General features: G+C 46.2%; 1 protein-coding gene, 3 long non-coding RNA genes and 1 pseudogene across 7 annotated transcripts; 2 read left to right on the top strand and 3 right to left on the bottom strand.

Moving 5' to 3' along the window:
- Positions 1–19,917: 19,917 nt before the first annotated feature.
- LOC117190785 lies at positions 19,918–21,127 on the bottom strand. The gene is made up of 2 exons (XR_004473826.1): positions 20,615–21,127; positions 19,918–20,562 (listed from the first exon to the last, which is right to left on the bottom strand). It is a non-coding gene; the product is annotated as an uncharacterized LOC117190785 (long non-coding RNA).
- An 18,717-nt stretch (positions 21,128–39,844) lies between these two features.
- LOC117190782 lies at positions 39,845–91,370 on the top strand (annotated as a pseudogene).
- Positions 57,642–57,947, bottom strand: LOC117190784. Its single transcript, XR_004473825.1, has 2 exons — positions 57,783–57,947; positions 57,642–57,726 (listed from the first exon to the last, which is right to left on the bottom strand). It is a non-coding gene; the product is annotated as an uncharacterized LOC117190784 (long non-coding RNA).
- A 1,196-nt stretch (positions 91,371–92,566) lies between the features above and the next one.
- LOC108160932 (cytosol aminopeptidase-like) lies at positions 92,567–94,588 on the top strand. The gene has a single exon (XM_033395843.1). It carries the CDS (start codon positions 92,765–92,767, stop codon positions 94,346–94,348), a length of 1,584 nt encoding a protein of 527 aa, XP_033251734.1. The 5' UTR covers positions 92,567–92,764; the 3' UTR covers positions 94,349–94,588.
- Positions 94,589–112,211: 17,623 nt separating this feature from the next.
- Positions 112,212–114,241, bottom strand: LOC117190559. Of its 4 annotated transcripts, XR_004473753.1 has the most exons (4): positions 113,804–114,241; positions 113,482–113,727; positions 113,028–113,065; positions 112,212–112,414 (listed from the first exon to the last, which is right to left on the bottom strand). It is a non-coding gene; the product is annotated as an uncharacterized LOC117190559 (long non-coding RNA). The 4 variants fall into 4 exon arrangements; XR_004473754.1 differs by lacking the exon at positions 113,028–113,065; XR_004473752.1 differs by lacking the exon at positions 112,212–112,414 and having other exon boundaries at positions 112,603–113,065.
- Positions 114,242–144,179: the final 29,938 nt, after the last annotated feature.

The following is a 144,179-nucleotide window of genomic DNA, read 5'->3' as shown; positions in this document are numbered from 1 at the left end:
TCCTCTGCTGCAACTTAGTAAGCCTACTTACTTAATGATTGGACAACAAAGGGAGCAATCCATTGTTTGTACAAAGGAACAGTCGGACAGGAGTAACAATAACAGTCGCTGCTGCTGCCGCTCCTTGAGTTCTGCGACTTTCGATTCAAGTCGGGAATCTCTCTGTTTGCACTTCGTATTTATGTTTGTGCAATTAATAATGCCTGAAAGTCTGAAAGGAATATGGAGGCTCTACTACCCGCCCCCAGAAGTCATTTCATAATTTTCAGACTTCCGTCTTTTCTGATAATGAGGCATGAGGGGGCTTGGGGAATGGGTTGTGCCGGTTTTGGTAGCACAGACAATGGTCAATGGTTCTGGTTATCCTTTCGAGAGCATCTCAAATATGCAAATATTTCAAAACCAAATTCAATTCTCGAGAAATGTTGAACTTTCGAGTTAAATCCGACATAATGAAAGGGGAATTACATAAATGTGTAAAAATAAAAATACATAAATGAAGCTAGTGAGAGAGAGAGAGAGAGGGTTAGGGTTAGGGAGAGGGAGAGGGAAAGCTGGAAGACAGCACAATCAATTAGGGCGTGGCCAGTGGCCATGCCCAACAGCATGATGTGGAAAATATAATAAACTTGAGTATATTTGCATAAATGCAACCATACAACATGCAACATGCAACATCAGCAGCAGCAGCAGCACAGCAACCATGCCACAATGGCATAACGGAAACAGGAAATGCAAATGTCTTGCAAGAGCGGAAATCTATTTCAATAAACTTGCGACACTGATAAATTATTAATCTGACATTTTCCAGTTGCTGTTGCTCCATGCTACATGCTGCATGATGCACGCTGCACGCTGCATGCAAAATTCAATTATCCTGACTTTAACGTTGACAAGGACTCCTCAGGGTGGCTCCTGTTTCGGTTCCTGCTCCAGAGAATTCCTCAAATCTGTGACAAACAAGAGGCAATCAACGGCATAAAACCCATCCATCTATGGGCATATTGCAACCTGCAGCCCGGCAACGTTGTGGCATGGACAGGCCTCAGCTTTTCTGTGATGCCGAGAGTTTGATAGTTGGAATTACAAATTCTTCTTCGTTTCCCCTGATTTATGCCTTCGGTGCGTAGAACAGGACACCCCTTCGAATGACCTATGGGGGTCTGTTATTTGTTGTGGGTTTCGATTCTGTTTCTGATGTTAACAAAGAGAAGGCCAGGCAGAGAGAAGCCCAGAGAAAGGCACAGGGCAAAGTTTCAGCCCGGGTTTTTCTCTGATGACATGCGGCTTTCCCTGCGGTTTCCGGACCCATCAGAAGCGAAAGCTCTGCTGTGGTCTCCGCCGCAGCTAAACGATCAAATTATTCCGACTTTTTTCTCCATGGCTGGTACTTTTAAAGTGGCAGGGTATATTCCGGAAAAGCAAGCACTAAGCATTAAGACCTCTTATATCACCCACAATTATTATCGTAATGCAGCGCTATCTTTGGGAAGTTATACACCTTTTTGACAGAATTTTGCGAGTGACATTTCGGCGTGTGGCAAGGGGTCAGGGGTGGGTGCCAGACACGCTTTAAAGCGTTTTACATTGGTGTCCTGGCAGCTGCACTTCTTCTTCTAGTCTGTTGCATGCAGTCAAAAGGTTTCTGCTGCGAAGGCTTTCGAATTCGTGTTCCGCTTTGTTCCTCCAAATTGCAAATGCAACGAATTTTACACCGTCTGCTGCATTGGCATTTGCATTTCCAGAGTCCCAGTCGCAGTGGCAGTCGCAGTCGCCGGTCGTTTCCATTGAGTGACACAATATAAATCCGAAAGTAGTTGGTATTCCACTCTATCCCTTGCTCGAAAATGCTTTTTATACCCGATACTCAAAATGAGTATTGGGGTATATTAGATTTGTGGTGAAAATGGATGTGTGTAACGTCCAGAAGGAATCTTTTCCGACCCCATAAAGTATATATATTCTTGATCAGCATCAATAGCCGAGTCGATTGAGCCATGTCTGTCTGTCCGTCTGTCCGTCCGTCCGTCTGTCCGTCTGTCCGTCCCTTCAGCGCCTAGTGCTCAAAGAATATAAGATCGAGAGCAACGATGTTTTGGATCCAGACTTCTGTGATATGTCACTGCTACAAAAATATTTCAAAACTTCGCCCCGCCCACTTCCGCCCCCACAAAGGACGAAAATCTGTGGCATCCACAATTTTAAAGATACGAGAAAACTAAAAACGTATAATTATTATAGCCAGAATCAAGAAAACAATTTAATTTTTTCTCGCCCTGTCTCTCTCTAACACACACGTAGCATAGCCGGCTTTGCTTAGAGTAAAACATTAGCGCCTAGATCTCAGAGACTACAAAAGCTAGAGCAACCAAATTTGGTATCCACACTCCTAATATATCGGACCGAGACGAGTTTGTTTCAAAATTTCGCCACACCCCCTTCCGCCCACGCAAAGGATGAAAATCTGTGGATATTCACAAATCTCAGAGACTATTAAGGCTAGAGTAACCAAATTTGGTATCCGCACTCCTGTTAGATCTCACTATAAAACGTATATCTCAAAATTTCGCCCCATCCCCTTCCGCCCCCACAAAGGACGAAAATCTGTTGCATCCACAATATTGAGGATACGAGAAAACTAAAAACGCAGAATCATAGATAATGATCATATATATCAGATTGCTGAATCTGGATCAGATCAGATCATTTTTATAGCCAAAAGGAACAAATCAATTTGCACTGGCTACGCAGCACCCGACGTCACGCTCAGACTGATTTTCTGTCTCTCGCACGCACTCCTTGTCTTGTCGTTTAATATTAGCGGCGTCTGCCGGAGGAGAGCCATACTGACTTAGTATCGGGTATAACTGTAGAGTTGCGGTGAAAAGAGTCATGAGTGAATAGAAAACGGTAGTTGGGTGGGACGAGAGCGAGAAGAAGAGCGGGACCCTGAATATGAAAAGGGAGCGAATTCAAAAGGTGGCGCTCATGGAAGGGTGGGACCCTGCTAGGGATAACGAAACCAACTATCCCCGCTGACGAAAGTGCCAACGAGGACAACTCTGTCCTATAAATTAGATTTGTTTTTGTTGTATGTTTTTTTTTTGTTTTTTTTTGTTCAATCCGTCCCTGGCTTATCGGGTCGGAAACACCCCTGACTTCCCCGTGAGCTAGCTGGGAACGATAGGCCAGGGTGGCAAAGAGGCGGATCATAGCAAATGGCGCCCAATCTGTCGAGTCGTGGTCCGGGCTATGTCCAGAGGCATTAACGTCGTTGTCCGATTCTGGGGATCCACGGTGATCTGAGGGAGGAAACAGCAAAGGGAGTTGGCACTCAGAAAAAGTAAGCGAAGGTAAATAGCAAGGGGAAAAGAAGTGGGTCCGCTCACCTGCAAAACAATTAATGCAGTTGTCTCTCGTCCCACCAAACAAATTAAAGGTGAATTTTTGTCTGAAGCAGTTTGGGAATTATATGTTTTTTTTGTTAGTGATTTAGCAGACTACTGGAAAGCCGAAGCAAGAAAACCCAAAGGGAAATCATTTTTTTTTTTAGGACTGACGATCCTCGCTAGCATTGTTTGGAAGCAATTTTAGAAGTAGGCATTAAGCAAGTCATCGGAAAAAGAGTTTTTGTTTGGGAGAGGAAGTATTTAGTTATTTAGTGTTGCATTTAATTAGGCGATCAATTGTAGATGTAGGTGTTTATTTATTTGATTGAATCAGTTTGGATATTTAGATTTATCAATTTATTGTTTTAAATTAACCGATTTATGTATTTAAATTTATTTATTTGGTTATCTAAACATTGAATTAATTATTCGCTTATTTATTTATTGCACTATTTATTTATTTGTTTTCTCGTTACGATTGAAGGTATTGAGGATTATTTAGCCAGGAACTAGGTGTTTAGTGGAGTAGGGTAGTCAGATAATAAACAATACAATTTATTTATCACCAAGATAGTTAAGTAAATAGGGAATAGACAAAGGAAAGGAGTACGTTAGGAAAATTGGTTGATGAGTGACCCGGAGATTTTTAAAGGGTCGGGAAAGACAAGGCGTAGCCCAGAGGCACAGCGCAGGTACCAGCCGTACAACATGCCGACGACTCGGTCCCAGGACGGTAAAGCCGGCAGTAGGCCGGAAGGGCCGTCGCAAGTGGCGGAAAACGTACATGCGGGGTTGTACCAGGAGGACCCAGAGGCCGGAGCGGTAGGAGGTCAACCCGTAAGGACCTGGTGTTACCGTCCGAGTTAAGCTCAGCCGTGAACGCAGCCTTAGCCCAAGCACAGGAGACCTACCGAGCGTCGCTCGGGCAGCAAATGGAAGCGCTGAGATCGTCAATGCAAGCGGACATGCTAGAGTTCATGTGAGAGATCAACGCTGTGGTGGGTTCGTTAAAAGCGGAGCGAACGGCGAGTGATGCGAATGGAAGGAATCGGGGATCAAATGCAACCAGTCTGGGAGGAGGTCAACAGGAAGCACCCGGGAACCAGCAAGCACATCCAACGCACTTGTTCGTGGACAACCGAACATTGGAGGCCGATCAGAGGACCCAAGCCGATCAGAGACCTGTAATGAGTAACGAGTACTTGGGCGAGATGGTATTACTCGGCTGCTGGCTCGTCGGAAAGGGGGTGGAGTTGTTTTATTGTCATAGTCCGAGGCCCTTTACTTTCTTTATTTTAAATTTAACGTGCACGAAAAAAACAAGCCATACACTTCACCGGACAGAGTTCACTACAAATGACCACACAACACGGACGATTACCTAAAAGACAGACGGACGATCCTCAGCAGTTTCGAGGACCCCTTGCCCACCCTACCTTGGTCATGCCATTCCATACATCTATCTGTCGGCCATGACCCCTTGGTGTGCCGACACGCGCTACAGGGGCTTGGAAGGGGAGATCATAAGAAGGGTTTAGTTAAACATTATAATGATATTTATTGGAACTAAATTATACATAAAAATACGGGGTATATGTTCCCTCCCATAGGCTACCTGGGCCTGGTTACCTTGAACTAGGATCAGGTAAACTTATAAACTAGTATTTGAATAAATGTGCAATGGTAAAGATTAAAATTTAAAGATAGAATATAAAGGTTGATTCTTACGGGCTACGAAACGGTAAGGCAATTTGGTCGGAACACCCATAGACAATTTCTTCCATGCCCAAATGATTGTGATCAAACACCTAGTAAATAAACTCACTTTTACTGCGGATCCACTGTCGAAAGCGCTTTCTGATGGTTGCTGCAAAACTGTGGTTAATATGATATTTTGGGTTCGGGTGTATTATTATTGCATTTCGGTTATAAACATATGGGTTTTTGTTATTTTTATACCCGATACTCAAAATGAGTATTGGGGTATATTAGATTTGTGGTAAAAGTGGATGTGTGTAACGTCCAGAAGGAATCGTTTCCGACCCCATAAAGTATATATATTCTTGATCAGCATCAATAGCCGAGTCGATTTGGCCCTGTCTGTCTGTCTGTCTATCCGTCTGTCCGTCTGTCCGTCCGTCCGTCCGTCCGTCTGTCCGTCCCCTTCAGCGCCTAGTGCTCAAAGACTATATGAGCTAGAGCAACGATGTTTTGGATCCAGACTTCTGTGATATGTCACTGCTACAAAAATATTTCAAAACTTCGCCCCGCCCACTTCCGCCCCCACAAAGGACGAAAATCTGTGGCATCCACATTTTTAAAGATACGATAAAACCGAAAACGCAGAATCGGTGAGGATGACCATAAATTCTACAGTGCAAAATCTGAACCAGATCGTATAATGATTATAGCCAGAATCAAGAAAACAATTTCATTCTTTCTCGCTCTGTCTCTCTCTAACACACAGGTTTCATGGTCGGTTTTGTCAATTGCAAAATATGAGTTCAAGGATCTCAGAACCTATAAGAGCCAGAGCAACCAAATTTGGTATCCACACTCCTGTGATATCGGACCTTGACCGTTTCGTGTCCAAATTTCGTCACACCCCCTTCCGCCCCCGCAAAGGACGAGAATCTGGGGCATCCACAAATCTCAGAGACTATTAAGGCTAGAGTAACCAAATTTGGTATCCGCACTTCTGTTAGATCTCACTATAAAACGTATATCTCAGAATTTCGCCCCACCCCCTTCCGCCCCCACAAAAGACGAAAATCTGTTGCATCCACAATATTGCACATTCGAGAAAACTAAAAACGCAGAATCATAGATAATGACCATATCTATCAGACTGCTGAATCTGGATCAGATCGGATCATTTTTGTAGCCAAAAGCAAGAAATCAATTTTCAGTGGCTACGCAGCGCCCGACGTCACGCTCAGACTGATTTTCTGTCTCTCTCGCACGCACTCTTTGTCGTGTGGTTCAATATTAGCGGCGTCTGCCGCAGGAGAGCCATACTGACTTAGTATCGGGTATAACTGTACAGTTGCGGTGTCCGCAGCAACTCACAACGTTCCACCTCATCTTTTTCTGCTGTTCTGCTGCTCGGTACTATTCTGCTTACTCTTATGTTAACTTATGTTACTTCTCTCGGCTTATCGCCAGCCCCCTTCGGCTCCGTTGCTGGCGAGCGTTTCTATAGCTCGCTCGCTCTCCTATTGGGCTCTGCCTTTGCTGCTTGCGTGTTCTCTCTCTCCCCCGCTTTCACTCTCTGCCTATGCGCGCATCACCTTTGGCTCCGCTCGCCCTCTTTATTTTTTTGGGGCATTACCCTTGCAGCTCTGAGTATTGAACTCCAACAACACACTAACTCTTTCCTTCACTATGTACTGCGGATCTTAATTGGGCCTTGTTAACTTAATTTGCCATACGGCACGTTTAGGTAGGATTTGCGCGATTTTTCCTCCTTTTTCTCCGTTCGTATTACGCCGGTTGCTGCACTTTCCGCTATCGCGGATTATCGACCGTCCCGCTTTGTGGCCGCCGCCTCACCGACGGCGATCCGGCTGCCCGCGAAGGTCGAGCCTCTCTGAATTTTTCTGCGTCTCTGCTCCCTCGCTCTGTGCTGCGACGGATCAGCTGCTTGGAGCGCCGCTGCTTCGCCAGCCCAAATTGCTAGGCGCCAAATCCGTCAATCTTGGCCTCAGTGGCCGACCTAGCTTCAGTTTTCCCAGTCCCGCGACTTTTGCTTTGCTGCTGCTGGATACCACTCGCGCTTTGACAATATTCTTTTCTTGACTTTGGAACTTTTTCCTTAATGATTTTTGCTGAGCCTGTTCGGGGCGATGTTGGTCGCTCGACATCCAAATTCCAAAAGGAAGATGGACACGCTCCCATCCACTATGAGACCGGTCGGATCCGCTGGATGACGTTCGAATGTCATCGCTTTCTCCTCTTTCTCTTCAACTGCCATCAGCGTTAACTCACCCCCAGAGGGAGCCAACCTTTCAGATCACCGTTTTAGAGCCCCTGACTCAAAAACCCCCTGTAGCAGCGAGACTATGGCTGCCCATACAACGCCGCTGGCGGTCAATTTAGTTTTCGCCCTTAGCTCAGCTACAAGCCTCTTACAAAATCCCCCCTGCCAAAGTCAGACTTGGGGATATTGCCGGCCTTGAGGAATCCACAAGGCTGACTGGTTTGTAGCTACACTTGCCGGATATCCTTCCCGTGGTACCTTCCGATGAGCTTTCCTTGCAGATCTTCCAGCTCATAAATCGCGTTCCCCACTTTCCGTCTAACTCGCGCCTTAAGAAACATTGGCCCTAGCTTAGCGTTGTAGCCGGCTTGAAAATTGCTTTGTTTAAAATTTCGCCGTAGCACTTCCTGCCCCACCTGGTACGATACTTCCTGTGCCCTCAGGTCATAATGCCGTCGATTTCGCTCCCATTGCTCACTTCACACGCTCTCTTTCTGACGATATCCAATGAATCCTCACGTGTGAAGGTCGCTGCCTTGTCCTCTGACATCCCCAATTTCCTCAGCAAAGAATACGTTGCGCCTGAAGACACCATCTGCTGGCCGAAAACCATATAGTAGGGCGTGGATCCTAACCCTGAGTGAACCGCCGACCTCAACGCACAGCATATTTTGCTAAGACTCTCATCCCAGTCTTTCTGGTTACTGCGAATATACGACCGAATGGCAGCAATGACCGAACGGTTGACTCGCTCCGAAGCATTGGCTTGGGGAGCGTGGACAGCTGTTAGCGTGTGCGTTATTCGATGCCTTCTGAGCAGGCCTTGAAACTTCTCGGATCGAAATTGCGATCCGTTGTCAGATACAATTCCCTCTGGAACTCCGAAAGTATGGAATAACTCCTCCTCTAAATACCTCAGCACAACATCCGCATTTAATTTTTTTACAGCCTTGACGAAAACAAATTTCGAATAATGGTCCAGGACAATAAAAATTCCTATATTTCCACTGCGAGACCTAGGATACGGACCTGAGAAATCAATATAGAGACGCTGGAAGAACCTTTGCGACTCGGCCGCTTTTCCCATCGGTGGACGTAACGGCGCGTTTGGAGCTTTTGACATTTTACATTGCTCGCAGGCTGCCACGTAGTCTTTTACGTCATTGACGAGTCCGGGCCAGAAATAATTACGCCGGATCCGCTCGAGTGTCTTGTGGACTCCACCATGGGAAGCCAGCGGATCATCGTGTGCTCTCTTAAGCACTTCTTTGACCATCCCCCTGGGTACCCACAACTTCCAAGCAAACGCGTCGTTAAGGATGTCTCCTTTTACATGCTCGGATCGCCGATAGATCAGAGAATCAACTATTTTAAGGTCGGGCAGTTGAGCCATATTGCTCTTAATTCCCTCCATCAGTTCCAAATATTCTCCCGATTTGAAATGAGCTGACTCAATGTCCACCAGCAAGCCATTGCTGAAATCCACTGCAGCCACTTGGTCATATGGGACCCTGGACAAGGCATCCGGAACAACATTCAGCTTCCCTCTTCTGTGTTGGATACTGAACCGGAAACCTTGCAGTTTTAAAGCCCATCTCGCTAACCTCGAATTCAAATCACTTTGAGACATGAGCCATTTCAGCGAGGCGTGATCCGTAATTACAGTGAACTCCTGACCCTCTACATAGGCTCTGAATCTTTTTATGCTCACCAGAGCAGCGAGACATTCCTGCTCTGTAACCGTATAGTTTCTTTGGGCTTTGTTAAGCTTCTTCGAAACAAAGGCTATCGGCAGTTCTTCCCCTTCGACCGACTTCTGTACCAGTACTCTGCCTACCCCGCTTTTACTGGCGTCGCAATGTATAAAAAATGGTTTGCTGAAGTCCGGACTTTGCAAGACCGGAGCACTGCAAAGCATGCCCTTTAACCGCTCAAAAGCTTCCTTGCCTTCTGTTGTCATCACGAATTTTTGCTTCGGCTTTAATAGGTCGGTCAACGGGGCGGATACAGACGCAAAGTTGTTTATGAATTTTCGATACCACCCTGCCAATCCCAGAAAGCTTCTCAACGCTTTCAACGACGTCGGCAATGGAAAATCCGAAATAGCCGAGACTTTTTCGGGGTCAGTGCGAATACCACCCTCTCCTATTATATGCCCTAGGTATCTCACAGAGCGCACACAGACTTTACTTTTCTCGATATTTAAGGTCAAGCCAGCTTCCCGAATCCGCGAGGCCACGGTGTCCAAAACGAGTAAATGTCTCTCAAAAGTATCTGACACCAGCAATAAGTCGTCCAAATAAACGAAGACTTCGTTTCTAAGCGACGCAGGAATGACTTTATCCATTAAGCGGGTCATGGTTTGAGAGGCATTACAGATACCAAACGGCATGACTTTATAATGATACAATGGCCTCCCTGGAACCGTGAATGCAGATTTACACCTAGATGCCGGATCCAAGGGGATCTGCCAATATGCATCCTTCAGATCGAGACTACTTATGAACACTGCCTTCGGTAAACGGCTGAGAATGCCATCTATTTGGGGAAGAGGGTACGCATCTTTTTCCGTAACCTCATTCACTTTTCTGCTGTCCAAACAAACTCTGACTTTTCCCGGTTTCCGGACAAGTACTACTGGCGAGGACCAAGGACTCTCAGATTCTTCAATCACTCCTAGTTGAAGCATCCTGTCAATCTCAGTGTACAATAACTTCTCAATTGCCGGGGAAACTGGAAAATGACGCTGCTTAACGGGCTTCGCGTTTCCAGTGTCTATTGAGTGTGACAACACCGAAGTTTTCCCGAGACCCGATGTCGCAAATGATGGAAAACGTTGGACCATTCCCTGCAATTTCAATTCCTGAATGTCTGTCAGAACGTGCTGCTCTGTGGCGGCTGATATTTCTGCCACCTCTAAGGGTGGGGGCAAAAGATCGAACGACATCCAAAAATCAATTCCTAAATAAACATCCTGACTTAACGAAGGGACTGTCTCCTCTTCTGTGGAACATAGCAGTCAACAAGATTCTATGTGACCTAGAAGGGGGGGGCTGCAAAGTCGTGGCCTATGCGGACGACGTTGCGATTATCTTCTCGGGGAAATACCCCCAAACACTGTGCGACTTAATGTCCACAAAGCTAGCGCAACTGTCGGATTGGACAGAATCGCGCGGTCTGGGAGTAAATCCCTCAAAAACGGAACTCGTACTATTCACAAATAAATACAAGGTCCCGCCCCTCAACCCTCCAATACTACAAGGATGCAGGCTCTCCTTTAGCGACAGTGCCAGTTACTTAGGGTTGGTAATTGACAAGAAGCTTAGCTGGAACCTGAATGTCAAAGACAGAGTGAAGAAGGCAATGACTGCACTCTACACATGCAAAAAAGCTATTGGGCTAAGATGGGGTATGATCCCAAGCATAGTCCAATGGATATATCAAGCTATAGTTAGACCAATACTACTCTACGGAGTTACGGTGTGGTGGCCGGCCCTATCAAAAAGGGCGATCACCAAGCAACTGGGAAAAGTCCAGCGGACTGCCGCCCTATGCATCAGCGGAGCTCTTCGCACCACCCCAAATGATGCGCTAAATGCCATCCTATGCCCACAGAGCCTTGACCTCGCAGGAAAGGAACGGGCAGAAGCAGCAGCAATACGTCTAAGAGACTCAGATCAATGGGTGACACAGTGCATAGGTCACTCAGCCATATTAAATAATAGCAGTACCGTCCCCTCAAAAACAGACTACCAAGTTCCAAGAGAGTACACAGACACTCCCTTCGACACAATCATCCCTCACAGAGACGAATGGCTCGAGGGACTCCCAGGCCCAGATGGGGCCATAAACATCTTCACAGATGGATCAACGCTGGACGACAGAGTCGGAGGGGGAATCTACTCTGAACAGCTAAGCATAAGGCATTCCTTCAGTCTCCCAGATCATTGCAGTGTCCTTCAAGCGGAAGTCATAGCAATCAGGGAGGCTCTAGACTGCCTACAAGCGGCTGCCGTCACGGCAAGCAAGCTAAACATTTATAGCGACAGCCAGGCTGCGATCAAATCGCTAAGCGCGATTTCCTCGAACTCGGCCACCGTGGCAGACTGCCGCAAATCTCTGCACGAGACGGCTCAGCAATTTGCTATTGGCCTGATTTGGGTCCCGGGCCACCGGGACATCGAGGGCAACTGTATAGCGGACGAGCTGGCCATATCTGGCACTACAATCCCCCTTCTCCAAGACAAGGAGGATATCTGTATGCCAATGGCCACCTGTAAGCTCATTATAAGGGAGCAATACAAGCGACTAAAAAACGATATGTGGCAAACAGTGCCACGATGTCGCACAACTCGGCAAACATGGCCGACCATGGACATGAAGCGCACCTCCGAGCTCCTCAAGTTAAGCAGGAAAAGGTGCAGCGTAGTCACACGTTCCCTCACGGGACACTGGCTAATAGGCACCCACGCTAACAGGCTGGGGGCCCCACATAACGATTTTTGTCGCAGCTGTAGAGACGAGGAAGAGGAGGAGACAGTGGAACATCAGGAGCACAGCAGGAGCAGACTCCTGCCCAGCTCTCAGCAGAAGAAGACTACAGCACCTGGGCTCAGCCTTTCTACACGACATCTCAGAGATGTCCAAACTATGTCCCAGGAGGATAGCGAACTTTGTGAGAGCATCTGGATGGGATAATTGCTGACAGGAAGTCTCACAACGCAGGAAGGAAATGATCCTATGCGGTATCACAACGGGCCGAAACCGGCCTAAGTGTGACGGGTTCCGAGCGAGCCCGGCAGCCGCCTCAACCTAACCTAACCTAACGAAGGGATTATGTATATATCTAATTCTTTACTTATACCTTTATACTCTATACTAGTCCTAAATTTACCAACTATTTTCTGATGACTTCCATCAGCGGTGCATGCCTTGGACAGCACCTTTTTAAACGGCTTCCTGCTGATAATATATTCTTTGGCCAGTTTCCCTCCGATGCAAGTCAGAGCAGCTCCTGTATCGAGCAAACCCACTCGCTTATTATCCAGAAGACCAACTTCAGCATAAGGGCGTTTGTCCCCTTTGTTTCTTCTAATGCTATTTATGTACTTTACTGACTCCCAGAATTTTTTTAACCGCCGACTGCTGCGAGATCTTGTCTTTGCTTTGTCGCCAAAGCTCGGAAACCCAATCTTCCTAATATTTTCCAGCTTAGTATGCCAAAAATACTCTGGCTGACCAGCCTAAAGGGAGTGTGTCATTTCCCGCTCCCCACCACTGCTATATATCCTCACTCCTTTGTCGCCGCTTGCCGGTTGGGAACACTGGTCAGTGGACGAGATGCTGCAGTGCTCCTTTGCGCGTTTTTTTGGCATCGCGCACATTAAGGTTTATAAGCATTAGGAATACCGCATCCATAGCAAAAAATTTTCCTTTTTTCCGCGCAGTCTTGATACCTATGCCCCTCCTTCCTGCAACTCCAGCATACGAGAGCAAAAGCGCCTATCTCATCCTCTACCTCTCCTTCAGAAAATTCTACGGCATCATCGATGTTTGCTTCCTCCCAGAGCTCCGATATCTGCTTCTTAAAGACCGATGGTTTCTGATAACCATGATTCTTACGGACTTCTTCTAAAAAGCATTCTTTTCCTGCATATATCCCTCAAGGTTTCCATCGAATCTACCCGTATGTTAAGAATTTCATGCTGAATTTCCGGACGTAAATTACGCCTCACAATTTCAATCAGCGTCTTCTCACTAAGAGGCTGGTCGAGTCTATCAGTTAGCTTTAGGATGGCATCGTAGAAACTTTCGAACGTTTCTTTTTCCCTCTGTTTTCTATCCCTTATCATTTGGCGGATATCCACATCCGTTCTGGAGTCTCGGAATTGCTTCCTCAACGCAGCACAAAGCTCCTGCCAACGAACTACTCCTACCGACTTGTGATATCGCCAAAAGAAATCAGATGCCTTGACATCAAATAGCGAATTCGCATTACCACACAGAAGTGAGAAATTTCCCTCTAACGTCTGATGAGTAAGGGCCTCAACTCTATAGATAAAGCTATCGATTCCTATTGTATCGGTGGTTCCTGAAAATCTTAATTTCCAGTTCGACATTATGTGGCCTACTTTGTCTGGTCTTTGGGCCAATTCTGAACCTACCGATCGGGCGCTGGTAACACGCGGAGGTAACCCCGGATCTGGTTGCTGCCCATTGATTCCTAGTAGCTGCTCCAAAGAAGTATTCCTGCTAGTATTTGGATTTGGCGTTTGTCTTTGCTGCTCCATACTATTTATGTGAGCTTCTACATTGGTTTGAATGAGATTCGCCATTTGTTCTGTCAACTGAGTTAACAGCTCGTTCTGCATAGCCTTGACAGCGGCTGCAATTTCGGCAGACGTCTGGCTCATCTCGACGATGGACGGGTTCTCGCTCGCACTTAGCTCTTCACTTCTCGTTTCGGCCAAATCTGATAAGCTATCTGCTCTTGGGATTGGTACGAGTCTAGATTGCTGCCTGGTTAACACAGATGTGCTAGCTGGATTTGTAATGGTTTGAGCTATGCAAACCGAATCACAAGTTGGGCAAGTTGTTTTAACAGTGAAATGCGTTTTTATACATGCCTTATGAAACGGATGTCCGCACTTCGTTTTATAATTTTCCCCAGTTCCCAACTCTGACTTGCATAAGCTGCATTCTATGCTTCGAGGAGGCACCCCTTTTCGTGGCGATCTATCCAGACCCATAGAACTATTTAATTTCTTCCCAGAATTAATTACATCATATTGCGGAATAACCCCCCAATAAATGTATCAAATCTATAATGAATGTATGTATGTGAGTATATATAAAAAAATATATAACAAAAATAAGATATAAAAAAAAATATAGAAGAAAAATATAAAAATGTTTCTATAAAACAAATATATAAAGAAATTTAATTCTTTGAAATTATACCATCAACAAAAAAGAATGATCTCCCGACTCCCAATAGCTCCCTGCAGAAGCTGCACACCAATTGTCCGCTTTTTTGGTAACGTCTAATAGCAAATTTATGAAACTGAACAACACAAATGAATCGTGGACAGGAGGCATTTCATGACAAAAAAAACTCTCCTTGTTCCCTCCTCGACTCAATTTCTCGATCACAAACAAATAGAAGAACTGCCATGTTTCCGTTCCAGTCCATCTGCCGTGGTCAGAGATTCATCCCTAAGGTTGAATCAACTTGATTTCCAATCGTCAGAATGGCTTTTCAACAAAAACATCAAAACAAATAAAAGATAATGTTAAGTGAAAACTATCGCTAGGTAAATGTGGTCAGAAGGCAACTGCTCGCAGCCGACCCATTCTAAATTCCTATGCATTCTATCCCAGTCGTCCCTTCACTTGTTGAAAATATAGAAATCCCGCTCGAACCCACATCTCACTGGACAGGTTATCGCCTCTGAGGCTATTTTGCCTGCATTCCAAGTTTTTGTCATGGTTCCATGCTCGCAGAAAACTTTGTAGTGAAACAGATATTTGCCATCAAAGCTATACGCTAACCAGCGTAAACTTTACGGACAGCTACCCTACGCTATTCACTCAGACAATACAAGGTTGTAAATAAGACAGATGGGAAAGAAGACAATTGTGGTCAATGTAATGTGTGAGTCCGCCTGGTATTAATTAATCGGAGTCAATCCGATGTACAACACAAGGTGGCCCCACGTTGGGCGCCAAAAATAAAGATCTTCTTAATTATTACTGTAATGGGTAACGAGTACTTGGGCGAGATGGTATTACTCGGCTATGACCGGCACGTATTGTTTCCGGCTGCTGGCTCGTCGGCAAGGGGGTGGAGTTGTTTTATTGTCATAGTCCGAGGCCCTTTACTTTCTTTATTTTAAATTTAACGTGCACGAAAAAAACAAGCCATACACTTCACCGGACAGAGTTCACTACAAATGACCACACAACACGGACGATTACCTAAAAGACAGACGGACGATCCTCAGCTGTTTCGAGGACCCCTTGCCCACCCTACCTTGGTCATGCCATTCCATACATCTATCTGTCGGCCATGACCCCTTGGTGTGCCGACACGCGCTACAGGGGCTTGGAAGGGGAGATCATAAGAAGGGTTTAGTTAAACATTATAATGATATTTATTGGAACTAAATTATACATAACGAGGTGGAACGTTGTGAGTTGCTGCGGACACCGCAACTCTACAGTTATACCCGATACTAAGTCAGTATGGCTCTCTCCGGCAGACGCCGCTAATATTGAACGACACGACAAAGAGTGCGTGCGAGAGAGACAGAAAATCAGTCTGAGCGTGACGTCGGGGGCTGCGTAGCCACTGCAAATTGATTTGTTCCTTTTGGCTACAAAAATGATCCGATCTGATCCAGATTCAGCAATCTGATAGATATGGTCATTATCTATGATTCTGCGCTTTTAGTTTTCTCGAATGTGCAATATTGTGGATGCAACAGATTTTCGTCTTTTGTGGGGGCGGAAGGGGGTGGGGCGAAATTCTGAGATATACGTTTTATAGTGAGATCTAACAGAAGTGCGGATACCAAATTTGGTTACTCTAGCCTTAATAGTCTCTGAGATTTGTGGATGCCCCAGATTTTCGTCCTTTGCGTGGGCGGAAGGGGGTGTGGCGAAATTTGGACACGAAACGGTCAAGGTCCGATATCACAGGAGTGTGGATACCAAATTTGGTTGCTCTGGCTCTTATAGGTTCTGAGATCCTTGAACTCATATTTTGCAATTGGCAAAACCGACCATGAAACCTGTGTGTTAGAGAGAGACAGAGCGAGAAAGAATGAAATTGTTTTCTTGATTCTGGCTATAATAATTATACGATCTGGTTCAGATTTTGCACTCTAGAAGATATAGTCATCTTCTACGATTCTGAGTTTTTAGTTTTATACTATCTTTAAAAATGTAGATGCCACAGATTTTCGTCCTTTGTGGGGGCGGAAGTGGGCGGGGCGAAGTTTTGAAATATTTTTGTAGCAGTGACATATCACAGAAGTCTGGATCCAAAATATCGTTGCTCTAGCTCTTATAGTCTTTGAGCACTAGGCGCTGAAGGGGACGGACGGACGGACGGACGGACGGACGGACAGACGGACGGACGGACGGACAGACGGACAGACAGACAGGGCTCAATCGACTCGGCTATTGATGCTGATCAAGAATATATATACTTTATGGGGTCGGAATCGATTCCTTCTGGACGTTACACACATCCACTTTTACCACAAATCTAATATACCCCAATACTCATTTTGAGTATCGGGTATAAAAATACGGGGTATATGTTCCCTCCCATAGGCTACCTGGGCCTGGTTCCCTTGAACTAGGATCAGGTAAACTTATAAACTAGTATTTAAATAAATGTGCAAAGGTAAAGATTAAAATTTAAAGAGGGAATATAAAGGTTGATTCTTACGGGCTACGAAACGGTAAGGCAATTTGGTCGGAACACCCATAGATAATTTCTTCCATGCCCAAATGATTGTGATCAAACACCTAGTAAATAAACTCACTTTTACTGCGGATCCACCGTCGAAAGCGCTTTCTGATGGTTGCTGCAAAACTGTGGTTAATATGATATTTTGGGTTCGGGTGTATTATTATTGCATTTCGGTTATAAACATATGGGTTTTTGTTATTTTTTTTGTTTTGATCTGTGCATGGAAGGTTCGCTATTTATGGTTATGGATTTGTTTTAGTTTCATCTTCACTCTTCCTCTTGCCCTTCTTTTCCTACTCTATGCTCCCTCACTGCTGTTCTTCATTTCTGCATTTCTTTTTTTTATACCCGATACTCAAAATGAGTATTGGGGTATATTAGATTTGTGGTAAAAGTGGATGTGTGTAACGTCCAGAAGGAATCGTTTCCGACCCCATAAAGTATATATATTCTTGATCAGAATCAATAGCCGAGTCGATTTGGCCCTGTCTGTCTGTCTGTCTGTCCGTCTGTCCGTCTGTCCGTCCGTCCGTCCGTCTGTCCGTCCCCTTCAGCGCCTAGTGCTCAAAGACTATGAGAGCTAGAGCAACGATGTTTTGGATCCAGACTTCTGTGATATGTCACTGCTACAAAAATATTTCAAAACTTCGCCCCGCCCACTTCCGCCCCCACAAAGGACGAAAATCTGTGGCATTCACAATTTTAAAGATATGAGAAAACCAAAAACGTAGAATTGTAGAGAATGACCATATCTTTAAGACTGCGGAATCTGAATTGGATCGTATTATTATTATAGCCAGCATCAAGAAAACAATTTCATTTTTTCTCGCCCTATCTCTCTCTAACACACACGTAGCATAGGCGGCTTTGCATAGAGTAAAACATTAGCGCCTAGATCTCAGAGACTATAAAAGCTAGAGCAACCAAATTTGGTATCCACACTCCTAATATATCGGACCGAGACGAGTTTGTTTCAAAATTTCGCCACACCCCCTTCCGCCCCCGCAAAGGACGAAAATCTGGGGATATTCAAAAATCTCAGAGACTATTAAGGCTAGAGTAACCAAATTTGGTATCCGCACTTCTGTTAGATCTTACTATAAAACGTGTATCTCAAAATTTTGCCTCACCCCCTTCCGCCCACACAAAGGACGAAAATCTGTTGCATCCACAATATTGCACATTCGAGAAAACTAAAAACGCAGAATCATAGATAATGACCATATCTATCAGATTGCTGAATCTGGATCAGATCGGATAATTTTTGTAGCCAAAAGCAAGAAATCAATTTTCAGTGGCTACGCAGCGCCCGACGTCACGCTCAGACTGATTTTCTGTCTCTCTCGCACGCACTCTTTGTCGTGTGGTTCAATATTAGCGGCGTCTGCCGCAGGAGAGCCATACTGACTTAGAATCGGGTATAACTGTAGAGTTGCGGTGTCCGCAGCAACTCACAACGTTCCACCTCGTCTTTTTTGTCTATATATGTAAACTTAAATAGCTGTTCTGCTGCTCGGTACTATTCTGCTTACTCTTATGTTAACTTATGTTACTTCTCTCGGCTTATCGCCAGCCCCCTTCGGCTCCGTTGCTGGCGAGCGTTTTTATAGCTCGCTCGCTCTCCTATTGGGCTCTGCCTTTGCTGCTTGCGTGTTCTCTCTCTCCCCCGCTTTCACTCTCTGCCTATGCGCGCATCACCTTTGGCTCCGCTCGCCCTCTTTATTTTTTTGGGGCATTACCCTTGCAGCTCTGAGTATTGAACTCCAACAACACACTAACTCTTTCGTTCCTGCGGATCTTAATTGGGCCTTGTTAACTTAATTTGCCATACGGCACGTTTAGGTAGGATTTGCGCGATTTTCCTCCTTTTTCTCCGTTCGTATTACGCCGGTTGCTGCACTTTCCGCTATCGCGAATTATCGACCGTCCCGCTTTGTGGCCGCCGCCTCACCGACGTCGATCCGGCTGCCCGCGAAGGTCGAGCCTCTCTGAATTTTTCTGCGTCTCTGCTCCCTCGCTCTGTGCTGCGACGGATCAGCTGCTTGGAGCGCCGCTGCTTCGCCAGCAAAATTGCTAGGCGCCAAATCCGTCAATCTTGGCCCCAGTGGCCAAGTGACTTTGGAACTTTTTCCTTAATGATTTTTGCTGAGCCTGTTCGGGGCGATGTTGGTCGCTCGACATCCAAATTCCAAAAGGAAGATGGACACGCTCCCATCCACTATGAGACCGGTCGGATCCGCTGGATGACGTCCGAATGTCATCGCTTTCTCCTCTTTCTCTTCAACTGCCATCAGCGCTAACTCACCCCCAGAGGGAGCCAACCTTTCAGATCACCGTTTTAGAGCCCCTGACTCCAAAACCCCCTGTAGCAGCGAGACTATGGCTGCCCATACAACGCCGTTGGCGGTCAATTTAGTTTTCGCCCTTAGCTCAGCTACAAGCCTCTTACAGACCCGTGAAGGAGTGGCTGTTCAACGGGATGGGCGCAGGAGCAAACAGGAATCGACCGAGTTTCGGAGAGGCTAGGCAGGAGCAAGTGCAGATACGAAGATGGGGACTTAGCTTCGACGGCGATCCAAAGGGGATGCCCGTGGCGGAATTCATATTCCGGGTGGAGCATCTACAGACGTCGTATCAGGTACCGTGGGCGGAGGTGTTGAAAGCCTTTCACACATTGGTCAGTGGCCACGCAAGGTATTGGTACTGGATGCCGGACTGGCTGAATCTGCGATATGGTCTCCAGCAGCAGTTTCAAATTCGTCGGACAGAGTTCGAGCGAGAGCAAGAGCTCAGGGAACGCCGACAACGCCACGGGGAGTCGGCGGACCAGTACATCCAGGAGATGTTGGTGTTGAGGTCGAGATTGCTGAATCCGTTCTCGGATTATAAAGATCAATATTAGGGATGCAATTTCGAGGGTGATTTATCCAATGCAGATAAGCTCCAGAAGCTGCGAGAAGAGTGTGCCGAGAAACTGCTGGCGACGCGATGGACAAGGAGCGGTCCAGACCATGGGGGTAGTAGGCGCAGGGAAGATCACAAAGTACATGAATTGGATGCGAACACTCACGACCCGGAGGAACAGACCGAGGCATTGGATGCTGTCCATAGGACGAGGGAATCCGGAGGCGACCGCACCCAGCTAAAGTGCTGGAATTGCGCTCAGCCGGGTCACACCTATTTTGAGTGTGAGTCGGCCGTGCGTAACCTGTTCTGGTACAAGTGCGGGCTGGCCGGGGTCATCCTCCCTAAATGCCCTAAATGTCGGCCGGGAAACGCGAAAAGGAGCACGACGCAATTGGAGGAGTCGAGTTCCACGTCGCCGCGAAGCAGCCAATAGATAGGCCCTCCAACGTTAAATTAGATACCCCTAAGGAAAGAAGTAGCAATAAAAATATTTACTCTACCATATATAAGGTTAACCAAGCGGTATTCCCCAAAGCGAGATGGCCCGAGCGCAAGCCGATAAAGGAGAGACAGCGGCAGTACGAACAGACCAGGAATCGGATAATGGGGGACGAACTCGATGAGAGTATCCGAACGGGAGCAGTCAGAGCACAGCGGGCTCGGGACAGGTTTCAGGGGCGCAAGAGAAGGCGGCTCCAGGTGTGTGCTGCAGTCCACTCGGCAATTCGTCAGGATGACAGACCATTCGCATGGGACTACTGGATACAGGGGCATCGGTGAGCCTTCTGGGGAAAGGTGGCCTGGAACTGATAGGAGAATTGGAGCTGAAGCTTCAAGACATAAAGAAATTCTCAGTACAAACAGCAGGCGGCACTCCTCATAAAATACTGGGACATGTGTCGACGGTAATGACGTATGGAGGCCAGAAGCAGACTATGGAGTTGTTCCTGTGTCCCTCGCTGCAACAACCGCTGTACCTAGGGGTCGATTTCTGGCGGAAGTTTTTTCTGTCTCCGCATATAGTAGGCCTAGAACGACACAAGGAATTAGCCGAAATTGATGCTGAGGTGCTGACTAGGAGTAGACCAACGGAACCGCACGAGTTGACGCACACCCAGCAGACACGTCTGGACCAGGTGAAGAGCAACTTCAGGGCATTCGACACGCATGGTTTGGGAAGAACGACGCTCGAAAGGCACGAAATTCAATTAATCGAGGGAGCCGTACCCGTAAAGGAGCGATTCTAACCGGTATCTCCCGCGGTGCAAGAGCTGTTGTTTGCCGAGGTGGACGAAATGTTGCGCCTCGGAGTCATCGAAACCAGCGAGAGCCCGTGGAGCAACCGCTTGACGCTGGTACGAAGCCGGGAAAAAACCGATTGTGTCTGGATGCGCGGAAACTAAGCAAATTAACCGTGAAGGATGCTTACCCGCTGCAGAGCATCGAGTCAATTCTGAGCCGCGTAGAGGATACGGTGTACATCAGCAGCATCGATTTAAAGCAAGCATTTTGGCAGATAGAGCTGGAGCCTGAAAGTCGGACGTACACAGCATTCACGGTGCCGGGCAGACCACTCTATCAATTTAAATCGATGCCCTTCGGGTTGTGCAATGCAGCCCAACGGCTGTGTCGGTTGATGGATCGAGTAATTCCACGACTCCGAAGCCATGTCTTTGTATACTTAGACGATCTACTAGTTATTTCCCGGACGTTTGAGGAGCATATACACCTGTTAGAGGAAGTGGCCAAGGAGGCAAACCTGACAATTGGAAGAAAAAAATCTAAATTCGGCTATAAATATTTAAAGTATTTAGGGTACATCGTAGGCGACGGCGCACTTAGGACAGATCCGGAGAAAGTACAGGAGATCACCCAAATACCAATGCCAAGGAACGTGAGACAAATCCGGAGATTTTTGGGGACAGCTGGCTGGTATCGGCGGTTTATCCGAAATTTCTCGGCACTCTCGGCTCCTCTGACAGACTGTCTGAAAGGAAAAGGGCAATTTAAGCTGACGGAGGAGGCAGGAAAATCGTTCGAGGAGCTCAAAAAAGCACTTACCAGTGCCCCCGTGCTACATCACCCAGACTTTAAGAAGAACTTCTTCATCCAGTGTGATGCGAGCCACGTGGGGATTGGAGCAGTTCTCTTCCAGAGGGATGATGAAGGAGCAGAGCACCCGATCGCATTCTTTTCGGCGAAGCTAAGAGGGGCACAGCTCAACTATAGCGTGCCAGAGAAGGAGTGTCTGGCGGCGGTAAGAGCCATAGAGAAGTTCCGTGCATACGTAGAACTGATGCCATTCACGGTGATAACAGATCACGCGAGTTTGCAGTGGCTCATGCGATTCAAAGCACTGGATGGGAGGCTAGCCAGGCGGTCGTTGGCTCTCCAGGCTTATGACTTCGAAATCGAGCACCGCAAAGGAAAGGAAAATATCGTCGCCGATATGCTGTCACGTCCCTTTGACGTGGACGCTATCGACTTCCTGGAGTTCGACACCACAGCCTTCGAGGATGAAGAATACCGAAGAAAAATTGAGTAGGTCCAGAGCGATGAGGATGAGTTCCCAGACCTGAAGGTGGAGGAAGGACTGCTGTTTAAGCGCACACAATTTGGCCGGCCGGAATTAGAGGAGTTTTCGTGGAGGCTATGGATCCCGGAAGCCCTGACGAGCACACTGATCCAACAGGCTCACGACAGCGATGTGGCAATGCATGGAGGAATCGCGAGGACACTGGGACGGCTGCGACAGTTCTATTATTGGCCCCGGATGACCGTGCAGGTGAAGGCATATGTGGCTGATTGTAACACCTGCAAAGAAACAAAACATTCAACACAGGTTCACCGTCCACTCATGGGGGCCGAAACCAGAACCGAGAGGCCGATTCAAAAACTGTACCTGGATTTCCTGGGTCCATATCCGAGGACTCGAAGTGGCAATGTGGTCATACTAATAGTCCTCGATCTCATGTCCAGATATGTCTGGTTGAAGGCTTTGCCTAAGGCGACGTCTTCGGCCGTGATCCGATTCTTGCACGCCGAGGTCTTCGCACAGTTTGGTGTGCCTGACTTCCCTTCCCCTTCCGTTTTCCTGACTGTTTTCGGTGCCTGAAATAGCATAACGCACCTGAGGTCGGGGAACTATGCACCGCAGGCGAACGCGGCCGAACGAGTGAACCAGACTGTAATGGCAGCAATAAGGACACGCTAGTGAGGATCACACGCGCTGGGACGAGAAGCTGACGGAGATCCAGGGTGTGGCTAGGAGCGCTATACACACGGGTATCGGAACGTCGCCATACTTTGTGTTGTTTGGGCAGCACATGTTTACTAGCGGCCGAGATTATAAATTGGCACGCAGACTGGGCGCCCTAAATTATGCACAAATGTCACCCTTGGCGAGGAGTGACAGGATGGAGATAGTCCGAGATGAGGTCCGAGGAAACTCTCATGAAGCCTACAACAGAGCGAAGAACAGGTATAATCGAAAAGCTCGAGAAATTAGGTACTCACCGGGTCAGGAGATATATAAGCGGAATTTCGTGTTGAGCAAATTTAAAAACAACATCAACGCGAAGTTCAGCCCAAAATACGTCAAGTGCCGAAGGAGGAAGAAAAAAAAAGAAGTTTCCGGTGGAGAATGGTGGAGGCCGCACGTGCCCTGAAACAAAAAAAGGAAACAAAATTGGTGATCGTGGAGACGACGATCCCAACAAGACATCAGCGGCAGGCATCAACATCAGCAGAAGCGGCGGACATCAGCAGCAGCATCCCGGTACTGGCCAGGCCGGAAAACTGGTGCGAGAACCGTCAGCGGAGCACCGGCTGGAGACACGTTTCTGTCCCCACAGAAAGGTTGCCTGCCGGCGACCCTTGCGACGAAGGCGCTATCCGTTGGTAAGGTTAAAGTGGCATGGTCCGTCTGCCGCATACGGGAGCGAAATCTGCCGTTAAAGTGCTTCAGGTGCCTTGAGATCGGCCACGTTGCACTTAATTTCAAAAGCTCTGTAGACAGAAGCGGTTGGTGCTTCCGCTGTGGGTCTGAGGAGCACAAGATAAGCGACTGCCACAATGAGGCAAAATGCTGCCTTTGTGTCGGAAAGGGCAAGCCCCACTCACACGTAGCTGGTAGCCACAGGTGCCCCATGGCACCCAAAGAGAAGTTAAAGTTAAAACGCTGGACATGGTTAGGTTTTACCAAATAAACCTAAACCATTGCGAGGCTGCCACAGATCTGCTCTCTCAGTCGGTGCGTGAAATGAGATCGGACGTTGCAATAATTAGCGAACCATACATTTCCCCCGAGGATGGATTCTGGGTCCAAAGCTCCTCAGGAAAAGCAGCAATATGGGCTTGCGGTAAGCCTCCTCTGCGGCCCTCAGTGTGCGCTGAGTTCCGACATTTCGTCAGGGCAAAACTGGGGAACTTATGGATTTACAGCTGCTATCTCCCCCCATGCTTGAGCCGTCATAGCTTCGCTGCGACGATGGACGAATTGGCCGACGACGCCAGGCACCTCAAACCAAATGTGATTGCTGGCGACTGCAATGCTTGGGCCCAGGAGTGGGGCAGTGACATCTCCAGAAGCAGCAGCTCGGACGCCATATACAAGGGACACGCACTGCTTGAGGCCTTCGCCTCGTAGCATTGTTGAATCAGGGGACCGCGAATACCTTCAACAGGGGTGGCTCTGGGTCAGTCATCGACCTTACATTCGCCTCTAGCAGCCTTTCCCCTCTGTCCACCTGGCGCCTGGGGAACCACTATACGGCCAGCGACCACGAGGCAGTGGTGTTCTCGATAGGCGGAGAAGGTGGTTGCAGACTGACCAGGGCAACGCAGACAAGCCGGAGAGCAGCCTACAATCCCGAATCAATGCGGATTCCAAGGTTCTTGGAGGCGCTGAGGAATATGGAGGTCGGAGGCTCAGCTCAACAGATGGTCAACCAGCTTCTGGAGTCCCTACGGCTCGCATGCTATGCCAGTATGAGTCGCAAGAGGCCATTCAAGGGTAAGCAATCGCCGACCTATTGGTGGAATGACGAGATCCAGGAGGCCAGACGCACTTGCCTGTCAGCTAGAAGGCGATATCAACGGGCTCGCAGAAGGAGTAGCACTAGCTGGCCAAGGCAACAGGCGGAGTACTGCGGAGCTAGAAAAGCCCTAAAGAACGCCATCAAGGAGAGCAAGAGGGAGTGCTTCCTGCAGCTTTGCGACTCAGCCGAGAAGGATCCGTGGGGACGTGCCTACAAGACGGTAATGAAGCGAATTCATGGCAGCAACGCGGGGTCGCCGTCTGACCCAGACCAGTTGCGGACGATTGTTAAGGCATTGTTCCCATCCGGGGCTCACGGTCTTGCCATCAGTGCCGTCGCACACCAGCCTGCATACTCGGTCGAACCGGTCACGGAGGACGAAATCGTCGCCCTGGCCCAAAGCTTAAAGGCCAAGAAGGCTCCAGGCCCTGATGGAATCCCCAACCGTGCGGTAAAACTGGCAATGGCATACAACCCGCACGAGTTTGCTAAGGCATTCACGCAGTGCCTGCGGGAAGGACTATTTCCGCCGCAGTGGAAGTTGCAACACCTGGTGCTCTTGCCAAAGCCAGGAAAGCCGCCGGACGATCCCTCCTCGTTTCGACCGATTTGCTTAATCGACTCGCTGGGGAAGACTCTGGAACAGATAATCCGTAGAAGACTAGACAACGCCGTCGAGGATGCTGGGGGACTTTCACCAAACCAATACGGCTTCAGGAGTGGGAGGTCAACGGTGGACGCCATAGGCAGGGTAGTTGACATAGCCTCCAAGGCAGTTGAGGGAACTCGATGGAAGGGCGGCAAGAAGGAATACTGCCTGATTGTCACCCTAGACATCAGGAACGCCTTCAATACGGTGAAGTGGGAGTGCATCCTAGTCTCACTTAACCGGCGCGGTGTACCCCAATACCTTCAGGCAATAGTAAGGAGCTACTTCGCGGGGAGACTGCTGGAGTATAATACGGAGGCCGGCGCGCAGACTCACGGCATAACGGCAGGCGTTCCCCAAGGATCAGTGATGGGTCCCCTATTATGGAACATTGCCTACGATGGAGTCATGAGATTAGCTCTTCCAGGCGGATGTCAGCTAACCTGCTACGCAGATGATGTCGCCCTGACGGTGGTGGCCAAGCACCTGGACGTCGTCGAAGCAAATTGTGACACCGCAATCCAGCTGATTGCAGACTGGCTCCGCTCTGCGGGACTAGAGATAGCCGCTCATAAAACCGAGGCAGTATTGGTGAGCACCCGTTCGACTGTGGAGACCGCTCACATCAGGGTTGGCGACCAGAGACTATCGTCGAAACGAGCCATTCGGTATCTGGGCGTGATGATCGACACCAGGCTCAGTTTCCGTGAACACCTAAGCTACGTCCAGGAGAAAGCGGCAAACACGAGTCGGGCGCTGTTCCGAATACTGCTGAACACCCGTGGCCCGAAGCAGGAGAGGAGGATTCTGCTGACCAGTGTAGTCCGCTCAGCCATGACCTACGCAGCAGACGTATGGGCGGATGGAATTAAAGTTGCCAGCTACGCTAGGGGCGTAAAAGCCACTCATCGCCTCTGCGCGCTCCGGATCTGCTGCGGCTTTCGGACCATATCCGACGACGCTGCCCTAGTCCTGGCGGGTGTCCTTCCAATTGACCTTCTGGTGCTTGAGGAGAGGGCCGTGGCCGAGGCCATCCGGGCCGGCGCGGCAAGGAGAGACGCGCGCAAGCAGGCCCGTGAAGGAAGCCTCAGAGCATGGCAAAGCCGCTGGGACGGCTCTGATAAAGGACGGTGGACACACCGCCTGATTCCGGATGTCCGATATTGGATCGGCAGGCGTCACGGTGTGGTCAATTTCCATTCCACACAGCTTCTGAGCGGACACGGCTGCTTCAGCCATTACCTTTGGAGGTTCGGCCACGAGGACTCGCCGAACTGCTCGTGGTGCGGCGACGCCACTGAAGACGCTGAGCACATCATTTTTCAATGTGGGCGCTTCTCACTTATTAGGGAGGAGTTGTGGCGAGCCGCCGGCGGGCAGCTAACGCCGAACAACCTGATCGAGAAGATTGTGGAAGACCCCATGGTATGGTCGGCCTGGAGCAACTTTGCAGCCGGCGCCATGAAGGAGCTGCGTAGGTGCGAGCGCCGAAGGAACGAGAGTGGCTAGGAGGAACCATAGTCCCTGCGAAGCAATGCTTTGCGGCCGTCCCGCAAAAACCCGGAACTTCCTGCCGGTCTCTCCAACTCAATACAGCTCCCTGTCTAGCTTTAGTTAAGTCCCAGGCTTATAAAATTTAATAAAATTAAGAGTTAATACGCACACACACGCACACGCAAAAAGATGATGGCGCGCATGAAGGAGCTGCAACTGGAGGTAAGGTCCCAGCTAAAGGCGCCAGCGGGAGGAAAGGTAGCGATGGGTGAATGTCAATGCCACTGCCACACCGCAGAACCTACCCCCAGGCTAGTTAACCCCCACCCAGGCGATGCGAAGACCACATCGACAAAGGAGACGCAGACGACGCCAGGAGTTCGCAGGAAGGGGACAACACCCAGTACGAAGGAGGAAAGCGCACGCGTAAGCCCCGGACAGCGCAAAACAACGGTGCCAACCGGCAAGATGCGACAAAGAAGCCGACGACCAGCACGCAAAACACTGACCCCGCGCAGAAGTGGAACGAGGTCAGAGGGCGACGGGCGAAGCGCAAGCCGACAGCCCGGCCGGACGCGGTACTGGTGAAGTGCACCGAGGGAAAGTCATATGCCGACATCCTGAAGGTGGTGAAGGCAGCGCCAGCGCTCCAGGCCCTGAAGAGCAAGGTCCAGGCCATAAGGAAGACTGCCTCGGGCGAGCTGCTCCTCAGGATGCAACAACCATCTGACCCTGCCACACAGGAACTGCAGAAGGCAATACAGGCAGCGATAGGAGAGATGGCAGCTGTAAAGGCCATTCAGGAGACAGTCGCGGGCGAAGTGCTCGACATAGATGAGCTCACGACAGGCGATGAGGAATTGGAAGCAATTACAGCAGCGACCGACCTGGACTTGACACAAGCAACAAAGCCGAGGATGCGGAAAGCGTATGGTGCCACGCAGGTGGCTACACTAAACCTCCAGCCCGCCCTTGCACAGAAGCTCCTGGAGCTTGGCAAGGTGCGAATCGGCTGGGTGGTGTGCCGCATGCGACGACGGATCGCGCCAACACGCTGCTTCAAGTGTATGGCCTACGGCCACACGGCAGCGAGATGCAGAAGCCAACGTACAGTGGCGAAGGTTCCCTGCTTCAGTTGTGGCGTAGAGGGGCATGTACAAAACAAATGCACCAACCCCCCAAAGTGCCTACTGTGCGTGGGCAACAACGGAGACGCTCGCTCAACAGCCCACTCGGTCCTCAGCCGCAGCTGTCCCGAGTATAAGAAAGCCCTTTCCCAGCTGCTAGATGGTTAAGCTACTTCAGCTGAACCTCAACCACTGCCAAGCTGCCCAGGACTTGCTAACGCAAACGGTGCTGGAGCAGCAGATCGATGTAGCGCCCCTCAGTGAGCCCTATAAGGAAAGAAGCGAAGCGATCTGGCACCAAAGCACAGACGGCGGTGCGGCAATCTGGAGCTGTGGCCCCCACCCAGGCCAGCTCACACATAGAGCGGCTAAGGTGGGTGCGAGAGCCAAACATAATGGCACGTACCTATATAGCTGCTACATAGCCCCCGATTCACACAGACCGAATACGAGGCGGTCATCAGGGACATAGCCAACGACGCCAAGGACAGATCCCCGGTCATAATAGCGGGCGATTTCAACGCCTGGGCTACGACCTGGGGCAGTGCCAGGAACACGCCCCGAGGGACAGCGCTATTGGAGGAATTTGCGAGCCTGAACGTCTGTCTCCTGAACGCAGGAAGCACCCCGACATACAGCAAAGCAGGCCGAGTGTCTATCATAGACCTCACCTTTGCAAGCCCGGAGATCGCTCGCCACGCAAAGTGGCAAGTCCTGAGCACGTACACGCACAGCGACCACCTGGCTGTGATGACGGACACAGCCGCCATCAGGAATGCAAGAAGGGGGCAACGAGCGCAATTGACTGGCTACAAAGAAGCAACGCTGGATACAGACGCGCTTCTAACAGCAGCAGAGAACCTAGCTGCCGCCGGGGACGCCGAAACAAGCGCGAGATCCATCTCCAGGACCGTCGTAGCGGCATGTGAGGCAGCTATGCAGCGAAGGAAGCTAGGAGGAAGTAGACACCGCCCAGTACCATGGTGGAACGAGCACATCGCCCAAGCAAGGAGGGAGTGCTGCGCAGCGCGACGCGCGTAGCAGCGATCCAGAGGTACACCACAGTTTGGGATCAAAGGGGCGGCATTCAAGGCAAATCGGAGAGCCCTTAGAGACGCCATTAGAAGCAGCAAGGCCAAATGCTTCCAGCAGCTCTGTGAGGCGGCAGATGCAGAACCCTTCGGAGGGGCATACAAGCTGGTCATGGGAAAGCTCTGTAGGCAACCCACCCCCAAGTGCCCTGTCCTGCTGAGGGAAATAGTCTGCGCACTCTTCCCCCGGCAACCACCACTCCAGGAGGCAGACAGCGTCGAGGATCAGGCACAGGTGGCCACCAGCACCTTCTCGGTGAAGGAGGTGCAGGTGGTCACTGCCAAACTGAAGAACGGCAAGGCGGCAGGACCCGACGGAATCCCCAACGCGGCCCTGAAATGCTTGGTCAGTGCCCACCCAGAGGTATTCGCACGGATGTACAACCAGTGCATTCAGGAGCGGTACGTACCACTAGCATGGAAACGCCAGAGACTTGCCCTGGTACCCAAGCCAGGCAAGGACCCAAGCGACCCATCGGCATACCGACCACTATGCATGCTAGATGGTGTGGGCAAGATCTTCGAGAGGCTGGTATGCAACCGACTTGAGGCCGAGCTGACGCAACGGAATGGCCTCTCCACCCTCCAGTTCGGATTCAGGAAGCAGAGGAGCACCATCGACGCCATCCAGATGGTTACGAGCTTGGCCAGAGAAGCCATTGCAGAAACGCGATGGGCAGGAGGCTCGAAGGAGTACTGCCTAGTGTGCACGCTAGACGTGCGGAACGCATTCATCTCGGCCAGCTGGAAGAGCATCCTCGATGCACTGGCGAGGAGAGGCACACCCCAATACCTCATCCGGACGCTCCGAAGTTATTTCACGGACCGCGTATTGCTGTACGACACGGAGGATGGAGCGAAGCAGCACATAATCACCGGTGGCGTTCCACAGGGTTCGGTCCTAGGGCCGATCCTGTGGAATGCGATGTACGACGACATCCTGCGTCTGGAACTACCGGAAGGCTGCACGCTAGTGGGCTTTGCGGACGACATCGCGCTAGTGACGGTAGCAAAGCACATTAGCGGAGCAGAGCAGAGATGCAACGCAGCAGTGGGAAAAATAACATCATGGCTCACAGCGAACGGACTGTCCCTAGCGGAGAAGAAAACGGAGGCTGTGCTCATAAGTAGCAGAAAGGTGGTCGAACAGGCGTGCGTGATGGTTGGCAGCACTGCCTTCAGGACCAAGCCCGCCCTAAAATATTTAGGGGTAGTACTCGACCAGCGACTTACATTCAAGGCGCACCTGGAGTACGCAAGCGCGAAGGCAGCCACAGCAACAGCGGCCATCAGTAGGATGATGGCCAATACTGGAGGGCCAAGACAACGCAGCAGACAGCTCATCGCCGGAGTTGTCACCTCCATAATCCTATATGGATCGGTTGTGTGGGCACCAGCAATGAGGGTGCCGTCATACAGCAGGGACAGCAGAGGCGCATACAGACGCTGCGCCCTCAGGGTTGCATGCTGCTTCCGGACGGTGTCAGAGGACGCCGCACTTGTGGTGGCAGGCATGGTCCCGCTGGACCTCCTGGCGGACGAGCGGCAGAGCGGCATGGCAGTCAGTAGCGAACGCCGCGAGGGCACTATAGCACGCTGGCAACGGCGATGGGACCAAGCCGAGAATGGAAGATGGACGAGACGGCTAATCCCCCAGCTGATACCATGCATGCAGCGGAAGAGAGGCTAGATTGACCACTACCTCGGACAACTGCTAACGGGGCATGGCTGCTTCAAGAAATACCTATACCGCTTCAAGCACGCCGATGACCCGTACTGCAGCTACTGCGGGCCAGGAGTAGATGAAGACGCGGAGCACGTCTTCTTTTCCTGTCCCCGCTTTCGTCGGGAACGAGAGATGCTAGGAGAGGCGAGCCTAGGAGTAAGCGTAGACACCCTCACCGAGCGGATGGTAGCCGACGAGCAGACGTGGCACGCGGCTGCCAATATGGCAGCAAGCGTCATAAGGGAGCTGCGTAGGCTGGAGCGATGCCGAACCAACTAGAGCCATAGAAGACACCAAGCTCCGCACCGCGAAGTAATGCCTAGCGGCAGTCCCGCGGGAGCGGACCTACCCTCAACATTCCCATTCCAACAACCCATCCCCCCCGCACCACCCACTATTGTTAATATTGTTTTCCAAATAAAAAAAAAAAAAAAAAAACACGCACACGCACACACACGCACACTAGAGAGATTGAGTTTGAGTTTCCAAGTGCGGTCGTGTTTGCAAGCGAGCTCCGAGCTTTCTACAAACAAAATCCGTATCACGCCTGGAATCAAAACAGAAGACGGTTCAAGTCAGGCTTTAAGCGTCCCGTACTCACTGCGCATGGTGGCTGGCGGCGGAGACTTCTCAGTTGGTTGCAGGGGCAAACGCAGACGAGCAGATAGGCCAGGGGGGGTGATCGTTGGTTTTGGCGCATTTCTCTATCCATCGTGTTGGTGGTAGGAAAAATAAAAACAACTTTCACTCAAATCGCTTCACTTGCCTCGATTTATATTCACGGATCAGCTGATCGAGCAGAGGTGCTTACAGCACGGAGTTGCCGGACAGCGTAGGACAGTCATAGGGTTGCCAGGCCAACCAGTTTGAAAGTTGAGCGCCAACCGGAAAATCGCGCGGGCCCCAAATTTTAAATTTTAAATTTTAAATTTCAAATTTCAAAATCGAGTATTTGGCAATTACAAACAGGAAGAATGGAGGAGGAGGAAAAGCGGGTCTTTGAGAGGAGAACTAGCCTGCAGCGTTCCCCACCACAGTGGCAGACGCCCCGAGGCATTTGGCCCAGGGAGCAGGCAGTTGAGAAGCCGGCCCAGCTAAGCCTTGGTACCGGAACTCCACTTAAGGCGCCCCTTAGAGTGCTGCCAGCACTGACTGTGTCTGCACCAGCAGAAGTCCCTGTCAATCCCTTTGACTTCAGCAGTGCTTCCACAGACAAAAGCGGTACAGGACCAAAGACCGACGGAGATCTGCGGGCGATCCTGGCTTCGCTGCTAGAAAAGTCGACGGAATTGTCGAAGATGCTGAGGGACGCCCGTTATCTCAACAAGGAGATGAAAGAGTTGGCGCAGAACGTGGTGAGGATGCAAAAGTCCGCGCTTCACAGCTTCGACGCAAGGTTTCAGAGGAAGGAGAGGGTGGAGCGGCGTGATCAGAGACGCAGTGCTCCCCTCAACACCATGCGCCGAAAAGGAAGCTGGACAAGCCGACGAGGAGCTCGCCGAAGCGGAGAAACAATATGAACGGCCATCCCACGTTGCAGTCCCACGAACAACCGGCAAGGAAGACCGAATCAGCTGCACCTACCGAAGGTGAATGGGAGAAGGTGAAGAGCAGAGCGCACGCCCGGAAGCCAAGGCCCCGTCCGGAAAGGGGAAATGACTTACGCGGAGATCCTTAGCCTCGTCACCCGCAACCAGAGCGAGAAGATGAAGAAGGTCGGCGAGAGTGTGAGCAGAGTGAAGCGAACAGCCAAAGGTGCTCTTTGGAGCTCAAAGACGCCTCGAAGGAGACCGCGCAGCTGCTTCGCGAGGACATAGGCACTGTCAAGGAGGCAAGGCGGAGACGCGAGCACTCACCCAGCAGACGAGGCTAGAGATGCTCGACTTGGATGAGATGGCTACCTCGGAGGACGTGAGGAAGGCCTTCAGCGAGCAAATGGGGATTACACTCGATGTGGACGCCATTAAGAGTTTGCGCCCAGGCTTTGGTGGTACCCAGCGGGCTATTATTTGCCTGCCGGCGACCCTTGCGACGAAGGCGCTATCCGTTGGTAAGGTTAAAGTGGCATGGTCCGTCTGCCGCATACGGGGGCGAAATCTGCCGTTAAAGTGCTTCAGGTGCCTTGAGATCGGCCACGTTGCACTTAATTGCAAAAGCTCTGTAGACAGAAGCGGTTGGTGCTTCCGCTGTGGGTCTGAGGAGCCCAAGATAAGCGACTGCCACAATGAGGCAAAATGCTTCCTTTGTGTCGGAAAGGGCAAGCCCCACTCACACGTAGCTGGTAGCCACAGGTGCCCCATGGCACCCAAAGAGAAGTTAAAGTTAAAACGCTGGACATGGTTAGGTTTTACCAAATAAACCTAAACCATTGCGAGGCTGCCACAGATCTGCTCTCTCAGTCGGTGCGTGAAATGAGATCGGACGTTGCAATAATTAGCGAACCATACATTTCCCCCGAGGATGGATTCTGGGTCCAAAGCTCCTCAGGAAAAGCAGCAATATGGGCTTGCGGTCAGCCTCCTCTGCGGCCCTCAGTGTGCGCTGAGTTCCGACATTTCGTCGGGGCAAAACTGGGGAACTTATGGATTTACAGCTGCTATCTCCCCCCAAGCTTGAGCCGTCATAGCTTCGCTGCGGCGATGGACGAATTGGCCGACGACGCCAGGCACCACAAACCAAATGTGATTGCTGGCGACTTCAATGCTTGGGCCCAGGAGTGGGGCAGTGACATCTCCAGAAGCAGCAGCTCGGACGCCATATACAAGGGACGCACTGCTTGAGGCCTTCGCTGCATTGTTGAATCAGGGGACCGCGAATAACTTCAACGACCTTACATTCGCCTCTAGCAGCCTTTCCCCTCTGTCCACCTGGCGCCTGGGGAACTACTATACGGCCAGCGACCACGAGGCAGTGGTGTTCTCGATAGGCGGAGAAGGTGGTTGCAGACTGACCAGGGCAACGCAGACAAGCCGGAGAGCAGCCTACAATCCCGAATCAATGCGGATTCCAAGGTTCTTGGAGGCGCTGAGGAATATGGAGGTCGGAGGCTCAGCTCAACAGATGGTCAACCAGCTTCTGGAGTCCCTACTGCTCGCATGCGATGCCAGTATGAGTCGCAAGAGGCCATTCAAGGGTAAGCAATCGCCGACCTATTGGTGGAATGACGAGATCCAGGAGGCCAGACGCACTTGCCTGTCAGCTAGAAGGCGATATCAACGGGCTCGCAGAAGGAGTAGCACTAGCTGGCCAAGGCTACAGGCGGAGTACTGCGGAGCTAGAAAAGCCCTAAAGAACGCCATCAAGGAGAGCAAGAGGGAGTGCTTCCTGCAGCTTTGCGACTCAGCCGAGAAGGATCCGTGGGGACGTGACTACAAGACGGTAATGAAGCGAATTCATGGCAGCAACGCGGGGTCGCCGTCTGACCCAGACCAGTTGCGGACGATTGTTGAGGCATTGTTCCCATCCGGGGCTCACGGTCTTGCCATCAGTGCCGTCGCACACCAGCCTGCATACTCGGTCGAACCGGTCACGGAGGACGAAATCGTCGCCCTGGCCCAAAGCTTAAAGGCCAAGAAGGCTCCAGGCCCTGATGGAATCCCCAACCGTGCGGTAAAACTGGCAATGGCATACAACCCGCACGAGTTTGCTAAGGCATTCACGCAGTGCCTGCGGGAAGGACTATTTCCGCCGCAGTGGAAGTTGCAACACCTGGTGCTCTTGCCAAAGCCAGGAAAGCCGCCGGACGATCCCTCCTCGTTTCGACCGATTTGCTTAATCGACTCGCTGGGGAAGACTCTGGAACAGATAATCCGTAGAAGACTAGACAACGCCGTCGAGGATGCTGGGGGACTTTCACCAAACCAATACGGCTTCAGAAGTGGGAGGTCAACGGTGGAAGCCATAGGCAGGGGAGGTGACATAGCCTCCCAGGCAGTGGAGGGAACTCGATGGAAGGGCGGCAAGAAGGAATACTGCCTGATTGTCACCCTAGACATCAGGAACGCCTTCAATACGGTGAAGTGGGAGTGCATCCTGGACTCACTTAACCGGCGCGGTGTACCCCAATACCTTCAGGCAATCGTAAGGAGCTACTTCGAGGGGAGACTGCTGGAGTATAATACGGAGGCCGGCGCGCAGACTCACGGCATAACGGCAGGCGTTCCCCAAGGATCAGTTGAGGTTCCCCTATTATGGAACATTGCCTACGATGGAGTCATTAGATTAGCTCTTCCAGGCGGATGTCAGCTAACCTGCTACGCAGATGATGTCGCCCTGACGGTGGTGGCCAAGCACCTGGACGTCGTCGAAGCAAATTGTGACACCGCAATCCAGCTGATTGCAGACTGGCTCCGCTCTGCGGGACTAGAGATAGCCGCTCATAAAACCGAGGCAGTATTGGTGAGCACCCGTTCGACTGTGGAGACCGCTCACATCAGGGTTGGCGACCAGAGACTATCGTCGAAACGAGCCCTTCGGTATCTGGGCGTGATGATCGACACCAGGCTCAGTTTCCGTGAACACCTAAGCTACGTCCAGGAGAAAGCGGCAAACACGAGTCGGGCGCTGTTCCGAATACTGCTCCGAAGCAGGAGAGGAGGATTCTGCTGACGTATGGGCGGATGGAATTAAAGTTGCCAGCTACGCTAGGGGCGTAAAAGCCACTCATCGCCTCTGCGCGCTCCGGATCTGCTGCGGCTTTCGGACCATATCCGACGACGCTGCCCTAGTCCTGGCGGGTGTCCTTCCAATTGACCTTCTGGTGCTTGAGGAGAGGGCCGTGGCCGAAGCCATCCGGGCCGGCGCGGCAAGGAGAGGCGCGCGCAAGCAGGCCCGTGAAGGAAGCCTCAGAGCATGGCAAAGCCGCTGGGACGGCTCTGATAAAGGACGGTGGACACACCGCCTGATTCCGGATGTCCGATATTGGATCGGCAGGCGACACGGTGTGGTCAATTTCCATTCAACACAGCTTCTGAGCGGACACGGCTGCTTCAGCCATTACCTTTGGAGGTTCGGCCACGAGGACTCGCCGAACTGCTCGTGGTGCGGCGACGCCACTGAAGACGCTGAGAACATCATTTTTCAATGTGTGCGCTTCTCACTTATTAGGGAGGAGTTGTGGCGAGCCGCCGGCGGGCAGCTCACGCCGAACAACCTGATCGAGACGATTGTGGAAGACCCCATGGTATGGTCGGCCTGGAGCAACTTTTAAGCCGGCGCCATGAAGGAGCTGCGTAGGTGCGAGAGTCGAAGGAACGAGAGTGGCTAGGAGGAACCATGGTCCCTGCGAAGCAATGCTTTGCGGCCGTCCCGAAGAGACCCGGAACTTCCTGCCGGTCTCTCCAACTCAATACAGCTCCCTGTCTAGCTTTAGTTAAGTCCCAGGCTTATAAAATTTAATAAAATTAAGAGTTAATACAGAATAAAAAAAAAAAACACACGCACGCTATGCTCTATGTTTGTGGCACTTGTAGAAAAGCTTTCATTAGTTCTGGCCGGCCAAGTTTTCGGTCCTAGATTGTAGGCACTACCCTTTCGGAGGATGTAATGCACTTGAGCAGATGTTTCGTGCCCCCATGTCGCTTCGGATCTCCAAGGGTATCGAAAGCTTCGACTCCTGGGGCTGTTCGTGGAAAATGTTGCCTAGACGACAGTTTACTTTTTTTTTCGGTCAAGTTTCAACGGCAAACTTAATATTTAGTGCCATTTGCTTGCTCTGACAGTTTCCAGAAGTCAAATCCCTCTTGTTGTTGGTCAGTGGCACTGGTTCTTGCTTTGCAGACCCCACCGCCCCCTTGGGGCGAGGAGAAAAGTGCATTGAAATCTTTGTGGAAGTAACTTGAGTAAGCCAACTTGCACACAACAAAGGCGAACGAACACAACAACAGACCAGCGGACAGCACAACAAATGGTTTTTATCGCTTTTTGCACTACAGTTGTAGTTGTAGTTGTTGTTTGTGCTGGTTATTTGTCCAACTTTTTGTATATAATGCATGGAAAGTTGTTGGCTGGTTGGCTGCTGACAGGGCCAAAAGGACCAATAACAACAATGTTTGCGGTTAAACAAGTTTTCATGTTTTATTTGGCATAATCAAAATGCTATTTAAGCATTTCTTTTCAGGGTTTTCCCACGCTCTACGACACACTCGTCTCTCCAGGCCCTTGTGCTGCCTTACCTCATATTTAACATACCTTTTGTGCTCCCAACAGTTTTCTCGCTCTCTCAGAAAAGCTTTAAGTATTAAAAAAACATTGCAATTATGCTCCGCGGGAGGGGAGACACGGAGAACAAGAAAAACTAAACACAACAATGTAAAGGAGACGCGATATTTGTTAGAGCGGGACAACCATGGTTGTGCGTGTGTGCGTGCGTGCGTGTGTGTGTGTGAGTGCTGTGCCATTGTTTGTGTACGTGTCAAAGCATACGCGTTGTGCAAAGTGCGCTAAATTAAGCTGTCATTAAGGACTTAATTAAAGTCTTTTGTTGAAAGTTGACATTGTGTGAAAGAAACGTTTGCGAAAACAAACGACAATGACAACGTTTCCGCTCCTGCTGCTGATGCTGCACTTGAAAGGCTATCCTATACCAACCAAAAAAAATACAAAAATAAACTAAAACATCAAAGCAACTACAAAAGCAGAGACAACACGAGAGCATGTGGGCCAGTGTGTGTGTTGGAGTGGAGTATGAGCCAGGGTTAATTTTCCCAAAGGTAAGGCACGCAAAACAAAATAGCAAAACAAATATTATCTCTTGCTGTGTGACAAAAACAGATCCTGGGTTAGAGGTGAGCAAAAGCCCTACCTACATATGTCTTACCTTTCATTCGATATACCGAAAATTTGGGAGTGTGTGTGTGTGGGCTCAACATGTGTCAAAATTTTCAACAGTATCATGGAACGAGAAACAAACACGCTGCAAGTGCTTGATTCTGGGGACAGGGGTGGTGTCGAGGGGGTCGGACTGCTGTGAAAACTCATTAGCAGGCAAACACAGTGAAAGAAAGGGAGAGAGAGGGGCTAGAGACAGACAACAGACAACAGACAATGGCAAGTAGAGAAGAGACTCAGGTTTCGCACACAAGACCCCGACCTGCCTCCCGCCCCCTCCAGCAACCATTGACAATTGCAAATATCCCGGTTGGGCTGGGAGAGAGAGACGAAAGAAGAGAGCACATTTCGAATGGAAACATAACCGACTTGCTTTTTAATTAAATATTTTGGTATTCTGCCACAAGCGCAGACACGGAAACAGACGACAGTGTCTGCAGCAAACACCCAAGCCAAGTCCCAAGTGCACCCAGAGACTGTCAAACTGGGTTTAATTGCCGCCCAGGGGGAAGAAATGTCTGTCTGCGCACTTACCTGGCTGCGAGCCTTGCTTAGCTAAGCAAATGTTTGGCCATTTCCAAAATTGTCAACAACAGAAGCCGTCGGCGGGCTGGGCCCTTGTCGGTGGCAAAACTAATAAACATCACAATTTCAGAACAGAAACAAAAAATTTAAAAAAAAACACCGGCAGCACCACATAACTTAACTTTTTGCTGAATACGCTCCCGATAAATACTTTCGATTGAACGCGTTATGGTTTTCTACTTCGCACTAGCGCATTTCTCACTGTTAAATGTGATCTCGCTTAACATAACTGCGTTGGTTCGCTGTAATTTCCGAAGTGGAAAGCTAAGCAAATGTTTGGCCATTTCCAAAATTGTCAACAACAGAAGCCGTCGGCTGGGCCCTTGATGGCGGCAAAACTAATAAACATCACATTTTCAGCCCAACAACAAAAAATTGAAATAATTCGGTAAACGCAAAACACCGGCAGGACCACATAACTGAACTTTTTGCTGAATACGCTCCCGATAAATGCTTTCGATCGGCTTTTGAACGCGTTAGGGTTTTTTAACTTCGCGCTAGCGCATTTCTCACTGTTAAATGTGATCTCGCTTAACATGACGGCGTTGGTTCGCTGTAATTTTTGGTACAAAACGAAGCAACAGACCACTGTTAAAGTACAGGTTTACCGCGTCGTCTTCTTTTGCTTTATATCCGCTCTTTTTTTGTTAAATTGAAATCTAATTCGTGGACACGGTACTCCCAAAAATTCATTTTGTTAATAAAAGTTCAACAGTTCTCAATCGCTCATTGGTGTGTGTCCAATATTCAATTCACATTTCATCAAACGAAACTCAAGTGTGTATCTCTGGCATTGTTGGTGCCATGTAACATAGCGGTACACACGAATAGGCGATGGTACTTGCAAATCTGACCTGCCACAGACCCTCAGTCTCTCGCAGAACAATACGTGGAGTAATATGTGCAGATTAATCATTAATTAAACAAAGTTTGGGAACACCTATTTTATTGCAATTTTAATAAACCATTGTCTCGGCGCGGCTCTTGTTTACCGTTTCGCTTGTATCGCTCTCCCGCTCCCACATACGGCAAAGAAGCGTGAGTTGAGAAATTCTCTCTCGTTTTGTTTTGGGAGTCTTCTTTCTCCTTTTTCCCTGCGTGGGCATAAACCAGTTTCTGTTGCTGTTTCGCCTGAGCTTCATGAACATATTCGATCAATTGTCGATTCGAATTGAAAATTGAATACACACATCGCCCGCCGCGCGACAGACTGTAAAAATGCATTACATTGCATGTGAGAGAGTGCAGTGTACACATAATTAATCCCAACGAAATTCGCACACCTCTCACCCCTCTCGCCCGAAGCATGGCAGCCAGAAATTCGTTTTAAAATCCATTTGCGATCCCCCGCCAAAGCCGCCTGCCGCATCGGCAGTGAAATCAATTTCACCGAAATTGCCGCAAAAGTGTGTAAAAATAATACAACCTCAGTGTGTTAACAGTTATTCGCTTAAAAGCGCGAGTCGCTTTTTTCGGCCGCTCTCCTGCGCGCACTAACGGTAAAATCAACAAGCAGCCAGCCCTCCTTGCTCCCGCTCCCACCACCCAATAATCCAATTGAGGTTTTCCGGGTGGAGAGCCATGCTGCTGACCCCACTCCTGGCGGCACTGCTGACCAGCAGTGTGAGCGAGACGGCCGCCGACTACGAGAACACCTGGAATTTCTACTACGAGCGTCCCTGCTGCGCCGGCAACGATCAGCCGAACGGCCACGGGAAGTACAACAGAGGTAAACAATCGATCCCCCTCCTCATCACACCGAAGTACAGCTAACCTTTCATCTGATCTCAAGAGAATAGGGTGAAATATTCAAGGTTTCAGATGGCCTGGAGATGCCTATGGCCTGCGGCACTCCCCTCTCTGTGGGGCCGAAAAACATTCAATTCATGTACAGATACGGGCCGTTTTTTCAATTTTCGCCGGCAAAAACAATTTGTAACTTATTTGCCATAATATTCTCGCGCATGTTCTTTGTACTTTTTTTATTTATTGAATTTCTCTTCCATTCGATTGCAATACGCATGCAACTACTGTTTTTACATTTGTTGTCCCTTTGTTGTGTTTTTTTTTGCACTCGTATTATTCATAATTTGCATATTAATGCCTTTGATGTTGGATATTATTCGAATGGTTTGTGTCACTGCGAGTGGCTGGGCCTGCCATTGACATGCATATTTCGCATTTAAACAAATACCAATAATGTAATCATATTTTAAGCATATGTCTCCCCATAATCCCGCACAGATAAGTCCCTGCATGATATATGTATGTTAGTGTTGGGTCGTTCATGAACGAACGAACAAAAATGAACTATTCATGGAAGTGAACGAACTGAATAAGTTAATCTTATTCGTTCTTTTTCGTTCATCGTTCTTTTTTGTTCATCGTTCTTTTTTGTTTATCGTTCGTTTTCGTTCGTTTTTGTTCCTCATGTTCGCTATGTTTGAGCTGGTATGGCAGCTCTTTTTGTTTTGCTCATTTCGTTTTGTTCGCTATTTTTGAGTTGGTATGGCAGCTCTTTTCACATTTTGTTGTGGCGGACTCTGGCAAGAAAGTTGAAAAGAAATTTAAACTGTTTTGAAATGTCGCTTAAACGTAAATTTAGTGCTTTATGGAATCACTTCGATGCCATAGATGACAAAAAGGCATAGTGCAAGTACTGCAAGTCGGATTTGAGTATAGCCGGAGGTTCACAGAGCAATTTAACACGGCATTTGAAGTTGAGACACCCAGCTTCTCTCGATGAAATTGAACGACAAGGAAGTACTGAAGCCAGTTATTCTGCCGCCACAACATCGCAGCAAAAAATAACTGCATTTGTTCAGAAGCCACCGACAGCGCGTAAAAGTGAGCAATTAGACAAACAGTTAGTGCGAATGATTTCCAAAGGCCATCATGCTCTCCGGATCGTGGAGGAGCCGGATTTTAAGAAGCTGATAGAGGACGTTTCAAATTGCCCTGGATATAAGTTGCCCACACGTAAAACGCTGTCTAATGTGAAACTTCCAAATATACACAGTGAGTTAATTGCCAATGTGAAAGAGAAGATAGCATCTGCATCTGGAGTTTGTCTAACAACTGATGGATGGACATCGCTCACCAATGAGAATTACATAGCTGTAACCGCACACTTCATAGACAAGACGAATATGGAACTATCTTCGCATATGCTAGCTTGTGAAGCGTTCGGTGAGAGGCACACAAGCCTCAATCTTTGCTCTTTTCTTCAGAGTGTTGCAGCTGATTGGAAAATTTTAGATAAAATTACTGCAATTGCATCAGACAATTGGGAAATTGGCGCCATATTCCATGCTTTGCCCACACTTTGAACATCATTGTACAGAAAGCACTGGGACCAATTGACAGTCTAAGGGTCAAAGCAAAGGCAATTGTAGAATTTTTCAATCGCAGCTCATCCGGATTCAAGAAGCTCAAAGAAATTAATAGCCAATTAAATCTGCCCGCCCCCCCCCTTTAGCTGACACAAGATGTGCCTACACGTTGGAACTCAACATACAAAATGTTTCAGCGCTTGTCTATTTTAAAAGATGGAGTTATGGTGGTCATTTCCCTTCTACGCCCTGAACTAGTACTGACCCAGGCAGAATGGCAAATTATTGATGGTGTATTGCCAGTGCTGAAGCCATTTTCTGAAATAACAACTGAAATTTCAGCAGAGAAAAATGTCACCTTATCAAATGTTATTATAATGGCCACATTGCTGCATCAATCCATAGCCAAAGCTATTCCAAAAGATGATTTTCTACGGGCAGTCGTAGAAAAACTCAAAGAGCAGTTGACCGTACGTTTTGGCGATTTGGAAAATAATATTTTGTATGCAGAGAGCACCATACTAGACACAAGATTTAAAAAACGGGGTTTTAGGTCCGATGAATGCTATGAAAAAACAGTTGCAGCTCTACAATGTAAGATCGCTCAAACGGGATTGGTTTATAATGTTGCTGATGATCTGTCTTCACAAATCGAAACCGTCAAAACGTCGCCAACCAAAAGTGGCATTTGGTACGAGTATGACAAGCAGTATAACCAAATAACAAAGCCAAGCTGTAACACGGCTGCTGCCATTAGAGAGGTAGATAAATACCTAGCAGAAGAGAACATCAATAGAAAGCAGGACCCTTTGATCTGGTGGACGCAGCGAAAAAATGTATATCCACGACTATACGATATGCGTTGAAACGTCTTTGTTTGGTGGCCACGTCGGTGCCATGTGAGCGCTTATTTTCTGCAGCAGGAGAAATAGTCCGCAAAAGACGAACGCTTTTGACGCCCAATAAGGTTGAAAGCCTTATGTTTTTACATCATAATATGTGAAATACTTAAAAATTGTGTTATTTTATAGGTTTTAAAATTATAATGGACAACATAAGTAAAATTTATTATTGTTTTTCAGCCCCGACTTCTAAAACATAAAAAATGGAAAACGAGATACTTAATTGAAACTGTTGGTTGTGTCCTAACGATATCAAGTACTAAGTACGAATTAAAATAAATTTAAGAAGTTAAAACGTCAATGAATTGTAGTGCATTATTTACATATAAGCTTAAAACTAGATATGAGACTTTAAAATTGAACTAAGAACAAAAAGACCGATAAACAAAACAGGCCAAAGAACAAAAAAGAACGAACTAAAGGGACAATGAAAAAAAGAACGATGAACAAAAAAGAACGATGAACGAAAAAGAACGAATAAGATGAACAAAAAGGAACGAACTAAAAGAACGACTTAGTTCACTGCATAAAAATGAACGAACGATTTTATTCAGTAAATTGAACGATGTTTACCCAACACTAATGTATGTACCATTATTGACTCCTTGATGCTCTACCCAAATGAATATTAATAATTTTAAAGTCAAAATCCACCAAGCTTTGCTCTTCTCTAGATTGAAGCTTGGCCAGTTTATTGAGTCATTAAGTCATTAAAATTTATTCAGCCATGAGAAATCTAAAGCTGTTCTCTGGTCTCTGGTCTCTGGTCTCTGGTCTATTATTTTTTGTTATTGTGTCTGGTCTGTGGCCTGTTCTGAGGCAGAAACATGTTTGATTTTGCTTAATAATCTTTGTTAAAATGAATTTATCATTTTGAGGTTGTTTGATAGAAAACTTCCAGCCAGAGTTCAATGAATTCCGCATCAAAAACAAAAGAAACATAAAATTTGGGGAAAGAATGCTTAAAGAAGGAAAGGGAGGAGTCCCTGAGTGCCCGTCGAGTGTTTTGTGGGGGGGTCCAGGTATTATGTGGCAATTTTGTGTGGCAAACAAGTTCTTGTTGCATGGCCATCGGACCGACCATAGACCCGTAAACATTTTCTAATAGTTCACGTTTCAGAATGCTGGTCAGGGACGCCTCGCCTCGCTCCTTCTTGAGGCACTGTATGGGTGCAGCATAAAACTTCACGTGCCGACAACAACTTTGGTCCTTGCCGCATGTTGCACTGTAAACTCAATAGCTAAGCACTTGCCCCAAAGGAAACGTGCGGCGCATAGAGAAGCGCTCAAACGCTGTTCCCCCTTCCCTCCGCTGCATTAAATAACGCACATAAATTTCGTATTTATTCCCCAAAAAAAGAAATGCAATTAATTTCATTTAAATCCAAAGAAAAAAAACAAAATATAAATTTTCCAAATCTACTGTGGGGGATTTATGGTTGACATTTTAGAGTTGTTGTTTTTTTTTTTAGGTCATTTAATTTATGGGAGCTTGAGGATCATCTCCTGTGTATCTGGTGCAGTACTTCCTATCCTCCTGCGGCATCCCTTTCCCACACATCTCCCTCTCTCTCCCTTTCTCTCTCTCTCTCTCTCTCTCCCGCCACTTCATTTGTTGAGTCAGCGGCTTGACAGATGTTTCTTTTGCGGCCACTCCTCTTCCCACTTATTTTCGCTAGATTCTATTTTTATATGCCATTGTCTGTTGCGTTTGCTCTGCCTCTGTTTCTCCCCCTCCTTCCCCTTCTACTGGTGCTCGCTTCTTTTTCTTTTTCCGTTTCTTATCTCTTTCTTCATCTCCTTTCTCTGGCGTACAATGCTCGCTGGTCGCCGCCTGCTGTTTGGAATGATGTGTGAATGACTTCATTGCGAAGCACAGTCCAAGAATTGACTCGTTCGATCGGCAGGTAGACACAGAGCTGTCCAGTTCTGTTCAAACTGCAGGGAAAAAGAACTAACGCCGCTCCGAGATGGTTTAGCAGTCACTGGAAACAGTGCGTTGGCTTATCATTCATAAAACTATTGATATTAAAGGTTCAAGCAAACAAAAAAGGCACCCTTTTGGATACCCTTTTGTTCCGAAATATAGTTGAAAATGCACGGCTGTCATCAGTGTAAAACTGTAGTTTTACAAGCGGCGTGTTATCGTAGAGTTGTTGTTTTAATTGTAACTTTTCACTCTTTGGCCCGGCCGTCTTGCTCTTGTTCTTCACTGCAAGTGTTACTCGTCAGGCCAGCTGATCGATATATCAGCTGCCGACCAGTGCACTGCAGCGGAACCAATGAGCCACCGGCAGAGGGCGTGCTCATGCTGATCTAGGATTATCTACTCCTACATCTGCTACACCTACATGTAGCATAGATTATGTTCCCCCACCAGAGGCCGCCACTGTATTAAGGTGGCTACACAGTGCCAAAATTAAGTTTTTGGACACTGTACTATTGGTGATATGGGACGTACTAGGAGGCAGTCGTACTAAAGGTAGTGGAACCTAATAATAGTAACCACCACGGCGAGCCGATGCCTGTCGCAGGAGGCGACAAAACACGGCATCAAGGCCGAGACCAGTACAGCCTTGATTATAAAACTGGAAACACCGGCACGGAAAGACGTTTTTGGGCTGACGGCGTCAGTATTCTAGAACTTCAGTAAGCGGAGTGAAATCCTGCTGAAATAGCTTCTAGGCTAATGCTGAGGCCGCCCCCGTCCCGTTAAAAACTGGCAGTTCTCCTAGGTACGCTTCCTGATTCGTCGCCATTAAGTTGGTGGTGCAGGCTCGGTTGAGCAACGCTCCCGACTAGCGCGGATCCGGCTCTGAACTCTTGACCCCGTGAAGGCAAGAGTCAACCCTAGTATGGCCTCACTGCTTGCATAGACAACCATGGGATTAATAACGCGACTGCGCAAGCGAACAGGAACAACGACCCGGGAGTTGGGACCCATTAGAATGGAAACACCACAATCACAACCAAAAATTACAGAGGACGAAAACGCATTCACGAGGAGAGCAAGGATGGCAAGATCACCGGTGGAGGTGAGACCTGCGGGAGAAGCAGCAGTAGCAGTCCAGGAGCGGACTCAAAAAGATCGGAACAAAAAGGAGCTACAACAGAAGGAGCAGACCCAGATGGAGCAGACCCAGATAGGGCAGACCCAAACGGAGCAGACCCAGAAGGGGCAGAGCAGCACGGCGCTAAGCGATCTCGGGCAGGAAATTGCAAAGCTGGTGGAGATGCTGGAAGACGGGAAGAGGCGCTCTATCCACCAGCCGATGAGGGACTCCATTGAAAGCATCCGAGCGCTCTACGAGCTGGTGGCCATCCAGCTCCATGACGATAGGGCAAAGGCGGTGATCCGTACCCACCAGTCCTCCCAAACTTCGCCGTTGTTTAGGACAGCGGTGGAGGCAAAAAGGAAGCAGGAAAATGGGAAAGCACCGAAAAACAAGAGGAGCAAAGGGGTGGACACCCAGACGAAAACCTGCGCGGTTGGAGTGGATGCGAAAACTCCAACTCCAGGAGATAACGACACAGGGGAGACACCGACGGCGCCTCCGAACAGGGAGTGGAAGAAAGTTGAAAGAAGGCCGAGAGTAAGGAAGCCGAAGCCTTCATCATAGCGGCGAAAGACCCGAGCAGCTACGCAGAGATTCTGCGAAAGTTAAAAGGAGACGAGAAGCTACAAGGGCTAGGAGAGGCGGTGGCAAGAATCCGCCGCACCCAAAAGGGGGAACTCCTGCTCCAGCTCAGCAAATCAGGAGAGGAAACCTCGTCCTTCCAGAGTCTGGTCGGCGAGTCGCTAGGGGACGCAGCAGAGGTCCGCGCCCTCCAACAGCGAGTCATCGTTGAATGCAGCGACTTGGACGAGGTGACCACCAAGGAGGAGATAAGGGACGCCCTCATGTCCCAGGTCCAGTTGGCAAACGTGGCACTGGACGACATATCAATAAGGAGAGGGTACGGACAGACGCAGATTGCAACTGTCCGACTTCCGACAGAGGACGCCCGCAGGGCACTCTAAATAGGAGGACTGAAGGTCGGCTGGGTAAGAGGCAGACTTAGGGAAAGGGTCAGCGTCACCAAATGCTTCCGCTGCATGGAGTTCGGCCACATGGCCCGACAGTGTAGGAGCGATGTAGATCGTTCTAAGCTGTGCCGGAGATGCGGGAAGGAGGACCACCTTGCAAAAGACTGCGACAAGGACCCCCAGTGCATGTTCTGCAAGGGAAAGCAGGAAGATTGGAGGCATATCGCAGGAAGCGGCAGGTGCCCCCTCTTTAGACAGGCACTTGCAAAGAGGATAGGATGAGGTGCATGCAGCTGAACCTTAACCACTGCGAGGCGGCACAGGCACTACTGAGCCAAGACGCCAGGGAGAGGAAACCGGACGTGGTCATCGTATGCGAACCATACAAACCGGTGCCAGGCAGCGGTTGGGCACAAAGTAAGTGCAGGAAGGCCGCGTAAGCCAAAACCAACGGGGCCAAAGTGGAAGGATAGTCTACTGGACGTCGCAGCCTTCTCGGACTCCTTCAGGCAACACAAGTGGAACCTAGCTGGTATCTCAGCGGAGGAAGCGGCACGGGAACTGACGCAGAGGATAGCCGACGCATGCGACCAGTCCATGCCAAGGAGGAAGCCGTCTCTACGAGGAAGACCTTGCTACTGGTGGACGCAGGAAATAGGCGAGCTTAGAAGAGCTTGTCTCCGAGCGGGACGGCGTGCCCAAAGAGCGAGAGGCCGCTACGCCTTCGAAACCAGGCAAGAGGAATTTCGCACGGCAAAACACGGGCTGAAGGTGGCCATCAAGAAGAGTAAAAACGACTGCTTCCGCCACATATGCGACGAAGAGGAGGTAGACCCCTGGGGTACTGCTTATAAAGTAGTCACCAAAAGGATCAGAGGAATAAGCACTCCTACCCCGACGTGCCCGCAACTGCTGCATAGGATTGTGACAGCGCTGTTCCCCAGGCACCCGCAGAAGGTAGAAACTAACCTGGACCAGGAGGAACCACCATACGAGCCAGTATCTACACTGGAGGTCATAGAAGCAACCAGGAGAGTTGGCGACCGGAAGGCACCAGGGCCGGATGGAATACCCAACAAGGCCCTAAAGCTCGGGGTGGCCACCCGACCGGAACCCTTTGCGGAGACTTTCAACAGTTGCCTCAGGGAGGGAACATTCCCAAAACGATGGAAGAGGCAGCGTCTAATTCTGCTGCCCAAAGGCAACAAGCCAGCAGACGATCCATCGGCGTACAGACCAATCTGCCTGTTGGACACTGTGGGCAAGCTGCTTGAAAGAGTGCTGTAAAACAGGCTTCTAGAGTTCGTGGAGGAAACAGAAGCACTCTCAGAGGCGCAATATGGATTCCGGAAATCCCGCTCGAAGTGCACGCCATCATGGCGGTAGTTAGCATCGCAGCGAAGGCCATAGAAGGAACAAGATGGAGGCGGGGCACCAAGGAGTACTGTGCCATCGTGACGCTGGACATCCGAAACGCTTTCAACTCGGCCAACTGGTCAAGGATCGAGACGGCGTTGTACCGAATCGGGGTACCGGTATACCTTCTGAGGATGATCTCCAGTTACTTCTCGGACAGGGTGCTGGGCTACGAGACGGACCAAGGAGAGATAGCGTACGAGGTTACGGCAGGAGTCCTGCAATGATCAGTCTTGGGGCCGCTCCTGTGGAACCTCAGACTGCAGCTACCCGCAGGTTGCCAGCTAATCGGTTTCGCTGACGACCTGGCCCTAGTCGTTGTATCTAAGGAGGTCCAGAAAGTCGAATTGGTAGCCAATACAGCTATTGATCTAATTTCTGGATGGATGCGGGAAGCCGGTCTGGATCTGGCTGGCCACAAGACGGAAGCAGTCCTCATCACGAGCAGGAAGAAGACGGAGTATGCCACAGTGCGAGTAGGAGCAGACCTGATAAAATCGCAAGAATCCATCAAGTATTTGGGAATGATGTTGGACAACCGCCTAACCTTCCGCTCGCATGTGGAGTATGCTAGCCAGAAGGCAGCGAGGATGCAAGGAGCTCTCTCCCGCATGCTTCCAAATGTTGGTGGACCAAAGACTGGATGCCGAAGACTGATGGCAAGCGTAGTGTCCTCCATCCTTCTCTACGCAGCGCCAATCTAGGCGGCAGCGGTCATAAACAACCAAGGCCTGCGAAGGAAGTTAGCTGCTCCATACAGGCTAGCCGCGCTGAGGGTCATCTCGGCTTACAGGACTGTGTCCGAGGACGCAGCACTAGTCCTAGCGGGTATGATACCCGTGGACAAACTGGCCAGGGAGATGAAAATAGTGTACGAAAAGAGTACGGCGCAGGGAACCATAGGCGGCACGTCGGCCATCCGCAATACAGCGCGACAGGCCTCCATCGAAACATGGCAGGAGCGGTGGAATCAGAGCGTCAAAGGGAGGTGGACGCATAAACTGATCAGTAGCGCGAAGGAGTGGATCGGAAGGAGCAGAGGCAACGCGGACTACCACATAACGCAATTCCTAACCGCGCATGGGGGCTATCGTAGCTACCTATATAAGTACAAACACGATACCAGCCCATACTGCCCTACGTGCCCAACCGCAATCGAAGACCCGGAGCATGCCCTTTACGGCTGTAAGAGATACGCAGCATGGACGGAGAATATCCCCCCAGCAGAGTTGCTGGTTAGCTTTATGACAGCATCGGAGGATAACTATATATACGTGTAACGTCTCATCAAGCGCATCCAGGATGACCTGAGACGATGCGAGAAAGAGCGGCATGTAGCGGCCTAGAATAGGCCCCCTCCCCGCGAAGCAATACCTAACGGTGATCCCGCGGGGGGAAGAGTTGTGTAAGTGTGTGGGGTGGTTTTAGTACGTATGACTTGACTAGAGCAAGGAATCGTGCATGCCAATGGCACGGGTCATTGGTATCTCATGAAGATTTCCACTCCTCATGGCGCATCCATTAAAAAAAAAAAAAAACCTCCCAACAATGACGGGGGTGTGGCTTAATAACGCTGCTGTGTCAGTGGCACAGCGAGATAGTGGCAGGTGGCAACATCATTAAAAGTATGCTTAAAGAGCCACGAGTCTCTTGCCAAGTTTTAGTTGAGCTTCAAACGGAAGAAAAATCACGTTCCACTTTGGACTTTTCTCTCTCTCTCTCTCTCTCTCTCTCTCTCTATAGTTGCATGCAACTTTGTCCACTACTTGCCGCCGCAATCTTCGCCGAATGTTGCAAACACAAGTTATATAACATTCGATTCGATAAGAACCCGGGAGTCGGGGGTCGTCTGCTCCGCTTTTGCTGCTGATAAAAGAAGAGGAAGTCGCACTTATCGCGCGGGGTGGAGGGGGATTCGAGGGAAGGGAGGAAGCCGATAGAGAAAGTGTGGCAAAAGCAATTAGCAGGCAGAATGTGTGTGGCAGAATGCCATCAATCAACCGTAAATGCAGTTATGCCACAGATTTAGTCGTTTTCCCTGCACTAGTTCAATCACTTTGAAAATTGACACAAACAAACGCGACTAATGTTAATTTCCATTTATGCATCAATTTTAAGATGAAATTTAATTAAGTTTTCGTGCAACCTGTGTCTGCCACACACGCATGCACACACGCTCTCCCTCTGTGTGTCCCTAATTGACTAAAGTCTTAACTTAATTCTAAAGACCATAATTTGCATTCTTCCCTTTTGCCAACTGCAGACTCGGACCAAAAATGTGTCACATAGTGTGGCAACAGTTGCCGGAGCAAGTGGCTACCACTCGGTGCTACCTCTTGTCTTTGGGGGCACACAAGCGAAAAGACATGTCGTGTGCATGATAATGGCTCTGCATTTGTTGAACTGAAGCATTTATTATTATTTGTACGATTATTTATGCCACCAATCTGTTTGCTGTGGCTGTTTTTGGTTGGCAAACAAAATGAACTCTTGCCACAGCCACAGCCATGCCACTGCCACTGCTGCAATAAAGTAAACTAAATTGAGTTGAAAATATTTTGCCACACCAACTGGAGGCGCCTCCGCCTGCCACTGCAGTGAAAATTAAAGCCAACGAGCTAAAGCCAAAGCCCAAGCCTTGGGGCCAGTCATAGTACAGTGCTGACAATAAGTATATTTACCAGGCATATGCGCTGAAGAGACGACCCCTCGAACGGGGGGCTGGGAGGGGATGGGAATTGTTGTGTTGTGTGCAAATGAAATGGCAACCACTTTTGGGTGAGCTTTTGCCTCGTCTGTGGCGGCAGCAGCTTGGGGCACACAGGTGTAGACGTCTAGACGCACAGGCTTTTCGAGTGCTTAGAAGGTGTGTTGTCCGTGGTGGCAGGAAGGGGAAACCACAAGTTCCTATAATTAGCAGGAAGGGAGAGACGTGAAATGCTAGGGAAATTGTTGGCAGGATTTATTTACATATGATTTATTGCCCAAACCAAATATTTAAGGCAACATTTGCCAATAATTCACAAGAATTCCACATTGAAAATTCAAATAAACACAACAGCTGCATACCAAGTAAATTTGGAGTGTTTAAAACACCAACAGTTCCTGTAAAAACATTAATTAATCGAATTTGGAATGATAAGAGTATTTACTGATGCGGAAGTATATTCATTTTGTTTCTAATTCCCACCAATTCCCAATCTTGTTAGGCTTCCACGACGTGCAGACATATTTTGCTTAATAGAAAATTATTTATGTATTTAAATAAATATATATATTCCTAACGCGACAGTTATTCTACTTAATTTTAATGTTCACATAGTTGTGTGCTTTTAAACAGAATGATTGCCTTTTTCTAACATTTTTAGTATGACTAATATTTTTATTATTATGGCTAATATTTGTGTTATTAATACTAATACTAATTCTAATTTTATTATTTTTATTATTATTTGGTATTATTATTATTATTTTTTTTATTATTTTTTTTTAAATTATTTGTAATTATTTATTTGTTTTTGTTTTTATTTTATTTTTTTATTTTATTATTTATTTTTTTTATAATTTTTATCTTTTTAATTATTTATTTGTTCTTATTTAATTTAATTTTTTTTATTTTATTGTTATTTTTTTTATTTAGTTTAATTTTTTTTTATTTTATTATTATTTTTTTTTTTAAGAGTTTGTCAAGTGTTTTTCTAATCCCTAAATTGCGTTGCTCTACTAATATTTTTAATATTGAAAGGTAACTCGTTCCATAACCGAATATAATTTGTAAAAAATTGTTTAAAGAAAAAAACGAAGATTTATACAAAAGCAAACGAAAGGAAATTTAAAGGATAAATGTTTCATGTGGCAGCAGCGAGGAACTGCAGCCTGCAGGCACACATTTGATGCCCCTTCTGCAATACCGAGCCTCATTTGATGCCACATTTACATAGACTCGTTTGTGTGGCTCTCTTTATCCTCTGATGGCCCCTCGTTTGATGCCACACAGAAACCCTTCGAGTTGCTGTCATCTTTTGGGGCCAAAATGGTTGCTGACATTTCAAAGGTGATAATGTCAGGCCAAGGGACCCTGGCCTGTCCCTGTGCCTGTGCCTGCACCTGACGGCCGGTTTCTGCCCCTGGGGGCACAGTCCACCCATTGGTTTGAGGGGGTGGCAGGACATTAAATTTACAATATGTTCATTGCAATTCGGGCAAAACCCAGCAGCTCCCACTGCTCCCACTGTCTCTCCTTTTGATTTGTTAATAACGTTTTTCTTTTGGGGAAAATGTCATTTTCTCCCCTGAAGAAATTGATTTGATGGCCCCCGCGGAGGGGGTTGGGGGCATGGTTGCCTCTGCTCGTAAAACGCATATTTATGAAGAGCATAAAAATTATTGACATGAGATATGAGATATGGGATATGCGGAGAGTCGTCTCGAGTCGCGAGTATCGAGGTTTGAGAGTCATAAATGCTTATACGCCCATAAGCACTCTCCCCACAAAAAGAAAAAAACAGCAGAAAAAAACAGAAAAGTGAAATATAAAATTTGGCGTATTTTATTTTTATTTTTTATTTTTTTTTTGCGCAAAGACAGCTCGTAAATGGAATTTGATTTTGATTGGACTCTGGATTAAAACCAAATAAAGTTGAGGACTTTGACGGGTAAATGGGGAAATTTTGAAAGGATTTTATCAGGCGCTTTTTCCTCTCTGGGAGGAGCTTTCTTAAAAGCTTGTGTCTTTGAACAGAAGGACCCTGGCATAATAGGGAGATATTCCTTAAGGAACAGGAACAATGTATCGTTTGAAAACCTATTCAGAAATTACGATTAGGTCCTAGGTGTCCAAGGAGTCTCAAAATCAATGAAAAACAATTAATTTGCAAATATATATACATATATCTAGATCGAAAGGCACTTGGATTACGTCCATAGAGCGATTGAGGGCCATTTTGAAAGGCAGGAATTACGCTAAGGATGCCAGAAGGTAGATTGTTCCTTAATTCCTAGCCATGGAATGTATGTCTGTTTGTGGAACGTTAAAGAGTTGAAAACACATTCAATCCTGATGTAATCTTGGAACCCTCTCGGCTCTGCCCTTTCCCCGGAATCTTTGGACACATAAAATACCCCGAGAAGCGTATCCTTGGGGGCCATCAATTTTATGTTAATATTTAGCATATTTTTATGGGCTTAATCCAGTCATGAAATTGTGGCAATATGTTTTTACTGGCTGCCGATGACAATTGGCAGTGGCAATGGCCCGAACGACTCCATAAGCCAGGGCACGGATTGAACTCCCCATCGTCCCAAGGACCTACATATGGCCCCCTATAAATGCCCCGAATTGACTTGTGGATTACCGAAGTCTGAATCCCAAATTGCGGGCAATTATTTTGCGGGGCTCCAAAAGCATATAACAGCGGATATTCCATATAGTTTATGGTGTTGTTTTTGTCTGTGTGTGTGTTTCGTCCTTAAAGATGGCCCTCCTTTAAATCTGCCACAAAAGTTTGGGCCAAAAACCAGCCGGTGAGGAGTGGAAATGGAAAACTTCGACGGGCATTTTTCAGTAGAATAAAAATATGTACAAAAGCATTTCAAGCGTGCACAAGTCGACTTCCTGTTTGGCAAGGACATGCACAACCATGCACATACACGCACGAGGACTTGTTCCGGCGACTGTACTTCTATTGTAGTTGTTCCCTTTCCCTGCCCGGCCGCCCTGCCGCCTTTTCTCTGTTTATGCCACACACACACGAAAATATTCACTGGAAATTCGGAAATCAAAAATAGCTACAGTTCTGTTTCCCGGGCTGCCTGCGGACGGGTTTTCGGGTTGGGTTGGGGCTTTCCTTTCGGTATTTACATATTCCATTGTCGAGAGCGGAGGAGCAGCATGAGAATGAGTGCATAAATCGGATGAGTGGAGCCTCGGTGGTCTCTGGCTCTTTTGTGACCTCTCCTGTCATACTTTTGGCCATTGTCCGGCGGAGAATGTGTGCGCTTTGTTGTAGGAGGTCATCCATATTCCTTCCACAGACATTTGACACTTCACCCGAAGACATCTCATCTCATCTCGCGCAAATATTGAATTTACTTGACGAAAATGTTTTCCAATTTTTCTCATCCCCCCTCTCTCTCTCTCTCTCTCTCTATTGCAGATCATGTAAGGGAGTTCACATGCGGCAGACTGTACTATCGCACATTTCACATGAATGAGGATCGGGATTCGCTTTATGTGGGCGCCATGTAAGTATTTTTCTATAAATTCCATTGGAAATTACAGAGTACGTTTTTGTGGAATTTAAGGCTAAATAGTTGAATTTTCATATTATCGATTATTTATCGATCTTTTTTGTGATTTAGAGCTAAAATTGTTATTGAAGTTCTTTAATTTGATCAACTTTGATCGATTTCTTGAGTTATTATGGTATGGTGAAATGGTACTGTATCAAAACCACTCAAAATATGCTCCAGTCATCGAAATTAAGTAACAAAATCGTGAAAAACAATCGGTAAATGCATATTTTACGATTTTTGGGATATAAAAACTACATAAAATCCTCTCGATGGTTCAAACTCCGTTTTACAGCACAGAAACGCACTGTATTCCCAAAAACAATCGATAAACCTATCGGCACATTGATGGTTTTTCCGATTATGGAAAGCACCGATGGGGGGGAAGCTTTTCCAGCTCTAAATTAACAATTTTTTCTCATTTTTCTCATATTTATGTTCATATTTTTGTCCATTTCCAGGGATCGCGTATTCCGTTTGAACTTGCAGAACATCTCCTCGTCCTACTGCGATGTGAGTACCAACTTTTGTGCTTTCCTTTTGCAGACGAATAATCACAAATCTATTGTGACAGTCGGTTGGAGCGTGGTGGGGGGTGGGGGGTGGTGCGGGGGGGGGGGGGGGGGGTTAAAACCAGAATCGGGGCAAGGTTTTAGGCAAAAACCACAACAACACGGGTTTCGGTCTGCGCCTTAGCGGCAGCTCTTGTTAAAAATTTATTATACGCCACTCTACGCCAGCCCTGTATCTGTGCGTTTACCTCTGAATAAAGCCGCTAAGCTTCCGTTTCGGGTGCCTTTCGTGGCCATAAAGCGTCACATCTAAGCGCTGTCAACACAATGCACAGGCTTAGCAGCCTTTTAGGCGCACTTGGAGCCCGGACATCCTCACAAATCTTCGATTCCCCCAGCGCCACAACCAGCATGTTTATTTTAGTTACAACCCAAAAAAAGGGACCAAAACACAAATTTAATATGAACTCTTGTCCATGGCTTATGTGCCTCTCAGGGTCCTCCCTGTCCTCCCTGTCGCTGGTGTATTCCCAGGTTTCTGCACAGATTTATGCGTCAAAATCTAAGAGCTGCAGAGAGAGAACTTGCCACAACATTTTCCGTGGCAATTCGATTAAAGGAAGTGGCAAACGCTCGCGTATGTTCCGGTTTTTCGGGCTGTTTATGAATTTATGGCTTGAAGAAGTTTGTTTTATGAGCCTGCGACGGGACACACCTGACTGGGATGCTCCATTTCGTAATCGTAAAACTCTAAGAGGTTTTATATTCCAGGAGGAGGAGGAGAGTCCTGCGGATACGTCAATATATTTTATGCAGTGCGAATACCCTTCGCCCTGGGCATCATTTGGTCGTTGTTTTGGCCTATACGCGAGGGCTCTCCTGTTGCTGCTTTAGACTCCAGCTCCTGCTCCTGTGCCCGTGCCGGCACCTGTTCCTCCTCCCCAGCCATGGCTCCATTGGTGGTGCTGCCTCTCTCCTGCTTTATGCGCCAAATTCAAATTCAACTAAATAATACATGATTTTGGTTTTATATGAACGCTCTGTTGCGACTGCCTGCCTCTTAAGGGGGGTGGCGACTTGCTTTGGCGGTGGGAGGCTCTGGGAGGCTGGTGCGTGAAAATATTTCGTGAGTGTGTACTGTGGCGGCGGGGTAGAGGGTGGGGGGAAACATTACGTGATTTATACATAAATTTAGTTGAAAGCATTAGTAAAGGTGCCACGGACTGGTGCTAGTTGTAGTTTATGCCATATGTGGCACGGCAATATACCTTGTAGATATTTTTTCATTCATTTGGAGAAAAAATTGAATTTTTGAATTGATTGAACGTGAGCTCTTAACTAATGGTTAATGTCCTTCGGTTGAGCAACATTTCTGTGGTCCTAGAACTGGCTGATCATCTATATTTATCTCTATATATCTCTATTACAGCGCGACGTGATCAATCTGGAGCCCACACGCGATGATGAGGTCAGCTGTGTCTCCAAGGGCAAGAGTCAGGTGTGTATTTACTTTTAGATACTAAGATTTTCCCTTTAAAGTCCCTTACGGAAGCTAAAAACGAGTGTAATTTCATTAGCTTTAAGTTTGGGGAGTAGTAAAGAAGAGATGTTCTATGTTCTCTTCGGAGATATGCTGATATTTGCCCAAGAAGTGTTTTACAGCTTTATATCGTATCGTATCCTATGGTATATTGAAGTCCTCTGCGCTTAAATTGTATCAAAGTTCCATTATAAATAGTTAGACCATCTTATGGTGCCTTTTCGTGTTATCAAAATGGATACCGGCCTTGAATATTCTTGAGTTATCAACTATCTTTAGAGTTATCTAAATGGTTATCGGTCATAGAACCCAATTTTATGTGCAATTGAATAAAGGCCACTGCCAGAGGAATATCCAGTACAAAATGACTATCTATTCAAATAAATATTATATTTCAATCAATAATCGGCTAAGAAGTGTGCCAGTAGTCGATAACAGTCGCCCTTCCCCCACGATAGTTCTGAGCAAAAAATCTATTGAGATGCATTAGAGAAATCACATACTCGTGCGGAGGTATGTTGCAGTAACTCGATTTTCTCGTTCGAACCCAAGGGAGGAATCCCATCGACTTGCAACGTGGGGGCGGACTCTGCTGCTGCTGTTGCAACTCGTTTATAATGTGACAGCAAATCCTTTCATTTGGCAGTGCCAGGAGTGCCAGCAGCAGCAGCAGCAAGTTGCATGCAACGCACACACACACACACACATGGGGATCCTGCTTAAGTCATCATAAAGCTGCTCTGCTCTGCTCGCTCTCTACCTCTCTGTGTGGCAGTAATTTCTGCAGGGATGCCACTTGCCATTGTTGCCGCTGCTGGCTGCCCCTTGTGCCTCTTCTGGCTCCTCTGGTGTCCCCATTCGGGTTGCATTGTTGCCAATTGATTTAGCTTCGGCAGCGACGCGAGCTATTGCAATTTGTGCTCCGTTCTTGCCACAAAATTCGCTGCACTCACGCACGGGGCTGCAACAATTTTGACATTGCTGCGATTGTGTGCCAAAATAGATGATGCCACGGCACAATAAATTGAAAATCCTCCCCCAAAACCCCCCACATCCACCCACATCCCCCCCCCCCACAACATTGTCAATTCCTTTGAGGGGATATCTCTACAGGTTTACTCCTTCCCCTGCCCCTGTCGCTATATCCTTCCACGAGTTACTATAATCGATATCTTTTTGGATTTGCAGGTTTTCGATTGCAAAAATCACGTGCGCGTAATACAGTCGATGGAGCACGGCGATAGGCTCTATGTGTGCGGCACCAATGCCCACAATCCCAAGGATTACGTTATCTATGTAAGTTGCACACACACACACACACACAGACACACACGCAGTCAACCGCGAATTTTTCGAGTGCGGACGCGCCAAACAGCTGCTCTGCAAGACACAGACAAATCGCGAAAGATACCTGGAAAAAAAAATACCCGAAATTAGCTCAAGCTCTTGCTGACACCGCGTGCTCACCTGGGAGGATCGAGTCTCACCCCGACTGGCTTCTGATCCGGGCTGCGCGTTGCACTTCCACGGTCACCCAAAGGGGCAGGGGCGCTGGGGCCCACCGTGAGTGCTTTGGACGGCGCTTTTCACTCGTCACTTGGAGATTCCCACCTTTTTTCATCCTTTCTCTCCTTTGGGCTGGTTCTCCCGTTCTTCTTCTTCACTCCAGGCCTCGCAGCTGATCGACTGGGGTACCAGGGCTGGATAGTGCAGGCCACTAACCAGCTGATCGACTGCAGTGCGGTGAAGGGGCACTAGGTGCCAAAGCATCCAGCCCTCGACAGAGCCCGCTGCGGAAGATAACTGCGCCCACAGCAGCTAGCTTCTGTCAGCGACCGCACCTGAGGGAAGGTACTGCCTAACTCCTAGGCGGGATCACTTGCAAACCGCACACACACCTACACATAAGTTCCATCCCAAATTCACACGCGTGGAGGAATCCCGTGGCCGGGGCGCGGACCCTGGAGGCCCTGAGAGATGTTCCCCCGAATCCTGCTTCGCCGGTGGCACACTTGGCCGACGAAGCAAAATTCGCTACACGCCAAGGAGCAATGGCTTTCCAAAAAGCCTCAAAGGTGGCCCGAACACCGCCACAAGCAGCTTTAGCACCGCCAATGAAGCAGAGCTCGTTGCACAGCTTTGCCAGTGGGGCTACGCAGGACGGCGGCAAGGGCACTGATACTCTGAAGAGGCCGAGGGACCCCCCTACACCATCGAGTAGCGGGAGAAAAACCCCCCCAAGCGAAGCAGGAACTGCTTACAGGACATAGACGAGATTGGCGCAATCCTGGACGACCTACTCCACCAGATGAACGAGAAGGGCCAGAGGTCGATCAACATGGCCATCAAGAAGATGGTAGCACGCATGAAGGAGTTGCAAGTGGAAGTCAAATCCCATCTGCAGGCGCCAGAGGATAAAAGGGCAGCGCCAGGAGGATGCCAGTGCCATGATCACACTGCAGGCCCAACTGGCCCCCTACCCAGGATGACCAAGCCCAGTGCGACTAAGGCGACGCAAACGGCATCAGGAGCCCACAAGAGCGAGGCAACATTCCGAACTGAGGAGAAGAGCGCGCGCGGAAGGCCCAGGCAAGGACACCAAGCTGACGCCACTCGACAAGAGGAAACCAAGATGCAGTGCGGCAAGGCGGAAGACACCAACCCTACACAGAAGTGGAGTGAGGTGAGAGGCAGGCGTGCGAAACGCAAGCAGACAGGCCGACCAGACGCAGTGCTGGTCAAATGCACCGAGAAGGCATCATACGCCGACATCCTCAAACTGGTGAAGGCAGCACCAACACTCCAGAGCCTCAAAAACAAGGTTCAGGGCATCAGGAAGACAGCCTCGGGCGAGCTGCTTCTAAGGATGCAACAATCCTCAGACCCCGCCACCCAGGAGCTGCAGATGGCCATCCAGGCAGCGCTTGGGGACAAGGCAGCCGTGAAGGCCATGCAGGAGACAGTCGCGGTTGAGGTACTCAACATAGACGAGCTCACGACAGGCGACGAGGTATGTGAGGCCATAGCTGCAGCGATCGACGGCGACTTAACACAAGGAGCAGTGCCGTACATGCGGAAAGCATATGGCGCAACGCAGGTAGCTACGCTGAACCTTCAGCCCGCACTCGCAAAGAAGCTCCTGGAGCTCGGAAAAGTTCGAATCGGCTGGGTTGTCTGTCGCGTGCGGCAACGGATTGCGCCAACCCGCTGCTTCAAGTGCATGGCCTATGGACACACTGCAGCCAGGTGCAGATCCAAGCGGCCTGTGGCAAGCAATGCATGCTACAAATGTGGTGGGGAGGGGCACAAGCACAACCAGTGCAACAACCCGCCAATGTGCATACTATGCGCTGGCAAGCCAGGAGACGTCCGCTCAGCAGCCCACTCGGCCCTCAGTCGCAGCTGCCCTGACGCTAAGATGGCACTAGCAAAACTGGTTGATGGTTAAGCTCCTGCAGCTCAACCTAAACCACTGCCGAGCTGCTCAGGATCTGTTGGCGCAAACAGTCCTGGAGCAGAAGATCGACATAGCGCTACTCAGCGAGCCGTACGGCAAAAAACACGAAGGAGTCTGGCAGCAAAGCTCAGACGGAGGAGCAGCAATCTGGAGCTGTGGCCCACAACCAGGCCAGCTTACCCACAGAGCATCCAGAGTGGGATATGTGAGAGCTAAGCACAGCGGCACTTTTGTCTACAGCTGCTACATAGCACCGAGGTTCACGCAGCAGGAGTATGAGGCGATCATCAGCAACATCGCTAACGACGCACGAGGCAAATCGCCGGTCCTGATAGCGGGCGACTTTAACGCCTGGGCCACGACTTGGGGCAGCGCCATGAACACACCCCGTGGGACATCGCTCCTGGACGAGTTCGCAAGCCTGAACGTCTGTCTCCTCAACACAGGAACCACACCAACGTTCAGCAAAGCAGGGCGGGAGTCTATTATAGACCTCACCTTTGCAAGCCCAGAGCTCGCACGCCACGCGAAGTGGCAAGTGCTGAGTGCTTACACCCATAGTGACCACTTAGCCGTAATGACGGAAACCTTTGCACCCAGGAACACAACAAGGATACAGCGGGCGCTCCAGGCCGGGTACAAGGAGGAAAGCCTGAGCAGAGCCGCGCTCCTCTCGGCAGCAGAAAACCTAAGCGCCGCCGGGGATGCTGAAGCATCCGCGCTTGCCGTTTACAGGACCGTCAAAGCGGCCTGTGATGCAGCCATGAAAAAAAGAAAGATCGGAGGAAGCAGGCACCGGCCAGTACCGTGGTGGAATGAGCACATTGCCAAGGCCAGGAGGGAGTGCTGCGCAGCTCGGCGTGCCTACCAGCGAGCAAGAGGCTCCGCCCAATTTGGCAGAAATGGCGCGGCATTCAAGGCCAAAAGAAAAGAGCTGAAGGAGGCCATCAGAAGCAGCAAACTCAAATGCTTCAAGGAGCTCTGCGATGCAGCCGATGCGGAACCTTTTGGTGGAGCATACAAACTAGTCATGGGGAGATTAAACAGACAGCCTATGCCCAAGGATCCGGTGCATATGAGAAAGATAGTCGGCACCCTATTCCCTGGACAACCACCCTTACAAGAGGAAGCTAGGCTAGAAGGAGCTAGCCTGAGGGACACCACCACCATCATCACTGCCAGAGAAGTACTGGAGGCCACGGGTAAGCTGAAGATCGGGAAAGCGGCAGGTCCAGATGGAGTCCCTAATGCAGCACTAAAATGCATAATTAGAGCCCATCCGGAAGCATTCGCCACAATGTACACCCAGTGCCTAACGGAGCGGACAGTCCCACGAGCATGGAAACGGCAAAGGCTGGTTCTGATACCCAAGCCAGGCAAAGAGCTCAACGACCCATCGTCATACCGGCCGCTGTGTATGCTGGATACCATGGGCAAGATTTTCGAGAGGATGGTATGTAACCGACTGGAGGCGGAACTGGCTGAGCGTCGCGGACTTTCCGACCTCCAATTCGGGTTCCGCAAGCAGAGGAGCACCACTGACGCCATCGAGATGGTGACAAACCTTGCCAGGGAAGCCATGGCAGGAACGCGATGGGCTGGAGGCGACAAAAAGTACTGCCTAGTATGTACACTAGACGTACGAAACGCCTTCAACTCTGCCAGCTGGAAGAGCATCCTAGAGGCCCTGACCAGGAGGGGTATATCTGAGCAAATCACACGGACTCTGCGAAGCTATTTCACGGACCGCGTCCTGATCTACGACACGGAAGAAGGAGCAGAACATCACCAAATCACCGGAGGCGTCCCACAGGGCTCGGTCCTAGGGCCGATACTGTGGAACGTGATGTATGACGATATCCTGCGGCTTACATTACCGGAAGGGTGCACCCTGGTGGGCTTCGCCGACGACATAGCACTGGTGACAGTGTCGAAACACGTAAGAGACGTAGAGGAGAAAACCAACGTAGCAGTCGGGATGATAGTGGCCTGGCTCGCAGCCAACGGGCTAGCATTGGCGGAGAAGAAGACGGAGGCTGTGCTAATGAGCAGCAGAAAAAAGGTCGAGCAGGCATGCGTGAGAGTCGGTAGCACGATCATCAGGACCAAGCCTGCGCTAAAGTACCTAGGGGTAATGATGGACCAGAGGCTAAACTTCAAGGCCCACCTGGAATACGCCAGCGCAAAAGCGACTGCAGCTACGGCGGCCATAAGCAGGATGATGGCCAATACAGGGGGACCACGGCAGCGTAGCAGGCAGCTCATCGCTGGGGTGGTCACCTCCATAATCTTATATGGATCAGCAGTGTGGGCACCAGCAATGATGGTTTCCACATACAGCAGAGACTGCAGAAGCGCATACCGACGCTGTGCCCTGAGGGTTACATGCTGCTTCCGGACGGTGTCTGAAGACGCCGCACTTATTGTGGCAGGGATGGGCCCACTGGATCTCCTGGCAGCTGAGCGGCAGAGCGGAGTGGAGGTAGCCAGCGAGCGGCGAGAGCGCACTATAGCCCAGTGGCAACGGCGCTGGGACCAAGCGGCAAAAGGGAGGTGGACCAGACGTCTCCTTCCCCAGCTTAGCCCATGGCTGCGAAGAAGGCACGGCCAAATGGACCATTATTTGGGCCAACTGCTGACGGGGCATGGCTGCTTCAAGCAGAACCTGCATCGCTTTAGGCATGCTGACGACCCGTATTGCAGCTGCTGCGGGCCTGGAGTCGACGAGGATGCAGAGCACGTCTTCTTTGTATGCCCCCGCTTCTCGCAAGAACGAACGAGGCTAGGGGAGACGCTTGCAGAAGTAAGTGTGGACACCCTCACCGACCAGATGCTAGCCGATGAGCAATCTTGGAACGCGGTCGCCTACATGGCAGCAAGCGTGATCAAGGAGCTGCGCAGGCTGGAGCGAAGCCGGACAAACTAAGCCAGAAGGATGACCCCACAGCCCGCACCGCGAAGTAATGCCTAGCGGCAGTCCCGCGGGAGCGGACCCAATAAAAAAAAAAAAAAAAAAAAAAAAAAAAACACACGCAGTCAATGGCTGGATGGATGGATAGAAGAAGCCCAAAGCCAAGAGCAATTCCCTACCCATTCATGAGCTATGAGTGGAAGCCGTTGACTGAATGGGCAAAGATTGCCACCGATAGTTGACTTTAGATGGCAATCAACAGTTGCTCCTCCAGCAGAGCAATCTGCGATAGAGTGCAGCTCCCATTCAGGCATAGATTAAGTCTCTATCTAATCCAAAGGCCATCTTCTGCACACACACTTTCACTTATTTCCTTTCTTTACACATGTATGTATATCTGCCCCGCAGTCAAATTTAACTCATTTGCCGCGCTCGGAGTATGTGATTGGCGTGGGTCTGGGCATTGCCAAGTGTCCCTACGATCCGTTGGACAACTCAACGGCCATTTATGTGGAGAACGGCAATCCTGGCGGTCTGACGGGTCTGGTAAGTGGGTGGATATTGTCTGAAAATCGAGAGTTGCATCCATCCATCTTTGTCTGCAGTACTCGGGCACCAACGCGGAGTTCACCAAAGCGGACACCGTCATCTTCCGCACAGACCTCTACAATACATCGGCCAAGCGATTGGAGTATAAGTTTAAGAGGACCTTGAAGTACGATTCCAAATGGCTGGACAGTAAGTATTTCACTAATCACTCCTTTTTTTTAGAGACCCTATTATTATTTTTTTTTTTTTTTGTTTTAAATCATCTCAAGGATGATCGGAATTTTGATCGTAGCACTGTAGCCACATTGATCAGATACTGGTGATGTAGTTTGGCGAGTTTGACAGGTCGGTATTTAAAAAAAAAATAGAAAAATTAATTAACTGTTTTAGAAAATAAACTGAAATTACTTTATAACATGATGAAAAAAAAAGGGGTCAAAAGTTTAAGTCAGCAGTTTTGATGAAGATTGCCCGCTCTCTGAGATGTAGCGGCTCTTTTTTGATTAATAATTGATGTAAATTGTTATAATATTTAAAGATTTTGAATTTCCTTCTGAGCCCGGCAAATCTTTGGCAATCGAAGATCAGGTGTTCGGCATATTCAGTTACATTGCACGTTTCGCAGATATTTGAGTCAATTGCTTTGATTCTGTGTAGGAAGACTTTGTCGTATGTGTGTCCCGTCATAAGTCTGTTAATGGTCTTGATGCTTTTAGCATTCCATTTAAGAGAAAAATGCCAGGGTTTACTGGGTATGTCTGGAAATATGTCTATGAGGCTGGATCCCTTCTTCCTACACTTCGTCCTGTAGTCCTCATTCCATTTGTATACTAAAAAGTTCCTAATTTCTCTTTGAGCCACCTTGTAGCTGTATTTTATATTTATTGTAAACCCGTCACTTGTAGCATCCTTTGCTGCTATGTCAGTCTTTTCGTTGATGGCCACACCCTTCTGACCAGGGACCCATAGAATGTCAAGTTTCTGAATGTCTGATTGGTTAATTATATTGTGAATATCATTCACTAGGTATGAGTTGTATTCTTATTTTTAATTAAATTAATAGCTCCTAATCCATCACTTAAAATCACAGCCTTTTTGTAATTATATTTAAGACATAGTTCGCAGGCCTTTTTAAGGCCTACGAGTTCGGCACCTACTGAGGATAATCTGTTTTTCTATTTTGTACTTGTGGATATTTCCACTAGGCCATTGTACTATTCCTATGCCACATGTACTTTCTGTAACTGAGGCATCTGTTGATAGAATGTTCCAGTCGTCCTTTCTGTACTTGTTCAGAATCTCATAAAATATAGTTTTTATTTCTTCATTCGAGTTTTCTTCTTTACCCTTAGTTACAAATTTATCTAATACATGGATTTTGTTACATGTGTTAACACTATCACAGTCTTGAGTGTTTACAAAGATGGAATTAAATTCTCTTAAAGTACGTGTGTAACTCGTATCCGCTTTTGAGCGTATTAGCTCGTCAAACATTGTTGGATTGAACCTTTTAATTTTAAGCAGTTCTTTGGCTGTAAGCCATTTCGCCCTGAAAACAGGTGGCATTACACCAGCGAGGACAAAAATTTCGTGTTTGCTTGTGTCAGGTGGCACCCCAACACACCTTCTGAGTGATTTAGCTTGCGCTATTTCTATATCTTTGCTTGCTCCTGATCCCATGTCTGAAAAACTTGTGATAGCATATTCTTGTTTTGTTCTAATAAAAGCTTTGAAGATGTTGGTACTTGTTTTAGGTTTTAGACCTGATTTGATAGTAGTCGCAAGCTGGAGGAGTCTGTTACCTTTTTTTGTTTGTTCTTTAACCATTTTTACATGACTGACATTTGACATGTTTGCGCTAATCAGTCTGCCTAAGAAACGGATATCTTTTCGATTTGGTATAGGCACATTTCCAACAGAAATATTTACCGCTCTGACCTGTCCTTTTCCTACATTCATTGCTGCAGATTTGCTTGGATTGAAGCTAAAACCGAGATCACCACATAGAAGGTTAAAGTCATTTAGTTTTTTATTAAGGTTTTCAACCGCTACAGTAAACTCTCTGTTGTGAGAGATTATAACGAAGTCATCTGCAAATTGCATCATATGAGTATTTCTATCACAGATCTGATGTAGTCTTTTTGTGTATACATTAAAAAGGAGGGGCGACAGACAAGAGCCCTGCGGGATTCCTCCCTGAACTACCTGAACAGCTTTCCCTATTTTCAGTAGTCTCATAGACATAAAACTGATGATCCAGTCAATGTATGTTTTAGGAAAACACTCATTTTCCATTAGTCTTTTTAAGAATTTCAGGTTGACACAATTGTAGGCATTGTTGAAGTCAACAACCACAAGAGTAACGTGTTCCTTGTTCTTTTTCTCTGCCGCTACCACATTGATGACATCATTAATGCACATCACTGCAGACTTGTTTTTTTGGTATGCATAAGATCTGTAGGGTATAATCTTGTTTTCTTGTATATGCTTTTCCAGCCTGGCTTTCACCATGCCATTTACTGTCATGGCTAGAACCGAAATGAGGGATATGGGTCGAAAATGTTTTAAGTCAGTCAGATCCATGTTTTTTTTCGGTATTGGTACAATTCTGATAGATCTCCATTCGACTGGAAAATCGCACATAGCCACTCGACGGTTGTAAAAATGTACAAGTTCTGTCTTTATACTAGTGTTAAGAGCACTCAGCATCTCGTATGTGATGTGATCTATTCCTCCTGCCGTTTTTCTGTTTCTGACTAACACAGCCTCTAACTCTTCCAAGGAAAAGAAAGGATTTTCATTGTTCTTGATTGAGTACATTTCTTCGTCTAAATCCTTTGCTTTTGAGGTTATTTGTTTGTTAAGGAATTCCAGGTATGGCGCAGCTTTGTCAGGGTCGAAAATTTCTGGAGTGTCCTCTTGACAGTTTTTTAGATTTCTGAGGAATCTCCAGGCTTCTCTTGAGTTCGATTTTACATTTAACTTTGTTAACTTCCTGGCATAGCAGTTCTTTTGGCAATTTTAACAGATTTTTTCCATTTAACCTTGAGGTTAACAGCAGAACAATAATTTTGAAAGGAGGGTTCTGAAGCTGCCTTCTTCTGCGACTCTGCAAACTCCCTGAATAATTTGGCTAAATTCTCGTCCCACCATAATTTTGGACATTTGTTTTTGATTTCATAAGTAGCTGCTTTTATTTCCTATTGGATGTTCTTCGCTAAATTATCCATATCTTTGTCGGCCTCAAACTGGCTTAGCTTTTTCAGTAGCCTGTTTTTGGCAAGGAAAGTTTTGAGTTTGTGTTGATATCCTGCTGTTTCAAAGGCTATTGGGTGATGGTGACTGCCTCCTAGGTAAAACTTTTCACATTTCCATTTCTCTATATGAATACCCTTTGCGAAAGTTACATCGATTACAGACCCTGATGTTGAGTCGATAGTCGAAGCCAGCATTTGACATAGCTTGCATGAGAAAAGTTCCCTTTCCACTGTTGGTTCTGTCTCCAGAAAAGGTATGTCTTGCGTTAAAATCTCCTGCAATTATGACTTTTCCGAATGCATCTAAATATTCAAGGAGATTGTTAATCGTTTGCTTGAAGGATGCAAGATACAACAAAGGTTCAAAATATACTGAGGTGATAAAAAATTTATCTTTGTTGTTGATGGTTCTTGCTATATTTATATCTTGCTCTGTCTCATATATCAGTCTTTTAACTCTTAAGTCTTTTTTGTAGGCAATAGCCACTCCTCCATAACCATCCTCTCTATGTTTTTCTAACATATTGAAGTTGGCTAGTTTCCTAAAACGGAGATCGTGAGAGAAAACTTCAGCCAGAACGGCAAAGTCGAAGTTTTCATTGTTTAAGTAGAATACTAGGTCGTTTTTATTGGCTTTAATAGATTGAATGTTATGTTGTAAAAATTTCATATTTATTTAGATGTTTTAAAAAGGTTCGTTTCTCTCTGTTTGTTCATTTTTCTGTCTGCATTATGTTCCATATTGTAATCATTTGTACTGGTCACTTTTTTTGATGGATGTGACACATCATTTGAGTCGACTAAACGAGACAACATGTCAACCATCTGTTGAATGGTAAATTTGTTTTCTTTTAGTTCTTTGTTTTCAAAAAATGGTACGTGATTACTAGAATCGCTGGTATATGATTCTAAGTGATAGTGGGGTTTTTGTGCAGGAACCAAAGGTCTCTGCACTAACCTGCTCGCATAACTGTGTTTTTTTTAAACTTCATTTGCTTTAACGTTTTTGTTTTGAACATTTTCCTCATTTATGTCTAGTTTTGGATAGTTTTTTTCATAATTATCTAACAGCGAAAAGTTTTGATGGATTGAGTAAGTGCTAAGCACTTCCTTACGCGCGATTTTTTTGATTGTCATTATTTTGTTAATGTCCATCTCCTTTTCCCATACTGGGCACATCAGTCTGTCCCTAGCTGAGTGATTTTTCCCATTACAAAGGATACACTTGAGACCAGTGCACGACCCATTGCACTCCTCGACTCCGCATTTATAGCACCTCCTAGCTGATTTGCATCTGGTCGAAGTGTGACCAAGTCTGCCACAATTATAACATTGCCTTACTCTGGGAACATATATGCTTACTTTCATCCCACATATCCCAAAAAGAGATACCTTTTCTGGGATGTCTGAACCCTCAAAACCAATTTTGACTGTTTCTAATGGTATTAGCTTGAATGTTTCGTTGTTGTCATCGGTTGTAATTTTCTGCCTTCTTGCTAATCTTTCAATTGACTTAATTTTTATGTTAGAAGTAATATTATCCATAATTTCATTCTCAGAAAAACCGAGGGGCACCCCTTTAATTACTCCATAGGATTCCACATAGTCTTTTGGTATGAATACCACTAAATTCATTTTTTTTAACTCCTCATTTAAAACTAAATCATTTGCTTCGCTGAAAACCTTAAAATAAATCTTGTATAGTGTAGGCGCAAGAGCTACGATTTCTTTAATTCCTTTGATTTTAAGGTGTCTTATTTTTTCAAAAAAGAATAAGCCATTTTTGCTGTTTTTGTTTTCGAAGATGGTACTGTTCTTAGTCGATACTAGTACAGCCGCATCACCGATGTGGCACTCACTATACAACACTGTTTCTCTTTCGATACCTACATTTGATGGGTTTATAATCGGATTAGTATTTTTATTCAGTGTTTTAGTCATTTCAGTATTTCCAGTAAAACCATTTATGGCATTTGTGTGAGAATTGTGAACGGTCACACCGTCAGAAGCCTCCACCATTTTGTTACTGTCATCGTCTATCACCATGTTGTTATTTATGTCTGTATTGGTGTTGTCGCTTTTTTGTTCCTTGCGCATCTTTTTAGCTGGGTACTTTTCGGTAGTCAAGCTGTCGAATATGTCCTCATTAACACTTGAACACAAAGCACTGAAGTTTTTTGCTATTGTTTTTTGGGTTTGAATTTTGCTGCTTTTTGCCACCTGATCAGGGGGTTTCAATTTGGCAGACACCGAGTGACCGGCGTCCGCCATACTTGCTGGTTTAACCAGATTGCCAAAGACTTACCTCTCCTTTGGGAAATGAAAAAAGGAAAAATTTATATATTGATGAAGATTTGTATGAAATAAACAATGACCCAATTTTTACAATCACTTTTAATTAAGCCTTTGTTGCTTGGAAAAAGTCACTTTTCAGACTGTTAAGAAAAAACACGACCGGTCTCGCTCGCTGATGAAAAAGGACCCTATTATTATTCAATGAATATTTAACATTTCGATTTCAAATGGGGGAATGTGTTTTGGGATTTAGTATTGAAAATAAGTGAGAACTATCAATGATATTGTTTATATCGATCAAAAACTATGTTTCCATGTTTATAATAGATAAGTAATCGATAGTGTTAGGTATTATATTAATATCTATATACGGTCACACCATCCAAGGGATATAGAATAAAAGAGAATCTTGAAGACAACGCGTGCTTAAGTCTGAGTGTCAATACACTACATAATTGGCGACGAGGATAAAATAAAACGTATTAATATACATACACATGTTAAAAGTGCATATAATATATGAATAGCAACATGACGAAAAATGAAGCACCAACATTCTATCAAATGGCAACAATTGCTGAGTTTTCGCCACACCAAGAAACGTTCTGCATTTGGAAGGAAAAATTCGACATACATTTGTGCGAATTGAATGTGAAAGAGGAAAACACAAAAAAGGCAGTTTTGTTGAAGTCGATCGGTACAGCGGCTTACACTGTACTACATAGTTTGTGCAATCCGGTATCACCCGTATCAAAAGCATACAAAGAATTATGTGAAATTTTAAAAACACACTACACACCACCTACACTCATATTCAGAGAAAGAAAAAAATTTCACATGTCCACAAAAAGTGAAGATGAGACTGTAGCGGAGTGGTATGCTCGAGTTAAACAATTGGCATTGGAATGCAAATTTGGCTCAAATCTGGAAGCGTTTGTATTAAACCAATTTGTGATGAGCCTTCCCAACCCTATATATGAAAGAATATGTGAAGAAGACGAAAATCTAACTCTGGCTGATGCACTCAAGAAGGCGATGATCATGGAGACGAAGATCAGCACAAGGAAGACAGAACACAACGTCAACTACATGCATCAAAAGAACGGGACTAGTCAATGGCAGAGGCAAAGAGGCGAGAACAGAGATCAAGCAAAGAGCAACGGCAGAAGTCATTTCAAGGGCAACCGAAACGTGAGTTACAGAGGCGGCAGAAGCGACGGTGACGGCGACGGCGAAAACGACTGCGACGCTGGCAGAGAAAAGAAGCAGCAGCCATGCACACACTGTGGCTGGCGAAATCATAACTCAAACAATTGCAAGTATAAGGCATGCAAATGTCACAGCTGTGGAAAAACAGGTCACTTGGCGAGCATTTGTAAAAATAAATCAAAAAAATCCGTAAATTATGTATCTCAAACAAAACATGACACCTATTCTGATAATAATTTTGATAATGATAATTATAACTTTTCTATCTATAGCGTTGATACAACCTCAACTAATGGAGTATATTATTTACCTGTAAAAATTGATGGAAACATAACGAAAATTGCTTGCGACACTGGTGCACCGTGCACATTGGTTCCAAAAACATTTTACGAAAGCTTAAATACCAGCAGACCACTTAGAAAATGTCTAGTTCCATATGTAGATTACAATGGAGATTCAATCAAAGTTATTGGTGAGTACGATGCAACGATCGAATATCGAGGTCTAAAAAAACAAATTGTTGTTGTTGTAACCAATGCAGTGAGTCCACCTTTGCTAGGTAGAACATTTTTGAGAGCTTTTAATTTTGAGTTAATGCAGGTGAACAATGTGTACGTAAATGAACCAAATTCTGTAATTACAGAACAGATTAAATCGGAGTTTGCTGAAGTTTTTGAGCCTCGTTTAGGGTCATATACTACGAATACGATATCGTTACTATTAAAAGAAGATGCAAAACCAATATTTTTCAAGCCTAGGTCAGTACCATTAGCATGGAAAGAAAAGATTGAAGTGCAGTTACGAAAATTCATAGATGATGGAATTTTAGAGCAAGTTGTTAGTTCTGAATGGGCAACACCTTTGGTACCGATTTTAAAACCAAACGGTGACATACGAATTTGTGGTGACTATAAGGTTACATTAAACCGGTCTTTAGTCGACGTAAAGTATCCACTACCTCGAATAGACGACATTTTTGCAGCGCTTGAAGGGGGTACACTGTATTCAAAACTTGACCTGTCAAATGCTTACAATCAGCTAAATTTAGATGAGCAATCTCAAAATTTGTGTACTTGGAGCACACATATTGGACTATTGAAAGTTAAACGCTTACCATTTGGTATAAAAACTGCAGCAGCTATTTTTCAAAAAACATTGGAAGGGTTTTTTCAGGTTATGCGAGGAGTTGTGGTTTATTAAGATGACATAACAGTTACAGGACGAGATCTTCAAGAACATATTTCAAACCTAAAAGCTGTACTTAGAAAACTGAAATCAGTTGGACTTAAATTAAATGACAAGAAATGTGAGTTCTTTAAATCCAAAATTTGTTACCTAGGATTTTCAATTGACAGGATAGGACTGAGCAAAAACAATGATAGAGTTGCGAGTGTATTGTTTGCACCGGCTCCGGAAAACGTATCACAGCTTAGAGCTTTCATAGGCATGGTAAATTATTATTCAAAGTTTATCAATAATTTCGCTCAGATAATGAGTCCTTTATATGCATTATTAAATAAAAATACAAAATTTAATTGGACACGCGAATGTCAGAGTGCATATGAAGAGGTAAAGAAAGAAGTAACTTCTGAACAAGTTTTAGTTCACTACAACCCAGATCAACCGTTAGTATTAACGACTGATGCTAGCAGTCATGCAGTTTCAGGTGTTTTATCACATAAATGCAATGAAGATATCAAACCAATAGCATTTGTATCAAGAGCATTATCCAAAAGCGAGCATAATTACAGTACAATCGAGAAAGAGGCCCTGGCTATAGTGTTCTGTGTGAGTAAATTAAGACAGTATCTTTTAGGAAACAAGTTCATCCTTCGAACAGATCACAAACCATTACTAAGCATATTTGGAGACCTGAAAGGACTTCCATTGATGGCCTCTGCACGAATGCAAAGATGGGCACTGACTTTGTCAGGTTTTCAATATACAGTTGAACACATAAAAGGGACCTTAAATATAGCAGATGGACTCTCAAGAATGCCTCAATGGGAAACGGCTGTACCAAACGAAGACTATAATTACATACATTTTATACAGTCCGAAAAGGTGTTCAAAATTAGCTTCAAAGAAATAGCTCGTGAAACACGACGTGACCCAATATTATCAAAAGTTTGTGAGGCAATTAACACTGGTTCGAAGACAAGATTAAAAGGCAGCGAGTTTTCTGCCTACATCTCTAAAACAAATGAACTTTCAGTGGAATATGATTGTATCTTATGGGGACACAGAGTAGTAATTCCAACCAAACTGAGACAAGCTATTTTAGCAGAATTTCATGCATCGCATTTGGGAATAGTAAAAACCAAAATGTTAGCACGTTCTTATGTGTGGTGGCCTTGCATGGATTCTGAAATTGAGAAATTAATTCGAGATTGTATTCCTTGTCAGGAACTACAATCAAGTCCAGAAAAGAGTCTGTTAATACCGTGGAAATCCACAGGAAAGGCTTGGAGTCGAGTACACATAGACTTTGCAGGACCAATTAGAGGTTTTCATTTATTGGTTATTATAGATTCTTATACAAAATGGGCAGAAGTATTCAAAACGAAGGAAATAACTTCATTGTTTACTATCAACAAGCTTAGAGAAGTATTTTGTCGATATGGTTTACCAGACGTGTTAGTTAGTGACAATGGACGACAGTTTACTTCTGATGATTTTAAAACGTTTATGAAAAACAATGGTGTTAATCACATTTTTACTGCTCCAGGACATCCAGCGACTAATGGTCAAGCAGAAAATTTTGTAAAGACTGTTAAGAAATCACTATATGCAAACATAAAGGCTAATGAAAGACAAGATTTTAATACAATTTTAAATAGATTTTTGATCGATTACCGAAATACGATTCATTGTACGATTCATTGGCGAATCTCCTGCTAAATTATTTTTTGGTCGTACACTAAAAACAAGATTTTCGTTGTTAAAACCACCTACGGTCGAAAGCATAATAAATAAAAAACAGACTGAGTGTGTTGTAAATCACAAAGGTAGACGAAGCACAGAATTTTTAAAGGGTCAAAAAGTTATGGTTAGGGACTACAAAAATCCTAACAAAGCAAGCTGGACTCAGGCAACTGTAAAACAACAACTGGGCCCGCGTTCGTATTGTTGTATTTTGGCGAACAATAACAGAGAAATAAAACGTCACCTGGATCAAATTAGAAACCAAAGCACTAACAATCATACATCGCCTAATGCGAAAACACCTGATGTCGAAAGCAATTGTTCAGTAGATGACAATTCCAAAACCAACAATGAACAAATAGTTTCTCAACCAACACCCACCAGGAGAGAGTTGAGACCACGTGAGGCAGGGAAGGTAGTAAAGCGTATTTAACAATAAAATAATATAAGAAAGGAATTATGAAATCAAATTATGTACAAATTAAACACTGAAACAAATACTAAACAGATTAAGAAGAAAGAAAAATACGAAATCACATAAATTTTATATACGCTAATTAGATTAAGTACACAAATCAAATTGTTATAAGAAAATAGATTTGTAAATGACATGTATATTAAACATCTAAGGAGAGGCGTGTTAGGTATTATATTAATATCTATATACGGTCACACCATCCAAGGGATATAGAATAAAAGAGAATCTTGAAGACAACGCGTGCTTAAGTCTGAGTGTCAATACACTACAGATAGCTATCGATTATTATAGATATTCCCATTTAAAACAATATTAAATCGTATAAAATTAACAAATAATCAATAGTGATCGATAATTAAGTGAGAAATATCAATGATATGGTTTATGTCGATCAAAAACTAGGTTTCCATGTTTATAATAGATAAGTAATCGATAGCTATCGATTATTATAGATATTCCCATTTAAAATAATAATAAATCGTATAAAATGAACAAATAATCAGTAGTGATCGATAATTAAGTGAGAAATATCAATGATATTGTTTATGTCGATCAAAAAACTATGTTGCCATGTTTATAATAGAAAAGTAATCGATAGCTATCGATTATTATAGATATTCCCATTTAAAATCATAATAAATCTCATAAAATTAACAAATAATCAATAGTGATCGATAATTAAATGAGAAATATCAATGATATTTTTTATATCGATCAAAAAACGATGTTTAAATGTTTATAATAGATAAGTAATCGATAGCTATCGATTATTATAGATATTCCCATTTTAAATCATAATAAATCGCATAAAATTAACAAATAATCAAAAGTAATCGATAGTTAAGTGAAAACTATGAATTATATGGTTTATATCGATAAAAAAAAACTGTGTTTTAATGGTTTCAATGGCTTAAAGACCGATAAAACGATTCAAACAGATCCCATCTAAATCTTTCTCTAACCATCTTTTCCGTTTCCTTTGCCATCCTTTACAGAACCCAATTTTGTGGGATCCTTCGACATTGGCGACTACGTGTACTTCTTTTTCCGGGAAACGGCCGTGGAGTACATCAACTGTGGCAAGGCCGTGTACTCGCGCATCGCCCGTGTCTGAAAGAAGGATGTCGGCGGCAAGAATCTGCTGGCCCACAACTGGGCCACGTATCTGAAGGCGCGCCTCAACTGCAGCATCTCCGGGGAGTTCCCCTTCTACTTCAACGAGATCCAGTCGGTGTACCAGCTGCCGTCGGACAAGACCCGCTTCTACGCCACCATCACGACCAGCACCAATGGCCTGATTGGATCGGCCGTCTGCAGTTTTCACATTAACGAGATTCAAGCTGCCTTCAACAGTAAGCTCTCTCGAAACGGAATCCGGATCCGGATTTGGTTATCTGGAAATGTGTTTATCTGTGGGGAGCGACGGCGATGGCCATGGCGATCCTGTCCACGTTTCGCCCTGCATTGACGTGCAATTTTCTCCATTGTCCGTTTTCCTGCCACCCCAAAGGGGGATTCCATTCGAGAATGGAAATGGGAAACGACAAATGAAACTTATTGGCAAATTTTATTTTGCAATCTACACATTTGTTTCATATGTCCTTCCCCCTCCTCTGCCCCTCTGCTCCGACTGCGAATCCATTTCCCTCCTCGTTGAGTGTTTTGTTATTTCAGTGGACTCGAATCGACTCGAGTCGATTGGTCCCGTTACCCCTCCGTGTGTGGATCCTCTTGCCATGTGCGCAACATAAATCGCATTAGAAAATCCATTTGAATGGATTATTGGTGGCCCCACCGCCTCCACTGACAGCTTAGTGGCAAGCGGGGCACAGCTGACACCTTTGCTCGTCGTAGATTTAAATAATCATCCCCGGGGCCCCCCCTCCCCTCCCCATATCCCAGTATATGTGATTGTACAATTGTTTTTATACCCGATACTCAAAATGAGTATTGGGGTATATCAGATTTGTGGTAAAAGTGGATGTGTGTAACGTCCAGAAGGAATCGTTTCCGACCCCATAAAGTATATATATTCTTGATCAGCATCAATAGCCGAGGCGATTGAGCCATGTCTGTCTGTTTGTCCGTCCGTCTGTCCGTCCCCTTCAGCGCCTAGTTCTCAAAGACTATAAGAGCGAGAGCAACGATGTTTTGGATCCAGACTTCTGTGATATGTCACTGCTACAAGAATATTTCAAAACTTTGCCCCGCCCCCTTCCGCCCCCACAAAGGTCGAAAATCTGTGGCATCCACAATTTCGACGATACGAGAAAACTAAAAACGCAGAATCGTAGAAGATGACTATATCTTCTAGAGTGCAAAATCTGAACCAGATCGTATAATTATTATAGCCAGAATCAAGAAAACAATTTCATTCTTTCTCGCTCTGTCTCTCTCTAACACACAGGTTTCATCGTCGGTTTTGCCAATTGCAAAATATGAGTTCAAGGATCTCAGAACCTATAAGAGCAAGAGCAACCAAATTTGGTATCCACAATCCTGTGATATCGGACCTTGACCGTTTCGTGTCCAAATTTCGCCACACCCCCTTCCGCCCCCGCAAAGGACGAAAATCGGAGGCATCTACAAATCTCAGAGACTATTAAGGCTAGAGTAACCAAATTTGGTACACACACTCCTTTAAGATGTCACTATAAAACGTATATCTCAAAATTTCGCCCCACCCCCTTTCGCCCCCACAAAGGACGAAAATCTGTTGCGTCCACAATATTGTAGATTCGAGAAAACGAAAAACGCAGAATCATAGATAATGCCCATATCTATCAGATTGCTGAATCTGGATCAGATCAGATCATTTTTATAGCCAAAAGGAACAAATCAATTTGCACTGGCTACGCAGCGCCCGACGTCACGCTCAGACTGATTTTCTGTCTCTCTCGCACGCACTCTTTGTCGTGTCGTTTAATATTAGCGGCGTCTGCCGGAGGAGAGCCATACTGACTTAGTATCGGGTATAACTGTAGAGTTGAGCTCCCCGCAGCAACTCACAACGTTCCACCTCGTTTTTTATACCCGATACTCAAAATGAGTATTGGGGTATATTAGATTTGTGGTAAAAGTGGATGTGTGTAACGTCCAGAAGGAATCGTTTCCGACCCCATAAAGTATATATATTCTTGATCAGCATCAATAGCCGAGTCGATTGAGCCCTGTCTGTCTGTCCGTCCGTCTGTCCGTCCGTCCGTCCGTCCGTCCGTCCGTCAGTCCGTCTGTCCGTCCCCTTCAGCGCCTAGTGCTCAAAGACTATAAGAGCTAGAGCAACGATGTTTTGGATCCAGATTTCTGTGATATGTCACTGCTACAAAAATATTTCAAAACTTCGCCCCGCCCACTTCCGCCCCCACAATGGACGAAAATTTGTGGCATCCACATTTTTAAAGATACGATAAAACCAAAAACGCAGAATAGTAGAGGATGACTATATGTTCTAGAATGTAAGATCTCAACCAGATCGTATAATTATTATAGCCAGAATCAAGAAAACAATTTTATTCTTTCTCGCTCTGTCTCTCTCTAACACACATGTTTCATGGTCGGTTTTGCCAATTGCAAAATATGAGTTCAAGGATCTCAGAACCTATAAGAGCCAGAGCAACCAAATTTGGTATCCATACTCCTGTGATATCGGACCTTGACCGTTTCGTGTCCAAATTTCGCCACACCCCCTTCCGCCCCCGCAAAGGACGAAAATCTGGGGCATCCACAAATCTCAGAGACTCTTAAGGCTAGAGTAACCAAATTTGGTATCCGCACTTCTGTTAGATCTCACTATAAAACGTATATCTCAGAATTTCGCCCCACCCCCTTCCGCCCCCACAAAGGATGAAAATCTGTTGCATCCACAATATTGCACATTCGAGAAAACTAAAAACGTAGAATCATAGATAACGACCATATCTATCAGATTGCTGAATCTGGACCAGATCAGATAATTTTTATAGCCAAAAGCAAGAAATCAATTTGCAGTGGCTACGCAGCGCCCGACGTCACGCTCAGACTGATTTTCTGTCTCTCTCGCACGCACTCTTTGTCGTGTCGTTTAATATTAGCGGCGTCTGCCGGAGAAGAGCCATACTGACTAAGTATCGGGTATAAATGTAGAGTTGCGGTCTCCGCAGCAACTCACAACGCTCCCCCTCGTTTTTTTTTTTTGTTTTTTTGCACAGGTAAATTCAAGGAGCAATCCTCATCGAATTCCGCATGGCTGCCGGTCCTCAATTCACGTGTCCCCGAGCCCAGGCCCGGTACCTGCGTCAACGATACATCAAATCTGCCAGACACTGTACTGAATTTCATCAGATCCCACCCGCTCATGGACAAGGCCGTAAATCACGAGCACAACAATCCTGTCTATTATAAAAGGGATTTGGTCTTCACCAAGCTCGTCGTCGACAAGTGAGTAATGCCAGAAATATTCATACGAGTTTCAGGTTGGGTTTCACATCCAGGGATGTGCTGGGATGTGTTTGGAGTCGAATAAGTCGCTGAGAAATAAGAGAAATAGAGCTTCGCTAAATAAAAATATTCTAGAAATTAAATGATTACCAGATCAGATTAACAAAATTACATATAGGTACCCACATTCGATGGCTATGAAAGAATTCATTGACAAAGTGATTCTCTGTTTCATTTCTTAAGAATTTTCTATATTTTATAAAAAACAATAAGAACAGTTTTCAAAGTAAAAATTTCGGTAACAAATACCACAACAAATACTCAATTTTGAATTTGAAAGCTTTATATTTTCCAAGCGATACGCTCAAGCAACAAAGTTTTCGGGTAGAACTTATAGCTGCATTTATCAGCTGTTCAGAATCGTAAAGTTCAATAAAACTAAAATTATGTGAAAAAAGAAGCACTATCTCTGAACAAAAAACCGCAAAGATAATACGTGATTTAAAATTTTTTTCTTAAATAAACTAAATCTTGAAAAAAAAAATAGATAAAAAAAATAAAATAATAAATAAATTAAATCTGGAAAAAAAAAAAAAAATAATAAATAAAAAAAGTAAAATAAAATAAAATAATAAATAAAAAAAAAAAATAAAAAAAAATAAATAAAATAATAAAAAATAAATAAATAAATAAAAAAAATAAAATTATAAATAAAAAAAAAGTTAAAAAATTATAAAAAAATAATATTAAATAAAAATAAAAAAATAAAATTATTAAACAATTTTAAAGCCGTAAAACTGTAAAAAAAAAGTCGATTTGGGTCACAGCGTCAATGTGGTATTGCATAGTGCTATAAATATATACATATGTATATACACTACTGGCCAAAATAATAAGTACACGTTTATAAGCTTTCTTTCATCTCCTATAAAACTTTTCTAATAAACATAAGAAAAAATCAAATTTACTTTTAGTTTTCTAACCTACAATAGACTATAAAAATGTTTATCATAAGCATTTTTCATTTCAAATATATATTTTATGATCGATTAAACCTTAAAATCATAAATAAGGGCTGGCCAAAATAATAAGTACAGAAATTCTCCTAAGCGAAAAACTAAAAGCGTTTCAAATTTAGTTACACTTTTTTCTTATAATTTATAATCTTTTAATACTATCCTATATAGCCACACTTATTTTGGATGATTTCGGCCATTCTTCTTGGCATACTAGCAATAAGTTTGCGGCAAGTCTCCACTGGAATCTCATACCACGTTTTTTGCACAAATTCTCCACAATTCTTTTTCTTTTCGAAAAGAATTTTTACCAATTCGACGTTTTAAGTCACCCCAAAGGTTTTAAAATGGGTTTAAGTCAGGAAACTGACTTAGCCAACCCATAACGTTTACATTTTTTCCCGTAAACCAAGCCTTCACCATCTTTGAGGTGTGCTTTGGGTAATTTTCCGGTAGAAAGACCCATCTTAAGGGCATGTTTTCCTCAGCTTAAGGTTGTATAATGACTGTCAATATGTTTTTATACCCGAATTGGATCACATGATCAGTTATGCGATATACCGGCTCAACGCCATGCCAAGAAAAATGCCTCAGATACCTATACATCGGTCTCCGTTCTTAACCATTTTCTTTGTGTACCGGATGTCGAATTCTTTGCCTTTGGGTCGTTGTATACATCTTCTGGAGTCATTATCAAAAAGATTTATTTTTGTTTCATCTCTCAATAATATATTATTCCACTTCTAAGACCCATCTGACCCAGACCATGCCAAATGATTTTCAACGACTTTTTGCATCATCTTCAACATTTTTACTCGGAGTAAGAGAACTTTTCGGACTATACGTCCTGTTAGGTCTATATATTGAAGTCTCCGACGAACCATCAGACCTGATGTTTCTTTGCCAATTTGGAAGACATGAACTGATCCTTTTTTGCAAGACTGATGATGCGGGTGTCCGTTGTTTGTAAAGATTTCTTCTTCCATCCTCGATTTTCAATAACCACTTTAGATATTAAAGCATTCTGAACAAAAAATTCCGAGCGTCCAAGACTTTTCGCAATTTCCCGGAGAATTTTCCTTTCTTTTTGAAGACTTATGGAAAACTTCTTTTCTTCAGGAGTAGGGCCTAACTAAAGAATTTTTTTAAACTCTCATGTACTTAAATATGAAAGAACTCAATAAAAACCAACAATCCTTTGACCAAATCCTTATCTAATCCTTCAAAATTTATAAATAACACCAGTGTACTTATTATTTTGGCCAGACCAAAAATGCCCATTCAGCAAAAATGTATGCATAGAATTTTATTAAGATGGTTCCCCACTTTAATTTTTGATTTAAATAATTGGCAAGACTGTAACCTTTCCGAATATAAACAATTGGCATCAATACATTTACAAACATTCGAGCTATTCCATAACAAACTAGCACGACACCAATGTACTTATTTTTTTGGCCAGTAGTGTATATATATATAGTTAAACATCCGCAACTCGAAATTTAGTTTTTAAAAAAGATTTTATTTTTAGTACTTAATTTCTTTATGTCACAAGATTGGTTGAATTCCCCGACTTAACTTTACGTCTGCTTGTCTCAAACGGAACTGATCTCTCTGCTGCTGGCTAGTTTCCATGAGCCCTTCTCTTGGAACTCCCGACTCTGGCTTCGGGCGTTGCTTTCCTCGGCTGCATCTTCGTGTCGGTGGCGTACGTGCCTGGATCGATATTTGGGGATGCGTCGGCTTTGATGAAAGGCATCCACTGCTGGCGATCGGTGTTGCATTACATGACGGAGCTAGGAATGTGATACTCCTTGGTTTTATGTCTAGCTTTGATTGGTCCTCATGAGTGGCGTGATTTTAAAGAATCGATTTCTCGAGAGTGGCGTGATTCTAATGTTGATTAAACAATGTGGTCCATTGTTTATATTATGGGGGGCCCTAGCTTGGAGTATGGGAAGAAACAGTTATTGATTCTTGAGTGGGGTCCTGTTCCTTGTGTGGATGGGGTGGATGAATTGTACATAAACATAATGTGTATGGGATGTGGGGAATTATGGATATGTCACTCCCCCAACTTTTGTTATTAGCCTGTCCCTAGGCGATTACCCTCGGGTATAGTGACGGGGTGTCAAGTGCGGTGGCTGCTTCTGCTTCTATTATAGGGTTAATACATTTAACCGTGACTCTTTTAGAAGTTTTCTTAAATTTAACAGCTACATAACTTAGTAGTACTAATATAATTATGACAAATGAAATTAGTAGACTTATTTGTAATAGGTTACTATATTTGGTGTATTGCATAATTATTTCATTAGTTTGGACATACGACAGTGGTTTTATTTTAGTTATGTTGTTGTTGACATAAACATTCTGGGCAAAATCTAACATTGTGTTTGATATTGTAAATTCATTTAATTGGATTGAACAGTTGTAGATTTTTATAATGGTATTTCCTTCCGCTATGATTTCTTCGTTTACACAATTCTGGTTTACCGTTGTTTTTGGAAGATTCCATGTGATTAGTATATTGGGTTCAATAAAGTTTATTTGAAAGTTTTGAAAAGTATTGGAATATGGACATTTAGTGGAAATTTGCATTAAAATTCCTTTTATACAATTGTCATTGGTTTTCAATTTAGTTTCTTTAACAAATACTTTTTCATTTTGTATGTAGTACTTGTCGTATGTCATATCTGTTAACATGTTATTTAATTCGTCTGGATTCGGAACGATTTTATAGATTGGTACTTTTGTAATGTCTTTGGGAATGTTGGAAATTATTAGAATTTCGTTGGTATCGGATTTTAGCCATGTGGAGGTTTTTATATTTAGTATTTTCTCAGAATTTATTTGTTCCAGGTAGTCTTGTTTTAATAATTTTGGTTTAAATATACCGAGCCTAGTTAATTGCATACCTAGTTCTATATCTTCGATATATTCTGTGAAATGTTGTAGATTGAATATCAAAATTTCTATTTGTTGATTCCTGTCTTTTTCTTCATTTAGTTTGTTTATTACGTTTATTCCGCTATTAACTGCATCTATTACCAAATTTAGTTCATTCATTTGAATGCTATGGCTGGCTAAATTTTCTATTTTTTGTTCAAAATCGACTTTATCTTCCTGATCTAGTGTTCCAAAGAGATATTTGTAGGCTGTTCCTACTATATTGATTAGGCCTCTTTTATTTCTTTTGGTTATTTTTAGCCCGTTCATTTCTCTTTGCAATTTGTCTACTAGATATTTTATTTGGATTATGTCCTGGAATTTAGTGGCTTGCATTAATAAATTTTGGTATAGTTCTTCGGTTTTAGTTACATTAACAGTTAGATAATGGTATTCGTAATTGATAGGTATGTTAATCGATCCAGTTTTGAATATCATATATCCGTTTTGGGATTTTATAGGATTTATTTCTATGCTTTGGCCCTGTGCCATTACGATGGTAATTATGAGGAAGATGAGGATTTTAATTGTGTTGAAGTTCGCCGATTCCATTAACTTCCTCGGTTTCTCTGGAATTATTATATTTGCTTCTATTAGATTTCTTCTTTTTCTTGAATTTTGATTTATAATGAGTTATTTTCCTACCCCTATTCTTTTCTTCATAATGTTTTTCGTCTACCTGTCTAATTTCGCCCGTCCTTTTGAAAGGATTTGTTACCTTAGACTTAACTAGAGGTGATAGTTTATAGCGGGTATCTACTTCATACTCTATGCGGTTTTTATTTAATTGAGTGATTTTATTCACTTTATTTAGTTGGGTGTCATAATCAGGTGAGCCTGCATAAATGAATATATCAGCTGGTGTCCTATTTGTGGTATTATGTTTGGTTTTATGATTATAAGTATAAAGAATTAATTCAAACTTCGTGAATCTATCTTCTGGGTTATCCTCGCTAGATATTATTCTTAATTTTTCATTTACTGTTTTATGAAATCTTTCTACGTCAGATATTCCATTTTTGCTGGAAGTGATCTATATTTTGACGTTTTCCGCATTCAGCCGTGCTTGCAATGCTGTGCACATAAAAGCTGAATCTTTATCGGCTTTGATTTCAATTGGTTTGCCCATCTCATTAAAAACTTTCATGATGGCTCTTTTTGCTTCTAACCAGTCACGACTTTTTACTTCTACAAGAGTGGCAAACTTCGAGTATACGTCAATACATGATAGGAACTGTTGGTTACCAACCATATAGAAATCTATGACGTATTTCTCTCTGATGTTCAGTATTTCCGGTGTAGTTTCGAATGCCAACTTCGTATTTCTATGCTCTGTTTCGGCAATATTACAAGTAGGACATTCGTTTATGATGTTTTGGATTAGTTTTTGATAATCCGGGTAATAGTATTTTCCCCTAAACCAATTGACGGTTTTCTCTATCCCTGGATGGAGTAAGCCTTTATGATTCTTTAATATGGTTTCTTTAAATTCAGCGTAATTCTGAATATCTAGGAGTTTCGTGCTTGATTTAATAGCTTTGGTTATATTGTTAGAATTAATGATTTCTGAATAGGCTTTTTGGACTGGAGGAAAATCTATTTCGTTATGGAAATATAATGCGCTCTTTTTGGTGCATAGATATTCCTTTATTATATCCTTCGCTAAGGTGTTAGTCATTTCCTTATACGTGATCTTGATGATTAGCTTGTGAAAATAACGAATTGTTTCTACCTTATCTTCATTGCCTTTTATTAGCTCAATTTGCCGATTGTAATAGTTAATTGTTCTTTCCGTGATAGCAATGTGATTTAGATTGTCTTCCTGTGCGCTATGTACAGTTGCACCAACGCTATTGGAAGCTTCTCCAAGGAGATTTTCATTAATCTTTACCCTTGATAAGGCATCAGCTACATGATTTTCTTTGCCTGGTAGATATTTCATTTTAAAATCAAACTCATTCAGTTTTATTTTCCACCTTTGTAATTTCATATTTGGCTCCTTGAGGTTGTTCAACCAAATCAAGGGTTTATGATCGCTTTGTATCTCGAATGTTCTACCGAACAGGTATGAACGGAAATACTTGGTTGCCCATACGATCGCTAATAATTCCTTTTCGATGGCTGAATAGTTTATTTCATGTTCATTTAGGGTTCTGCTAGCGTAGCAGATCGGTTTGTGTTCTTGTGACAAAACCGCTCCCAATGCTATGTTACTAGCGTCGGTTGTTACCGTGAACATTTTGTCAAAGTCTGGGAACGCAAGGATAGGGTCTGAGGTGATGAGTACTTTTAGTCTCTCAAATGCCTCGACGTACTTTTCTTCCTTGGGGTCTATGACAGCTCCTTTCTTTAGTTTGAGTGTCATGGGTTTTGCTATGTTTGCAAAATTAGGAATGAATTTCCTATAGAACCCGCACAGACCTAAGAATGACTTTATTTGTTTAGTCGTTTCTGGTATTGGAAATTTGACAATGGCAGAGATTTTGCCTGGACTTGGTACTATTCCTTCAGTAGTGACTACATGACCTAGGAATTCAGTTTCCTTTTTCATGAATTCACATTTATCCATTTGTAGCTTCAAGTTGGCGTCTCTCAACTTTCCAAATACTCTCCTTAGTGACAACAAGTGTTCTTCCAATGAAGTGGAAAATATAATGATGTCATCTAAGTATACAAAGCAATCTTTGAAGATTAACTCTTCTATCAGATTGTTCATACATCTTTGGAAGGTAGCTGGGGCAGTGGTTAGCCCAAAGGGCATACGAGTGAACTCGTAATGTCCATGCTTAGTGGAGAACGCAGTTTTGGGGATTGAGCTAGGTTCCATGGGTATTTGATGGAAACCTTTTGCTAAATCGATTGTCGTAAAATACTGACATTTACCTAGTTTGTCTAGGATTTCATCCATTCGTGGAGTTGGGAATTTGTCCTTAACTGTTATTTCATTTAGACTTCTATAGTCTACTACCATTCGATATTTTTGCTTTCCTGAAGCATCTATCTTCTTCGGAATCATAGATATGGGCTAGCAGTAAGGAGAATTCGACTTTCGAATTATTCCCTGCCTGATCATATCTTTGATTTGCTGGTTTACCTCCTGATCATGTATCTGGGCATATTTGTATGGTCGTCTGTAGACCGGGTCTTCATGTTGAGTTTTGATCTCGTGCTTGATTGTACTTGTGAAAGTCAAATTGTCACCTTCTCTGTACTGCACATCCTTAAACTCATATAAGACCTTCTTTAACTCTTCCCTCTCTTCGTCGTTTAAGTGTTCCAATCTTAATTGATTACATTCCCTTAATTCACTGTCTAGAGCGGAAGCGAAGTATTGATCTCCCTCTGGAGATGGGTCAAGGCACTTAGGTGCGATCTTCTCTTCTTTTGTAGAGGGATCAGTGCACTTATGTGCGGTCTTGCCGTCTTCAATAGCTTCTCCACTCTGAATGATTGGGTACGACCTAGCTCCTAGTGTTACAGTGTCATTTCTGTAATCGATGACGGCTTTACTTGCCATCAAGTATTCTCTTCCTAATAAAATATCATAATTTTCGGAAAAGTTATGTATGTAGAACTTTTGTACGGACGGACATGTTTTGTTCGCTTTCCTCATTATACTCTTAGTTAAACGGACAGGTCCATTGATGGTATGGACCGTAAGGTTATCGTCTTTTATCTCGGAATCTGTATAATTTTCTTTCATGATGTTGATCGATGATCCCGAGTCAGCGATACACCTTAATATTCTTTTATTAATGGTAATGTTTATATAGGGTCCTCCTCGGTTTCTTCCGAGGCGGCTTGATGAAAATTTACGTCCATCTTCGTTTGGCCACTCTGGCTCTCCCTCCCTCTTTTAGTAGGTTGGTTGGGTCCACTCCCACTAGCTTGGTTTTGAGATATTTACTGATTGATTGGATTCTGAGCCCTACCTTGATTCAAGGAATTTTTGAACTCATTGTATAATCCAGGATTTTGGGAATTTTGATTTTGATTTGTTCGATTAGTCTGACCTGTTCCAGATGAACTCTGAGTTTGATTGTGATAGTTAGTAGTATTATAATTTGCATAATAGTTTCCAACATTCTTTCGATTTGATTGAGACGATTTCGATTGATCTTTATTTGTACCTGAATCTGTTGTACTAGCTTCGTACAATCCTTCTTCTTGTGCTGCCTTCTTAAGATTAGACAATGTGGTAATATCTTTTCTTGCTAAGGTCATGAACATTCTGTCAGGAAGTTTTCGAGTAATGACATCTTTAATTGTGTTGTTCAAAGCGTTTTTATAAATGACATTATTTTCTGGTATGTTTTCTAAGTTTAGCTTATTGTTTATTAATAATGCTTTTATCTCTAATTCTTCTATAAACTTACGAAGACTGCCGTTGAATCTGGTGGTGTATAGTTGTCGTAAGAGTTCTTCATATGGTGTGTGATTTTTGAACTCGTTGATCAGCGCCGTCTTCAGTTCGAGCCACGTGTTGGGTTGTATCATTTGCGATATGCGTTGTGCCTCTCCTGACAGTTGGATCTCGGTCGCTCCAAATAGGATCCTTTGTTGGCGAAGATCTTCAGTTGGATATAATCCGCATACATATTCGATTCGTTTGATAAATGAGCTTAGCTGTCCAGATGAACCGTCATAGGCAGGTATTTGTCTGATCGACAGCAGTGCCTGGTTCAAGTGGATTTCGCTCAATGATAGTGGTGGTAACGCCATGTTGTTGGTGTTGATTGGGTTTTGTTTTGTTTTCAGTAGTTTTTAACTTTATTTTGGTTCACTTGTACGTTTTTTGATTTCGTATTTAGTGTTTCACTGTTCTTGGTGGATCACTATCTCCGCTTACTTTAGTTCACTTAATTTTAGTTTTGCAAATCGTATGTGCTCGTAACACATAGGTTCTTTGGCGGATTTCACAATTTTATTAACGATTCCGGGATTACGTGATCACAGTAATTAGAAATTACACAAGCTGACCATTACCGAAATATAGGAGTTAATTTTAAACGAAATCCTACCGACTGCGCCAGTTAAATATCCGCAATTCGAAATTTAGTTTTTAAAAAAGATTTTATTTTTAGTACTTAATTTCTTTATGTCACAAGATTGGTTGAATTCCCCGACTTAACTTTACGTCTGCTTGTCTCAAACGGAACTGATCTCTCTGCTGCTGGCTAGTTTCCATGAGCCCTTCTCTTGGAACTCCCGACTCTGGCTTCGGGCGTTGCTTTCCTCGGCTGCATCTTCGTGTCGGTGGCGTACGTGCCTGGATCGATATTTGGGGATGCGTCGGCTTTGATGAAAGGCATCCACTGCTGGCGATCGGTGTTGCATTACATGACGGAGCTAGGAATGTGATACTCCTTGGTTTTATGTCTAGCTTTGATTGGTCCTCATGAGTGGCGTGATTCTAAAGAATCGATTTCTCGAGAGTGGCGTGATTCTAATGTTGATGAAACAATGTGGTCCATTGTTTATATTATGGGGGCCCTAGCTTGGAGTATGGGAAGAAACAGTTATTGATTCTTGAGTGGGGTCCTGTTACTTGTGTGGGTGGGGTGGATGAATTGTACATAAACATAATGTTTATGGGATGTGGGGAATTATGGATATGTCACTATATATATTATATATTATATATATATTATATATTATACATATATTATATATAACGAGGGGGAACGTTGTGAGTTGCTGCGGACACCACAACTCTACGGTTATACCCGATACTAAGTCAGTATGGCTCTCCTCCGGCAGACGCCGCTAATATTAAACGACACGACAAAGAGTGCGTGCGAGAGAGACAGAAAATCAGTCTGAGCGTGACGTCGGGCGCTGCGTAGCCACTGCAAATTGATTTGTTCCTATTGGCTATACAAATGATCTGATCTGATCCAGATTCAGCAATCTGATAGATATGGTCATTATCTATGATTCTGCGTTTTTAGTTTTCTCGAATGTGCAATATTGTGGATGCAACAGATTTTCGTCCTTTGTGTGGGCGGAAGGGGGTGGGGCGAAATTTTGAGATACACGTTTTATAGTAAGATCTAACAGGAGTGCGGATACCAAATTTGGTTACTCTAGCCTTAATAGTCTCTGAGATTTTTGAATATCCCCAGATTTTCGTCCTTTGCGGGGGCGGAAGGGGGTGTGGCGAAATTTTGAAACAAACTCGTCTCGGTCCGATATATTAGGAGTGTGGATACCAAATTTGGTTGCTCTAGCTTTTGTAGTCTCTGAGATCTAGGCGCTAATGTTTTACTCTAAGCAAAGCCGCCTATGCTACGTGTGTGTTAGAGAGAGACAGGGCGAGAAAAAATGAAATTGTTTTCTTGATGCTGGCTATAATAATTATACGATCCAATTCAGATTCCCCAGTCTTAAAGATATGGTCATTCTCTACAATTCTACGTTTTTGGTTTTCTCATATCTTTAAAATTGTGGATGCCACAGATTTTCGTCCTTTGTGGGGGCGGAAGTGGGCGGGGCAAAGTTTTGAAATATTTTTGTAGCAGTGACATATCACAGAAGTCTGGATCCAAAACATCGTTGCTCTAGCTCTTATAGTCTTTGAGCACTAGGCGCTGAAGGGGACGGACAGACGGACAGACAGACAGGGCTCAATCGACTCGGCTATTGATGCTGATCAAGAATATATATACTTTATGTGTTCGGAAACGATTCCTTTTGGACGTTACACACATCCACTTTTACCACAAATCTAATATACCCCAATACTCATTTTGAGTATCGGGTATAAAAATAGATATAAATATATGGAGAAAGGGAATATTTTAAGGCACTTCCACTAGATACCCAGCTCTTTCAGCGCCAAAGATATCCTCAGCTTTGCTACTCGCACAAATACAAATACAAGTTTTTTTCAGAACGTAAAATTCAGTTAATAATTAAAGTAAAATTTATTTAAATGCATCAAGGATGCCCCAGTGGAGAAGTCACTTTTTTGGGAGGGTGCACAAAGTAAATAAGCTGCTTAAAAAGTTACTTATTTGCGTGCAATATGCATATGTAGTGTACGAGTTCACTCGCATGCAACATATATTTTCGACGTATTAAAACGTATTTTGAAACGTACTTTTTGCAGAATCAAAATCGATATACTCAACCAGGAATACATTGTGTACTATGTGGGCACCAATCTGGGTCGCATTTACAAAATCGTACAGTACTACCGGAACGGGGAGTCGCTCTCGAAGCTGCTGGACATTTTTGAGGTGGCCCCCAACGAGGCCATTCAGGTGATGGAAATCAGCCAGACACGTAAGAGCCTCTACATCGGCACCGATCACCGCATCAAGCAAATCGATTTGGCCATGTGCAATCGTCGTTACGACAATTGCTTCCGGTGTGTCCGTGATCCGTACTGCGGCTGGGACAAGGAGGCCAATACGTGCCGTCCCTACGAGCTGGATCTGTTGCAGGTGAGTGCGGTGAAGCGAGGTGCCGCGGAGTGTGCCACAAATCAAATGACATGTGATTTCCTTCCCTCCCCCCTGTGCCCCCGCAGGACGTGGCCAATGAGACGAGCGACATTTGCGACTCGAGTGTCCAAAAGAAGAAGATTGTGGTGACCTACGGCCAGAGCGTGCATCTGGGATGCTTTGTCAAAATCCCCGAGGTACTGAAGAACGACCAGGTGACCTGGTACCATCACTCCAAGGATAAGGGACGGTAAGGCTTGGGATTTATTGGGGGCTTAATTAAAGACTTGATGACCAAAATGCTGACTGCCTTCCAGCTATGAGATCCATTATTCGCCCACAAAGTACATCGAGACGACGGAACGGGGACTGGTTGTGGTGTCCGTGAACGAGGCCGATGGCGGCCGCTACGACTGCCATTTGGGTGGCTCCCTGCTGTGCAGCTACAACATCACAGTGGATGCCCACAGGTGAGAAGGGCATTTCCGTAATTATGCGCTCATTATAATCGCATTTCCGTGGTTCAACCCTCCGTTTCGAACAGATGCACTCCGCCGAACAAGAGCAATGACTATCAGAAAATCTACTCGGATTGGTGCCACGAGTTCGAAAAGTACAAGACGGCCATGAAGTCCTGGGAAAAGAAGCAAGCGGTAAGTGATAATGAGGCACCCTACCGCCGGGCGACAGGTTTATGGTCCGAGGCAGACACTTGCCATAATAACTGATTTCTGTGGCAATTATTTTAATAGCCCTCGGGCCATGTCCAAGCGACGTCAAATCAGAAAAATGAGGGAAGAATCAGAAAATGGTGTAAGGTAGTTAAGTTATTATTATCCACCACCGAAGCACCCCACCTGTGGTTCCCTGTGGTGTCGGGTGTGTGACCCAAATGCATGATAATTGCCTTCTTGGGTGGGAGATGCATTGGAAATGTAATTAAAATGCAATCACTTGGGGTCTGCCCCATCTTTTCACCTAATGGGGGCAATAACAAATCAATACGTGTATCCATGACAAAGCCACGCATTTAATTATACATTTACCTCTGTTCCGTCCACAACAGCAATGCTCGACGCGCCAGAACCTTAGCAGCAACCAGCATCCGAATGAGATCTTCCGCAAGCCCAATGTCTGATATCGTGAGGAGAGTTACATTCTCAATATGCCGCCATCGAGCACATCGTCCAAACAGTTTTAGTAAATCGAATGCAGACGCAGCCGGAGAGGATTAAATTATGCCACGCACACACGCACACGCAACACACTTACAACACAAGGACCTTCGCCGTATCATCAACATCATCATAGACATATTCTCTTCAGAAATGAATACAAACATGAAAAACACTTCCTAATAAATTATGCATTTACAAAGGCATTTATAATGCATTCGACTTAGACTTAGACTATAGAGGGTATTACTCGTATCAACTTCCATTGAGTGCATTTTGTCAGCAAAACCCACAAACCACACGCCGCATTTAATATAAAGTATACAGAAAACATACAAAAAATACACAAATACAGCCCATAGTTAGCTACAAACAATTGCCGCGCATACGCACAAAACGGAGCATTAAGCATTGAGCATTTTTAAGCATTACTCGTACTCGTACTCGTATAACCATAATCGATCGACTTAGTGCAGGTACAGAATTTTCAAACGCATGTGGAAAGCAACCTCTAATGTAATCGAAGAAGCAATGTGATGTTAAGTTTTGATAAATTTATGAGCTGCCTAATTGCATAATTACAATAATAGCAATCGAAAATAAACAATATTTAAACTTAAAAGATGTAAACACGCCGAATCGAAAGTTATAGGAAATACTTAATATACTTAAGCCTCGAAACCACAAGCAATACTTCGCCTCATGCGCATCAGAATACTCAGAACTCAAATAGCATCGAATCAGTCCATAGCTTACAAAATATTACAAAATACATACATACATAATACCATTGATTGCACTCGCAAAAACCTTGGATTACATTAAATTGTATGCCTTTTTGGTTTTCCCATCTTGCCCACAGAAACAAAATAGGATACGAATTTATGATTTTTAGTCTCTTAAAAATGTATTCAGACATAATGTACTTAAGGTAATTCGCAACAAAATCTTTAGTTCTTAAGCGTTTAGTTGTAATAAAAATACATTTTAATAAAAAAAATTATCAAAAATTATAGCATGACGAATTTATTACTTAAGGAAGGTACTGTTAACGATCTAGACTGTAAGAAAGGTACTCTGGGAGAGGCAAAGAGCAACCGCTCTTTCAAAATGTTATTTAATTTAAATGACTGAACGGGGAGGCTGGGCAATACCTGACAGGCAAACAGCAATCATCTGATGCGGATGCTTTCCATTGGAATTGTCCTTATCTACGAACACATTGAATAATTCCAGACGAATGCGCATAGACAAATGTTAATCCCAAGTCATTGTTCACTATTGGGCAAATATTTTAAAACATTCGGCAGGAAGCAGGCCGAAGGACAAGACTAACAGTATCTGGCACTATCCTTTCATCTGTGTGCACGGGTGGCTGGACCTGTGGACAAAGTTTGTCCGTGTTGTTCGCCCAGCCACACCTACCAACACACATAACCTTTTCGGTTACCTTGCCCAAAGCCAGAAGGCAAACATTCGCCTGAGGAGAGGTGGCCCTGGACGGATTTGCATATTCCAGCGCTTATGCGACACTAAATTGAATTCCATATTCATATACTCGAAAGATAAGCAAGAGCATACTTCTCAATTACAGATTGTCTGCCCGCAGACAAAATGGAATTAAAGTGCAACAATTTTACATAATTCGAATGCCAGTATCCCGGCTGATGCTGCTGCTGCTCCTCGTACGGCTGCGCTGTTCCCACCTTAATTAGTTATGCCACACCAAAAATTAAGCTTAATTAGCGATGGCCCACTGGTTTGGAAAATTAATTATTTCCATTCGCCGCCATTATCGCTGTGCACTTGGCCAGGCCGGGCCCAGCTTCCGGACCCTGTCCGTTGACTGCTTAATTGGAATTCATATGATTTTTTTTTTTTCAACATAATTCTTTCCTTTTTGTCATTATTATACGATTATAGGAATTATTCCTCGCGAAAGGAATTATAAATTCTGAACAGGACCATGTGGACCAGGTGGAGGATCTTTGAGGGGAATTCGTTGTCCTACAGGCATGTGCTTAAAGATTCTAAGTAGGCTTTTACTGTTGTATGCAACTTTCTCTAAGCCTCTTTAATTCTCCAAAAAATGATACAGACATGATTTGTTTTATGCCTGATCCAAGCAGATGGCGTTTTAGATTTCAGACTTTAAAATGGGAAGCGAGGCCCAAAAAACTATTCAGTATAGACTGTTGAACGGAACACAACGTATATAAACACAACAAATTTGATTGTAAATTTTTCGTATCGCGTAAAATCCGTTGCGTCAACCAGCCAAATTTCTAGTCAGCAAAATCATACGTTTCATATTTATATTTGGTTCCGTTTTGTAAATTAGTTCCCTTAAATCGCGAATCGAGAATGCCCCTCTATCGGGATCTACTTCTGGTGCGTTCGGCCAGCCGGCTGCTCGCCTGCAAGCTAGCCTTCCGGGAGGTTTCGCACTGCCTTCGAGCCTATGCCACCAAGTGCAAGAAGCCCAAGGGCGTGGTTGTGGGTGTCTACAAGAGGGATTCGGACAAGCCGCCAAAGACCACGGAGAATGCCGTCACCCTGGACGACTCGGTGGGCGGTAAGGTAATGCAGTGGATCCGTGAACGAAACATGGACGGGAGCCCGGGCAAGGGCCTGCTGTTCAGCGGCATGGACGGCGATTACCAGGCCATTGCCGTTGTGGGTGTCGGTGACTACGACGCCGCCTTCAACGACGAGGAGGAGTTGGATCTGGGCATGGAGAATGTCCGTGTGGCCGCCGGTGCTGGCGCCCGCGCCCTGCAGTTGCAGGGAATGCGCGAGGTGCATGTGGATAGCATGGGCTATCCGGAGCAGGCCGCCGAGGGCGCCTCGCTGGCCGTTTGGCGCTTCAACATGAACAAGAGGAAGAAGAACCGAACGCGGACCCCCAAGCTGGAAATGTACGGTAAGGGGGACCGCGAGGCCTGGACCCGGGGCCTGTTCAAGGCCGAGTCCCAGAACCTGGCCCGTCGCCTGTCCGACACGCCGGCGAACATGATGACCCCGTCCGTGTTCGCCCAGGCCGCCGTCGATGCTTTGTGCCCCTGCGGCGTCACTGTGGAGGTGCGATCCATGGACTGGATTGAGGACATGAAGCTCAATTCCTTCTTGATGATCGCCAAGGGCTCCTGCGAGCCCCCCCTGTTGCTCGAGTGCTCATACTGCGGCACCGCTCCCGAAGAGAAGTCCGTGCTGCTGTTGGGCCTGGGCCTGACCTTCAACAGCGGCGGGCTCTGCCTGAAGAATAAGACGGGAATGGACCAGTACCGCGGCGCAATGGCTGGAGCTGCTGTATGTGTGGGCGTGCTCCGCGCCGCTTCCGCCCTCTCGCTGCCGATGAACATCTCGGCGATCATCCCACTCTGCGAGCACATGCCCTCCGGCATGGCGGTCAAGTGCGGCGATGTGGTGAGCCTGCTGAATGGCATCACCATGGGCGTCAAAGATGTGGGAAAAGCCCCTGTTGTGGTGATGGCCGATCCCCTTCTCTACGGCCAGTCCGCGCACAAGCCCAAAATGATCATCGACATCGGCACGGTGGCCCAAGGCGTAAACTACGCGCTCGGCGGAGGGGCTACTGGGCTGTGGACTACGTCGAACTTTGTCCACAAACAGTTCCGCAAGGCTGGTGGAATCACTGGGGATCGCGTCTGGCGCTTCCCGCTCTTCAAGTACTACCACCAGATCGTCACCAAGAACATCACCTATGACCTGAGCAACGCCGGCCGTGGACCGGCCTCCTCCTGCCTGGCCGCCGCCATTCTACGCAGCCTCGTCCCGTGCGTCGACTGGGCCCATCTGGACAACCGTGGCACAGGCATGCTCACCTCAACCAACCCACTGCCCTACCTGCTGAAGAACCAGATGACCGGACGCCCCACTCGCACTATCATCCAGTTCCTGTACCAGCTGGCCTGCTCCGAATCCTAGTCTGACTTCGGAATAAATGTTCTGTTGGCTTGAAACATCAATGCTAGAAGCATTGCCCTACCTGATCGACGAACAGATGACCGTACGGCCCTGCGCCTAAATTTTGGATATAATCTCACACGACACATTGTTATAATTTGGCTTGAAACATCAATGGTTGTTAATGCGAGTATGCACGAATATTTAAATCCAGTTCCCAACAAATAAATTTGTTCTAACTCCCTTTCGATTACAATACCATGTAGCCAGCTTTGCCACAACCTGGATTTATCTGTAGATTGATGAGGTCGAAGCTGAAACTGATCGTATAAAGGACATGCTTTGCTACAAATCTTATGTTGATCGCTTACTCCTATATATACGGTGTTTCATCCATAAACGTTTCCCAATTCCCTGGGACCCCACCTCTCAATGGGGATTCAATTCCCCTTCATAATTTTCAACTTGACTCGCTTCAGCCATCTTACCTTCCAAATCAAAATTTGATTTCCAATTGAATGCCGTCCTCGAATATTCGTATAAATATTGCCTGATTTTCCTCAATTCGATTGATTGTCGGTTGCCCGGGCTGGCAGCTGTGCGGATTTGGGTCCTTTGATGTTCGATGTGATTATGTTGACTTTAAAAAATTTACATTTTGGTTGGAGTGACAAGAAAATTGCTTTGAAGTCAGGTGGTGAGGGGTGCCAATCAATGGCATTTGGTAAATAGCATTATGACGCTGACTTAACCATACATTCTCGGGCATAGCATACTATTTATTTACTATTTATTTACCTAAAATCTTGTCGGTAAGTACATATGTATGTATTTATCCGTTGCTCCTGCATCAGAAGCAGCACGTTACGGCTAATTACAAACGGAGCACGAAATGGCAAATGTTTCTCTCGATATTTAATTGGTCTTGGGTTCAGGGTTCAGCTGCAGTGGCAGCTCCATCTTCAGGTACATCCTGGCTCCTGCTCTAGTACGTGAACGATGAATCGTATAACTGCAGTTGCCAAATGTTGGTAAATGTGGCTTGTGTGCTCTCTTTTCCCTTTCTGTTTTGGTCCGTCCGTGAGGATTGCTCTGCCAACAACGATGTGCAGTGGAATTTAATTTTGCCTTCGAATGTCAAATGGCATACATCTTGATTATACATTATACTCGGGCAAATAGCCTCTGGGTGCCTCCGGCTGGACCCTTGCACTTACGCACAAATGCACACAAAGTAATATTTGTTTAAAGATTTCCCGCCCGCCGTCCCTCCCGCTGCCTGCCATTTGGTTACCTGGATTAGCTAATGCTAATTTTGGGATTTGTGCTTATCCTTCACCTGCTTCCGACTGCTATGGTATGCATGCCCAGATTTTGTATTTGAAGTGCTGATTGTGAGGGCGAAATGCATGAGGTCCGGATATTTGCGGACTCCATAGGTATTTAATTAGGAATTAAATTCAATACTTGATGATCGAATGCCAAATCAGTTCTTAGGCAGTGCAAGACATCAGAATTCAACAATAATACTCGTAGTCACAGATAAACCTTATGGATTCCTTCATTGATACCAGGTCCCCATGGTAACAGTCTCAAGTCTGTTCTTAACAGAGCTCCTGCACAGCACTTGCCCCCATCTGACTGAATCTGATCCACTGATTGCCCTTTTCTGAACCCATTGACATTGGCCATTACCCGAGAACAAGAAAAAAATTAAAAACCATAAACGTCTCATTTGAAGACAAAAGGGCAATTTGCTTAAGACAACACGGAAAAGGCTGTCCGGGGGTACCAGATACACAGGATACTCTGTGGAGCATGTGGCGGCTTGGCTGTGGACGGGGGTGGGGCCTTGGACACGAACTAAGGAAATGCACGGATTCTATTGCTTATTTGTTAAATGGCTCGAGAAAGTTAATCAAGCGTGATTTTGATACGCCCCAGAGATAACGAATTATACTAGGTACGTACTACGTAGCCAGCCACGAGAGAGAGTCTTGGAGAATATCTGTGCCTGCATACATATGCAAGTGGCTCCGTTGTTTGTGTTTTTGTTTCTCTGGTATTGTTTTTATTGGTAATTTGGGAGTAACTTCCAAAATTTCGTTCTTAGACTTTTAAAAGCATAAAAATCCCTCTGTGGGCGCTCAGACATATCGTCAGCGCCACCTGGAGTTTTGTCGTTTTATGAATTAATAAAGACGTCAGGACGGTTGAGATTCCTCTCTCCCACAATCTACCCCCACACACACACATTCGACAAAGTACTGTGCGAGGGGTAGCCGTAGCCGTAGCCATCTTGTAGCTTATTAAACGTATTTTTACAGCATGCTTTACAAGAATTTTCACTTTATATGCAAACATGTGAAACACTATAAACAAAAGACCCCAATTTGCTCGCATCCACACATGCCCCCGTGCTTATCCCCATATTCTTGGGGAGAAAAAATTCACTTTCTATTAAATTTTACAGTAAACTGAATTTACACCCGCTCCAGACAATGAAAAACAGCAGGGGAAAAGAGGAAAATTTTGTGGGTAAGCGCACCCCAAAGAAGAAGGAGAAGGCGGCGAAGGAGAGTAGGAAGCTCCTTTCTCATATAAACAGAAAATTGCAGAAAATGGCGACACCTGCTGTTGCAAATTAGAAAAATAAGATGTTTCATAAAAATGAAATGTCAGCTCGAGGGGCGAAAAGGCGAGAAAGGCCCAAGAAGCGAGGGAGCACAGCACAGCAGGAACACAGCGTCAGCTTCAGGAACAGGAGCAACACTAAAAACAATAACAACAGGTGCCAGGAAGAACCCACCACCTGGAGCAGGAGGAAGGGCAATCCGTATTCAAATGGCAAGCGGGAAATATGGGAGGCACAAAACGAAAACTTGGCAGGCATGTTTTGACGATGAGTCCTATATTGCCTCTGGTACAGTGAAAGCTCTCTTGAGTGAACAGCTTCAGATCTTTCGGTAAGGATTGTAAATGTACGTGCAACAAATTGTTTGTCCCCTATTTACCCAAGAACTGAGTAAGAGGACCTCTCCCCTGTGGTTTCTTGCCGCTAAGGAGCTGTCGTGCCCATATATCTCACTTCCCTTCAATTTGGGAACCGCTCTGCTGACGATAGAATTTTTCTTGCCCTTCCGGCTTCATTCACTTCATTATTATTAAAGCAACAACGATTCACAAAAGCAACAAACCGCAAAACAAAGCAATCAGCAATGTTAAGCGGCAACATTCATGTTACTTAACAGCAGGTCTGATGTACAGAGAACATCGCCACAATGGGATTAACAGCGCGCTGTAGAGATCGGCACACCAATAACATAGAAGATTACCATTGAAATGCAACTGACATTTTCAAACATGTGTGTGTGTGTGTATAGGCATGTATTTCTATAAGTGGCCGTCACTGATTTACAGTAGCTTCCTTACAAATGCTGATCGCCTGGTAGCTTCGGTCTGATATCGAAGTGCCGAAGCTGGTTGTTGCTGCAATTGATTGTTCTTGTGCTTCGGTTTTTAAAGAATCCTTTTATTTCGAAACAATTTCTGTTAATCTGACAGCCACCCATCGTAAATGCCTAGAACCTTGTCTAGAACTAAAGCCAAACCAAAATGGCCACAACTCAACCATTTGAGAGATGCTTACGATTTCTTTTAGACAGGTGCCTCCCACTCACCTGACCGCCAAAAAAATGTCTCTGTCATATGACAGTGGGATACCACCACTCCTGGATATTCGTCATCTTATCAAACATTTTGCTTACAGCGATTGGGCACAAAAGTCATTTAAAGTTTGCTCCCCAGTTAGTCAGGTTTGCCAGGCAGCTCGATGATGAAGGTGCACCACCAGCAGCAGCAGCAGGAGCAGCAGCAAAAGAAGCAGGAACAAGCACGGAGAAAAAGCAGCAGAAGCAGTAAACAAACACAGAGCAAAAGGAAACAAATCTAATAAAATCAGCAGATGATGGTCATTAGACCGAAAAGTAATTTCATTTATTCGCAAACTCGATTTGTTGCTGTGTAGCACGAAGTGCGCACGAGTGGACTGCCACTGCCACTGTTCTGTTGTGTCCTGTCCAGGCCTGACCAAGGAACTGGCCCGGGCCAAGATAAAGGTCAGAGGGGTCAGAGTGGAGTCGGTGGAGTTAGACGGCCTGGTCCGGGGCCGGGGCTAAGCAAGGCAAATCAAAGCAGCGAAGCGTTCAACCAGCGTCGCGCATAAAAACCCCATGGAGGAGGCAACAAACAAGAGGAAGCCAAGGAAAAACAAACAATGCCTGCACCCAGGAGCAGCCCCACATCCAGACAATGTGAAACATCACAAAGGAGGAGAGCAGGGAAGCCCACGGCATGGGGCAGGGGCAGGGGAGCTGGAGCTGGAGCAGTAGCAATAACGAAATGTGCTGCTCTCTTATAGATTTCTTAAACAAATTACAAAGATGCGTCGTTAAAATTTGGCCGCCACTAAAAATCCAAACGGATTAGTGAGGCCAGCTCTATTCCGGCTGTTGGGCTCCATCACGGTCCGGTGTCGGTGTCGGGACACAGTGCTCAACGTTTGGGTCGTAAAGCTGTTTTTAGGGGAATACACGCACACACACACACACACACACACACACAGCGCGGGGAGAGAAGTGTGAAGCGAGAAAGTGCGGTCGCGTTTTCCTGGTGCTCCCGCGCGGAAGGCTATTTAGCCAAGTGTCTGCACGAAAAAAAGCGAAACCGGTGAATAGACAGACCCACACGTGTGGCCGGTACATACCGAGGAGATTTGCAAGGCAGGCGAGGCCGCATGTCCAATTCCAGACGGCAGGAAGGCGAAATGCGTCCCCCCTTGGTCCACCTGGCCAAGGGGGGGATGGTGAGTTTGCCCTCCTTTCTTGTTCTCCCTGCTCTTTCAGCACTCGATATTCTTTGTTGTTTTAATTGTAACTTTTCACTCTTTGGCCCGTCTTGCTCTTGTTCTTCACTGCAAGTGTTACTCGTCAGGCCAGCTGATCGATATATCAGCTGCCGACCAGTGCACTGCAGCGGAACCAATGAGCCACCGGCAGAGGGCGTGCTCATGCTGATCTAGGATTATCTACTCCTACATCTGCTACACCTACATGTAGCATAGATTATGTTCCCCCACCAGAGGCCGCCACTGTATTAAGGTGGCTACACAGTGCCAAAATTAAGTTTTTGGACACTGTACTATTGGTGATATGGGACGTACTAGGAGGCAGTCGTACTAAAGGTAGTGGAACCTGCGAGCCGCTGCCTGTCGCAGGAGGCGACAAAACACGGCATCAAGGCCGAGACCAGTACAGCCTTGATTATAAAACTGGAAACACCGGCACGGAAAGACGTTTTTGGGCTGACGGCGTCAGTATTCTAGAACTTCAGTAAGCGGAGTGAAATCCTGCTGAAATAGCTTCTAGGCTAATGCTGAGGCCGCACCCGTCCCGTTAAAAACTGGCAGTTCTCCTAGGTACGCTTCCTGATTCGTCGCCATTAAGTTGGTGGTGCAGGCTCGGTTGAGCAACGCTCCCGACTAGCGCGGATCCGGCTCTGAACTCTTGACCCCGTGAAGGCAAGAGTCAACCCTAGCATGGCCTCACTGCTTGCATAGACAACCATGGGATTAATAACGCGACTGCGCAAGCGAACAGGAACAACGACCCGGGAGTTGGGACCCATTAGAATGGAAACACCACAATCACAACCAAAAACGAGGGGGAACGTTGTGAGTTGCTGCGGAGACCGCAACTCTACAGTTATACCCGATACTAAGTCAGTATAACTCTCCTCCGGCAGACGCCGCTAATATTAAACGACACGACAAAGAGTGTGTGCGAGAGAGACAGAAAATCAGTCTGAGCGTGACGTCGGGCGCTGCGTAGCCACTGAAAATTGATTTCTTGCTTTTGGCTACAAAAATGATCCGATCTGATCCAGATTCAGCAATCTGATAGATATGGTCATTATCTATGACTCTGCGTTTTTAGTTTTCTCGAATGTGCAATATTGTGGATGCAACAGATTTTCGTTTTTTGTGGGGGCGGAAGGGGGTGGGGCGAAATTCTGAGATATACGATTTATAGTGAGATCTAACAGAAGTGCGGATACCAAATTTGGTTACTCTAGCTTTAATAGTCTCTGAGATTTGTGGATAACCCAGATTTTCGTCCTTTGCGGGGGCGGAAGGGGGTGTGGCGAAATTTGGACACGAAACGGTCAAGGTCCGATATCACAGGAGTGTGGATACCAAATTTGGTTGCTCTGGCTCTTATAGGTTCTGAGATCCTTGAACTCATATTTTGCAATTGACAAAACCGACCATGAAACCTGTGTGTTAGAGAGAGACAGAGCGAGAAAGAATGAAATTGTTTTCTTGATTCTGGCTATAATAATTATACGATCTGGTTGAGATTTTACACTCTAGAACATATAGTCATCCTCACCGATTCTGCGTTTTTGGTTTTATCGTATCTTTAAAAATGTGGATGCCACAGATTTTCGTCCTCTGTGGGGGCGGAAGTGGGCGGGGCGAAGTTTTGAAATATTTTTGTAGCAGTGACATATCACAGAAGTCTGGATCCAAAACATCGTTGCTCTAGCTCTTATAGTCTTTGAGCACTAGGCGCTGAAGGGGACGGACGGACGGACGGACGGACGGACAGACGGACAGACAGACAGGCTATTGATGCTGATCAAGAATATATATACTTTATGGGGTCGGAAACGATTCCTTCTGGACGTTACACACATCCACTTTTACCACAAATCTAATATACCCCAATACTCATTTTGAGTATCGGGTATTATTACAGAGGACGAAAACGCATTCACGAGGAGTGCAAGGATGGCAAGATCACCGGTGGAGGTGAGACCTGCGGGAGAAGCAGCAGTAGCAGTCCAGGAGCGGACTCAAAAAGATCGGAACAAAAAGGAGCTACAACAGAAGGAGCAGACCCAGATGGAGCACACCCAGATAGGGCAGACCCAAACGGAGCAGACCCAGAAGGGGCAGAGCAGCACGGCGCTACGCGATCTCGGGCAGGAAATTGCAAAGCTGGTGGAGATGCTGGAAGACGGGAAGAGGCGCTTTATCCACCAGCCGATGAGGGACTCCATTGAAAGCATCCGAGCGCTCTACGAGCTGGTGGCCATCCAGCTCCATGACGATAGGGCAAAGGCGGTGATTCGTACCCACCAGTCCTCCCAAACTTCGCCGTTGTTTAGGACAGCGGTGGAGGCAAAAAGGAAGCAGGAAAATGGGAAAGCACCGAAAAACAAGAGGAGCAAAGGGGTGGACACCCAGACGAAAACCTGCGCGGTTGGAGTGGATGCGAAAACTCAAACTCCAGGAGATAACGACACAGGGGAGACACCGACGGCGCCTCCGAACAGGGAGTGGAAGAAAGTTGAAAGAAGGCCGAGAGTAAGGAAGCCGAAGCCTTCATCATAGCGGCGAAAGACCCGAGCAGCTACGCAGAGATTCTGCGAAAGTTAAAAGGAGACGAGAAGCTACAAGGGCTAGGAGAGGCGGTGGCAAGAATCCGCCGCACCCAAAAGGGGGAACTCCTGCTCCAGCTCAGCAAATCAGGAGAGGAAACCTCGTCCTTCCAGAGTCTGGTCGGCGAGTCGCTAGGGGACGCAGCAGAGGTCCGCGCCCTCCAACAGCGAGTCATCGTTGAATGCAGCGACTTGGACGAGGTGACCACCAAGGAGGAGATAAGGGACGCCCTCATGTCCCAGGTCCAGTTGGCAAACGTGGCACTGGACGACATATCAATAAGGAGAGGGTACGGACAGACGCAGATTGCAACTGTCCGACTTCCGACAGAGGACGCCCGCAGGGCACTCAAAATAGGAGGACTGAAGGTCGGCTGGGTAAGAGGCAGACTTAGGGAAAGGGTCAGCGTCACCAAATGCTTCCGCTGCATGGAGTTCGGCCACATGGCCCGACAGTGTAGGAGCGATGTAGATCGTTCTAAGCTGTGCCGGAGATGCGGGAAGGAGGACACCTTGCAAAAGACTGCGACAAGGACCCCCAGTGCATGTTCTGCAAGTGAAAGCAGGAAGATTGGAGGCATATCGCAGGAAGCGGCAGGTGCCCCCTCTTTAGACAGGCACTTGCAAAGAGGATAGGATGAGGTGCATGCAGCTGAACCTTAACCACTGCGAGGCGGCACAGGCACTACTGTGCCAAGACGCCAGGGAGAGGAAACCGGACGTGGTCATCGTATGCGAACCATACAAACCGGTGCCAGGCAGCGGTTGGGCACAAAGTAAGTGCAGGAAGGCCGCGTAAGCCAAAAACAACGGGGCCAAAGTGGAAGGATAGTCTACTAGACGTCGCAGCCTTCTCGGACTCCTTCAGGCAACACAAGTGGAACCTAGCTGGTATCTCAGCGGAGGAAGCGGCACGGGAACTGACGCAGAGGATAGCCGACGCATGCGACCAGTCCATGCCAAGGAGGAAGCCGTCTCTACGAGGAAGACCTTGCTACTGGTGTACGCAGGAAATAGGCGAGCTTAGAAGGGCTTGTCTCCGAGCGGGACGGCGTGCCCAAAGAGCGAGAGGCCGCTACGCCTTCGAAACCAGGCAAGAGGAATTTCGCACGGCAAAACACGGGCTGAAGGTGGCCATCAAGAAGAGTAAGAGCGACTGCTTCCGCCACATATGCGACGAAGAGGAGGTAGACCCCTGGGGTACTGCTTATAAAGTAGTCACCAAAAGGATCAGAGGAATAAGCACTCCTACCCCGACGTGCCCGCAACTGCTGCATAGGATTGTGACAGCGCTGTTCCCCAGGCACCCGCAGAAGGAAGAAACTAACCTGGACCAGGAGGAACCACCATACGAGCCAGTATCTACACTGGAGGTCATAGAAGCAACCAGGAGAGTTGGCGACCGGGAGGCACCAGGGCCGGATGGTATACCCAACAAGGCCCTAAAGCTCGCGGTGGCCACCCGACCGGAACCCTTTGCGGAGACTTTCAACAGTTGCCTCAGGGAGGGAACATTCCCAAAACGATGGAAGAGGCAGCGTCTAATTCTGCTGCCCAAAGGCAACAAGCCAGCAGACGATTCATCGGCGTACAGACCAATCTGCCTGTTGGACACGGTGGGCAAGCTGCTTGAAAGAGTGCTGTAAAACAGGCTTCTAGAGTTCGTGGAGGAAACAGAAGCACTCTCAGAGGCGCAATATGGATTCCGGAAATCCCGCTCGACCGTGCACACCATCATGGCGGTAGTTAGCATCGCAGCGAAGGCCATAGAAGGAACAAGATGGAGGTGGGGCAGGAGTACTGAGGAGTACTGTGCCATCGTGACGCTGGACATCCGAAACGCTTTCAACTCGGCCAACTGGATCGAGACGGCGTTGTACCGAATCGGGGTACCGGTATACCTTCTGAGGATGATCTCCAGTTACTTCTCGGACAGGGTGCTGGGCTACGAGACGGATCAAGGAGAGATAGCGTACGAGGTTACGGCAGGAGTCCCGCAAGGATCAGTCTTGGGGCCGCTCCTGTGGAACCTCATGTACGACAGCGTGCTCAGACTGCAGCTACCCGCAGGTTGCCAGCTAATCGGTTTCGCTGACGACCTGGCCCTAGTCGTTGTATCTAAGGAGGTCCAGAAAGTCGAATTGGTAGCCAATACAGCTATTGATCTAATTTCTGGATGGATGCGGGAAGCCGGTCTGGATCTGGCTGGCCACAAGACGGAAGCAGTCCTCATCACGAGCAGGAAGAAGACGGAGTACGCCACAGTGCGAGTAGGAGCAGACCTGATAAAATCGCAAGACTCCATCAAGTATTTGGGAGTGATGTTGGACAACCGCCTAACCTTCCGCTCGCATGTGGAGTATGCTAGCCAGAATGCAGCGGGGATGCAAGGAGCCCTATCCCGCATGCTTCCAAATGTTGGTGGACCAAAGACTGGATGCCGAAGACTGATGGCAAGCGTAGTGTCCTCCATCCTTCTCTACGCAGCGCCAATCTGGGCGGCAGCGGTCATAAACAACCAAAGCCTGCGAAGGAAGTTAGCTGCTCCATACAGGCTAGCCGCGCTGAGGGTCATCTCGGCTTACAGGACTGTGTCCGAGGACGCAGCACTAGTCCTAGCGGGTATGATACCCGTGGACATACTGGCCAGGGAGATGAAAATAGTGTACGAAAAGAGTACGGCGCAGGGAACCATAGGCGGCACGGCGGCCATCCGCAATACAGCGCGACAGGCCTCCATCGAAACGGTGGAATCAGAGCGTCAAAGGGAGGTGGACGCATAAATTGATCAGTAGCGCGAAGGAGTGGATCGGAAGGAGCAGAGGCAACGCGGACTACCACATAACGCAATTCCTAACCGCGCATGGGGGCTATCGTAGCTACCTATATAAGTATAAACACGATACCAGCCCATACTGCCCTACGTGCCAAACCGCAATCGAAGACCCGGAGCATGCCCTCTACGGCTGTAAGAGATACGCAGCATGGACGGAGAATATCCCCCCAGCAGAGTTGCTGGTTAGCTTTATGACAGCATCGGAGGATAACTATTTATACGTGTACCGTCTCATCAAGCGCATCCAGGATGACCTGAGACGATGCGAGAAAGAGCGGCATGTAGCGGCTTAGAATAGGCCCCCCCTCCCCACGAAGCAATACCTAACGGTGATCCCGCGGGGGAAGAGGTGTGTATGTGTGTGGGGTGGTCTTAGTACGTATGACTTGCCTAGAGCAAGGAATCGTGCATGCCAATGGCACGGGTCATTGGTATTGTAGTGGCGCCTGTCCAACCAAAAATATCGGATAACCGTCCCACGGTTTCCCCTTCCCTTAGACATGCACCTTGCACCTTTTGGGCAGTTACGCGCAAGAAAAAAACGAGGGGGAACGTTGTGAGTTGCTGCGGAGACCGCAACTCTACAGTTATACCCGATACTAAGTCAGTATGGCTCTCCTCCGGCAGACGCCGCTAATATTAAACGACACGACAAGGAGTGCGTGCGAGAGAGACAGAAAATCAGTCTGAGCGTGACGTCGGGTGCTGCGTAGCCAGTGCAAATTGATTTGTTCCTTTTGGCTATAAAAATGACCTGATCTGATCTAGATTCAGCAATCTGATATATATGATCATTATCTATGATTCTGCGTTTTTAGTTTTCTCGAATGTGCAATATTGTGGATGCAACAGATTTTCGTCCTTTGTGGGGGCGGAAGGGGGTGGGGCGAAATTTTGAGATATACGTCTTATAGTGAGATCTAACAGGAGTGCGGATACCAAATTTGGTTACTCTAGCCTTAATAGTCTCTGAGATTTGTGAATATCCCCAGATTTTCATCCTTTGCGGGGGCGGAAGGGGGTGTGGCGAAATTTTGAAACAAACTCGTCTCGGTCCGATATATTAGGAGTGTGGATACCAAATTTGGTTGCTCTAGCTTTTGTAGTCTCTGAGATCTAGGCGCTAATGTTTTACTCTAAGCAAAGCCGCCTATGCTACGTGTGTGTTAGAGAGAGACGGCGAGAAAAAATTGTTTTCTTGATTCTGGCTATAATAATTATACGATCTGGTTCAGATTTTGCACTTTAGAAGATATAGTCATCTTCTACGATTCTGCGATTTTAGTTTTCTCGTATCGTCAAAATTGTGGATGCCACAGATTTTCGCCCTTTGTGGGGGCGGAAGTGGGCGGGGAAAAGTTTTGAAATATTCTTGTAGCAGTGACATATCACAGAAGTCTGGATCCAAAACATCGTTGCTCTCGCTCTTATAGTCTTTGAGCACTAGGCGCTGAAGGGGACGGACAGACGGACAGACGGACAGACGGACAGACGGACGGACGGACAGACGGACAGACAGACATGGCTCAATCGACTCGGCTATTGATGCTGATCAAGAATATATATACTTTATGGGGTCGGAAACGATTCCTTTTGGACGTTACACACATCCACTTTTACCACAAATCTAATATACCCCTATACTCATTTTGAGTATCGGGTATAAAAAACACACACACAGCGCACCCCTGGACATCGCGCTCCGCAACGAGGGAAACCAGCATACCTTCTCCAGAGCAGGAATAGGATCGGTCATCGACCTTACATTTGTCAGCAGCTCACTTTTTATACCCGATACTCAAAATGAGTATTGGGGTATATTAGATTTGTGGTGAAAATGGATGTGTGTAACATCCAGAAGGAATCGTTTCCGACCCATAAAGTATATATATTCTTGATCAGCATCAATAGCCGAGTCGATTGAGCCATGTCTGTCTGTCCGTCTGTCCGTCTGTCCGTCCGTCCGTCTGACCGACCGTCCGTCTGTCCGTCCCCTTCAGCGCCTAGTGCTCAAAGACTATAAGAGCTAGAGCAACGATGTTTTGTATTCAGATTTCTGTGATATGTCACTGTTACAAAAATATTTCAAAACTTCGCCCCGCCCACTTCCGCCCCCACAAAGGACGAAAATCTGTGGCATCCACAATTTTAAAGATATGAGAAAACCAAAAACACAGAATCGTAGAAAATGACCATATCTTTTAGACTGCAGAATCTGAATTGGATCGTATTATTATTATAGCCAGCATCAAGAAAACAATTTCATTTTTTCTCGCCCTGTCTCTCTCTAACACACACGTAGCATAGGCGGCTTTGCTTAGAGTAAAACATTGGCGCCTAGATCTCAGAGACTATAAAAGCTAGAGCAACCAAATTTGGTATCCAGACTCCTAATATATCGTACCGAGACGAGTTTGTTTCAAAATTTCGCCACACCCCCTTCCGCCCCGCAAAGGACGAAAATCTGGGGATATTCACAAATCTCAAAGACTATTAACGCTAGAGTAACCAAATTTAGTATCCGCACTCCTGTTAGATCTCACTATAAAACGTATATCTCAAAATTTCGCCCCACCCCCTTCCGCCTACACAAAGGACGAAAATCTGTTGCATGCACAATATTGCACATTCGAGAAAACTAAAAACGCAGAATCATAGATAACGACCATATATATCTGATTGCTGATTCTGGATCAGATCAGATCATTTTTATAGCCAAAGGAAACAAATCAATTTGCACTGGCTACGCAGCGGTGACGTCACGCTCAGACTGATTTTCTGTCTCTCTCGCACGCACTCTTTGTCGTGTCGTTTAATATTAGCGGCGTCTGCCGGATGAGAGCCATACTGACCTAGTATCGGGTATAACTGTAGAGTTGCGGTGTCCGTAGCAACTCACAACGTTCCCCCTCGTTAATTCATCGGGCTGGAGCATCAGCAACATCTACACAGGGAGCGACCACAGGGCAATTATATGGGACACAGGCCAACAGACGTCTAGCGTAGAGACAGCTGCGCCCAGATGGAGATGCTATCGCGCCGAAACGCTCAATACGGCCCTGTTCATGGAGCTTATGTCCAACCTCACGGCGAATGGACATGCTGAATGCATAGCCAACCATGTCATGGAGCATCTGGAGGCAGCATGCACTGCCACCATGGCGCTGAGGAAGCACTACGGTCGCCACCACCAACCTGTGTTCTGGTGGAACGAGGACATTGCCGCGCTACGCCGGGAATGCAACCAAGCTCGACGCCGCTACCAGCGCTCGCGCGGAAGCACTGCCTTTCCGCAATGGCAATCCACGTTTAGGGACTGCAGAAGGGCCCTCAAGGCGGCCATTAGGGATAGCAAGCGCCAGTACTTTCTCAAGCTATGCGACTCTGCGGAGCAGGACCCATGGGGAAGGGCGTACAAGTTGGTGACGAACAAACTTTGCGCCAAGAGGCAGGCACCCCCATCGGACCCCGACGCGACAAGATCCATCGTGGAGGAACTCTTTCCGCACAGGGCTGACCACATCGGGGATGTCCGTTGCCTCACACTGCAACCGCACAGTCAGGCACACATCGAGGAGGTGTCACTCGAGGAAGTCGAACGCGCAGCCAGGAGCATCAGCCCGAACAAGGCTCCTGGGCCGGACTCTATCCCGAACAGAGCCCTCTTGCTCGCCCTCTCCACGCGTCCGGACATCTTTGCGAAGCTGCTAAATCAGTGCCTTCGGGAAGGAGTGTTCCCTGTGAGGTGGAAAATACAGAAGCTATTCCCAAGCCAGGCAAGCCGCCTGGGGACAGCGTCGTCGTATAGGCCTATCTGCCTGATCGACACCGCGGGTAAACTGCTTGAGAAGGTGGTTTGCGCGCGACTGGAACGCTCCATCGCGGAGGCTGGCGACCTCTCACCGCACCAATACGGCTTTCGCAAGGCCCGATCCACGATAGACGCCGTTCGTAAGGTGGTGGACATTGCCTCCGGTGCAATTGCCGGCACTCGGTGGAAAGGCGGCGGGAAAGAGTATTGCCTAGTAGTCACTCTAGACATTAAGAACGCGTTCAACACGGCGAGGTGGAGCTGCATCCTAAGGGCGCTGGAGAGTTTCGACACACCCAGGTACCTGCAGCGGATGGTACAAAGCTACTTTGAGAGAAGGCTGCTTTTGTACGACACGCAGGCTGGCACGGAGGAATACGAGGTATCGGCAGGCGTCCCGCAGGGTTCAGGCTTGGCCCCACTCTGTGGAACGCAATGTATGACGGCATCTTGCGACTCAGCCTCCCCCACGGAGTACACATGGTGGGTTTTGCAGACGATGTGGCTGTCCTAGTGGTGGAAAAAGACCTGTCCGTCGTGGAACAGACCTGCAACCAAACGATAGCGCGCATTCAACAGTGGCAGGACCTGGTCGGGCTCGACCTCGCACCCCACAAACAGAGGCAGTGCTGGTATCCAGCCGGAAGAAAGTCGAGACGGCCAACATCTCAGTGGCAGGTACCCTGGTTTCGTCTAAGCGCGCTATCAAATACCTTGGTGTCCTGGTGGACACACGTCTCTGCTTTCGGGAGCACTTGGCCTACATGGGCACGAAGGCGGCGACCACCAACGGTGCGCTCTCGAGGCTAATGCTGAACACCCGAGGACCAAAGCAATGGCGGCGACAACTGCTAACGAGTGTCACGAGATCGGTGATGCTACATGCGGCGCCAATCTAGGCAAAGGCCCTTCGAACAGCGAGCTACGCACGGGGTCTGGCAGCCACGCACCGCCTCTCTTCGATTCGGATCACCAGTGCCTTCCGAACGGTCTCGGACGAGGCAGCACACGTGATCGCGGGCATAGCACCCCTGGAATTCCTGGCGGAGGAACGGTCCACATACTACCAGGCAGAGAAATGTACGCGGCGGCGAAAAGGCAGGTACGCATGGCGTGCAAACAGGAGAGTCTCAGAAGGTGGCAACAGCGCTGGGACACGACCACTAAGGGGCGTTGGACCCACCAGCTTATCCCGTCCATAGACGCGTGGGTAAGCTGGAAGCACGGGCAGGTCAACTTTTACCTGACTCAGCTCCTCAGTGGTCACGGCTGCTTCCGAAGCTACCTTCATCGCTTCGGGCACGCGGACTCCGCAGAATGCTCTTGGTGCGGGCACTACGTGGAAGAGGATGCCGAGCATGCGATATTTTCGTGTGGCAGGTTCGCGGCGCAGCGCCAGCGGCTAGAAGAAGCGCTGGGTGGAGCCGTAGTCAAGCAGAGCTTGGTGCCGTGCATGCTCCTGTCCCCGGAAAACTGGGAGGCGACGAGGTGCTTCGCGGCGACCAGACAAGAGTCCAGTTAGTCTAAACGAAGCCTGCACATGTGTGAAGCATTGCTTCACGGCCGTACCACGTACCACACATGTTGGGCTTGCAAAGCCTAACCTTTAATATAGTTTGCTTTAAGTATAAAATAAGTTGTAAATACAAGCTGTTTGAGATGCCAAGCTTTTTTGGCACCTATCTGTTTCAAAAATGAAAAGAGATTTCGGGTTAAACTTTATAATTCGTATTTAATCTTGGTGGCTTAGCGGAAGCCGATTGCTTGCTATTGCCAGATAAACCTTATGCGAGATCGATATGCAACCAATGCGCAGAGGGGTTAGCATCGAACTAAACTATAGACGACGGCGTTAGATCAAAGTGATTGCCGAAGTGGCGGCAGCAGATCAAAGTAGTTGCCGGGAGAGCGCAGCAGCTCTGCAGAACGTCAAAGTTTTACAACATAGGCGGCTCTCTCTGCTCATACAATAATAATGTTAAAGTTACGGTTATTCTTCAGCGGCTGGCCCGAACATACTCCCCCCGTTGGGACCTAGTCTCTCAACAGATTCCTTAAGGGGCAGCAAACATAGCCGAGGGACGGCCCTCCTGATGTTTCCTGAGGATGTCTTCAGGTCAGCGACGCGACACACTCCGTCCTTGCCCAAAACGACATCGACCACTCTAGCCAGTGGCCAACGCATTGGAGGAAGATTTTCGTCCTTCACCAGAACGAGGTCGTTCTTGCAGATGTTTTGCGCGGGGGTACGCCACTTCGCGCGCTCTTGCAAAAGAGTGAGATACTCTTCGCGCCAACGGCTCCAAAATATTTGCTGTAGTTGGGTGACCCGCTGCCAGCCATCCAGACGATTGTAGTTCAGCTTCGTTAGGTCAGGCTCGAGGATTTGCTCATGGGGGCCGCCTAAAAGCAGATGAGCAGGAGTCAAAACGTCTAAATCATCAGGATTTTCTGAAAGCGAGAGCAAAGAGCGAGAGTTAACAATTGCAGTGATCTGACAGATCAGAGTGCGCAGCTCGTCGAAGCTAAGCACAGATGGTCCAACAGAGCGGTACAGGTGATATTTTTCCGTCTTCACGGCCGCTTCCCACAACCCGCCAAAATGCGGAGAGCGAGGTGGGATGAAACGCCAGTCGATCGAGTCAGCCAAGCAGGGTTCGTGGACCTCCTTCATATGCGGTTCGCTCAGACAAAGCTTCTTTAGCTCCAGAAGCTCGTTCTTGGCCCCAACGAAGTTTGTCGCATTGTCCGACCAAATTTGACTTGGCCTTCCTCGAGTGGAAGTAAAACGCTTTAGTGCGCCTAGAAACGATGCGGTGGTCAAATCCTTTACGAGCTCCATGTGTATAGCCTTAGAAGTGAAACAGATGAATACGCTAATGTAGCACTTGATCGGAGGCCTCGTGCGGATTTCTGATCGGTAGAAAAAAGGTCCACAGTAATCTACTCCAGTGACTTCAAAAGCTCGAGATCCTTCCAAACGTTCCTTAGGTAGGTCTCCCATGATGTGTTCGACCATGCGCGGCCTAGTCCTGAAGCATCTCACACATCTGCTGACGATCCTTGACACTGCCTTAACACCTCCAATGGGCCAATATTCCAGCCGAATTTTGGATAGCAAGGCGCGAGGTCCGGCATGGAGGTTTCTTTCATGATAATATCTTATCAGCGCAAAGGTAATGGAATGTCCCTTTGGCAGAATGAGCGGGTGCTAAGCGTCAAATCCTAGCGATGAGTTGCCAAGACGACCTCCAACTCTAAGTAGTCCAGAATGATCGATGAACGGGTTGAGCGAACTAATAGAACTGGATTTCATGACTTGACCATTGCGCCGAATCTCCTTTATGTCAATCCACAAATTTGCCAGCTGAATGCGTCGAATTAGAAGGTGCGTTCCTTGCCGAATATCAAAAACGGTGAGTCCTGGATGCCTAAGACGATGTATAAATTTATGCATGTAGGCGAATGTGCGCTGCATGCGAAAGAATGAATTCGCAAATTTGCATCCGGACGTGAGATCGGCATGTGGAGACGTGATTAGCAATCCTCTCTTGCGAAGCTCCAAAGTTGCTATGTTGTTAGATGGAGATACAGGCCACTTATCCTTGGAGCCTAGCAAAAAGGATGGGCCGTGAAACCATAGCTCTGACTGGATAAGATGGTTGGGAAGCGAGCCTCTCGAGAGAATATCAGCAGGATTTAACGATGTGGGAACATAGCGCCATTCCATGGCTGCCGTTGTCACGTGCAACCACGATGTAGGCGAGATGGTCCTCTCAGCTTGAAGCGGCACGCTGTCAATTTTCCGGCTACTGGCTCGTCGGCCACGAGTGTGGTGTTCTTGTTTATTTGCTCCTAAGCTGAGGCCTACCCTATTATTATTCTACATTTAATGCGTGTCAATAAGCCATATGAAACCGGACGGAAAGCACAACACCTAAAACGAAAGACAATAACTGCACTGGTGAAGAGACAAAGAAAAGAATTCCTCAGCTGTTCATGAGGAGTGATGTTAGCCCACCCTACCTTGGTCTTGCTGTGCCCGATACCACATAATTAGTTACAAGACCCCTTATATTATGCGAGACCTACAGGGGCTTGCTGCAGGAGATTAAACACTATTTCTTCTACTCAGACATTATAAACGTTTATTTATTTCTAATGACTAAAATTAGTGATCCCCAGTAATTTAATGTTCTCATTTGCCCTTCCCGAGTATTGGCTACGACTTAATTTTAAATAATTTGCGTAAAGTACTGTAAATAAATAAGAAGCTTAGGCTAGATATGAGAGAGAACAGATGATTTGAATAGGAGTGAAAAGAAAAGAAATGTAAGAAAATTTTATGTGAGCAATTGCTGGCATAGCGATCCACCAAAAGAGAAGGTGTAATGTACGAGAGGCGTAGGGAAAAGAATCAAGAGGTGACTTTCTGATGCCCTCTCTTTTCAACCCACTAATTGGGTGCGCTCCCGTGGCGAACTTTCATATTTTTATATATTTTTCGAACTTTCATATACATATTTTATTTATTCAATTGAACGACTTACAGGAACCTCCATCGACGAAGCGCTTCCGATTTGGGCCCCTGAAAAGTATAAAAAAAGAACACACACAATTCGCATACACAAAAAAATTGAGATGACGACCGAGTGGCTCAGGCAGATCGAGTTAATTTTAACGGTGATTGCCTGTCTCTTTTCTTCCCGTCCCTCACGCCGCCTTACATTCCTCTGCGCTCAGTCTTGCATTCCTATGTGCAGATTAGCGGCGCTTATCGGGCACCGGTATGTGGGGGCTCGCCCGCAGCGCAAAGTTAGGTGGAGAGAGATAGATAGGGATAGAGAGCTAAAGAAGCCTAAATGAGAGGGAGAATAAAATAACTCGGGTATTGATGCTTAGAGCATCTGACTACGATCCGTTATTTGTTTCTTATATTTGATTCTTTTTTTTTTGTTATTGTTATTTTGGGCGGGGCTGGCCTTCTATGAGAAATTTTCTAACTCGATCTGCCACTATTTGTCGCCACTGAAGAACACTTTTTTTTTCTTTGCCTCCTCCCATGCGCACGGGGTATGGACGCATACGCGGAGCGATGAACAAGCCGACGCGGCTGCCGTCTGCCGGGCACTAGTTGGCCTCTCCTCTCTGGCTCGCCGAACTGCTCCAAGGCGACGACCCAAAGCTCCGGCGAATTTCTACGAATTTCAGCTGGCGGTCGTGGAAGACGAGCCTCCTCCAATTTAAGACCTATGGAAATTTGCACCCACAGAACACCTTTATACTCTTTCGCTAGGCTGTCTTTTTTTTTTATTCCACAACTTACCCAAACGGGTGACCCGTCGAAAGGGTGTATCGAAGAGGTTTCACTAATCACCGTCTCACTTCCTGGCTACTTTTCACTAGTTATTGTATTTATATGGTTTTTCTCTTTTTTCTTTCTTTGAATATTCAACTACGGCTGACACTATAGAGGACACTTGGAGAACAAAATCCAATGCTGTCGACCAGGCTTGGAATCCCGCAATGGCGTCCAATGCCATCTATTTATAGCCGTTTATCTTGTCCGACTTCGACTTCGAACTCGCTCTCCTTTCGACGAGGAAGTCTGACCTGGCTCTGACCCACTCTTTGATCCCAGGCCCTCTTTGCCGACTGTTAAAGAGAGTTTGTCTTGCCTCTCGTTAGACGGTGCCTAATTTTCGGCGGACCCCAAAAACCCTAGGCCTCCTCACAGCAGCTACAAGCCTCACCGTACAACTCCCCCTGCCAAGATCAGACTTGGGGTGCAGAAGGCTCACAAGGATGAACCGCTTGTAGCTGTTATTGGCGGATATCTTTCCCGTGGTATTTCCCAATGCTTCGGCCCTGCAAATCTTCCAACTCATAAAGCGAATTTCCTAGCTTTCTCCGAACTCTAGCCTTTACGAAGGCGTGCCCAAGCTTAGCGTTGTATCCAGCTTGGAAGTTGCTTTGTTTAAAATTCCTTCTATAAACTTCCTGCCCAACCTGGTATACTATCTCTCTTGATCTTAGATTATACTGCTTTTCATTACGTGCATTTTGCTTATCCATTACTTCACGTGCTTTCTTCCTGACCAACTCCAAGGAATCCTCTCTTGTAAAAGCTGCCGCCCTGTCTTCCAACATCTCTAGTGATCTCAGCAGAGAGTAAGTGCCACCAGAAGTGATCATCTGCTGACCAAACACCATGTAGTATGGCGTAGCGCCTACTCCCGAGTGGATGGACGATCTCAGCGCGCAACAAATGCTGCTTAAATTCTCGTCCCAATCTTTTTGATCCGGACGCACATACGCTCTGATGGCGGCAATCACTGAGCGATTGACTCTCTCGGAGGCATTTGCCTGTGGCGCGTGTACCGCTGTCAAGGTATGTGAGATACGGTGGCTTTTTAAAAGGCTTTGGAATTTTTCAGCCCTGAATTGGGATCCATTGTCGGACACTATGGTTTCGGGCACCCCGAAAGTATGAAAGAGATCCTCCCGCAAGTATTTGATAATTACATCAGCTGTCAGCTTCTTAACGGCTTTGAGGAAAACAAATTTAGAATAATGGTCTAACACGATAAAAATAGCGACGTGACCACTTCGTGACCTAGGATATGGACCAAGAAAATCAATGTATAGTCGCTGAAAGAATCTTTGTGATTCGGCCGGCTTTCCCATGGGTGGCCGCAAGGTAAAGTTTGGCGCCTTTGTGGTCTTACACTCACTGCAATTGTTCACATAAGCTTTGACATCGTTAACCAATCCTGGCCAAAAGTAGTACCTACGGACGCGCTCCAAGGTCTTGTGAATACCCCCATGCGAGGCTAACGGATCATCATGTGACTGTTTTAAGATCTCGCCGATCAATTCCTTAGGCACCCATAATTTCCAAGCAAACGAGTCATGAAGTAAGTCGCCATTCGCATGCTCAGCTCTCCGGTAAACTAAGTTGTCGACCACTTTTACGTCTGGCAATCGTTCCTGGTTGCTCTTTACCCGCTGCACCAATTCAAGATACCCTACCGCTCTGAAGTGAGGAGAATCTAGATCCACCAGGAGCCCATTACTCTTGTCTATTGCTGCGATCTCATCCTGGTGAACCCTTGACAATGCATCTGGGACTATGTTCTGGGTTCCCCTTCGGTGCTCGATGCTAAATCGGAAACCTTGCAATTTTAGTGCCCATCGAGCTAACCTCGAGTGCAGATCATTTTGGGACATCAACCACTTCAGTGAGGCATGATCCGTTATCACGGTGAATTGATGACCTTCGACATAAGCTCTGAACTTTTTAATGCACACTAAGGCCGCCAGGCACTCTAGCTCGGTCACTGTATAATTGCGCTGGGCTTTATTCAGCTTTTTAGACACGAAAGCTATCGGCATCTCATCCCCTTCTTCCGTCTTTTGGACTAGTACCCCCCCTACTCCCGTATTGCTCGCGTCGCAATGTATATAGAAGGGCTTTCCAAAGTCAGGACTTCTTAAAACTGGCGCCTTGCACAGCGTTTCTTTCAATTTTTCAAAGGCCTCTATTCCATCCTGGGACATGACGAATTTTTTTTTTTGTTTTAGCAAGTCTGTTAGAGGGGCGGATAGTGAAGCAAAATCATGTATAAATTTCCTATACCACCCGGCCATTCCAAGGAAGCTCCTTAGGGCTCGGAGAGTTCTTGGGAGCGGAAACTTAGTAATGGCGGAAATCTTTTCCGGGTCTGTTTTAATGCCGCCTTCGCCAATTACGTGACCTAGATATTTTACGGATCTCCTACAGAATCTGCTCTTCTCTATATTTATGGTCAGCCCTGCGTGACGAATGTGTTCTGCCACCGAACGCAGTACCTCAAGATGCGAGGGAAATGTGTCTGAAATGACCAGCAGGTCATCTAAGTAGACAAAAACTTGATTTCGGAGAGCGGCGGGTATTACCTTATCCATGAGTCTGGACATGGTTTGTGAGGCGTTGCATAAACCAAACGGCATGACCTTGTATTGGTACAACGGCCTCCCTGGTATGGTGAACGCAGTCTTGTCTCTCGACGCCACCTCCAAAGGTATTTGCCAAAATGCATCTTTCAAGTCCAGGCTAGTTACATATTCTGCCTTGGGCAATCTACTCAAGATGCCATCAATCTGGGGCAACGGGTACGCATCTTTTTCTGTCACCGCGTTTACTTTTCGACTGTCCAGACAAAGACGAGCTTTCCCAGGCTTTTGGACCAGTACCACCGGAGAAGACCAAGCGCTTCCTGACTCCTCAATCACCCCTAATCTCAGCATCCTATCAACTTCCCCGTACAGCAATTTCTCAACAGCCGGTGAGACTGAGAAATGTCTCTGCTTTACGGGCTTCGCATCCCCCACATCGATGGTATGACAAAGCATATCTGTTCTTCCCAGACCCGACACAGCGAAGGATGGAAATAGGGAAATAACCTGGTTTAACGCCGCCTCCTGAGCAGACGTAAGTGTATGAACATCAGAACTCTCGCAAATTTCGGAAATCTTCCATTCGGACGGTAATAATTCAAAAAGGGACCAAAAATCAATACCTAAATATAAATCTTGACTTAAATTAGGAATTATGAATAGCTCTATGTTTTTAGACTCCCCACGGTACTCTATCTTAGTTGTTAACTTTCCTACTATTTGATGCTTCTTTCCATCAGCCGTAAAAGCATTGGACGACACCAATTTAAATGGTTTCTTACTGCATACTACCTCCTTTGCCAATTGACCACCCACGCAACTCATTCCGGCGCCGGTATCTAGCAATCCTACTACGGTTCTATCCAGTAACTTGACTTCGGCATAAGGCCTCTTATCTCCCTCCTTTTTCCTTATCTCATTAATACATTTGAGAGAATTAAAATGGGCCTTGATCCTACGTGCATTTCTAGTTAGTCTCCTTGACTTAACAATTTCCACTGGAGGTTCTAACTTCTTACCCTCTATCAACTTCATATGCCATCCCACTATCGGTGGTTCCGCCTCCCCAAAATCCCGAGAAGGCTCTCCTTGCGTTTCGCCACTTGCTACATCTAGTCCTGTTTCGCCGACCCCCTCTGCGGAACACTGGTCAGCCGACGAGACTCTGCCGTGTTCTCCTTGGTGTTTTTTTGACATTTTTTGCAAGATGGCTTATACGTGTTTGGCGCTCCGCAGCCAAAGCAGAATATTTTCCGTTTAGCTACGCAGTCGTGGTAACGGTGCCCTTCTTTTCGACAATTCCAACACACCAAGGATAAAGCTGCTATCTCCTCCCCAAACTCCGATTCCGAGAATTCTTCCGCATCCTCTCCCAAGGCTTCGTCCACTAGCTCCGAGATTTGCTTTCGAAATGGAGCAGGTTTTTGATAGCCATGAGTCCGACGCACCTCTTCCATAAAACATTCTCGCCTCCGACATATATCCCGTAGTGCTTCTATTGAGTCTATTTTTTGATTCAGGATTTCATGTTGTATTTCCGGCCGCAAGTTTCGGCGAACGATCTCGACCAAAGTTTTATGAGAAAGAGGCTGCTCTAACCTGTCAGTGAGCTTTTGGATTGCGTCAAAAAATACCTCGAAAGTCTCTTTTTCTCTTTGTTTCCTATCGCGAATCCTCTGTCTAATGTCTACGTCCGTCCGGGAATCTCTGAACTGCTTCCTCAACGCTTCACACAGATCCATCCACCGCACTGAGCCAGCTGTCTTGTGATACCTCCAATAAAAATCAGATGCTTTCCCTTCAAACAGAGTGTTTGCATTGCTGCACAACAGCATAAAGTTCCCTTCCAACGTTTGATGGGTAAGGGCCTCTACTCGGTATATAAATGAATCCACGCTTATGGAGTCTGAGGCTCCCGAAAAGCGAAGCTTCCAATTATTCATTATATGACCCACCTTGTCAGGTCTCTGAGCTAAATCAGATGCTGCTGATCTAGAGAGCGAAGTCCGGAGTGGAGGTGTGTAAACTGCGCCCTGGTTCCCCTCGGGAATTTCTAGCAATTGATCCAAAGAAGCGTTCATATTCAGGCTCCCTACTGACGGCTGCGGAATTTGCGCATTAGAAGCTAGACGAGCTTCTACAGTGGTACTTATCATTTGAGACATCTTCTCCGTCAGGTGGATAAGTAATTCATTCTGCATACCCCTAATAGCCGCCCTGATCTCCCTAGACACTTGATTTGAATTAGCCGCTTGATTTGAAGTAGACGCTTGACTTGAAATAGACGCTTGACCCTCCGACCCTGCTTGGGATTGCTTACTGCCTCCCGCGAGAACTGACTTTGTCTGCTGTCTAGTCTTGCCAGGCACCAGAGGAGGCTGACCAGCCGTTGGGGCACTACAAACCGCATTGCAAACTGGACAGGTTGTTTGTGTCTTAAGGTATGTTCGCATGCATGTTTTATGGAATTCATGCTGACAAGGAGTTCTATAAACATCTTCGGGGGCCATTGTGACTTTGCACAGCCTGCAACAGATTGCTGAGGCGCTTGCCCCTTCATCAGCAGACCGATCCAAGCCCATCTTTCTTCTTATAGGTGTTTACTAAAAAAAACTATCTGCTTAACTCGTAAAGGTTATGTATGTTTTCTTATATATATGTAATAAGGAAATTTAAAAGTGAAATGAAATTTGAATATTAATTAAACAAAAAACTTTCAACTCAACAGTTTCAAATAAAAAAATAATACAAAAAAATTCTAATGGTTTGATCTCCCAGCTAGCCTGGCTCCCTGCAGAGCCTCTCTTAATTGTCCGAATTATTTCACCAAGTACAGCTAAAGAGGAAAATACTTTCTGGCAAGTTAGAACACCTAGGCCGTGGGCAGTGGTAATTCTAAATTCTGCGCACCTGCGTCCAACAGCGCTTATAGAAGCAGTGATCCAAACTGCCAAACAAAGATAAGACAAAGCAAACTGAGGCACTTAATGAAATGATCCGTGGTCAGGAGTGCACTTAAGCTAAATGCATCACCAGTGAATCCAAGACGGTTCAGTTTTCCCTTGGTCCCTCAGGCATAAAGTTGAGTAGCACTTACAGCGCAGACTGAAATGACATGGACAACAGATAGCTTCTTAAAGCTATTCTAGTAGTATTCCTATTAATCACGACAATCAGGCTATTTGTACAGAAATAAGTCAAACTCACTCAGAACCCTTAGAATCGTGGCCCGGAAACATACCCTGGGGCTTAGTTTTCTATCGGTGTTCCAAAGATCCGTAAGAGAACTGAATGAAAGCGGAAATGATTTGCGTTTCTTTGTCTTCAATAAAGACATCGAACAGTCGATGGAAGGAAAATTTTAAAAGTGAAGGTTTGTTTTAGGTCATTGTTCGTGAACCACACCCCTAAGTACAAATTGTAATAATTCCCACCTAACAGTCGGGCCCCACGTTGGGCGCCAAAAATAATAATAAATGTCACGTGCAACCACGATGTAGGCGAGATGGTCCTCTCAGCTTGAAGCGGCACGCTGTCAATTTTCCGGCTACTGGCTCGTCGGCCACGAGTGTGGTGTTCTTGTTTATTTGCTCCTAAGCTGAGGCCTACCCTATTATTATTCTACATTTAATGCGTGTCAATAAGCCATATGAAACCGGACGGAAAGCACAACACCTAAAACGAAAGACAATAACTGCACTGGTGAACGGACAACGAAAAGAATTCCTCAGCTGTTCATGAGGAGTGATGTTCGCCCACCCTACCTTGGTCTTGCTGTGCCCGATACCACATAATTTGTTACAAGACCCCTTATATTATGCGAGACCTACAGGGGCTTGCTGCAGGAGATCAAACACTATTTCTTCTACTCAGACATTATAAACGTTTATTTATTTCTAATGACTAAAATTAGTGATCCCCAGTAATTTAATGTTCTCATTTGCCCTTCCCGAGTATTGGCTACGACTTAATTTTAAATAATTTGCGTAAAGTACTGTAAATAAATAAGAAGCTTAGGCTAGATATGAGAGAGAACAGATGATTTGAATAGGAGTGAAAAGAAAAGAAATGTAAGAAAATTTTATGTGAGCAATTGCTGGCATAGCGATCCACCAAAAGAGAAGGTGTAATGTACGAGAGGCGTAGGGAAAAGAATCAAGAGGTGACTTTCTGATGCCCTCTCTTTTCAACCCACTAATTGGGTGCGCTCCCGTGGCGAACTTTCATATTTTTATATATTTTTCGAACTTTCATATACATATTTTATTTATTCAATTGAACGACTTACAGGAACCTCCATCGACGAAGCGCTTCCGATTTGGGCCCCTGAAAAGTATAAAAAAAGAACACACACAATTCGCATACACAAAAAAATTGAGATGACGACCGAGTGGCTCAGGCAGATCGAGTTAATTTTAACGGTGATTGCCTGTCTCTTTTCTTCCCGTCCCTCACGCCGCCTTACATTCCTCTGCGCTCAGTCTTGCATTCCTATGTGCAGATTAGCGGCGCTTATCGGGCACCGGTATGTGGGGGCTCGCCCGCAGCGCAAAGTTAGGTGGAGAGAGATAGATAGGGATAGAGAGCTAAAGAAGCCTAAATGAGAGGGAGAATAAAATAACTCGGGTATTGATGCTTAGAGCATCTGACTACGATCCGTTATTTGTTTCTTATATTTGATTCTTTTTTTTTTTGTTATTGTTATTTTGGGCGGGGCTGGCCTTCTATGAGAAATTTTCTAACTCGATCTGCCACTATTTGTCGCCACTGAAGAACACTTTTTTTTTCTTTGCCTCCTCCCATGCGCACGGGGTATGGACGCATACGCGGAGCGATGAACAAGCCGACGCGGCTGCCGTCTGCCGGGCACTAGTTGGCCTCTCCTCTCTGGCTCGCCGAACTGCTCCAAGGCGACGACCCAAAGCTCCGGCGAATTTCTACGAATTTCAGCTGGCGGTCGTGGAAGACGAGCCTCCTCCAATTTAAGACCTATGGAAATTTGCACCCACAGAACACCTTTATACTCTTTCGCTAGGCTGTCTTTTTTTTTTATTCCACAACTTACCCAAACGGGTGACCCGTCGAAAGGGTGTATCGAAGAGGTTTCACTAATCACCGTCTCACTTCCTGGCTACTTTTCACTAGTTATTGTATTTATATGGTTTTTCTCTTTTTTCTTTCTTTGAATATTCAACTACGGCTGACACTATAGAGGACACTTGGAGAACAAAATCCAATGCTGTCGACCAGGCTTGGAATCCCGCAATGGCGTCCAATGCCATCTATTTATAGCCGTTTATCTTGTCCGACTTCGACTTCGAACTCGCTCTCCTTTCGACGAGGAAGTCTGACCTGGCTCTGACCCACTCTTTGATCCCAGGCCCTCTTTGCCGACTGTTAAAGAGAGTATGTCTTGCCTCTCGTTAGACGGTGCCTAATTTTCGGCGGACCCCAAAAACCCTAGGCCTCCTCACAGCAGCTACAAGCCTCACCGTACACCGTCAACTCCTGAATTGATGCCACTCGATTTGCCACGAAATTTGGAAATTTAGCTGGCTCGTCCCTAATCCAAGATAATGCTGTTGACGAATCCGCCCAGCAATAGAACCGACCAGTAAAGATTCCCATGTCCTTTACATTCTGCATGATTTTCGCAAGCAAATGGGCTCCACTTAATTCCAGCTTAGGAATCGATATAGTCTTTAGCGGCGCCACTCGCGACTTTGAGCACAAAACGTGGCTCAAAGACTGGGCTTCCCTGGACACGACATACACGCAAGCGCCATATGCTTCTAAGCTGGCATCACAGAATCCGTGAACTTCTGTAGCCACACTAGAACGAAGAACCAAGCGAGGAAATGAAATCCGAGAAATGCTTGCCAAACTATTTCTCAAGTCCATCCAAGTTGAATGCAACGCTGAGGGTAGGCTTTCATCCCAATCCAAATTTTCTCTCCAAAGCTGCTGAAGGAAGATTTTGCACCTGACAATGACTGGATTTATCAATCCAAGAGGGTCGTAGAACCGCGCAATCGTAGATAAAACCGACCGCTTTGATGTCTTTGAGTTTGTGTCCAGTGCGGACAAGGCAAAAAGCAGCTGGTCCGAAGCAGGGTCCTACGCTAAGCCGAGAGTTTTGGCAATGTCGCTTCCATCATTAAACTTTAGGAACTTCTCTATGTCATCTTCAGGGGTTCCCTCAAGTACTTCCTGGTGACTGGAGCACCATTTCCTAAGTCTAAAATTACCACGGGACAGTTAAGCTGATGTTTGGTGCATCTTGTCAATGACCTGTGCGACCGAATTACCGCCCGAAATAAGGTCATCCACGTAAAACTCCTGCCGCAGAGCAGCTGAGCCAAGAGGGTAGGACTCACCCTCGTCGATGGCCATCTGGTGCATTGCGCGGACCGCTAAAAATGATGCAGCCCTCGTCCCGTATGTGACAGTGTCTAATGTAAACCTCGGACTCGATGGAATCTCGCCATAGGATGCACTGATACAAATTGTCGGGTGGAGACACTCGTACGCAGCGGTACATTTTACAAATGTCCCCAGTGAGAGCGACTGGATATGTTCGAAAGCGAATCAATATGTTAAACAATGCAGGTTGAATAACAGGGCCTGTCATCATCACATCATTTAGAGAATATCCAGTTGATGTAGTTGCGGATCCGTCGAAAACGACACGGAGTTTTGTCGTCGTACTGTCCTCCTTTAGGACACAGTGATGAGGCAAGAAATATTTGCAGAGACTACGGGAATCAGGGTTGACTTGGTGCATATGATGCAAATAATGTACTCCCTCATAAAGGCGGAATACCGCTCCTTGAGTGTAGGATTACGCACCAGTTTTCGCTCCAGACTGATGAACCGTCGATAAGCCTGAGCATAAGATTCTCCTAAACGATCAGTATTGTTATTTAGCGGCAGACGAACTGCATACTCCCCGGATGGCAACCGTGAAAGTTGGCTTACGAAATGTGCTTCACAATCGTCTTCTTCTTTGGTATTCAACCCAGCCTCCACACAATTCTCGACTTCCCAAAACATACTAAGAGTTTTATCCAACCTTGCTTCCATCTCAGCTATCGAATCTGGACAATTGTGCGTAGCCAAAAACGCCGAGCTTGATACCTTCTGTCCACCGCCAGATACGATCCACCCAAGCCGGGTCTTCTGCAGAAGAGGCAGTCCATCGGTGAGTTTGATTTGCCCTACGCAGAGGAGATCATAAAAAACGCTCGCACCAATGAGAAGATCAACCCGTTGAGGATTGAAAAATGCAGGATCAGCGAGCTGAATGTTAGATGGAATACGCCAATCGGATACATTTACTGTCATACTTGGTTGAGAATCGGTAATCGTGGGGGCGATGAGAGCAGTAAGTGTAGTTGTGTAAGCAGAGGTGCGAGAATGCATACAAATGCTTATGGTAGAAACGCTGGTATCGCCCAGCCCAGACACAAGTGCAGACGATTGAGTTCTCCTAAGCTGAAGCTGCTGGGCGAACCTGGATGTGACGAGATGCAGCTGCGATCCTGAATCTGAGATGGCACGACAAGGAACTAAAACGCCAGACCGATTCTTTACGAGAACCACGGCTGTAGCCAGAAGCACGACATCAGAGTGAAGACCTTGGGCAGCAAGAGAGGTAGACGAAGGTAGAGATGAGCTGCTAGCAGAATTTTGAGCAACGGAAAGAGTGTCCGGTTGAACGGCCAGATCGGGAGGAGTAATACCTGGGCAGCCTTGTGTTGTGGGCTGTATACTATCGAAGTGCAAAAAACTATGATGCCTACCGCCGCATACTCGACATTTTCCACTATTGCACGCGCGGGTCCGGTGCCCCGGCTTTAGGCAATTGAAGCATAGGGAAAGCTTCTTCACTTCTTTGTGGCGCAGCAACGGTGAGAGATTTCCGAATATCTTGCACGAGTATATTCCATGGCCCGCTGAGTGGCAAAAGACGCATACAAACGTTTTCTTAACCTGCGTATAGGAATGGTTTTTTCCCACCTGATCGCTACTAGCGTGTGTCGCTGTAGCATATTCCAACCGCTCCATTTTCTGGCAGCGTTGCTGCAAGAATTCGAAGAATTCCTCTGCGGTAGGTATAGCATCCGACGATGTGTGCTCCTCCCATTTGGTTTGCGTCTTCGAATCCAACTTCTGAAGCAGCATGTTGATGACCATGAATCCTGAAATCTCCTCAGCAGTTCCCAATGTCTGCAACGCTCGCATGTGTAAATTGACTGCATCCGAAAACTCCCGAAGCCTTTTAGCAGAAGCCGAGTCTACCCTCTTTAGCCCAAGAATCTTCTTGATGTGTGCCTGGAAAACAAGTCTTTTGTTATTAAAGCGTTCATTAAGTATATCCAGAGCCGCACGATAATTGGCACTGGAGAGCTCTAACGATCGAACCGAATCCAAAGCCGCATCAGCGAGGCAAGAGCGAAGGTGCTGGAATTTCTCGATGTCACTGAGATCCGCATCCGCTTCAATCACCGATTTGAACATTGTCATAAAATCCGAGAACTCGACGTATCCACCAGAAAACTTAGGCACCTTCAGCTCAGGAAGTCGCTGCTTGTGAGCCATGATGATGGTACTATGTCCGGAATGGCTTGGCAGAGTCGTAGGATGGGCAGCGGCGTGTGACTGGCTTACTTCAACAGCAGCCAGCAACTCAGCTTTCAACGATATGAAAAGAGTATCGAAGATTTCGCGCAGCTCACTCCCAATCTCGTTTTGATCGAGAGCCTCCAACTCATTATGGGCCTTATTAAATTCCTCTCGAATTTCTGCCAACATATCAAGGCGCACCCCGCGAAGGATTCGCCAAGCCTGTGCAATCGATCATATAAAGACTGACTTTTACGCTTATACAGACTCAGTCTGGAATCAGCCACCACAATATTTCCGCCCGCGCCTGTATTCGGATCGTTGTCCATGTTAACCGTTGTGCAATTCGACACAACAACGGAAAATGAAATACCGCTTAAGCGACGATGTATAGACGCGAGAGCGAGAATGCAAGACACGAAAAGTCAAGAAACGCGGCTGCAGCTGCGCAGAGAATGAGAGATTCGACGCTTAAAGTACCGGAATTTGTCTATAAATATTCCAGCCGCACTCTCACTGAATTTGCACTTTAAACTGTTTTTCAACGTGCACCCAAATGTATTTGTTGGTAGTTAAACTACCCAACAACAAAATATTGTATAAATAATAAGTGTTTTAACGGAACGCGATTAAGCAATGGTTTTATATCACGTCGGGGTCACCAATGTTTGAGATGCCAAGCTTTTTTGGCACCTATGTGTTTCAAAAATGAAAAGTGATTTCGGGTTAAACTTTATAATTCGTATTTAATCTTGGTGGCTTAGCGGAAGCCGATTGCTTGCTATTGCCAGATAAACCTTATGCGAGATCGATATGCAACCAATGCGCAGAGGGGTTAGCATAGAACTAAACTATAGACGACGGCATTAGATCAAAGTGATTGCCGAAGTGGCGGCAGCACATCAAAGTAGTTGCCGAAGGGGCGGCGGCAGAGAGCCCCTTTAGCGGGAGAGCGCAGCAGCTCTGCAGAACGTCAACGTTTTACAACATAGGCGGCTCTCTCTGCTCATACAATAATAATGTTAAAGTTACGGTTATTCTTCAGCGGCTGGCCCGAACACAAGCAATTAAATGGAATTTAAAACGAGGGGGAACGTTGGGAGTTGCTGCGGACACCGCAACTCTACAGTTATACCCGATACTAAGTCAGTATGGCTCTCCTGCGGCAGACGCCGCTAATATTGAACCACACGACAAAGAGTGCGTGCGAGAGAGACAGAAAATCAGTCTGAGCGTGACGTCGGGCGCTGCGTAGCCACTGAAAATTGATTTCTTGCTTTTGGCTACAAAAATGATCCGATCTGATTGAGATTCAGCAATCTGATAGATATGGTCATTATCTATGATTCTGCGTTTTTAGTTTTCTCGAATGTGCAATATTGTGGATGCAACAGATTTTCGTCCTTTGTGGGAGCGGAAAAGGGTGGGGCGAAATTCTGAGATATACGTTTTATAGTGGGATCTAACAGAAGTGCGGATACCAAATTTGGTTACTCTAGCCTTAATAGTCTCTGAGATTTGTGGATGCCCCAGATTTTCGTCCTTTGAGGGGGCGGAAGGGGGTGTGGCGAAATTTAGACACGAAACGGTCAAGGTCCGATATCACAGGAGTGTGGATACCAAATTTGGTTGCTCTGGCTCTTATAGGTTCTGAGATCCTTGAACTCATATTTTGCAATTGGCAAAGCCGACCATGAAACCTGTGTGTTAGAGAGAGACAGAGCGAGAAAGAATGAAATTGTTTTCTTGATTCTGGCTATAATCATTATACGATCTGGTTGAGATTTTACACTCTAGAACATATAGTCATCCTCTACGATTCTGCGTTTTTGGTTTTAGCGTATCTTTAAAAATGTGGATGCCACAGATTTTTCGTCCTTTGTGGGGGCGGAAGTGGGCGGGGCGAAGTTTTGAAATATTTTTGTAGCAGTGACATATCACAGAAGTCTGGATCCAAAACATCGTTGCTCTAGATCTTATAGTCTTTGAGCACTAGGCGCTGAAGGGGACGGACGGACGGACGGACGGACGGACGGACGGACAGACGGACAGACAGACAGGGCTCAATCGACTCGGCTATTGATGCTGATCAAGAATATATATACTTTATGGGGTCGGAAACGATTCCTTCTGGACGTTACACACATCCACTTTTACCACAAATCTAATATACCCCAATACTCATTTTGAGTATCGGGTATAAAAAAAAAAAAAACACACACAGCGCAGGCACACCTGTAACAATGGTAAAACAATAAAATTCCTACCTCTGCTGCCGGGCTGCACGGAGAAAAGTTTCTTGCTCTCGAAATTTCAATGGCAAAATCAAATGGACAAAATGTAAATGAAAATGCTTTTAAAATGAAATTTACCGTTACCCAAGCGCTTCATTGTTTCGCAGTATGGACGATGGACCCTGGACTTCTCTCCTTCGCTGCCTCTTCTCCAACGGAATGGCATTCGGAACGGCAACGGCAACGGCACCTAAACGGAAATAAAATTAAGCACATAATGTTCCATTGTCCAGCTGCCAGTTGGCGTTACTGTTTCTGTTCTGTTTCTGCCTCAGTTTCGGTCATTACTTTTGCAGAGGCCCAAGTAATTGAAAAATTGAGAGGATGCTAACTCAGAAGAGCTCTCGGAACAGATCCAGAAAGTTGTGTGCTTTCAGAGGAGGCAGTGCTAGCTGGCAAGTAGGTGTTGGAAAGCATCTATCGGAGCCAGGAGCTTCAAGATCCTACGATGAACAGAGAATGGAGCATTCCGGCACACGAATAATACATAATCCAAAACCCAGGAAAACAACATGCTGGAGTGGCTCTCGGTGTACCTCTTTCATTACGAATGCAGCAAGTGGTCGGCACTCAGGTTGATTTCCGAGTGCGGTGGGCAACAAGATCACTCAAAAGGATGCCTCACCACAGCTCAACATATGGTACTTCATAATTTTGATGGTCTGGTGGAAAAAAGTTACTTTTCCATTTGCCGGACACACACCACACGCACTTTACGGGCCAGTGGAAAAAGTTCTGTCTGTTGCTGAAGTTTTATTTTCATGTGTGGTTAATGTTTGCAACTGGTAGCAGGGCATACATAGGTCCCTTTGGTAACATTATTTGATTAGCAATATTTAATGAAATTGTGTTCTGTACCCTGCTATCTGTAGCGTAATAATTCGTGGGGAAAGTTATGAGGGAACTTATGGCAGATAATGATGGAATCCCAGAGAATAGGGGGAACTTAATGCTAACTTTAACTAACTCCTGGTTCCTGGTCACACCCTCCATCAGTGTTACGGGCAATGGGGCAAAAGTACCTAATTGCATTGGCATCATTAATCATTAATGACATACCGCAGCGGGGAAGAGTTGCGGAGGAGAGCGAGGAAAAGACATCCTTGCATCACATTTTCTGAACAATTCACGCTTTTCCTCCACTCTCTTTGGTCCAGCGAAAACTTAGCCCAGCAAAGAAAATGAGAGGATGCACGAGATGTGGGGGCTGCCGAGGAGAGGAAATTAAGCTGAACAATATATTTTCTTCGGCAAGTGCAGCGCTTGCATCGCCCGCGCTCCTATTAGCAGCCTTCTTGTTTGCCTTTTCCTTGCTCTCTCTTGGGTTGATTACCCTTCCCATGGTATCGAATTGTTCCGTAACATAGATCAAATAGAACCTGTCTATTGAAAAAAGAGTCTTTGTTGGAGAAACTTCTATGTTTCTGAAGATAATTCAATCAGACATTTGATGCTAAACTTTTCTATGTAAATATGTACTTAAATGAGCAGCAGTAGAAATACATTTTCTAGGGTATCTAAACCACCGACGCTGAAAAGGACTCTGTCATTCCCGTTTCCTTTACTCTTGTGGTTATGGTCGTAGTTGTAGTTTATGCTGTAGCTGTATTTGTAGTTGTGCAGTCGCCACACCGCCACCCACTCATTGAAGCGTTCTGGCCGCGCAGCAACAAAGCGCGAATTACCGCCATTTTGTGCACTTTGAACGCCATGTAGCCGTTTTTATCGCTTCAGTCCTTCGTATCCTTCTTCTTCATAGTCCCTGGGCCCCTTCACCGTGCTCGCTGCGGCCTGTGGGGCTCCCGGCAAAGTAATTGCCCGGCGCCAAAGCTGCCGCTGAAGAGTGCAGCCTTACAGATGGACAGAGGGAAGGGGTATCGGAGGCGAGACTCCTATTGAGGAGGGTAATTGATTTATGTATTTATACTGATTTTTTTATTAATTTACAAGCTTTGCCCGGTCTCGAGCTGAAGCCCAAAATGCCATTTAGCAGTTCAGAGTGCGTAAATCAATGGATGATGGATGCGCGGTGTGTAATAATATCGTTTTTATAGCCACTACTACAGCCATGGATCGTAAATCAATGTACTTAAGGAAGTTTTATATTTACCATAGTTACTCTAGTTACTGGTGATGCATTCACGAGGGGGCGTGTACAGCCTACTGTAACAGGAGCCCTATGGACTATGATGATGCATTACGATTGTAATGTGCAGCCAAGAGCCGGAGTGCAGCCGGAGAATGTGCAGCCAAGTACGTCTGCAGCGTCCGTGTCCGTGGTGTCCGCAAGTTCGCTAGTTGCCCCGTCCATCCCGATCCCACCAGTAAATAGACGTTCCGGACCTCCGGATATTGCCACCACAGGTACTAGACCTGTGGTGACTAAACCACTGGTGGGAGTCCCACCAAAACGACAAGTTTTAGTTTCACGGCTAGCCCCTGCCCTCACATCTAATGATGTAATTGCTTTTATTCAAAGCAAAAGAAAAGCCGTGGGTTTAAAGGTGAAGAAATTTAACTTTTCTTATGCCAGGGAGATAGCCTCGTTTAAGATAAGCATCTCCCCAACTCAATTTGACACCATTTGCTCCGCCAAATTTTGGCCGGAGCATTTGGTGGTGAAGGAGTTTAAGGCTAAGAAGAAGAATAGGCCTCCCATATCCCTTCCAAATCTTTCCAGTGTGCCACCCCCAACCTCAACTTCCTCTTCCTCAACTTCCCGTCTTGCTTCCACCTTTCCAAAAAACTAACTTCTCTTTTAGTAACCTATCAGAATGTAAGAGGCTTGCGTAGTAAGCTCAGCATTCTTTTCTGGGATAGTGTTGCATTTGCTTCCCACGTTATTGTGTTTACTGAAACCTGGTTAAAGCCGGACATTCTTAGTTCCGAGGTTTTGGCAGGTCGGTACACAACTTTTAGAAAGTACCGTTCGTCTCGACGTGCAGGAGGGGTTCTAATTGCAGTGGACTCTTACTTCACGTCAGAATACTTCACAGTCCAAGTTCAACAGGAACTGGAATTCCTGTGTGTAAAACTGATTCTTCCCGCTTTTGCTATATTCATTACTTGCTCGTATATCCCACCTTCTTCGGATATTTCAATTTATGAGCAGCACTTGTCCGCTTTAACCGCTGTTTCTTCCTTGCTATCTGATAAAGATCGTATGATAGTTCTTGGTGACTTCAACTTGCCAGGAACTGTTTGGTCTTCGGTAAACGAGTCTAGTATCCTAGTGCCCATGTCACGACATGACTTTGTTGACGGCTTGCTTGATCTGTCCCTGTCTCAAGTCAATCATGTGAAAAATTCCTTGGGTCGATTGCTTGATCTATGCTTTGTATCGGATCCGACCATAGTGTTGTTAACCCGAGCCCTTCCGCTCACAATACCTGAAGACGCCTACCACCCTACTTTCGAGGTGTCGCTAGATATAGGACCAACTGTATTGGATCGGTCGAGTAGACTACCTGAACGTGTCCGCTGCTTTCGTAAAGCCGAGTTTGCGAAGCTTAATAACCTAATTAGGGATTTTGATTGGTCCGCTTTGTACTTGTGCACTGATGTCACAAAAGGCACAAACATTTTTTACAATGCTCTTGGCACATTTTTTGATTCTTGTGTCCCGCTTTCTTGTCCGATTAGATCTGGAAAACCCCCTTGGTTTACCAAAAAAAAACTTAAAATCAAGACTTTATAAAAAATTTCAAGAAGTGGGCTCTCCTACTTCTTACTCTCGTTATGTAATAGCTCGGTCAAACTTTTCAGTTCTTAATGCTCAATGCTATAAGAACTACCTATCTCGTTGCAGGATACGTTTTTCTCAGGACCCTAAACAGTTTTACTGCTTCGTAAACAGTAAGCGTAGAACGTCCGCACACCCATCCTCGCTATCATTTTGTAATACGTCGGCAAATAATGATCAGGCAATTGCCGATCTTTTTGCCCAGTTTTTCCAAACCACCTATTCTGATGAACGCTACTCTGCTCAACCGTACCCATACGGATTATCGAGGTCGAACGGCATTTTCAGTCCCTTGTTAAATGAATATTCCCTACTTCATGATCTTCGACTAGTTAAGCCGGTGTTTTCACCGGGTCCAGACGGGGTTCCAGGTTGTGTACTCAGGTACTGCGCCGAGGCTCTGTGTGGACCATTGCTTAAACTATTCACCCTGTCCATTGATTCCTCTTGCTTCCCCCAATCTGGAAGGAATCGTTTATAATTCCTCTCCATAAAAAATGTAGCAAGTCTGATGCAAAAAATTATAGAGGTATAGCAAAGTTATCCGCTATTCCTAAAATGTTTGAGAAGGTTTTAACTCCGCACTTGCAACATCTCTGCAAGTCACTTATATCTCTAACTCAGCATGGACTTATAAGGCGGCGATCAACCACCACGAACTTGTTAGAGTTTACCTCTTTCATTATTAAAGGCTTTCAAGGTAACTTACAGACGGATGTTATTTACACCGACTTTAGTAAAGCATTCGACTCTGTAAACCATTCCCTTTTAGCACATAAACTTGACCTTTTAGGGTTTCCGCCTCCTGAGATGGATTTCTAGCTATCTTTGTTCTAGGTCTCAAAGAGTCCTCTTCAAAAACTCCCTCTCTTTACCAGTAAAGGTTTCTTCGGGAGTACCACAGGACAGCCATCTAGGCCCCTTACTCTTCACACTCTTTATTAATGACTTGCCTTCAGTATTAACATACTCTCGAGTACTTATGTATGCGGATGATGTTAAACTCTGTGTCCAGTACAAGGACATTTCATTTCATTCTCGCTTGCAATCCGATCTCAATAGCTTTCAGTCATGGTGTTGTGCAAACCTGTTAAACCTTAATGCCTCGAAATGCAAAGTTATGACATTTCATCGTTCTAGCCCTTTGTTGGCTCCCTACACCCTATTTGGTGGTTCTCTTGAGAGAATTACCCTGGTGGATGATCTGGGTGTTATGTTAGACCCCAAGTTAAAGTTTTCCGAACACATTTCTACCATGGTAAATAAGGCCATGGGCGTGCTTGGGTTTATAAAGAGGTGGTCAAAGGAATTTGACGACCCCTATATAACAAAGACTCTCTATACCTCGCTTGTTCGTCCGATCTTAGAATACGGCTCCTGTGTATGGTGCCCTCAGTACAAAGTACACCAGGACCGTATAGAATCAGTACAGAAAAACTTTTTATTATACCCGATACTCAAAATGAGTATTGGGGTATATTAGATTTGTGGTAAAAGTGGATGTGTGTAACGTCCAAAAGGAATCGTTTCCGACCCCATAAAGTATATAAATTCTTGATCAGCATCAATAGCCGAGTTGATTGAGCCATGTCTGTCTGTCCGTCTGTCCGTCCGTCCGTCCGTCCGTCTGTCCGTCTGTCCGTCCCCTTCAGCGCCTAGTGCTCAAAGACTATAAGAGCTAGAGCAACGATGTTTTGGGTCCAGACTTCTGTGATATGTCACTGCTACAAGAATATTTCAAAACTTTGCCCCGCCCACTTCCGCCCCCACAAAGGGCGAAAATCTGTGGCATCCACAATTTCGACGATACGAGAAAACTAAAAACGCAGAATCGTAGAAGATGACTATATCTTCTAAAGTGCAAAATCTGAACCAGATCGTATAATTATTATAGCCAGCATCAAGAAAACAATTTCATTTTTTCTCGCCCTGTCTCTCTCTAACACACACGTAGCATAGGCGGCTTTGCTTAGAGTAAAACATTAGCGCCTAGATCTCAGAGACTATAAAAGCTAGAGCAACCAAATTTGGTATCCACACTCCTAATATATCGGACCGAGACGAGTTTGTTTCAAAATTTCGCCACACCCCCTTCCGCCCCCGCAAAGGATGAAAATCTGGGGATATGTACAAATCTCAAAGACTATTAAGGCTAGAGTAACCAAATTTGGTATCCGCACTCCTGTTAGATCTCACTTTAAAACGTATATCTCAAAATTTCGCCCCACCCCTTCCGCCCCCACAAAGGACGAAAATCTGTTGCATCCACAATATTGAGGATACGAGAAAACTAAAAACGCAGAATCATAGATAATGATCATATATATCAGATTGCTGAATCTGGATTCGATCAGATCATTTTTATAGCCAAAAGGAACAAATCAATTTGCACTGGCTACGCAGCACCCGACGTCACGCTCAGACTGATTTTCTGCCTCTCTCGCACGCACTCCTTGTCGTGTCGTTTAATATTAGCGGCGTCTGCTGGAGGAGAGCCATACTGACTTAGTATCGGCTATAACTGTAGAGTTGCGGTGTCCGCAGCAACTCACAACGTTCCCCCTCGTTACTCTTTGCTCTGCGGGGCCTTAACTGGGATGCGGGTGTAAGACTCCCATCTTACTCTAGTAGACTACTATTAGTAAACCTCCCATCCTTAGTTAACCGTAGAAAAATGCTTGGTGTGATATTTATGCACAACTTGATCAGGGGTGACATAGACAGCCCTGATCTGTTGAGCCGCATAGACTTCACGATTCCTATTAGACTGACTAGAAATTTTATACCGTTGTTCCTTCCAATTTGTAGATCGAATTATTCCTTGCATGAACCGTTTAGGGTCTTATGCTCGGATTTTAATTCCCTCTACCATATTATATCCAACACTAATTCTCTTCCTCTTATTAAATTATTAATCCTTACACACCTTTCTATTAATTAGTAACTGTAGTGGTATTTGTTTTTTGATTGCATGCTTAGTTTCTTAGTAAGTTTAGTGCTAATTTTCCTCGAATGTTAGTCTAATATCTATCTTTCTTGCATGTTCGCGTTTGGTTCGGCTACGCACCGCGCGTCATGCGGCAGCGCCCCTCGGTCGGTTGGGCGGGAGGAGGGCTGCGTTTTGCCTGGGATCCGCGCGTAACAGCTTTCTGCTGGTGTCACACGGGCCACTTGACGGTGCAGTAACTGCATCGCCTCTTGAAAGATGCAGTCATTGCATGTCAACGTCCAAGATAATATTTGGACCGTTATTAGTGCAGTTATTGCCAATATATGTACATCGTACAAACACACTAAACGCGATGAGGAGCATTAACCACAGCTAATAGTTGGACCGCAACTGTGAATACAAATCAATCTACCCACACACAGGGACCCCCACACCACACCGCTGCTGTGAGGCAGGCGGAGCACCCAATATGTCATCCCGCCACTGTCTGTTGGGGCCGGACTGGGCCGCGGTGGGCGTGCTGCTGTCCACTCTTTATTAGCAATACAAATGCAAACAAACTGCAAGTGGATTGTGCCTCCGTTGGCTTCTGGGGGAGGCGTATGTTAATCCTTGTTGCTTTTCCTGTGGCTCTTGTTGCGTGCATATGAAAATTAAAATTGTTGACAATTGTCATTTTTTTCCCCCCATCCGAATGTTGTTGTTGTCCCCCCATCTGTTGTCGCTGTGTTGTCAGCGTTGTTACCACGGTTGTTGTGGCAGCCCCATGCTCCGCCCCCATTCCTACTGCCGTTGCTGCTGCCACACGCAACTAACCGCATTTTGATTGCCATGCATTCGACCGAATCTTGCTCGTTGCTAAATTGAAAGCATTTTCCGTGCCGTGATTCTGGGGCTGGGCCAGCCCCGGCTGCGTTGACTGGAGCTGGGAAAAAATCCTGGAGGGAAAGCTCGGCAGAAATAACGGAAATTGTCGCCTGGCGTGTGGCATGCGTGGTCTGCATCCCCAGTTGGTGCACTCGCAGCCTTCTCCTTGGAGTCCTGCCCATTCCGATTCTGCTTGTTTGTGTGATTTGTTTGCTGGCTCAGCTCAGCTCTGTGCGTGAAACTGCATTAAAATGGATAATCCTGCAGGTGACAACTATCCAATCAATCGGAATACATGCATGATGCATATGAAAGTGGAAATATGTAGCTTCCGAACCGACACTGTTGTCCGTCTCCGTCGTGGTCTCTAACTCAATTGATTTCCTAATGTACCGGAGGTGGCAGGAACCAGCCATCAGGCTGAATTAAATTTTTGTGTTGCTGCACAGAGCATCCTTGTGTATCCTTGGGCACTCGCACACAGACACACTTTCTTTCTTGCGGAGGAGAGCGAGGAAAAGACATCCTTGCATCACATTTTCTGAACAATTCACGCTTTTCCTCCACGCTCTTTGGTCCAGCGAAAACTTAGCCCAGCAAAGAAAATCAGAGGATGCACGAGATGTGGGGGCTGCCGAGGAGAGGAAATTAAGCTGAACAATATATTTTCTTCGGCAAGTGCAGCGCTTGCATCGCCCGCGCTCCTATTAGCAGCCTTCTTGTTTGCCTTTTCCTTGCTCTCTCTTGGGTTGATTACCCTTCCCATGGTATCGAATTGTTCCGTAACATAGATCAAATAGAACCTGTCTATTGAAAAAAAAGTCTTTGTTGGAGAAACTTCTATGTTTCTGAAGATAATTCAGTCAGACATTTGATGCTAAACTTTTCTATGTAAATATGTACTTAAATGAGCAGCAGTAGAAATACATTTTCTAGGGTATCTAAACCACCGACGCTGAAAAGGACTCTGTCATTCCCGTTTCCTTTACTCTTGTGGTTATGGTCGTAGTTGTAGTTTATGCTGTAGCTGTATTTGTAGTTGTGCAGTCGCCACACCGCCACCCACTCATTGAAGCGTTCTGGCCGCGCAGCAACAAAGCGCGAATTACCGCCATTTTGTGCACTTTGAACGCCATGTAGCCGTTTTTATCGCTTCAGTCCTTCGTATCCTTCTTCTTCATAGTCCCTGGGCCCCTTCACCGTGCTCGCTGCGGCCTGTGGGGCTCCCGGCAAAGTAATTGCCCGTCGCCAAAGCTGCCGCTGAAGAGTGCAGCCTTACAGATGGACAGAGGGAAGGGGTATCGGAGGCGAGACTCCTATTGAGGAGGGTAATTGATTTATGTATTTATACTGATTTTTTAATTAATTTATAAGCTTTGCCCGGTCTCGAGCTGAAGCCCAAAATGCCATTTAGCAGTTCAGAGTGCGTAAATCAATGGATGATGGATGCGCGGTGTGTAATAATATCGTTTTTATAGCCACTACTACAGCCATGGATCGTAAATCAATGTACTTAAGGAAGTTTTATATTTACCATAGTTACTCTAGTTACTGGTGATGCATTCACGAGGGGGCGTGTACAGCCTACTGTAAGAGGAGCCCTATGGACTATGATGATGCATCACGATAGTAATGTGCAGCCAAGAGCCGGAGTGCAGCCGGAGAATGTGCAGCCAAGTACGTCTGCAGCGTCCGTGTCCGTGGTGTCCGCAAGTTCGCTAGTTGTCCCGTCCATCCCGATCCCACCAGTAAATAGACGTTCCGGACCTCCGGATATTTCCACCACAGGTACTAGACCTGTGGTGACTAAACCACTGGTGGGAGTCCCACCAAAACTACAAGTTTTTGTTTCACGGCTAGCCCCTGACCTCACATCTAATGATGTAATTGCTTTTATTCAAAGCAAAATAAAAGCCGTGGGTTTAAAGGTGGAGAAATTTAACTTTTCTTATGCCAGGGAGATAGCCTCGTTTAAGATAAGCATCTCCCCAACTCAATTTGACACCATTTGCTCCGCCAAATTTTGGCCGGAGCATTTGGTGGTGAAGGAGTTTAAGGCTAAGAAGAAGAATAGGCCCCCCATATCCCTTCCAAATCTTTCCAGTGTGCCACCCTCAACCTCAACTTCCTCTTCCTCAACTTCCCGTCTTGCTTCCACCTTTCCAAAAAACTAACTTCTCTTTTAGTAACCTATCAGAATGTAAGAGGCTTGCGTAGTAAGCTCAGCATTCTTTTCCGGGATAGTGTTGCATTTGCTTCCCACGTTATTGTGTTTACTGAAACCTGGTTAAAGCCGGACATTCTTAGTTCCGAGGTTTTGGCAGGTCGGTACACAACTTTTAGAAAGTACCGTTCGTCTCGACGTGCAGGAGGGGTTCTAATTGCAGTGGACTCTTACTTCACGTCAGAACACTTCACAGTCCAAGTTCAACAGGAACTGGAATTCCTGTGTGTAAAACTGATTCTTCCCGCTTTTGCTATATTCATTACTTGCTCGTATATCCCACCTTCTTCGGATATTTCAATTTATGAGCAGCACTTGTCCGCTTTAACCGCTGTTTCTTCCTTGCTATCTGATAAAGATCGTATGATAGTTCTTGGTGACTTCAACTTGCCAGGAACTGTTTGGTCTTCGGTAAACGAGTCTAGTATCCTAGTGCCCATGTCACGACATGACTTTGTTGACGGCTTGCTTGACCTGTCCCTGTCTCAAGTCAATCATGTGAAAAATTCCTTGGGTCGATTGCTTGATCTATGCTTTGTATCGGATCCGACCATAGTGTTGTTAACCCGAGCCCTTCCGCTCACTATACCTGAAGACGCCTACCACCCTACTTTCGAGGTGTCGCTAGATATAGGACCAACTGTATTGTATCGGTCGAGTAGACTACCTGAACGTGTCCGCTGCTTTCTTAAAGCCGAGTTTGCGAAGCTTAATAACCTAATTAGGGATTTTGATTGGTCCGCTTTGTACTTGTGCACTGATGTCACAAAAGGCACAAACATTTTTTACAATGCTCTTGGCACATTTTTTGATTCTTGTGTCCCGCTTTCTTGTCCGATTAGATCTGGAAAACCCCCTTGGTTTACCAAAGAGTTATCCAGTCTAAAAAACTTAAAATCAAGACTTTATAAAAAATTTCAAGAAGTGGGCTCTCCTACTTCTCACTCTCGTTATGTAATAGCTCGGTCAAACTTTTCAGTTCTTAATGCTCAATGCTATAAGAACTACCTATCTCGTTGCAGGATACGTTTTTCTCAGGACCCTAAACAGTTTTACTGCTTCGTAAACAGTAAGCGTAGAACGTCCGCACACCCATCCTCGCTATCATTTTGTAATACGTCGGCAAATAATGATCAGGCAATTGCCGATCTTTTTGCCCAGTTTTTCCAAACCACCTATTCTGATGAACGCTACTCTGCTCAACCGTACCCATACGGATTACCGAGGTCGAACGGCATTTTCAGTCCCTTATTAAATGAATATTCCCTACTTCATGATCTTCGACTAGTTAAGCCGGTGTTTTCACCGGGTCCAGACGGGGTTCCAGGTTGTGTACTCAGGTACTGCGCCGAGGCTCTGTGTGGACCATTGCTTAAACTATTCACCCTGTCCATTGATTCCTCTTGCTTCCCCCCAATCTGGAAGGAATCGTTTATAATTCCTCTCCATAAAAAATGTAGCAAGTCTGATGCAAAAAATTATAGAGGTTTAGCAAAGTTATCCGCTATTCCTAAAATGTTTGAGAAGGTTTTAACTCCGCACTTGCAACATCTCTGCAAGTCACTTATATCTCCAACTCAGCATGGATTTATAAGGCGGCGATCAACCACCACGAACTTGTTAGAGTTTACCTCTTTCATTATTAAAGGCTTTCAAGGTAACTTACAGACGGATGTTATTTACACCGACTTTAGTAAAGCATTCGACTCTGTAAACCATTCCCTTTTAGCATAAACTTGACCTTTTAGGGTTTCCGCCTCCTGAGATGGATTTCTAGCTATCTTTGTTCTAGGTCTCAAAGAGTCCTCTTCAAAAACTCCCTCTCTTTACCAGTAAAGGTTTCTTCGGGAGTACCACAGGGCAGCCATCTAGGCCCCTTACTCTTCACACTCTTTATTAATGACTTTCCTTCAGTATGCGTACTTATGTATGCGGATGATGTTAAACTCTGTGTCCAGTACAAGGACATTTCATTTCATTCTCGCTTGCAATCCGATCTCAATAGCTTTCAGTCATGGTGTTGTGCAAACCTGTTAAACCTTAATGCCTCGAAATGCAAAGTTATGACATTTCATCGTTTTAGCCCTTTGTTGGCTCCCTACACCCTATTTGGTGGTTCTCTTGAGAGAATTACCCTGGTGGATGATCTGGGTGTTATGTTAGACCCCAAGTTAAAGTTTTCCGAACACATTTCTACCATGGTAAATAAGGCCATGGGCGTGCTTGGGTTTATAAAGAGGTGGTCAAAGGAATTTGACGACCCCTATATAACAAAGACTCTCTATACCTCGCTTGTTCGTCCGATCTTAGAATACGGCTCCTGTGTATGGTGCCCTCAGTACAAAGTACACCAGGACCGTATAGAATCTATACCGTCCTGGTGTACTTTGTACTGAGGGCACCATACACAGGAGCCGTATAGAATCAGTACAGAAAAACTTTTTACTCTTTGCTCTGCGGGGCCTTAACTGGGATGCGGGTGTAAGACTCCCATCTTACTCTAGTAGACTACTATTAGTAAACCTCCCATCCTTAGTTAACCGTAGAAAAATGCTTGGTGTGATATTTATGCACAACTTGATCAGGGGTGACATAGACAGCCCTGATCTGTTGAGCCGCATAGACTTCACGATTCCTATTAGACTGACTAGAAATTTTATAGCGTTGTGCCTTCCACTTTGTAGATCGAATTATTCCTTGCATGAACCGTTTAGGGTCTTATGCTCGGATTATAATTCCCTCTACCATATTATATCCAACACTAATTCTCTTCCTCTTATTAAATTATTAATCCTTACACACCTTTCTATTAATTAGTAACTGTAGTGGTATTTGTATTTTGATTGCATGCTTAGTTTCTTAGTAAGTTTAGTGCTAATTTTCCTCGAATGTTAGTCTAATATCTATCTTTCTTGCATGTTCGGTGGTGCAGTAACTGCATCGCCTCTTGAAAGATGCAGTCATTGCATGTCAACGTCCAAGATAATATTTGGACCGTTATTAGTGCAGTTATTGCCAATATATGTACATTGTACAAACACACTAAACGCGATGAGGCGCATTAACCACAGCTAATAGTTGGACCGCAACTGTGAATACAAATCAATCTACCCACACACAGGGACCCCCACACCACACCGCTGCTGTGAGGCAGGCGGAGCACCCAATATGTCATCCCGCCACTGTCTGTTGGGGCCGGACTGGGCCGCGGTGGGCGTACTGCTGTCCACTCTTTATTAGCAATACAAATGCAAACAAACTGCAAGTGGATTGTGCCTCCGTTGGCTTCTGGGGGAGGCGTATGTTAATCCTTGTTGCTTTTCCTGTGGCTCTTGTTGCGTGCATATGAAAATTAAAATTGTTGACAATTGTCATTTTGTTCCCCCCATCCGAATGTTGTTGCTACTGTTGTCGCTGTGTTGTACGCGTTGTTACCACGGTTGTTGTGGCAGCCCCATGCTCCGCCCCCATTCCTACTGCCGTTGCTGCTGCCACACGCAACTAACCGCATTTTGATTGCCATGCATTCGACCGAATCGTGCTCGTTGCTAAATTGAAAGCATTTTCCGTGCCGTGATTCTGGGGCTGGGCCAGCCCCGGCTGCGTTGACTGGAGCTGGGAAAAAATCCTGGAGGGAAAGCTCGGCAGAAATAACGGAAATTGTCGCCTGGCGTGTGGCATGCGTGGTCTGCATCCCCAGTTGGTGCACTCGCAGCCTTCTCCTTGGAGTCCTGCCCATTCCGATTCTGCTTGTTAGTGTGATTTGTTTGCTGGCTCAGCTCAGCTCTGCAGGAAGCAGTGCGTGAAACTGCATTAAAATGGATAATCCTGCAGGTGACAACTATCCAATCAATCGGAATACATGCATGATGCATATGAAAGTGGAAATATGTAGCTTCCGAACCGACACTGTTGTCCGTCTCCGTCGTGGTCTCTAACTCAATTGATTTCCTAATGTACCGGAGGTGCCAGGAACCAGCCATCAGGCTGAATTAAATTTTTGTGTTGCTGCACAGAGCATCCTTGTGTATCCTTGGGCACTCGCACACAGACACACTTTCTAGCAGACACGGAAGCCTGTATCTTTGAGATGCGAGTTTGATGTCGTGGCAGCTGTCAGACAGAAATCTTTCAGGTTCATCGAGCCACAGAATAACATAATTATTCAATTACACGATGCTTCACTTCTCTTCTCTGTTGAAAAAATGCCTCTTCTCCTGGCAATCGCACCAACAATGTAATCACTTCAACCAGAATCAACAGGGGAATCGGCTAATGCATTTATAGGAATCCGCATAAGTAGAGGCCCCAATCCAGTCGGAGCTGGGGCCATGGCCATCCATCCTGCAGTGTGGCACTTGGCGGTGATGTAAACGGAGATGGCGATGGTGATTGTAAACCAACATTTGCACAGGCCATAAATTCCCGACATTTGCCAATGCCAATAAGTTGGGTTCGGGTCTAAAGTTTTACATTGGTAACCGAAAAATATGCAAAGCAGTCATAATTTTAATTTAGAGCCGAAATATTTTCGAACGAAATTGTTGGCAAACAAACTTTTTTATGCATCAACTAATTTCAATCAGCTAACAAAAATGTACTCGCTCCTTCCTGCTCATGGGATTTTTTCCTTAGACACAGAGATGTGGAGGGGGTAGAGGGTTTTCCTCAGTCACTGAGAAATCGAGGGCTTTTCCTCAGTCAACCTGAAAGAGAGGGATTTCCCTTAGCCACAGCCAGAGTGACAGAGAGACAGAGAAAGAGGTGGTACCGAAAACAAACGGAAAACTTTTGTCAATAATGTCGACAATGTTGCTGCTACTTTTCCTATGGCCACTTTTGTTAGAGTCGCCACCAATGTCTTAAATCCCGACTGATTGCGATGAGTGGCAGCGACAAGTGGGGGACTAGCTTGATCCAATGCACCTGCCCCATCTCATCTCCCCAAACAGTGTGCACTCTCTGCCATTGTGTGACCTCTTCTCGACATCCCAGCACCGCAATAAACTTTTCAGGACTGCAGAAATATCCAGGTACATCGCCCCAAGATAACCGGGTTCGTGTTGCAGCAGGCCTGGCCACGTCCAAAGGATTACATTTGCATTGTAATGTTTCAATTGTGTCGGGTGAAACGTATAGTAGTATCGGTATCTCACTCGGCCCTGAGGCGATTTTGCACTCAGCCTCAAGGACGAATGCAAATCGAAAGAGTGAAGGAAGCAGGCGCACGTTCCCTCCTGGTATTAGCCAGATTTCTCTCCTGTTGTTGATGGGCTGTATAGGGCATCTGGCAGAGAGTGAGCCATGGGTCGCTACCTGCGCTAATACGTTAATTAACTTTGCCCCCACCCATTGTATTCGAATGCCGTTTGTTCCACGAGCTTATCACTGAGCCAAGGGGAGCCAAAGGTCGGTGCTGGTCCACGCCTGGCCTACCGGGGCCTGGTGTGGCCCCATTCTGGTTAACAGTAACAACGAAAATGGGTAAGTCAAACTTTTAATGAGCTAACGCTGCTGATTCAGCGTTCTAATTAACATTTAACGAGCATCTCGGCCAGCTCGAACATGAAATACGGCTCAAGATGCTCGGTATATGGCCGGAATTACGTACAGGTAGAGCAACAGCTCAATACATATCTTTAGAAAGGCTTTTTAACTCAAGTATTTACCCGAACCAGCTTTTTGGTTCGCTTGAGTTTGCTGGGCTCGCTCAGCGGTCGGCCGATTCGTCGCAACGTCGTCTATTGCTTTGGCCCGCCACGCAAATCCGCACTCTACGTCTCGCACTCCCCTCTTAGCTTCCGCCGGCAACTGTGGATCACCTCTTAACTTAGACTCACTCTGGGGGCAGGCGGGGCCTGTCTTCCTGTTGCTATTCACTTCACTGCACTTCTTCGAACCGTACCGGGTATCACGGGGTTTCGGCGGGGTTTCAACGTGCGCGCGCGATCACTTCTCCACGGAAAAAGAGCCGCTTCGTCGCCGTAGCCTCCTTTTATAGCCCCTTGACGGGCCCCGGCTCGGCATCGGTAGTTTTGCATCGCCGTCTCCTGGTTTCCACGGCCTTCGTAACGGGGCCTGTCCGGTGGCGCGATCCCATGCCCTTATTTGGTCATGCGTCGGATCGCTGCCGGCCCGATCCCGCCGTCTCCTCTGCCTCCCGCGTTTCTCTCTTTCCGAGAGCTGGACACTTCTCCTCTCGGGGCCCTTGGCCTCTTCGCCGCATCCGGATATCCGTGGGTATCTGGGCTGACCTTCTTCGCCTTATCCAGCCAGCCAGCCTTTATCCGACCGTCCCACCGCCTTTATCCGGCTATGCTTTGGTCGAATTCGGCCTGTGGGAACCGCGGTTCCTCACACCCCCCCTCTTTCTTCCCGCAGCGGAATACTCCCGTTTTCCGCGACCTTGCGACGGAGTGTGCCTTCCCCATTCAAACGGCCCCATTTTACGCGCGCTCCTTACTGCATCTGGGATCACGGGCGCCCTGGCGCCCTCTGGCGCCTTTGCTCGGGCGGCGCTGCCAGCCCTTGCAATTTTCTGGCTGGGGCCGAATCCCCGCCTATCGATAAGGTGTAGGGCCGTTTATGCGATCCACTCGATATCTCTCCCCAGTAAGTATTCCACTTCTTTCTTTTTCGTCTTCTGTTTATTCACTTTCTTTCCGCGTGTTTCGCCCTTTTTTCCCCTTTTTTTTTCGTTCCCTTTTGCTCTTTTTTTCCTTTTCCTTTTTATACCCGATACTCAAAATGAGTATTGGGGTATATTAGATTTGTGGTAAAAGTGGATGTGTGTAACGTCCAGAAGGAATCGTTTCCGACCCCATAAAGTATATATATTCTTGATCAGCATCAATAGCCGAGTCGATTGAGCCATGTCTGTCTGTCTGTCTGTCCGTCCGTCCGTCTGTCCGTCTGTCCGTCCCTATTAGCGCCTAGTGCTCAAAGACTATAAGAGCTAGAGCAACGATGTTTTGGATCCAGACTTCTGTGATATGTCACTGCTACAAAAATATTTCAAAACTTCGCCCCGCCCACTTCCGCCCCCACAAAGGACGAAAATCT

Source organism: Drosophila miranda, assembly GCF_003369915.1.
Source record: "Drosophila miranda strain MSH22 chromosome Y unlocalized genomic scaffold, D.miranda_PacBio2.1 Contig_Y1_pilon, whole genome shotgun sequence".
Lineage (NCBI taxonomy): Eukaryota > Metazoa > Arthropoda > Insecta > Diptera > Drosophilidae > Drosophila > Drosophila miranda.
Note: the sequence above shows the minus strand (reverse complement) of the source record. Positions and strands in the feature narration are given on the sequence as shown.

Excerpts from the sequence above, each read along its gene's own strand:
- LOC108160932 (XM_033395843.1), top strand. The coding sequence starts at position 92,765 with ATGCCCCTCTATCGGGATCTACTTCTGGTGCGTTCGGCCAGCCGGCTG.